At 46.9% G+C, this 102,484-nt stretch overlaps 4 protein-coding genes, 1 non-coding gene and 2 pseudogenes across 9 annotated transcripts; 4 read left to right on the top strand and 3 right to left on the bottom strand.

Annotated features, from left to right (window-relative positions):
• The first annotated feature begins 9,249 nt into the window (after nucleotides 1-9,249).
• On the top strand, nucleotides 9,250-23,197 carry EXTL1 (exostosin like glycosyltransferase 1). 3 transcript variants are annotated; one of them, XM_006196801.4, is made up of 11 exons: nucleotides 9,250-10,878; nucleotides 16,028-16,118; nucleotides 16,428-16,535; nucleotides 17,329-17,448; nucleotides 17,978-18,110; nucleotides 18,316-18,422; nucleotides 19,018-19,107; nucleotides 19,849-19,935; nucleotides 20,322-20,482; nucleotides 21,500-21,671; nucleotides 21,832-23,197. In XM_006196801.4, exons 1-11 carry the CDS (start codon nucleotides 10,094-10,096, stop codon nucleotides 22,012-22,014), a joined length of 2,037 nt encoding a protein of 678 aa, XP_006196863.3. In that variant the 5' UTR covers nucleotides 9,250-10,093; the 3' UTR covers nucleotides 22,015-23,197. The 3 variants fall into 3 exon arrangements, with proteins under 3 accessions (XP_006196863.3, XP_072831170.1, XP_015095490.2); XM_072975069.1 differs by lacking the exon at nucleotides 16,428-16,535; XM_015240004.3 differs by lacking the exon at nucleotides 19,849-19,935.
• Nucleotides 23,198-25,333: 2,136 nt separating this feature from the next.
• SLC30A2 (solute carrier family 30 member 2) lies at nucleotides 25,334-31,100 on the bottom strand. Its single transcript, XM_006196802.4, has 7 exons — nucleotides 30,760-31,100; nucleotides 30,022-30,168; nucleotides 29,176-29,329; nucleotides 28,240-28,432; nucleotides 27,388-27,493; nucleotides 26,148-26,282; nucleotides 25,334-25,682 (listed from the first exon to the last, which is right to left on the bottom strand). Exons 1-7 carry the CDS (start codon nucleotides 30,932-30,934, stop codon nucleotides 25,537-25,539), a joined length of 1,056 nt encoding a protein of 351 aa, XP_006196864.2. The 5' UTR covers nucleotides 30,935-31,100; the 3' UTR covers nucleotides 25,334-25,536.
• Nucleotides 31,101-37,254: 6,154 nt separating this feature from the next.
• TRIM63 (tripartite motif containing 63) lies at nucleotides 37,255-49,124 on the bottom strand. 2 transcript variants are annotated; one of them, XM_006196804.3, is made up of 9 exons: nucleotides 48,491-49,124; nucleotides 47,125-47,297; nucleotides 44,297-44,465; nucleotides 43,410-43,505; nucleotides 42,415-42,648; nucleotides 41,636-41,658; nucleotides 41,174-41,298; nucleotides 38,849-38,920; nucleotides 37,255-37,835 (listed from the first exon to the last, which is right to left on the bottom strand). In XM_006196804.3, exons 1-9 carry the CDS (start codon nucleotides 48,647-48,649, stop codon nucleotides 37,825-37,827), a joined length of 1,062 nt encoding a protein of 353 aa, XP_006196866.1. In that variant the 5' UTR covers nucleotides 48,650-49,124; the 3' UTR covers nucleotides 37,255-37,824. The 2 variants fall into 2 exon arrangements, with proteins under 2 accessions (XP_006196866.1, XP_072831928.1); XM_072975827.1 differs by lacking the exon at nucleotides 37,255-37,835 and having other exon boundaries at nucleotides 38,763-38,920.
• An 8,696-nt stretch (nucleotides 49,125-57,820) lies between these two features.
• On the top strand, nucleotides 57,821-58,825 carry LOC102528294 (mitochondrial import receptor subunit TOM40 homolog pseudogene; annotated as a pseudogene).
• A 19,138-nt stretch (nucleotides 58,826-77,963) lies between these two features.
• PDIK1L (PDLIM1 interacting kinase 1 like) lies at nucleotides 77,964-86,031 on the top strand. Of its 2 annotated transcripts, none has more exons than XM_006196806.4 (3): nucleotides 77,964-78,430; nucleotides 80,903-81,204; nucleotides 85,175-86,031. In XM_006196806.4, exons 2-3 carry the CDS (start codon nucleotides 80,920-80,922, stop codon nucleotides 85,913-85,915), a joined length of 1,026 nt encoding a protein of 341 aa, XP_006196868.1. In that variant the 5' UTR covers nucleotides 77,964-78,430; nucleotides 80,903-80,919; the 3' UTR covers nucleotides 85,916-86,031. The 2 variants fall into 2 exon arrangements, with proteins under 2 accessions (XP_006196868.1, XP_006196869.1); XM_006196807.4 differs by lacking the exon at nucleotides 77,964-78,430 and adding an exon at nucleotides 78,791-78,929.
• A 7,270-nt stretch (nucleotides 86,032-93,301) lies between these two features.
• On the top strand, nucleotides 93,302-93,862 carry LOC140700951 (transcription initiation factor TFIID subunit 12 pseudogene; annotated as a pseudogene).
• A 7,870-nt stretch (nucleotides 93,863-101,732) lies between these two features.
• On the bottom strand, nucleotides 101,733-101,810 carry TRNAA-UGC (transfer RNA alanine (anticodon UGC)). The gene has a single exon. It is a non-coding gene; the product is annotated as a tRNA-Ala (tRNA).
• Nucleotides 101,811-102,484: the final 674 nt, after the last annotated feature.

Genomic DNA, 102,484 nt, shown 5'->3' with positions numbered 1-102,484 from the left:
AATCATTCAACCCCCAGAGGGAAACACTATTTTTCTATCATCTCATTGGAACCCAGTTGGAGTCCAGATGAATTGTCTTTTAACATCCTGTTAACAGGTAGAGTACATGCTTAACAAAGATCAAGAAGAGTAACTGTCCTTCTCTATTATTAAACTATAGTAACAATAATAAGTGCTGGAAATCAAGCAGTGAATAGAGGGATTAATTCCCTACACACGTGGTGCTTTCATTCTGTTGAGGAGAGACAGATAATAAACAGATACATAACCAAGATAATTGCATACTGTTAAATGCTCTAAAGGAAATACGATGCTTCGATGGAGAATAAAAGAAGTGAGCGGCTCTCAATAGGATGGTCAGGGAAGGAGTTCCTGAGGAGCTGGCATCTGAGCTGAGCCCAACCGTACCAACCATTTCTTGATTACCTACTATGTGTCAGACATGTCATTGGGAACTTTCAAATACTTTACCTCATTTAATCCTCCTGGGAGGCGTGTCATATTCTTTCTGTTTTTCAGACAAGAAAACAGAGGCTCAAAGAGGTAAGAGCTGACAGTGTTGATACCTGCCTCATATCACCTCATCCCTGCTCTGAGCCCCCCTGCCCGTGTGGTAGTTTCCAGCAGGTGTGAGCCCCTCCACTCAGAGTCCTGCTTCTCTCTGCTTCCTTGCCCCAGGGTTTTCTCAGGCGTCTATGAACCAGGAAGGGAGAGGAATGTGCTACCCCACCCCCGAGGGTGACCTTCAGTCTTCAAGGAAGTTGACGACTCCCCATCCTCAGATAGGGGGATTCCAAGGTGCATTTCACACTGTCTCTTAGACAGTTTCCAGGGGAACCGAACCCAGTTGTTAATGGCAGCAAGCTGCACATTAATGAGCCCTGTCTTATTTTCTCCCCTCCCCGTTTCACTCTCCATGCCCTCACTTCTGCTTCTTGAAATCATCTCTCAAATAGGTTGTGACCACCCAAGTCTTAGGATCTGCTTTTGGGAGAACTCCAGCCACCCCATGCTTCAAGCACAGTGAAGTGCTTGAGGACATAACATTCTCCCACCTTGCCATGCCTTGTCACCCTCTATGCCTTTGCAAGTGCTGTCTCCTCTGCCAAAACATGTGTTGAATCCACTGTGCTCCATCCAATGTCCACTTCATTCCATCCCAACACCCTCCACCTGATGAACTCCAGCCACCAGTGTCCAGCACTGATAAGAATCATGTTTGTGTCAAGTGCTTGGCAAGTGCTATCTTGTTCAGTTGGCACAAAGATTCTGAGACATCAGTGGTACCATTCTTAGTTTGTGGGTCAGGACACAGAGAGTCACAGAGGCCAGGGGACTTATCCGAATTTTATAAATTATAACTGGCAAAGCCAGGACCAAAATGCAGATCTACCTACTCTGCTGCCATACCTTGACTCTGGGCTGGAGGGAAAGGATGGGAATTGGGGTCTTTAAAGGTGTTCCAACATTTCCCCTCTCAGAGAGGAGCCTAACTGTACAGCTCAGAGATGTCCCCCAAGGCCATCGCCAGAGCCCCAGCTGGGAGGAGCAGGGACTACAGAGCCCAGAGGAGGGAGGCCAGGTTGAGGGGGCTTCCTGCAAATGAAGAGGCTGGGCATCCTGCCCACCCCGACTTGGGAAGGGAAAACTGGTGAAGGCACTACTTTCTACTTTCCGGCTCCTTCCATGGTTTTGGGAGTTTGCTTGGCCTTAGCAATGGCCTGCTTCCCAGAATCTCTCATCAAAAATGATTCTTGGAGGCTAGGCCAGTTCAGGGATGTCCAGAGGCCAAGGGAGGCCTGAATTCCCACTCTTAATCTTTTCTTCCTGGCCCCTAGTCTTGTCATCACCAAGCCCATCAAATGCCTGATAAAGGCTCACCAGCCTGCAGAACCTGAGCTGGGGACAAAGTTCTCAAGGCAGGTTGGGAAAAGTGGGGGTGGGTGAGGGGTGGAACCCTTACCAACAACGCTTCAAATCCCTGCATTGGTCCCTGCTTAAAATCCTCCTAGGCTGCTTTCAGACTCCACAACAAAAAGCTGCAGTCCTTCCAGAAGCCTGGAAGCCCTTCAAGATCAGATTCACTCCTCCTTCTCATCCAAAGTGACAAGCTGGTCCTTAGACATACGTGCACTCGCCACCTCCATATGTTTGCTTGTGCTCCCTCCACTTGCTTGGGCTGCATCTTTCCCATCTGCTTCCTGTCCAATCTTTCAAACCCAGCAGAGATGTCACTTTCTCTGGGAAATCCTCCCTGGCTGAATCCCCCTGTGCCGTTCGGTGCTTCCCTAACACCCGTTGACATCCTGTTGACAGTGCACATAACAATGCAGTGAAGTGACCTGTGTGCAGGTCTCTGAACACAGCCACTGGCATGGATGCTCTCTTATTCGTCCCTGTGGGCCTAGCACAGCCCGTGGCACAGTGTGTTGGTTAAAAGAGTGAGTGAATGAGTAAGAGGCACCCAGAGCAGAGGCTGCAAATGTGAATGCCTTTAGGGTCCAAGCAAGTTGGGTAAATTGGTGTAAGATAGTGGGGAACAGGAAGGACTGGGGCAAACTGGACAGTCAGTGGCCCGCCTAAAGGAATCCAAACTCAGTTAAAGAGTGTGGGTGGGTGAAATTCAGCCTCCGTTAAAACAACAACAGTAATAATAATAGTTATTGTAAACTGACTCTGCACCAGGAGATAAGGTTCAGGTTCAGAATGTAGGCTCTGGAAATGGGCTGCTGAGTTTGAATCCCAGCTCTTCTACCTGTTAGCTGTGAGACATTGGTCATGTCACTTAACCTCTCTGAGTCTCAGTTTCCTCATTTGCTAAAATGGAAATAATATACCTACCTTATAGGGTTGTTGTAAGGATTCGAAGAGTGAATACATGGAAAGGACATAAAATGGTGCCTGGCACATGGACACATGCGAGTAGTGCCAGCTATTATTACCCCCTGATGGTGAGTGCTCAGAGGCCTCTCTGAGAAGGTGACATGAGCCCTGCATGTTGGTAAGAAGCCACCCATGCTGAGCTCCTGGAGAAGGTTCCAGACAGAGGGAACAGCCAGGAGGAAGGTCTTAAGGTGGAAATGGCTTTGCTGGGTCTAGAGCACGGTGGCCTGGGAAGGGGGCAGGAGACAAAGTCTAGAGGGCAGGCAGGGGCCAGATCATGGAGAGCTTTCTAGTCTTTGAAAGAAGCCTGAATTTTATTCTGTGTAATGGAAGCCACTGGGGGAGTTTGTTTTAAATACAGATTTTATTCTTATTTAGGTATGGTGAGGCCAACAGACGAGGAGATGACTGCCACTGAAAAGAACAATTAGTTATACTCACAGATCCTGAGAGCAGGGGGCACACCATGCCAAGGGGGTGGGGCCATGTGGGGAAACACTAGGGTCAGTCGGAGGCAGAGGGAGGGGAAAACACAGGTAGGGGCCTTTACTGTGGTTTCCATGGGAGGAATGGGTGAGGCAGCAAGCAGGCTTAGAATTGGCTGGCGTTGATAATTTCAATGGGCTCTGAGGCATTGGAGCTATCCCTGTCTCTTACCTGAGCCTGGGGGACGCAGGGCAGGGGAATAGTGGCCCTGAGGGCGAAAGCCCAATAGAGGAGGTAACAGCATATGGGCTCTGAATTGGTTGGTTTGCATTTGGAAAGCAAGCTCAAGGTTGAGTTGTTTCCTGTCTGGATAACCCGGGGAGGGGCAGCCTCTCAAGGGTCCCCAGACCCCAGTGCGAAATCAAAACACAGAAACTAAGATGATATGGTTAATACAGAGTTACAGCCAAGGAGGGATGGGGTTTATCTACATTTTAACAAATCCTCTGGCTGCTGTGAGGAGACCATATTTTTGTGAGACAAGAAGAAATGAGAGACCAGAGGCCAGTGCAATGATCCAGATGTGAAATGATGGTGGCCTGGACTATTGAGGAGCAGGGGAGGTGGGAGCCCAGCTACCGCCAGGGTCTGCATGGAGGTGGAGCCACAGGACCTGATGGACATCCAATGAGGAAGCCTTTGGATTACAAGAGGCAACTTGAGGTCCATCCTGTTCTTATTTCTGAGGTTCACACTTGTGTTTCCTTCCCCAGTTATGAACTGTACTATCTCACTCTTTTGATGCTAATAGCATGGTAAAGAGATTCTAGGAAATACTTCTGGATTAGAGATTGAAATAAAGTGTCCAACACAGTGCCTGGCACATAGTAGGTGCCCAACAAATTGATAGCTTCTTCTTCCGTGAGGGAATTTAGAAAGCCCGTGGATCTGATGTCAAGCAGACTGAGGTTTGGTCCCAGTTCTACCACCCACCAGCTGACCGTAGACAAGTGATTTCCCCTCTACATCTCCCTTTCCTAATTTGGAGCAGAGGTAAGAACACGTCGCCCTTCTGGTGCTTGTGAGAATTAAATGAGACGATGTATGTAAAGGGTCTCAACAATTATAGCAACAATTATCATGTTTTAAGGAATGTCCATCTAGGCCAGGCTCCCAAGATGGGGCCCAAACTCCAGAAAAATGGCATTGAGCACCTTTCGTCTCCTCCTCAGAGCCTACCTCTGGGCTTGATCCCTGCCCCCAGCTCCTACCCCTCTTCTGGGCATTTCCTCAAAGAGCCAGCTGAAAGCTGTGTTTACTCTGCCAAGCAGCATCCCTGGGGAGGGAGGAGAGGTGAAATAAATCTTCCTGCCTTGGCTTTGGAAAGCAGGCTGTTAATTACTTGGAGTTCCTAGCAGCCTGCCTGCTAGGTAAACATTTGCCAAGCTGCCCTCAGTGATTAACCCCTTGGCACCCAGGGCTGAGGTGGAAGCATCTGGATGTGGGCTGCTCTGGGAGACTCCAGGAACTAGGGGAGGCTGGGCATGGCTCCTGGAGTTTTCAGAGAGGGTCTAATTCAGGTGAAATATTCAAGAGGATGGCATAGAATGACTTCAGAATCAGGGTTTGAAATTTACTTCACTTGGCCTGTCCAGCTCTGCTGTTTCCCAGCTTCCACCCCAGACCTCTGCCCCAGGAATGGGCCCCAAAGGAGCAGTCAGGGCTGAAAACTCAGCCTCAGCCTGTACGTTCTGGCAGGGATGGTGTCCTGTTTGTAAGGGGTTGGACAAGCGATGCCTGCTCACCTCAATCTCTTCTGGCTTTCTCTGGATAACAGAAACCTACCCTGCAGGAAGCAGAGGCCCACCTCCCAGGGGAGGGGAGCCCAGACCCTGAACTGCATGTGGTGTGGCTGGTTAGAAGGCAGCCTCAGGCTGACTGAAATTATTCACATGTGTGCATACGTGTAGAGTTTACCAATCACTTTCCCACATGTTATCTCATTCAAGGAGCCCCACAGTTCAAATCCAGGCTCTGTTATTCACTGGCTGTGAAGCTTTGGAGCAATTGCTTCACCTCTCTGAACCTCATTAACCTCACCTGTAACATGGGGCGAATAGCCGCCCTGGCATTTTTGCTGCAAGGCTTAAATGAAATCACAGATCTAAAGAGCTCAACAGTGTCTGGCACATGGTCAGCAAATCTGTAAGCCCCTCCCGAGAATTCCTCATTTTAGAAGAAACGAGGCTCAGTGACTCACAGTCTTCTAAGTGTTAAAAAAAAAAAAAGCATACAAATACATAGTGACCACCTGTTAAAGTTGCATTTCACTCACTCATATGAGAAATCTCTCCGGATGACAAAGGAGGACAAAGAGGACTTGTTGGTAATAGTCAACAAAGCACAGAGAAGGCTGAAATAAGATTGCTAGTCAGATTCCCAACTGGCAAATGCTCTCCAGTGCATGACTATAATCCTTGGGGTGATCTCTACTGGTCAGAAATCATTTGTGTCACTATTGGACAAAAATATTTGTATATGTTATCTGTTTTCTATGAGTTATCATCTTTGCACTTAGGCTTATAAAATGTCTGGATCCTAATACATAGGGAGTCACATGACCCTCGGGGCTTGTTAGATGATGCTCCAGTGGATGGATGAAGGTCACAGTCTTCCCATTGCCTCACTTCCAAGTTTTGTATACTTTTCCCTAACAAAGTCAAGTGTTGACAGGATGGGAGAGGGAAAGTTCAACCTGCAACCTGGATGTGGATTACTTCTGAGTAAGAATTCCCAATCTTTTTGTTCTGAAAAGCCTAGCCCTGTTACCGTGTTAGACTGATGGAGAGAAATTGACGGCCCAGAGAAAAGGATCTGACTTGGCTGAGGTCACTAGCCAGACCTGCTTTCCCCAACTCCCCTCTCTGGGTCCCCTGGGCTGCTCCCTTGGCCCTCTCACAGGTGGGATCCAGGTGTGAGTTACCCGCTGTGGATACTGCCATGCATCCTTGGGGGGCCTAGAGGGGTAGACTCACTTTAGCAGGAGCTGGATTGATATCACAGGGCCCTGTGGGGATTCACCATAGTTTGGGGTTATCTGTGCTCCAGCAAGTGAGAGCTGAGACCCCAGAGCCCCCCGCAATCTCCAACCCCCGCACTTGTCAATTCTGCAGTGAGACACTAGACAGCTCAGAGCTGGAGGAACAAACAGAAGCAGCAGATGGGTTTCCACGGTGATTGCCTCCTGCAGCTCCAAGTGTCTTCTTTCTTCCGGAACAGAGATGGGAATGCAGCAGGAAGAACACAGGCCCAGGAAGGAAAACCCAAGTCCTGGTCCTCATCTACCCAGGTAGACAGCTCAGTGTCCCTTGTGCAAGTCAGCTCACTGCCCCAGGATCTGAGATGGAGCAGAGGATGTCATTTTGTCAGGTGCCTGAAGTTCAGGCATGGTGTTCTAACTGCCATACATTCATGAGCTCATCTAATCATCTTCCCAGCAAGTCTTTGAGGAAGGAGCTATTACTAGCATGTTACAGATGAAGAAGCAGAAGCACAGAGAGGTGAGGTTGCTTGTACAGGAACGCAAGCTTGTTAAATGCCCTATGTAGTGCTCCAGGCCCCCTCCTCCTGGGAGACTAGCTACAGTCCTTCTGGAGATTTCAGGCCCAACCCAGAGAGGGAAGGCTGGGAGGGAGGCAGAGTCAGCGTGCAAAGAGGGAACACTTCAGGTCAAACACAGTGATGTCAGCTCCTACCTGGGCACCTTGGCCTCTATGACACTTGGCACCTCAGACAGGAAGCAACCCCATGCTCAGGTAGCCCCCAGGCAGCCCCCAGGCAGCATGATGCCACCATGGCAATGAAACAAACACTGCAGCACTCAAGCTCCCGGATGCCATCCAGAGCACCTCCTTGTCCCTACATCCACAGAAAGGCCTGCTTCAACCCTGCCCTGCAGGAAACAAGACTTCTGCCTCCTCCCAGAAGCCTCCCAGAAACCAGACCCCAGGCCCTCTCTTTCTCCTCCTCTCCTTCCTCCTCCTGTTCACTGCCACCTTGCCTTCCTGCCCTGTCCTGCTTCCTCTCTGCAAAGTGTTGGCTTCTGTCCCATTGATCAGAGCCCAGGTATGAGATGGAACTCCTGGAGGCGTTGATGAGCCCTGAAGAACCTGATGGAGGCCCCGGAGGCCTTGGCAGAGACCAGAGATGTATTTTTAGGATGAGCCCAGTACAGTCCTGCCTGCCAGGATGCCATGCCTTCTCTTCCTCCATCTGAGCCCCAGGGCAACTGTGTTACTCACTCAGACAAGCCCAGGCCCCAGCTGGCCTGAGAGCTCCCCCTGCAGGGATGAAAGGAGGGAGAGGGCCAGTATGGGCGTGGGCACCAGCCAGCCTGGGGGCCCAGGGCTGGGGGTGGGGAGGCTGGAACAGGATTAGTGTCCCCCCACAAGCCCCTCATCAGCTGGCCTTGGCCACCTAGCCCTCTCAACTTTGTCCATATCCATTCATTCACTCATTCAACAAGCATCTATTGGACATTTATTATGCTGGAGATGAGAAGGGTGAGTGGGACACAACTCCTAGTCTCAGAACCAAAGTCCTGACCTTCTTACCCAAATCAGCTCCCCTCTCAGTTCATCTCAGTTGATGGCAGCTCCCTCCTGCTTGTGACTCAGGCCAAACCTCACATCCAATCCATCAGCAAATCTGTCGTTTTGCCCCGGCTCCAAATAGATTCAGAATCCAACTACTTCTCACCTCTCTTGCCCCTGCCATCCTGGTCCAAACCACCATTGCGGCTCCCCTGCGTGACTCACCTGGCCCAACAAGGCTCCCTGTTTCCATCTCTGCCGCTATGTCAGCCTCTGGCCTGGAGTCTGAGTGGTGCTATGAAAACAAGGTCCACCAGGCCTGGCACATGGCAGGCACTCTCCTCACCCACAATCTGTGCCCTGGCTGCTCCCCCGCCTCCAGTGACTGCACCCTAGAAACACCCTCCGCTCACTCTCTCACCTCAAATGTCAGCTTTTCAGGGAGGCCTGCCTTTAACATTTAACATTGTAGACCCTCCCCTTCCCCGGAGCATTATTGCCAAATGTCACATGAGATATTTTACTTATCTGTTTTGTTAATGGCTGATTTTCCCTCACATTCCTGACTCCCCTAAGAGAGCACAGCCCTGAGAACTAATCGAGAACTGATCGGGGGAACCCTCAGTGGGGTGTGGACTTATGGAGGGTCAGTTCACCCTCAGGAAGAACCTCCTATATGGACTGTAGTAAGGACCCAGCCCTGCAGACCCTTCCTACTGAGCTCCAGGAAAGGGCAGAGCAGTGCCCCTGAGTGTAAAGTGCCAGGAATGGGCCTGGAAAAGCTGGAGCTGGATGAGATTGGCGGGGGGTGGGGGGTTAGGGAAGAGGGACCAATCCTGGGAACAGCTGGGGCACCTTACCCAATACCCTCCACTCTCAACCACATGCCACCTGACTTATCTCATCTGTGGATGGAAGGGGTTAAGAGGAGACCCTGCCTCCCAGCCAGGAGCAAATCCCCTGCCCTGGGCTGACCAGTGGAAAGTTCTAAGCATTAGGGTCAGGAGCTCAGGGTTCAAATCCCCACCCTGCCATTCCTTAGCTGGGTCACCTTAGAAAGATACCATCCTCTCTCTAAGCTTCACTTTTCTTATCTCTAGGAAACAGCAGTGATAAACCTTGACCTGGAAGGTCGCTGTGAGAATTCAGAGGCAGAGGTTGTGACAGCTCGAGGCCAACTGTGAGGTGTGGGCCCTGCTGGTTATTACTATTAGCAATCCAGAAAACTGGTTTGGAAGGGGTTAAGTGGAGACCCTGCCTCCCAGCCAGGAGCGAATCAGGGCTGGCAGGGGAGGAGCCAGGCTGCCGCTAGGAAAGAGATCTAGTCTGGCCAGATGCTGCCCTGAGAGGGGACAGAAGACACCGGCAGGGCTTGGGGGCCATGGGGCAGGGGTTTGGCACGGGGTCCCTGGCCTCTGCACCCTGATAGCTCCAAGCCAGAGGGTGCAGGACCAGCTCCTAGGGGTTGGGGGAGGAGAGGCTGAGCTGCCCAAGCTGGAGACAGCGTGGGAGAGGACCAGGACCCAGAGCCCTCCCAGCCCCCCAGGCAGGGGCCACCGGCTGCACTCAAGCCTTGACCTCAGCTGACCCTGGGAGCCCACATGGGGTATAGGGTCTAATTTTAGCTCCAGCCAGAAGATCCACAGCCCAGGAGTGCCTGCCAGTGGGCACAGGGTGGCCAAGGCTGCTCAGGGGCTGCTCAGGCAGGGGGAGAACTGGGGAGACCAGCCCTGCTTCCATACAGCCCTGCACCCTGGCCAAGTTGCCTCCTATGGGAGCCCTGACGGGTCCCCCATGGCCTGGCAGACGGCCCTCCTCTCTGTTGAGGCCAAGGTCAGGGGACGTAGCCAGGAGGCCAGAAGGACACTGCTTTGCAGTCTGGACAGGGGTTGCATCAGCCTGAGCAGTGCCCAGGGGCAGGGGACCCCGCTGGGAGGGCAAAGGCTGGCTTGGTTGTCCAAAAGCCAAGGAAGCAGAGTCCTGACCACAGGAAGGCAGGGCCACAGAGCTGGGACCTACGTGGCCTCCCGATGCCTGGCCTGTGACTTGCTATTTCATCTTACACAGGCAGCCTGCCTTTGATGGGCCTCAGTCTTCCTATCTATACAATGAAGGCACTGACCTAGAAGGTGGATCCCAGCCCCAGAGGCCCACCCTCACGCCCCTGCTCCTCCTGCTTCGTGGCCCTGGCTATGGGTGGCCACATGCAGTCATGGAGAAGAAAGTCCCTCTGGCTGGCACTGTCGGCCTCCTGGCTCCTCATCCTGCTGGGAGTCTTTCCCCTTCTCCGCCTGGCAGTGCCTGCCAGACCCCGGGCAAGGGCTCCCCAAGGCTGGCCCCGCTGGCTGGACGCAGAGCTCCTGCAGAGTTTCTCCCAGCCTGGGGAGCTCCTGGAAGATGGCCCTCAACCTCCTCAAGCACCCCGTGGTGACAGCTGCAACTGGGGAGCTTGCTTTGATGCCTCGAAGTGCAGAGATGGCGGCCTCAAGGTATTTGTGTACCCGGCAGCTGGACCCATCTCTGAGACTCGCCGCAGGATCCTGGCTTCCATTGAAGGCTCCCACTACCACACGGTCAGCCCTGCCGAGGCCTGCCTCCTCCTCCTCCTCAGCTCGGACACCCCGGCTGGACAGTGCGAGCCAGTGCCCGCACAATGGGATGGGGGCAGGAACCATCTGGTCCTCAATCTCCACCCAGCCCCTTGCCCCCAGACTGTCCAGCTGGGGCAGGCAATGGTGGCCAAGGCCAGCCCAACAGTGGACACCTTCCGGGCCGGCTTTGACGTGGCCCTCCCGCTTCTCCCTGAAGCCCACCCATTGCGAGGTGGGGCACCTGGCCAGCTGCAGCAGCACAGCCCCCGCCCCGGGGTGGCTCTGCTAGCCCTGGCAGGGGAGAGGGGCCGGTGGTACACAGCAGGCACCAACTCCTCTGCCTGCCCCTGGGATGGGCACTGTGAGCAGGACCATGGACCCAAGCAGTAAGTGGACCTTCCCCCTTGGGGGCTGGATGGGAAGGGTATGAGATGGGAGGAAGCCCAGAGCCCAGGGTAGAGGGCAGGACTGAGGTGGGCAAACCAGCTAGTCCTGGAAAACTGAGGCCTCAGCTGCAGCAGGAGGGAATCAGATTAGACAGCAGAGAACACTGCCACCAAGATGGTGATTTGCTTTAAGGGCTGTCCAAGGCAGGTTTTGGAATTCTTCCTTGGGGATCTGTAAAAACATAAAACATGACTCACTCCTACTTAGTCTTCTTCTTATATTACAATCCCTCCTTCCCTAATATTTTATTTAACATACAATTCTATAGTGCTTACTATTTGCTAAGTGCTTTTATAAATGATTGTAATAAAATAACACTAATTACTATCTTTTAAGAGTTTGTGTACCAGACACTAAAGCCTGAGGCCACCCAGCCAGAAAAAGCACCGCCAGTATTTTAATCCAGAATTGCCTGTCTCCAAAGCCTTCAGCATTAGAATTCTGGGCATTAGGCAAGAGATTCTAATCAACCCTGTCAAATGCCTCAGAGCCATGGTCACACACAGAAGCTGCTCCTATGTCTAATTTGGGGGATTAACAGCCTTGGGTTATATAGCAAATATGAATTAAGTCAGACCTACAGAAGAACTTCCCACCAGTGAGAGTGGCTGAATACACATAATTGTCCCCTATGGGGACATGCACAGCTCATTCAGGAACTTTTCTCTACCTAGGCTAGTTGGGGTGACACACCTCAAGTGGTAAAGCAGTTAACCCCTAAGCACCCTAACCCCTCTGCACCCCCAGGAGGCCAGAAGTATCCAAAGGCTGGTTGGACAGACAAGAATGAAAGTCCTTTTGAGGTTACTCAGGGTCCCTGTGGCAGAGGGTTCCCCCTCCATCTCCTGGATGGGGTTGGAACTTATTGCTCTAGAATCCGTCCCTTGTCCCCTGTCTCAGGTATCTCCCTGTTCTTTGCTAGAACAACAGGGCTTATTCTGAGCTCCACTTCCCTCCCAGGAATTCTCCATGGGGCCAAGTTCCATTTTTGCCTCTGCTTGGGGCTCCTGGGACTTCTCTCAGCCACAGTGCTCTCGAGGGAATGGAATCCCTCTACCTCCAGAAGGCATATGGCCTCCAGGGAGTCCCACAGCCAGGGGTAAGAGCAGAATTGCCCCTTCAGTCCCCGTGGCCCTTCTGTGGGGACCCATCCCTAGCAGGCAGTCTTAGCAGTCACCTGAAAATCCAGGGATCCCCCAGGCACCTCAGTATCAGAACTTGGACATAGCCCACCTTTGGTGACAAGGTTCTCTGTTCACCTTGCCCGGCCTCACTTCTGATTAGGCACCTAGCCCCCCATTCTTGGTTAGAGGAAGTTCTTCTTTTGGCTGACTTTAGTTACTGCCAAATGCAGTCAGTTGTTGGTGAATCTGGAAGCTATTTCAGCCTGAACTTCTTTGAGAAACTGAAACTTATGGGGTGCACACAGTCAGTAGGCACTCACTAAATGTTGACTGATTGATCTCAAATTGGCCAGAAGTGGTCAAGGTCTTCTTTCTTTCTTTCTTTCTTTCTTCCTTCCTTCCTTCCTTCCTTCCTTCCTTCCTTCCTTCCTTCCTTCCTTCCTTTTTTTCTTCCTTCCTTCCTTCCTTCCTTCCTTCCTTCCTTCCTTCCTTCCTTCCTTCCTTTCTTTCTTCCTTTCTTTTTAGTTTTTTTGGAGGGCAGGGGTTGGGGAGAGATTATTAGGTCTATTTATTTAATTATTTTTTTAAATAGAAGTACTGGGGATTGAACCTAGGACCTCATGCATGCTGAGCATGTGCTCTACCACTGAGCTACACCCTCCCCTAAAAGGCTTTCTAACAAGCATGGGCCACCCTCTGAGTGGCATTTTGATAAGTTTATTTCCAAGATGTGATATCTGGCAGCCTCTATCCTCCAAGCTTCAAGAAGTTCTGTCTTTGGCCTCAGCGCACCTGCAGGTGACAGGACTTGTAATTGCTGGAGTAGCTGGAGCCTCAGTTTCCCTAAGGCGCCAGGCAGCTGCTGAGCCAGCCAGTCAAGAATAGGGACAGAGAGGGAGGCCCACAGCCACAGGCCAGCCCCCGGAAAGTGGCCTGAATAAACAAGTGCCGGCCAGAGAAAGAGGCGATTCACAGTCCCAGCCACTGTCCCACATTCACTCCGTGAGGGGGAGGGGAGAAAGTGAGCAACTGGGGAGATCTGGGCCAAGTGCTGTGCCCACTGCTTTATAGAAGTCACAGCTAATCCTCTCAAGCAGCCTTCAAGGGAGGTGTTATTATCCCCATTTCAGAGAACAAGAAACTGAGGCTCTGAGAGGTAGGAGGGGCCAGCCAAGGGCCTTTGGTGACAAGCTGCTTGATTCACCACAGCCTCCCTCACTGTTCTGATCAGGCGCTTGGAAACAGCAGAGCTAGGATTAAACCCCACAATTCTGGCTCCAAAGCCCATATTTTTCCACCTTCGTTGAACAGCCTCCTGTTGCTTTGGAATAAGCCTCCACCCATTTAAACTTTATTTATTTATTTTTTATGAATAGGGAATTCATTCACATGGTACAAAATTCCAAAGGCACAAAAGGGTATACAGTAAAACCTCCCTCCCACCCCGTCTCTGGCCACCCAGTTTTCCTTCCTGGAGCCACAAACTGTTTCTAGTTTCTCTTGTGTCTTTTCTGAGGTACTCTGTGTGTATATAAACATGTGTATATGCTCTCCCCCATTTTTTGGTCTTTTTACGTAAATTCAGTGCATGCTTTAAGGTCCCCTGGCCTGACTCCACTGGACACAGGAGGCCTAGTGCCTAAAGCCCTTGAGACTTTAGGGACCCATAAAAACGTTTTCATTTCTTGAAAATCAGAAGAAGAAAAATGAACTTTTCAGCAGAAAAAAATGCTTTAATATATACTATTAGTATGTTCATTTTTATACCAATCCAGTTATCAAATGTAATTTTTATAGTACTTTCATGGCAGAGAGGCCACAAAGGCCAAAGTGCCTGGAGCACATGGAAGTCATAATGTGACCCTACCTTGGGCCATGGGTGGAGTCACACTGACAACAGCCTTGGGCTTTGAGGCACCAAGTTTGCAGCAAGCACTTTATAGGGTCACAGATCATTGGCAGTTACCACAACATCCCCTTGCAACACACATAAGGACACACAGGTGCTCATCCAGCATCTGATGTGGAGCTCACCACCCCCCAAGGCCACCCACTGGCTATTAGAATTTATGCTGAAACTGACATAACCAAATGACTTCAGACATTTGGTCCATCGATCCCAGGTCTCTCCTCTGTTGCACACTAGCCACTGATTGATTTAGCACCCACTGAGTGCCCATCCTCTGCCAGGCACTCTGCCAGGCCCCTGGGATACTGAGATGAAGGAGGCACGGCCCCAGCCCTCAACGATTTCGTTCTTGTAGGAGAGACAGACAAGTCACTGGTTATGACACACACTGTTTAGCAGGGAATCTGGGCAAGCTGCCTGCCTGGCTCCTGTACTTTAGAGCTGTGTGACCATCTATAAAATGGGATACTAACAGCACACACCTCCCATCTCATAGGGTTGCTGTGAGAATGAAGTGAGTCAATGCATGTAAAGCACTTAGAACTGTGCCTGGAACAAAGTATGTGCTCAGTGAGGGTTAGCTTAGTTCATTATGACTACAGCGTACATAGGGGCTGTGGAAGCAGAGAGGAAGGAGCCATCTCTGGAGAGCCCAAGGAGGGCTTCCCCGAGAAGATGATGTTTGAGCTTTAGCTGTTAAGACAGAGTAGGAGGAGGAATTTCTTGGGCTGCAAGGCAGGGTGGGGTGCTCCAGGCTGAGGGAGCAAGAGGTGCAAAGACAGAAGGAACAATGGAGGTTAATGAGGAATGACGTGTACAGTTTGTTCAGCAGGCTCTCTGCCTCTAGGTTCTCTGAAGCCTTCAACTTGGAAGTTTTCAGTCCCTTAGGACTTTATCGGGGGAGAGCTGTAGTTGGCTGGTGCTGTATCTTTTAATGAGGTAGAGGGTATCCTGCTTAACTTGTGGCTTCTTCCAGGGGAAGTTTGGTGGACACCTGAGCATCAGACAAAGAAGACAGGGTCCACTGGGAGACCCCTGGGCAGCAGCTCTGGGGTGGTTCAAATAAGCCCGGTGGTTCAAGTGTCAGGAGTTAACACAATGGTTCCAGTTCCAGCACTGCCCAGCCCTTTCTGAGACCCTGAGCTGGGCTCTGAGACTCAGTCTCCCCATCTGGTCAATGAGGGTTGGCCCAGAGGTTGACTGAGTACCCCTAGGGCTGCTTCTTAAAGGTTCAGACTCAGGAGAAGATGGGCTCTAGCCGAGGAGGGTCCTGGGACCCTCTAGGCCCTATTCATCAGTCCCACTGAGAGCAGGCTTATGAGCCTGGAGTCATGGACACACACACACACACACACACCATAGCTAGATCGTGGGCACTGCTTCCCTGGCCGGGCAGTCCCACGGAGGTGGCTCTGAGGAGACTGTGACTCCTGCTCCTCCCCCACAGGCACACGCAGCCTGAGTGTGGCCCTGGGGTTGGTGGGGGTTGGGGGGAGGTGGGCAGAACAGAGGACGCCTGTCCTCTGGGCGAGGGGGCCTCTGGAGAGCAGTTTCCTGTGTGGTTCCAGGCTGGGGGCCCAGCCCACCTCCTGACAGGGGAGGCTTTCACAGGCCTGGGCTCTCAGGATGGGGGAGGGCAAGGCATGGAGGCCACTCAGGTGAGGGCTGCCCCGAGTCCGTGTGTGGCAGAGCGGTGGGGGGGCAAATGCAGGCTTGCCCAAGTCAGACCAGCCTTGGAAACATCAGTTCCCGCCACCTCCCATTTTGCAAATGAGAGAACCAAGGTCCAGAGATGAGAAGGGAGGTGTCTGAGACCACCAAGGGCAGTGGCAGAGCTAGAACTCAGGGCTCCTGCCTGCCACCCCAACCATGGGCGAGGGGCAGGTGTTTGTGTGAGTGTCAGTGTGTGTGCGTGTGTGCATGAGTGTTAACATGAGAACATGACAGTGGGCTTGCACATTGTGAATTTGGGAGTGCTGGTGTAGGGGGCCAGGGGTCATCAAGGCAGCTGTCTCTGGCCTTGTATTTGTGGGACCCTCTCGTGTGTCTCCTTAGGACCCCCCCTGGGGCATTACTACCCAATGCCACCTTCTGCCTCATCCCTGGCCGCAGTCCTGATGCCTGGCACTTCCTCCAAGCCCTACAGGTACCATCCCAACTTGGGCGTCCGCCATCCCTGTCCTGCCACACTCCTGAGTTGGCAGAGTAGTCTGGGCCCAGGCCAATGAGAAGGAGTGGTAACTCCTTTGCTTTGGGACTCAGGTGTGCCTACAGCCATATTCACTGCACCCTCTGCAGAACAACCCACTCCCAGCGAGCCCCCGCCAAAAATATCAACCACTTTTCTCTCCTCTTTACCCCTTGCCCCCAGTACAGTAGTTGCTGACTTGGAACAGGGAGGAGGGGGTGAGTGTGCAGCGGGACTGGGCTCCCCAGTGACCCCTCTACTCCCCAGGCTGGCTGCATCCCTGTGCTTCTCAGCCCTCACTGGGAGCTGCCCTTCTCCGAGGTCATCGATTGGACCAAGGCAGCCATTGTAGCTGACGAGAGGCTCCCACTTCAGGTAGCTCAGGGCCCGGCCCACGGGGTGGGGACTGAACTCAGGACATGGGAGGACCCTGGGATCCTGGCCCCCACGCTGGTGTCGGTCCTCATTCTTATCCCCCATTGATGTATATTGATGATTTTGTCCCCAGCCCCAAGCCTCTTGGGTTCTGAGAGCAAGTCCTGAGTCTTTCTTCAGCCTCAGTTTCCCCATCTGTGCAAAGGAGTAAATTAGACCAGATGATCTCCATGGGCCCAGCCCCAACTTGTCCAGTTTAAGGGAAGGCCACAAAAAGTCCAAAATCTGAGTACCTCCATGGGGTGGGAAAGCAAAATGCACAGTGACTTATCCACCTGATGAAGCTAATTTTGCCCAGCTCTGAAAAACATATGTGTGAGCTGTGAATCCCCGAGAAGTGAGAATGGTGTAGGGAGTTAATAGCAATAGCTTCACTGAGCCTTTACATGCTAAGCACTGAATATGTATCATCTACTTTAATCCTCACAACCACCCTAGGAGGGGAGTACTATTATTGTCTCCACCTTACTGATGACGAAACAGACTCAGAGAGGTTAAGTAGCTTGTCCTCAGTCACACAGTAACTAAGTGGCATTTTAACCCAGCTCTCTGTGACCCTTAAACTCTTGATTGCTAAGTTACCTGGGACTTGGTCAAGGATGGCACTGCCAACCCACCTGGAGAATCGTGGGCAAGGAGTTTCTGGTTCCTAAGCTAGACTGTCCCCAACCCAGGGTGAGTCAGGACCTGACAGGGCCCTTGTGCCTTCTCCTTTTCTCCCTCTGTGCCCCAGGTCCTGACTGCCCTCCAGGAGATGCCCCTCACACGGGTCCTTGCCCTGCGTCAGCAGACCCAGTTTCTATGGGATGCCTACTTCTCCTCAGTGGAGAAGGTCATCCACACCACTCTGGAGGTGAGGGGTGACGGGGACTCACCTGATGGGGGCTCTGATGCTTGGCTCTGCCTCATCCCTGTCCCCTTTCCACGCCCCTCTCTCTGGACACCTCTGCCCTGGGATTTGGGCTTCCTCCTTGAAGATGCTTCTGGGATGAATATGAGACTTGGCCTGGAGCGCTTAGATGAGTTCCTTCTCCAGTCTTGGTGTCAGTTTCCCCATCGGTAGAGGGATATCTGTAGCAAATAGATTTCAAAGCATGTGCCAGCTGTAGTTGATGGGTCCTGGTTGCCTGGGGGAGTGTTGGGAGGGATTCTGGGTCAAGAGGAAATGTCAGGACCTGTTAGTGATGTCTGCCATGAGTGACAACACCATTACTGAGGGACCTCTACTCTGGACTCCCTGCACCTGAACCCTTCTGTCCCCAGCAATCTGGTGCTGCAGTTGCTGCCCCGGCCCAGACTTCTGAAGTGGGAGGTGTGTGGCTCCGACCCCGCCCATGGCCACACTGGCCACTCCTTCTGCACAGCTGTCTCTCATTTCACAGATAATTCAGGACCGGATCTTTGGAGCATCTGCTCGCCCCTCACTACTGTGGAACAGCCCTCCAGGGGCACTCCTGGCCCTGCCCACTTTTTCCACAAGCCCCGTGGACTTCCCCTTCTATCACCTGCAACAGGGTATGCCCTAGGGATGGGGGGATGGGACAGCTGGAAGTCCCCTCATCAACTCTCTCCACATCTGCCCCAGCCTCAACCATAGAGCCTCGCCAAGCCCCTCCTCAAATACCCAACATCTCTCCTGGGTCCCCAAGTCCCCAACTCAGGTCACTCTCCAGAGGATTCTGTCCCCTCCCACTCTAATAGCCTGTGTCTTATTTCCCAGGCTCCCGCCCTGTGGGCAGGTTCAGTGCTCTGATTTGGGTGGAGGCTCCAGGCCAGCTCCCTCTGAAGCTCATCCAGGTGGTGGCAGGCTCCCAGCACTGTGCCCAGGTCTGCCCCCTTGCCAGCTGAGGTGCGGGAATCCAGGGTGGGGGCAAGGGACAGGGCAGAGCCCTTGAAGACATCTAGATGCCAAGGATAACTACACATTTTGGGGGGAGGCATGGGAAGGATTTTCAAGTACCATTGCTGTCTTTTTCTTTAAATTCCAAGTTCCTTGTCCCATCCCCATTCCCTGTCCCTCATGGAAACTGATGAAACCACCCCCAAAACAGGTGCCTCTTGGGGAGGTTGAAGTAAACATACATGTGTTCATTTATTTATTCACCCAGCATCTGCTGAGCCCCCTGGGCTCAATGCTGAGGATGCAGAGAAAAAGTAGGAAAGGATTCTGCCCCAGATTCAGATTCAGTTAGCACTTCCTGGCACACACACTGTCAACTGTCACTTCCAGAGAAGCCAGACAGACTCCTGAGAGTACTTGCAAAGGAGGCAAGCAGTTAGCTCAGCCAGAGCGCAGATGGAGCAACTTCCAAGCTCACATATACAGATGCCCTACCAAACTTCTTCCACCCTGAGAAAGATTACTCCTGGGACCCCTTGCCTTCCTGCCCCAGTCTTCAGAAACACCTCTCTTTCCTTCTAGATCTTGGTTCTCTGGAGCTGTGAGAAGCCACCCCCACCCAGGTGGCCTGAGACAGCCGTGCCCCTGACAGTCATTGGTGGGCATAGGAAGGTGAGGGATGGGGAGGTGCATGGAAGGGTGGGCTCAGACCCAGAATGCTGGGATCTGGGGAAAAGGGCACACACGGATGTGTGATTAACTTGGACCTGAGCCAAAACTGGACTTCAAGTTGGGCCTGTGGATTTCAGCTGCAGGCCTAATAGAAATGATTCTCTTCCATCCCTGGTCCTTGCGAATTGTGCTTCCAGGGAACTGGGGTTTTATGTCATGAGGGAAGGCAAAGGGAGCACATTGCTGTCTCAGGTAAGGGATGGAAGAGAAACCTGAGATCTTGAGGAAATGCAGACAGGTGGTAGCACATCAGCCGGGGGAGGGGGGAGGTGAGGGAGTGCCTTCCGAGAACCTGGGTTGGTGCAACACACCTGCTTGCTGTGTAGTTCTGGGAAAAGACCCTTCATCTCTCTGGATCTGTTTCTTTTGAACAAAGGATGTCTGACAACCCTTTCCAAGGTTGAAGTGAGCATTAAATGTGACAATAGTGGAATCCTGAAATGTCAAAACTGAAAGGGCCCTAGACTCCAGTGGCCTCATTTGACCAAAGGTGGAAACTGAAGTCCAGCGAGATAAAATGAGTTCCTCAAGTTCGAGTTCCAGGCAGACTTGCTGTTTTCTCTGTTCTTCCTTTTACACTATGCCTGCAGGGGCTCCTGCTTAGCAGATACTCAGATATCACCGTGGGAGCCCGGGGAGGGTTCCCACGGTTGAGTTGCCCTCCCCTCCCTCCCGCTGCAGGCCAGTGACCGCTTCTTCCCGTACAGTGCCGTCAGCACCGATGCCATCCTCAGCCTAGATGCCCACAGCAGTCTTTCCACAAGTGAGGTGAGGGCTCCCAAGAGGAGCCCCATGGGGGTGGGGACAGAGCCAGAGGGCCCTGGCAGCCCCTCAGATTCCGGGAGCTGGGATGACCCAAGGTCAAGAGGTCTAGCCTCCTGCTTTTGAAATCATGCCCAGTGAGCCAATCAGCCTCCTCCTTAGAAATCTAATAGAAATTTCCACAGACTCTTTGGAAACCATTGGTTTCAGCTCCCAGCTGAAAACACATAGTTTCTATCTCCCAGCTGGGAAAGTTCCTCAGGAAACTTTCATGTTCCCATACCCTCTGTCCTGAGCCCCCCTCAGCCAGGCTGGCCTTGCCTCCCTGTCTCTGGATGATCCTGGCTGGTCAGGAAGTCCTTCCTCATAACCTCACTCAAATATCTCCCCAGGTGGACTTCGCTTTTGTGGTGTGGCAGAGCTTCCCGGAGCGGATGGTCGGCTTTCTGACGTGGAGCCACTTCTGGGATGAGACCCGGGGTGGCTGGGGCTACACTGCAGAGAAGGCCAATGAATTCTCCATGGTTCTCACCTCAGCTGTCTTCTACCATAGGTACAGATGGTAGCCCCAGCACTGGGCTCTAAGGGCCAGAGACTCCCTCTTTAAACAAGGAGCAGGGTGGCGTAGGAGTGAACACAGTAGTCAGCCTAGAGCCCAGAGATCCAGGTCAAAGCCACTTCCCAGCACTGTGATGGGCAAGCCTCCTCACCTCTCTTGAGTTTCAGTTTCCTCATCTGTAAAGTGTATTCATCTCACAGGGCTGTTGTGATCATCAAATAAGAAAAGTATATGAAGTCCTTGGCATACAGATAGTCAACAAACGGTAGCTAGTGTTGTTTTCAGTAGAGCCATGCTGAGGATATGGGTTTGGGGGGTGGGGGGGACCATATCCAGAGAATGGTCTTGACACTTTATAAATGTGTGTGATGGGCTAGGGCTTGCTCCAGGCCTTCCAGAAGCTGCCTGCAATGCCCCAGGAGCTGAATTCTGAAGGGCCTTCTTGAGAGGGGTTCCTTAAATGAGTTTAAATCAAATTTGTATAACCTGGAACCTCTTGTGGACTCACCCAGGAACTCTGCAGGAACTCTTGGTAGAGTGAAGAATACCCCTCGGGTCTGTAGGGTGGGCACTGGCTGCTCTGTAGGAGGACCTGCGTGATTCAAGGCTCACTTGCCAGAGCATCAGTCTGGTTAATCCACAGCTTTCCTGAAGCTGGTCTTTGGGCTGCCATGTTGGATGGCCTTGGAACCAGATGACCCTCTCCTCATTCTCTGTTTGAGTTCAGACCTCAGAGCTGAGAGGAGGGGGCCCCAGGGAGCCATGAGACAGGGGCAGGGAGTTCACCATTGGCTGCAGACAAGCCAAAGAACACAGAATAGTGGAGAGCAGTGCCTACTTGGGGTGGGAGCTCTCTGAGGCAGCCAGGGCTCAGCAAAGGAGCAGGGCTTTCACAAGAGGCTTAGGGATTGGGGTCCAAAGGAGAATGACGTCAGGAGGGAGAAAAATGAGGCCTGGGGCAGGGGTGGTGAACTCTGCTACAGCCTCTCCCTCTCCTCTCTCCTAACCCAGGTATTACCACACCCTCTTCACCCACTCCCTGCCCAGGGCTCTGAGGAGCCTGGCAGATGAGACACCCACCTGTGCGGATGTCCTGATGAACTTCCTAGTAGCAGCAGTCACCAAGGTGCCCCCTATCAAGGTGCCCTACGGGTCGCGGCATCAGGAGGCCAGACCTCCACTGGTGAGGACCTAGGGGGACTGGTCGGTACTGGGACAGCCCTGGTTGGGGAAAAGATTCCGTCACTGTCTAAGCCAAATCCTTTTTGCTGCATAGGGCGGGGGTGCGGTGGCGTTCTGAAGGACAGAGAAGCCCTTCAGCGCATTTCTCCTCCCATTCTTAGGCACCTGGGAGTCCGGGGCTCAGGCAGGAGCCGCAGCCGGCAGCCCAGGATTGCATCAACCAGATGGCGGCAGCGTTCGGCCACATGCCTCTGGTATCCTCTCACCTCCGTCTGGACCCAGTGCTCTACAAGGACCCGGTGTCCGTGCTGCGTAAGAAGTATCGCAGCCTGGAGAAGCCCTAGGAAGGACCAGCTGAGACCCAACTTGGCTCCCCGGGGGGGCTGCACTGCCTAGAGGGGAGGGGAGGCTCAGCCCCGTAACTTGGATATCTGGAGACCCAGTCGAGGCTGCCAGTCAGCCAGCACGGCAGATCCCGATTGGCCAACCATAGCTCTAGCGCCCCTAGGGCCGAGGACTTGCCCCACCCTCCAGTCCAGCAGCAGGTCCCAGGTGAGCGTCCCCGGCTCTGCGGCTCTGCCTCTGCCTTCGCAGACCCCTTGCCTGGAATGCCTTTCTCGGCTTCTCTGCCGAGCTGACCTCTACTTGTCTTTCAGATCCCCGCCTTCTCCACGAACTTGCCTGGCCCCCACCCCCGCCCCAGATGCTCTAAGCCTTTCACAGCCGGGTATGTCCCGCAATCCCGACGCTATTCGTGCTGCTTTGCAAGGTACACACGCCATCAGGCCCCAAGACTGGCCGGAAGGTCGGGGCCGCGTCCTCTTCTCTCTAGCCTAGCAGGTGCGCCACAAATACTTGACGAACAGATAGATGGAAGAGACACCGACTACGTGCCGGGCTCTGTGCCGACAGGGGGCGAGGGCGTGAACAAGGTGTTCCGAGTGAGACAAAACTCCCCGAAGGCAGCTTCCTGCAGACACCTGGATTGCCAGGCGCAATCCTCGCGCCCCAGCAATGGAACAAAGAAGTGCCGGGGAGCCAGTTTCGGGGCTTCCCCTTTCGGACCGGGCGGAACAGAGTTGGGAGGCGAGAAGGCGGGATGGGAACGCTGGTGGCCCTGCCTAGCCCGGGACCCTCGATTGAGGCACTGCCGTCGTCCTGCATTACCAGCCTGGGGCACTAGAGGCCAGCACCGCGCTGCGCTTTCTCCGGTCGAATAGGGAATGGAGTTTTGAACGCCCATCGGGTCGGAGAGCAGACCAGGTGAGGGACCTGGAAGTTGGCGTGCAGCCCGAAGCCTGAAAACTTGGGCGTGAAGAGAAAGGAATCAGAAAATGACTTCACCCCTTCGGCCCCCAAACTTAGGACTATAGAGACATTTCTAGGTGGGCTAGGTGGGAGCAGGGGCGGTCCGAGCTCCCTGGTGGTGAGAGTGAGTGGGGGAAGGGATGCTAGGTTCTCCTGGGTTCATCCACCTGGAACTGGAATTATCACTTCCGAAATAAAGCTTGTGTCCTTGCCCTCTCACGCTCAGGCTATAAATACCTCTACAGCAGCTGCACGGGGGAGGGGGACTCAGGTCTCGCCTGGGAGCTGCGACGACTCGAGGGATAGGGATGGTGGGTCCAACCCAGGTCCAGGGCATCGGGTGTTTTTGTGCTTTGATGGTCTTGCAGCTTTGGAAATTCCCGTGACTACTGACTAGCTTGCTGGCCAGAACATGCTGCCCCCAAGGCCTCCTACCTCCATCCTCCAGCTTGACCTCTGGCCCCTGAGACTCAGGTCATCCCTGGAGCCAGTCACAGCTGAGGGTACAGAGAAGGCTCCCTTTTGGTAGCCCACCAGATTCTTGAGGTGGAGGGGGGTACTGGGAGTTAAAAGGGAGGGGAGACAGTCTGGCGCTGAGTCAAGGATAGTGGTGAGGAAGCACGCAGCTGCAGCCCAGGCAGCCTTCCCAGGGTGGGGAGGACTCCAAGTGCTAGGCCCAGCCAGGGGAAAGAGGCACCTTTCCCCTCCCCGCTCACAGCTGCAGCACCCAGAACACTGAACTGCCTTGGCATGGCCTTGCCTGTGGGCTGCCAGGCCCAAGGGCTCATACTGTACCAACACGCAGGCCAGAGCAGGTCCCCAGTCCCTGCTGTGGGGGAGACCTAGGGGAATGAGGCAGAAATCCCAGAGCTGCCTCTTACTGGCTATGTGACTGTGGGTAAGTGACTCAATCTCTCTGAGCCTCAGTTTTCTCATCTGTAAAAATGGAGGACAGCAATGACTGTCTCTTGAGAGGGCTGTAAGCCCTTGGCATACAGCAAAGCCCAGAATCCAGGCTCCGAGGGGCTGCCATGGCTTGATGGAGAGAAAAATTTGATTTGAGATAGGGGTGGAGTGGAGATCAGCCATCAGCAGTTTCCCACACACACTTCCAAGCCAACACAAACAACTTCCCACAGATTTCAAGGGGCTGAAGAACCCACAGACCTCAATTACAGACAACCCTAAATGACAGTGCTGGAGAGGCACAAAGAGGTCATTCATAGATGGGAAGAGAGGCTCAGAAGGGAAGGTGAGTGACAAAGCCCTCCTCCTCCACCTATGAGTCAGAACAGGGTCAAGACAAACCCAATGCTGCCCCTGGGGAGGCTAGGAAGCCCACCTGGCTCCTCAGCAAAGCAGCCTCAGACCATCTTTCCAGAATGATGATAAAAGTAACCAGTCTTCCAAGACCATCAGGTGCTCAGCGGACTTTGGCTTTGGTCCTCACAACAACCCTGTGAGGTAGGTGTCAACATTCTCATTCCGTAGACGCAAGAGGCTCTGACCTCCCTGAGGGCAGAGACAGACCACTTCATTAGGGCCACCTGATGACTGGGCATTGCTGCCTCCTCTGTGAGACTGGGGACAGGCCCCCCCCCCTTCATCTTGTAAACACCAGCCACCCCCTAATTCAGGAATCTTCACACACACCCCAGGAAGCTGGGGTCTCTGGTTCAGGTTGTACCCTCTGTGTTCTCTACCCCCAAGTTCTGAGCAGGCCAGGCTGTACCAGCAACAGAGTGTCCTCGACCCCTCAGACACTATCAGGGCAAGAGAGGTGGCCAGGGCTGTGGGGCTGTTAGGGCAGGACCCAAGCTGAAACCTCTCCACCTCCAGCCCTCCCACTGGGGCACCTTTGTGTTAGCTCAGCTCCCTGGGCTGGAGGAATAAGGAAAGAGGAAACCAGCCAAGTTCTGACCTAGTCAGAAGCCCCCTCCCTCCAGGAAAAGGAAACATTTGGCACACAGCTGAAGTGACTAAGGCACAGGCCAGCCCAGGCAGACCCACATGAGTGTGCAGGGTCCTCACAACTCCTCGACACCTAAGGCCTCCTAAAACCATATTGTTAGAGGCAGAGGGAGGGGGCTCTGTTCCAAAACTTCTTTACAGATTCAAAAGGCAAAGGCCAGACAGACTGAAAATGAGAAATGAGGCAAGTAGGTGAGGAGACATTGAAGTCAGTATCCCGTCTGTCACCCCTCACTACGCCTCATTGCCTTTCCAGAGGCTGGTGGTAGGACAGCATTAATTGAGGATTAGGCCCAAACCCAGGCCTGCCAGGAGCCGACCTGTTTGCTGGAAGAGCAGGATGATGCTAGCTTTACACCTGCGGAGTTCCCATCCTGGGGCTGCTGTAGTCAGGTGGCAGAGGCAGGGAAACCGTCCAGTCCTGGAGTGGGACAAGGCTTCTCCACACTGAACATGGAGCAGCCATCAGGAGAGGCACCTGGTTTATAACACAGCGGTGGGAGGCAGAGTCCTGGCTGGGTCCGGAGAACACTCAGTCCAGCCATCTGCAGGCCTGTCCATGCCCCAGTTGGTGCGTGGCCAGGCCATCAGCCCGAGGGGCCCTGGCATGACTGGCAGTCCTTCATGTCCTCAGAGTAGTCCTCGATCTGGATGGTCATAGTGTGGAAGTGGAACTTCCCCTGCAGGAGGGCACTGGCTGCCTTCAGCACAGCCTGGGAGTCTGTGTTCTGAGCTGGAGGCCAAGAGCACCAGAGAACCGATTACTCACTCTTGGGCCCTTATGAATGATTAGGAGCCCAAGTCTCATATCCTGCCCCTGGCAGAACAAGATAGGGGACTCTGAACATCAAGAAACCCCCCAAGAGGGGGATACCAGGCAACTCTCTGATTCCCATACCTGGCATGATCCCAAAATAACAGGAAAAGCACTGGCTTAAGGCTAGGAATCTTTCTTCTGCCACTTATTAGCTGTAAAAGCCTGGGCAAATGACTTTACCATCCCCCCAACCTCAGTTTCTTCATCTATTAATGGGATTATGATGATCAAATGAAATAATGTATGGCAAGTACTCAGCAGGGCGTCAGGTCTAACACATGGGCGCTGCAAGCGTCTGAGGTCATCTGGACCCCTCTGGGATGGCCCCAGGCCTCTGGCTGCCTCTCTCTCTTATCCACCCTGAGTGTCCCCACCACTCACCGATGGCGATGTGGACAGACAGGACAGGCTGGGCCACGGTCAGCGCCCAGATATGCAGGCTGTGCAAACCTTCCACCCCATCCACCGACAGCAGCAGATCCCGCACAGCAATGAAGTCCATGCCCTTGGGGGTCCCTGAGGACAGCAGGGATGAGGGCTGAAGGAAACCACACCCTCCCATCCACGCTGGTGCCTACTCCTCAAATGTCTTCTCCTCACTAGGACTCCTTGGCCAGCAGATAGGATGTTGTCCCCACCTCCCGAATGATCTCCATCATATCACCCTGTTGATTTTCCTCTTCACAGTTAACACCGTCTGAAATGATCTTATTTGTTAGTTTCTTGCTGTCTCTCCCTCTAAAATGGAAACTCTGTGAGAGCAGGACAGTTGTTTAGTTTACCACCCTATCTCAGTGCCTAGAACAGTGCCTGGCCCATAGCAGATGCTCGATTAAATTTTTTTGATTGTAAAGAAGGGAACCTGGGGATCCCTGCACCCATGTAGGACATCACTATCTCACTTTTACTTGTGTCAGTCAGATTCTTGGAGAAACAGTTCTGACCTATAGCCAAATACTCCTCCTGACCCTAAACCAGGAACCAAACTGACCCTAACCAAATAGAGGCCTATGACCCAAGACCCTAGAGCACAAGAAAGCCTGATGAATAAGTGTGGTAACTCAGGGCAGGCCACTCGCCACCACTGAGCACCCCTCAAAGCCCAGGTATGTCCTCTGAGGCGGAAGCCTCAGAAAGGAAGAACATGGAGTGAATTCAGTAGTCTTGGCCCAACACCCACTATCTTTTTCTGACCCTCAGTCTCCCTCCTCACCCCTGCCCACTGGGCAATAAGAAGCATAGTCCTTACCTGCCCCAAGGGACAGCAAATGGAGACTAAGGAAACATGAAGAAGGGCCGGAGTGCCAGTTGCTGCAGACACCACCCAGAAGCCCCCTGAGTAGGTAGAGAGGACACATCCCAGCAGGGAGGGGCACCCTTGGGTTTAGGGTGAAGGAAAGGATGATCCAGAGGACATTTCCAGAAACAACCACACCTGAGGGCCCAGCTCAATGCCCGGATCAGCCCAGGGTCCCAGAAGATTCTGCAGCCTATGCCAGGCCCCAGACCATGGCCCCCCACCAATGTACTGGGACGCCCTTCCCCAACACACACACACACACAGACCTGAACTTAGAGCTAGACAGCCAAGAGCAAAATGGGAACCCCAAGCCCAGGTTACCTTCCATCAGCACCAGGATCACATCTCTCAGGATGGTTACGGTTGTTCCCAGGACGAGGATGGAGAAGAGGAAGGTGCAGATGGGGTCTATATACTTGTACTCTGGCTACAGGAAAATGGGAAGGCAGAGCTGGGGCTCACCACCCAACACCTCCACCTCTTTTCTCCCCTCCCACCCAGTATCAGTTGGGGAGAGGTGCTCTCTCGACAGGGTGGGCATGAGCCTCACCCTGGCCTTGCCTCCTAGTTCCCTACCTTTTATTCTGTGTCCAGAAGGACAGGCAGGACAGACCATAGTTCAGGACAAGGCACAATACCTTCCCACCCATCCTGGCCCAAGGGGCTGAGACATGGACAGAGCTAAATGGAATCTTAGATTCCATCTGGTCCAACATGCCCATTTTATAGATGACGAAAACAGAGATTCAGTTAGAGGAAGGGACTCACTCTACAACACGCAGCTAGCAAGGGGTGGACCAGGCTTCATACCCAACACCTGGCTCTTTCTACTACACCACACTGCCTCTATGTGATGGGCAATGCACAGGCTTCGGCAGCATAGCCCTGGGTTTGAATCTGGCTCCACAATTTACTGGCTGTGTGACACTGTGCAAGTCACTGAGCCTTTCTGAGCTATAGAAAACACTACCACTTCCCATTCAGGGCTGTTGTCAAGATAAGAAGTACTGACACTTGGTGGGTATGAATAAATGTTCCTTCCCTCTCCCCACCCTTGTGCCCACAGTTGGGAGGAAGCTAGAATCTGGAAAGGGTCCAGTGCAGAGAGGAGCCCTCACAAGATCTACACTTCCTTCTCCACCCAGCCCACCTCCCTCTGTCTCCAGCTCTGACCTTGAAGTATAAAATATAGGCTGCCACCAGAACACCCAAGCTCTGCAGAAAGTCTCCAATCACGTGGATAAAGGCAGCTCGGACACTGGGGTTCTCCTGCTGCTGGCTGCTGTCGTGGCTGTGCCCATGGCCATGACTGTGCCCATGGCCATGACTGTGTCCATGGCCGGATTGGTGAAGAATCAACCCCATTCTACGGAAGTGGAGACAAGGCCATGGAGCTCATCGAGGTAGCAAGTAGAAGCCACCCATTAGGACAGGCCTCCCTGTGGGGTAAAAATTCCCCCCCCCCACCCCCAGACTGCATGATCCCTTTGGCCATGTGAGGAGCCCGACCCATATGGCCTCGGCCCAGAGCGCCACAGGAGAAAGGGCTCAGCTCCAGCCAATGCCAGGCTGACTCTGGGCACAAAGATGCCCCAGTGCCAAATCTTAGAGCAGGAGGGCACCATGGAGATCACCTACCCACTATGTCACAGACGGTGAAGCTGAGGCCTAGAGAGGGAAGTGGCTTGTCCAAGGCCACTGAGCAAGGGAGAGAGAATCCAAAGGAGACACACCCTGCCTCTCTCTGAGACCAATTTCAGGCACATCACCTTGAAAAAGGACTTGGCTTCTGCCCCTAGGGAACCTGCTCCTGCAAGAACTAGACTCAGCCCTCCCACTTCAGGTATGAAGCCTCTTTGGTTATTCACCGACATGCATGGGGTGGGGAGTTAATGCTGCCCCAGATTTACAGCCCCCGTTGGCCTTGCCCTAGGCCTAAGGCAGGATCCAGGTGTTCCAGGTGCCAGAGCTCAGACCACTAGGGAAGTTCTGTTCCTGCATCCTGTACTGGACTGCAGCTCAGCCTCCTTCTACGAAGAGCAGGCAGGTAGGTATGTGTATGAGAGGTGGGAGGAGGGAGGATCCACAGAGAACCAAGGTTACACTCACATGATGTTTACAACCACAGCACAGCCCGATGTGATCAGCATGGTTCCCTCCTCGATCTCATAGTCCCCAGAGATAAGCCGTTCCACCGCCAGGTACACCAATACCCCAGTCACAACCCAGATGGACAGCACAGAGACCAGGGCGCCCAGGATTTCTGAGGAAGAACCCGACCCCCAATACCAATCTTAGCAGGGGGCCCTAAGGCTGAGGAGCCCTCCCCCTCCACACAAAGTCCAGGCCTGGGTCGGACTGGGCTCTGCTGGAGGTATGGCTGGTGTGATTGCACTGGGCCCCACCACTCATACATCTCATACATCTGAGAATGTCTAAGCTAGAAGAAACTCAAGAAATCATCTGGGTCAACCCTTTTATGTTGAAACTGACTCACTAAAAAATATGTATCTACTGCTCAGCTGGCAAACTGAGGAACAGAGGCTGGGCCATCTCCCGCCAAGCACAAAATGACAATGCAGCCTAGAGATGAACTTCTGTATCTTTCAGAAGGCTCTCTGACCTTTCCTGCCCATTCCCTCCCCTCCAGAGCTGATGCATGCAGTTACAAGCAGAGTTAATGCAACAGTCATTTATTCTTGAAGTCTAGCCATTTCTTAGGAAGGTTGACTCTCCTTCTCTGCAAGGTGGGAATTCCCAGAGGACAGGGGACCAGGGCTCTCCCATCAGACTGGGAGCTCCCAAAGAACAGAAGCCAAAGTTGACATCCTCTTTCCCCACCCAAGGCACCCTCCTGGCCTTACTCAGGGATCCACCCATTGCACCCACTTAAAAACCTATGTCTTGATCCACCCCCTCTCCCTACTCCATCTTCATCCCAATCAGGGCCCTCACCAGCTCGCTGCCAGCCGAAGTTCATGGTCTTGGTGGCTGGCCGGGAGGACATCCATAGAGAGAAGAGGCTGATGAGCATGCTGGCCAAGTCAGTGAGCAGGTGGGCTGCATCTGTCATGATTGCCAAGCTGTGTGCTAGGTAACCACCTGCAGAGGCAGGGCCAGGAGAATGGAAGGTTCTTATGAGCCCCCCAAGAAGCCAACTTCCCAGAGTGTTTGTGCAGCAGGGAAACCATGAGCTCTGGAGAAAGACAATGGACTCCAGAACTCTCCACCACTAGCTGTGTAACTACTGGCAAACGACTTACTTTCTCTGAGCCTCAACTTCTCCTATCTGTGAAACGGGATTAGCAAAATCTACTTAGAAGGTGAATGTGAAAATCAAGTTCAGATTGGGTCTGGAAAGCATAGTAGGTACTCAGGAAATGCTCTTTCCTTCTAGGCATTCAGGTCTTCCCTGACCTACTAGTTGTGTGTGATCTGGGGCAAGTTACTTCGCCTTACGGTGCCTCAGTTTCAACATCTGTAAAATAAGGAGAATAACAGCACCCATATTACAGCACAGGTTGTTGTGAGGATTGTGTGAGACAGTGTGCATAGAAAGGGTTTAGCATGGTGAGAGTTCAATAAATGGAGCTATTAGTATTAATACTCCTGTGAACATCCAGGAGAAAAGCCTTTTGGATCATCCACACTATCCATATGCCAATTTCATTGAATTAGCACAAAAGTCCTTACCAATTACTTCCCCAATCATGAACAGTAGGCAGAAGGCAGAGGCCACACAGAGCTGGCGCCAGGCTTGCTTCTTCTTGGGGTCACAATGACTGCTAGGACCCTTCTGGGCATGACAGTAATGGATGCTCTTGGTAGCCAGCTCAATGGGCTGCAAATCCATGCCAGGTGAGGACATAGGGACCCAGCCAGGCCCATCCTGCCACAGAGATCTGTAAGACCTGTCCAGAGAGGAAAGGTGATGGGAGATTCAGCTCTGAGATGGGAGCAAGGAGGGCTAAGTGCAGCCCTACCTCTCTGTGTGTCCTTGGGGTTCCCATGTGCCCATTTGGAAGAAGAGCTAAGGACACTTCAAGCCCAAAAGAGCCTGAGGAGTGACCAGAAGCCCCAGTCTGCAGGGGGTGCTGGGAATGACCAGTTCAGGAGTCTTGGCCCTGTGTTCTCCCTCCTCCCCGATCCCTCCCAGGGCCTTGAGAAGGCAAAGACCTTGGGAACTGGCCAAGAGGCGGGCCGGTCCAGCCGAGCGCGGAGAAGGAACAGAGCTTAGGCTCAGGAAGAAGAGCAGATTCCCGTTCTCAAGCACTTGGGGACACAGGGCCTCCCAGAGTAGGGTTGCTCAGGGGCAAAGTGCTGGCCCGGGGGCGGGGCTCCACTCCCCACTAACCAGTAAGGGTCAGAATCTGTGCTCAGACGCGAGGGACAGATGATCCCCCTACTCAAGCTCGGCTTCCCCTCTTCTTCACCTCACCCACCCCTCCTATGTGGTCCCAGTTCAAGCCACCGCCAAAACCACCCATTGCCAAAAAAGCAAACGGGGAGGTGCGTCTGATGCCACTCAAATTCCTGACCCTCCCCAAGCTCTCGCCTTACCGGGCTCCAGGCCTGGAGTCCAATAGATGCTGCTTCTCCATGGCCTCCATGCGGCCCTGCGCGCCTCGCCGCGTGCACCCTGGAAGTTGCGCGCCGGACGCTACGCAGCACGCACTCACCTGCCGAGAGGGCCCTGCGCGCCACGCCCGCCGCCCCGCCGCGTGCGCCCCTCGCCTGCGGGCTTTACAGCTAATCCGCAGCCTGGGCCTTGCCGGGGCCGCCAAGGGGTTGTTCCAGTGCCGCTGCCGCTGCCGTCCCCACTACTCCCGCCGCTACGCCCCGCGCCGGTCGGCTTTATCCAGTCGCCGCTACCCCGTGTGAAGCGGCGCGTCGTGTGCAAAAGCCCGCAAGGTAGGGGGAGGGCGTAGCTGGCTGCAAAGGGCCCCGGCGCTGCCCGCCAGCACCCCGTCCCCTGCGCCCCTGGGGAGCCCACCTGGCCTGCAACGGAAAACCTAACCGCCTCTGCCCAGCGCTGCTGCTCCGTGTTTCTGAGTTAGGTCTGGGCTGCGCCCACCTTCCCCCGCGCGGGGCTGGCGGCATCCCACAGAGTTCTTAGACCTTGATTTGTAGAAATCTACTTTGGGTCCCCTGAGAGCAGGAATGTGGTTCCTAGATTCTGAATGAGGGCTCCTGCGGCTGGGGTTGTGTGTTCCCCTCAGGAAACCCCTGGTCTATTTCCAGTCTTAGGGTGCAGAGGTCCCCTGTGTTCTTCTGCTCAGGCTGGAAGGCTCCTGAGGGGCGGGGTATGCCTGCCCTCAAGCTGGGGCAGTCGCCTTCCTTAGGGCTGTTTGGGACTGACTGACCCATTCTCGCCACTGAAGCAGCGCCAGTTCCTCCCCTCTTGTGCTTTCTGATTAGAATTTGGGGTGGCCGGTTTTATCTCCAGCCCTACGTAAAGCAGTGGCCCGCTTCAGCTACAGTCGCCATCTGGGCAGAGCTGACACCATCTCCCCCTCGACCTCCTTTGTCCGCTGCCCGCAGCAGTTCACAAGAACCCCAATAAGGTGCCGTGAATGGTGTTCCGCTGGGAGAAGCCGGCAAGTCCTTGCTGGCTTGGTGCAGCACCCACTTGAAGCTTAATCCGCCCTCGTCGGTTGGGGGCCGGTGGGCAGGGGCCTGTGGCCCCAATACTAGCCTCTGATAGGTCCCCTCTATATAGAAAAAACTTTGGACTGGGGACCTCCCTGGTCAGTCATTCTGTCAGCAAGGGAGCTGGGGACCGTGGCATGGGTATGGCCCTTCACAGAGACAAGAGCCTAGGGTGCAAGTCTCTTGCCCACACAAGGAGGGGCTCCTTCAATCTCTTTCTGGTAGGAATCTTCTTGTTAGGAGACAAAGTGTAGCAAGTGAGGGTGGCAGCAGCATTCCTGCCTAGATGGGGTCCCCACTGAGTGCCTTTCCACCTTCTCTGGACTCTGAGCGTGGACAAGCTTTACTGCAGGCTTCCTGGCTTTCCTGTAGGCTTCCTGGCTTTCCTGTATAGTCTAAGAACCAACAGGCTCAGCATTACCTGGAAAGGGTGTTAAAATGCTGGTTCCAAGTTCCTGGATCAGACCAACTAAATCAGAATCTCTGTGTATAAAGCCTGGGAATCTGCATATTTATAAATTCCTAGGGGATTTTCTGCTCAGTAAGGTTTGAGGACCTGTGCATAAGCTCTTGAGATGTGTCTTCCCCACTAGACAATAAGCTTTTTGAGAGCTGGGATGTATTTTGTACTACTATATTGTAGTTTAACTCTGAGCACCTACTGGGCACTTAGTTAAATACCTGTGAATTGTATTGAAATAAAGAAGTAAGGGGGCAGAGAGTGGGAAGGGATAGACTAGGATTTCAAAATGGTAGAATAGATAAACAAGATTATACTATATGGCACAGGGAAATATATACAAGATCTTATGGTAGCTCACAGAGAAAAAAATGTGACAATGAATATATATATGTTCATGTATAACTGAAAAATTGTGCTCTACACTGGAATTTGACACAACATTGTAAAATGATTATAAATCAATTTTAAAAAGGTTAAAAAAAGAAATAAAGAAGTAGACAAATATAGGACTGATCACTTAATCAGATGAGAGTGAGATAGGTACAGTTTACAAGTTTCTTGCTGGGCTGTCTCATTTGGGTTGTAGTTTCAAACTGCTCTATACTCAGATAACTTATTTGAGGGCAAAATGTTTATGCTTTTAAGAAGTGTGTTTTTTATGCCCCTCTTGTTCGTTTTAATGCAAAGCACATTGCAGATTCTCAATATATGCAGATTTACAAATTGGATCCAGATACATATGTTCATTTTATTGAACAATTTTATACCAGATTTCCTTTAAACTAATACTTTCCCAGGTTGCATTTTAATTAATTTAAAAGAGTTTGACTTAGTCAAGTTAGTCAAGACTTCCATATACCGAAAAACTGGCAGCTACACTTGTATTCTCTACCTGGCTCCTTCAGTGATCGTCAGGAGGTCCTATGCGAATGACCTAGCAATTCTTGGACCTTAACATCACCTGAGGAATTTTATTCTAAAAATGTAGACTTCCCTATAAAGAAAAAAATGTTACCTACTATTCCAGTTCTACAAGGATCAAGCCTTTAGCTATTGCGGTCGCCCACCGACAGTGTACCCTGAGGGGAATTCAGGGTGGAGAAAAACGGGAAGTATTCTGTTCTTTGGCCCTTAATATACTGTGTATACTGACCCCTAGGTAGTTAGGATACACGTGTAATGCAATTTTTCAGTGATCCCAGATTCTTGCATCTTCCCATGCATAGAAAAGCACTCAAATCATTAACTCGAGATGTTTGTTCTTTGGGATTAGCAGACTACATGTTTTTCCCAGCAAAAAAAGTTTATATATATCCTGGATCCTCCCTCACCTCTTTGGAGCAGTTTCTCAGAGCCATCTAAGAGGCTGTCTTCCCAGCTATAGCCTTCAGTAAGGCTATAGTCCCTGAATAAAATTTAACTCACAACTTTCACGTTGTGCGTTTTATTTCTGTCAACACCTACGTTCCACAATAAAGTCTGATTCTGTAGGTCTGGGGAGGGGGTCTAGGAATCCATGCTTTTTAAACTTCTGTGTTTAATGGTATTATGAAATTTTTGTTCATTTTTTATGGTATGATGGTTATGATTTTGAAAAGAACCACCATCTAAAGTATGGAAGGATAAAAGGACATGCTATCTGAGATTTGCTTTAAAATAATCCCAGCGGGAGGGAAGGGGTAATGATAGAGAAGAAACAAGTGTGTCAGTGACTGTTGAAACTGAGTGATGAGTCTGCAGGGTATGTTATACTATTCCCTCTACTTTTACATATGTTTAAAATTTTCCAGAATTGAAGGTTTGAGGAAAAATAAACCTCTGGTGATTCTAATGCAGCAGCCTATAGGACTATACTTAAGATTCATGGAATAATTCCTTTGAAGCTGGTTTCCTTACAGCACGATCTTAAAGGAAACTTGTTGATCAAGAACCCTTCATACCACCCTTAAGTGTTTTGTCCTCAAATTCCTTCAGTCTTCTATAGGAGGATACTTTAGAACTATAAAGGAAAAAACGAATGTGCGATCATCAAAAAAGGCAGGATAGTGACCACGTCCAAGCAGAAGAGGGGCATGCAAAGGACTTCTAGGGGCTGATAATGTTCTTTTTCTTGACATGCTCAGTAGCAACACAGGATTCACTATACATTTATTAAACTCTACAACTAGTTTTGTACACTTGTGTGTTTGTAATATGTTACACAATTTTTAAATTTTTTGATGCTTCAAAACTTATGAAAGGACTAGAAATGAAAGCAAAATCACATTCCCTGAAATTCAAAGTTAAATACTGAGTTAGCCATGGAAAAACTCCCAGAAGTGAAAATGGGCAGAGGTGTTAGGATTTAAGGCACTTTCGTAAAGTGAGTTCCACACAACTCTAATCCTGGAGGGTGTCACATGAATGAGTAAGCTGGGAAATGCTAAATTAAATATTCAGTCCACCCCCAAAATATTAAGAACCTTAAAAATCAGGCAGTACTCCAAACACCATGAACTTGGTGGAACGGTGATCTGTCTAAAGTTAAAACAGTTTCCTTTATGGCAGGACTGCTCAGAGCTCTTGAGTTGCTGCTGTGTTCTGAATGTCGAAAAGGTGGGACAGACTCTGCACTGTTCCTCAAATCTGAGGGGTCTCAGACCCAATTACCACGCTGCCCCAATGCGCTCAGCTGCACCTCTCTCCCAGCCCCTTGGCCCTTTGTTCTTGGAGAGACTGGATGCTACTCCAGCCGTGGTCATCACCTCTTCTCCTGGCACTGGGTGGCTGTCTGGCCTTCCCTGGAGTAAATCTGGGCTCCAATAGAGCCCCCATTGTGACCACTGCAGCAGCTCCAGCACCCCTGCCATGGTGTAAGCCCTGATAGGTTTTTTTTTTTCCCCTCTTTTGTAATATAAGTGCCAGACTTAAGCTTTGATTATCATCCATTTCAAAAGAGGCACCCACTTCAAGAAGGCCACCTCTAATAAACACCTTGCCAGCCACACTGCTAGATGAAGAGCCAGGCCGCCTCCGCTGCAGCTCCTTTGTTTTAGAGATGTCAGTTGATTTTACTAACTGATCATTTGAGCCGCCTGCTTTTTTTCTCTTTCAAACTTTAAATTCCCGCTCTAATGTTTTAAATTCACCAATAAAGAGTGAGCTTTCCAAACTCCAGGTCCCTACCCTTCACCATAATAAAAGCAGAAACTCAGACCTTTGCTCTCTCTCCCTCCCTACCTGCGACCTCACTGCATGGCCCTGGAGATGCCGTGTAATTTCCAGAGCTTGTAAGTAATTAACCTTTTTTTTTTTTCAAAGTTTCCTGATGGTTATTGCCGAAGGATGTCTGGAAATCATAATAAGAACGACAAGGGCTGGTCTAATCATACCATTGGTTATTGATAAGCTGAGGCCAGCACAAAACACCCAACCCCACTGGACCGCAGAGGCTCAGCTCCTCCCACAACCTGCAGAGTCACTGACAGGTGCCTTCTTGCCTCCCCCGCAGCTGCCCAAGGGCTAAGAGATACAACCTGGAAGAGTGAGGGCCTTGATGCCCCCGGAGGCAAACTCTAATCCTGAGAGACAGGAGGTGAAAGGAACTAGCAGACAAGTCTCTCCCTTCCTCCCTCTGATGAATGGCTTGAGACTGGCTTATTCTTTGTGACCTGCTCGAAGCATCTCACAAGGCTCATCAAGCAGCTGGGTCTCTTGGTGAAGCTGTGGCCAGCTTGCTAGTTCGATATTTTATATTTGCTTCCCTCCTTTGCTGCCTTGCTTCCACTTCCCTTCACACTGGCTGCCCTGAGAATGTACCTGAACTAAAGCATTTACCCTTTGTCTCAGGCTCTCTTTTCTAAAGAACCAGAGACCAAGGCATTAAACCTGTTTCTGCAGGGTCCTCTCAGGGCCAGTTTTCCTTGGAGCTCTCATTGGGAAATGCCGGCTTAAAGGACAACTTCTTTGGTGGAATAGAAACCTAGTCTTGCCATCACTGTCAGCTTCCTGCCACACACTTCCTAACAGGCCTTCTGTCGGTCCACCCTGAACTCTCTGGGAAAAAAAGGTTGAATTGAAACCCCAGCCTGTTTGGTAATAACTGGAAGAAAGCGCTGTGCATTTATTAAAACAACATATAACACAAACTTGGTTACCATCCCTTATGTCAGAGAAAGGCATTGAATACAGTACATTATCCCTTCCTAGGCCTGTGAGTGCTACCCAGCCCTCCCACCCAGGAAAGGAAGTGGGCAGCTGTATCAACCTGGCTTCCTTCCCTTCTTTATAACAATCGCCAGTCACACAATGACCAGGCGTTATCATACAAAAGTTCCTTTACAAAAAGCACCAAATTGGCATACATATACAAGTATATACAAAAATCACATTTAAAAAACGTACAAAATATTCCATTTTGCACCAACGTAGAAAAGTATCCAGTGTGGTTGTTTCAAGCATGTTTCCAATTCTGGTTCACAACGCTGGACACAGCGGTGGGGTCCTACTCCTAGTTCCTGCTCTCTGAGCAGAGAAGACACACTTCCCCAAAGCCCCTCCAGGGGCCCCGATCCCTCCCACCCTGGGCCTGTCCCCAAGGCAGTTGAGCCCATCCCCCCCCTCCCCAGTCTCTCTGCAACTGGAGGGTCTCTCCTTCATCCAGCTCCTTATTGGTGCCCTGAAAGAAGACAAAGAAACCCCAGGTGAGACAGGGACTCAGGGTGATCCAGGGCTTACCAAGCTGCAGTGACAAAATTATCAAACTCCATTTCCTGCCTGGTCTCTTCCTTTTAAAATCAAAATCAAATAGAATTTAGCAGCCTAAACGCTATGGATTGCACATCCAATACAAAAATTTTCAGAAGGCTATTTTATATTTTTTTAGCTGGATTGAAATTTAGTTCCAACAGTAACTCGGCTTGAAAATAATAATATTAGCGAATACACTAATTAGCAATGATTATCTAATTTACTCTCCATCTAATCCATTGAGGCTAGTACTATTATGCCCCCTGAGCACAGATGAGTAGCTCCAGACTCAGAGAAGTTGTGAACTGCCCAAGATCACACCGCTAGTCCATGGGAAAACTGCAACTCAGAACCCAGGCCCTTAACTATATTCTGCCACTTTGGCAAACTCAGATGCCTACAGAGTCCTGCAGATGACATGAATGGGTCCATCAGGCAGGCAGCTAGTGGGGCTGGGCAAACTGGGAAGTGCATGTCCCATCCAAAGCAGGCAGCGCCAGCTCTCTGGGACTAGGGAGAAGTGCAAGTCCAGCATCATTAGCTCTTTCCCAAATTTTCACAAGGTGAAAATCCAGATTCTTAGCTGAAATCTTTAAAAACAAAAACAAAACCTCCTTTAAAACAATCTTCTAATTTAAAAATTTTCAAAACTTGGGCCAAGCCTGCCTCTTGGGCCCTCTTTTACCTGTTATGCTGTATCACTTTCTGTTTAGGAAGGTCATTTAGATGTAAAATGGGAGCTTTTTATTATGAATAGTTGGGGGGAGGGGTTCTCTTCTTTAAGAGCAAAAGGAACAGGACTTTATCCTTAATAGGTTTAAAACCCCTTCTGGGAACAGGAACCGTCACCCCAGTGTCAAGCACAGCCCTCTGCATTCAGTAGGAATCTCACATTATCACTGAGTGAATGAATGAATGAAAGGAAGTAGACAGATTTCTTACCTTCTTCCTTCCCCTCTGTGGACTCCTCCTCTTCCTGATCTTCTTCTTCAAAGAACTCTTCCTCTTCCTCATCTATGTGTGACAAAGCACTGGGTTAGGTTGGGGCTGGAGTCTCAGAGGAGCTGCTCAGAGGGGATCCAGGCTGGAGACAGCACACATCCCATGCCCAGTCGGGGTCAAATGGCCCAGGAGGTGATGGGCTTGCCAAACCCAAGCTGCGCAGAGGCCAACTTCCTCCTTCCCCTGCCCTCCTCCTTCCTTCCCACACCCCTCCAAGGGAGAGAGGCTCAAGACCTCCTTTGTTCCCGTAGCTGCAGCAGCAGCAGCACTTGATGTGCCTGTGACCAGGGGGAACTTTGGGAAATCAGGCTTTGTACCTTTGCACATTTCTCAGTTAGGTCAGCATCACCTGGGGGAAATGGGACAAAAACACCTGGATTCTCAGGAATCAGAGTCCTTATCCTGAAGGAATCTGCTCAGCCTTTGAAATCTGCCTGTCTAGCACTCCCTGTCCAGTTTCCTCATTCCTTAGCCTACAAAGACATGGATATGGAGTGGGGAGCACTCCTGGGGCCATCGGCTCCTTAGTTGTCTGAAGCTGAGCCCCAGACAGTGACTGTGCCACAACCTGTGTCCCCGCTGTCCCATCCCGGGATATCACCTTCAAGCTCTGCTAAAAGGGAACACGCCCCCCACCAAGCCACTTCCTTAATCCTTTGGGGGCCCTGAAGGGGTGACCACAGAGTCAGAGCACTTGTCAGGAGGATCTAGGGAGAAGCTTGAAAGAATTAATGCCTCCAAACTGACAGCCAAAATTCCGGCCCTGTACCTGGATCTGGGCATAACCCAGGGAATTTTCCTATTGGGGTTTAATCATTATCACAAGTAACTACTCAAAGCAGTATTTGCTGAGGACTTACTATGTGCCACATGCTTACTTGTGCTAAGTGCCTTACACACATTGCCTCATATAATCCCCACAAGGGCCTTGTGAGCCAGATGGCCCTTGGTGGAATCCGCATGGGTTATTTACTGCCTGTGTGGCCTCTGGCAAGTCACTCACCCTCCCTTGGCTTTATTGCCTCAACAACAAAATGGAGATGACAACAGAAACTACCTCTTAAAGTTGTATTAAACAACAGAACTTATGTCAAGAGCTCAGTGCCCAGGACATAGAAAGTACTCAATAAACGGTAGCTGTGGGTACTCTCCCCATTTACCTATGAGGACACTGACACTCAGGGAGAAAATTGAAGGTACTGCTGATATCACAGTGTCAGACTGTTCACACAGTATTATTCACTCTTGAATGTCTTAACTTAGGGAGGGCGACAGGGGAGCAGACGACCTACAGAAATGGACATACCCAAGTCCATAGGTATCCCAGCTTTGGGATGCATTTTGTCCTTACCCAACAAAGTGGTATATTTGAGCTTCTGAGAATAGATTTAACACCCCAAAGTCTGAGAGCTTGTAGGAGAGCCAACACAAGAGGTGCCAAGAAGCTTTTCTCTTTCTCACTCCAGCCCATTCACAGCTCTTCCCTGTTCCTGCACAACCCCCACCCCTCTTTCTCTCAGCGCATCACTGGAGCATCACCTCTCAGACAATGCGACATTCAGCAGAACTGGATCCACCCTCTCTTTGTTGTTAACTAGCTACCTTTCAACTGTGTAACTTTGAGCAAACTATCAACATCTTTGTTCTCCATCTGGTTTCCTCATTTTCCCTCATTATTTTTCCTTTATTATTGTTATTTTATGTGGTTACAATTGTTATAGGCACTCTATGGAAGAGTAATCATAAACAGAAACGAGGATAGAATACAAATGAAGGTACCTGCATATCTGTGAGGTCAGCAGTTAAGAAACTGAAGCTAAGACTAGCTTTAGGCAATAACTAGTATATGTCTAGCACCTTACAACCACCTCTGTATCAATAGCTCATCATTCGGTGGTCTTTATCAGTAGACCCGTTTTTAATTTAGTTTTAAATTTAGAAAATGAAGCTCAGGAAGCTGGAGGGGCCGCCAAAGTTCACATAGTTAAGAAGTGGTAGAACCCGGTTTGAACTGAGGTCTGCCTGACTCCAGTGTCTCTGTCTACTGCCCTGCGTTTCTTCCTGTAGTGGATCCATTCCTAATTTATTGAGTAACAATCACGTACAAGGCACTGTGCTGGGCTCTGGGCTCATCCAGAAGTTGGCTCTATGAGTTTGATTGATATCTGGGTGTCTTTGCTAGTGCATCTGCCTCCACGCGGGGCCCAGCGGGAGGAAAGTTGATTTCCAGGGGGGAATAGACAAGCGGCACCGCCCCCTCCTTACCTGTCCCAAAGTCAATGGCCCTCAGGGTATCTGCTATGTGCTCTAAGTCCAAAGTAAAGTAGTCCATGTTTTCAAAGCCCTGCTCTATCTTCCCCAGCTGGCAACCCTTGGAAGCTTCCACAATGCTGTGGTGGAGACAGAAAAACGGAGAGGGGAGAGCACAGTGAGATCTCCGGCCTCAGAGAGGGAAGCGGATGTTTTAGCTCCAACTTACACCAGAGCACATGCTTGTGCCCACACCCAGGACTTGCATCCAGAGGCTCCCCCCAGAGGGTAGGGTATTTCTAGTCACAAGCACAATGGATGGTCTAAGAAAGCAGGGATGCAGATGCCAGGAAAGCTAGCCTGGGGTGAGATTGTCCCAGCAAAGCTAATGCAAAGAAGGAAGCCCTCCAGACAGAAATTAAAGAGGGACCTGGGGGTAGTTAGGGCCTTGGATCCTAGCGCTGGAGAGACACTGACCTTCTGATGAGTTGCTTGGCACTCTGTAGGAGGAAAGAAAGAGCAAAGGGTTAGGATTGCATAAGGGCTAGCCCCAGGAAATCAGCAAAACCAGTGACTGGGCACTGCAGATGGGCACTTGGTGCCACTCCCTAGCCCAGTTGTGACCTGCTCCCCAGCTTGAGCTGAACGGAACTTGGATGTTCTTCCTTTGTCCATGTTCTGCACAGGTCTTGGTCATCATTCTAGGACCCTCCCGTTGTCCTGGCAGGAAGCTGGGATTCTTGGCAGTCTAAACACTTTTAAACCCTGAGATCTCCAAGATGAGAATCATATTCTTATCATCTTTTTATACCCAATGTATAGCACAAATTCTGGCCCACAGTACACGCTTAGGAAATTTTTATTGAACTGAACTCCTCCTTCACAAAACCTTATAGCGGATCCTTTTCTGTTTCTCCCACGCAGCTCTTCTAGGGCAGAGCTGTGTCTCCTTCATCTGTGTTTCCACCTCAGTGGCTGGCCTACAATAGGTGCTCAATTAATAGTCTCTACATGGACACTGTAATTTGCAGCTTGCAAAGTCATCTCACACCCTTATTTGATCCTCATGAAATCAGCTAAGAGAAAAGAAGGTAGGAACTATTTCATGCTCGTTGTACAGATGTGGAAGCGGGGCTCAGAAAGAGCTTTAAATGACTTGCCCAAGGGCACAGTCATTGGCGATCAGTGGTGGAGCATGACTCGAACCTTAGAGAGCTATAAAGTTGAAGTGCCCACACCCTCCCAGTCCTGCTCACCAAGAGGAAGATGGCCCCCCCAGGCTCGTCCAGGGACTGGATGGCTGTTTCCACCAGCTTGGTGGACTTGTCCAGTTGCTCCCGGTACTGCTGGATGAGTGCCTCGATGAAGCTGAGCTTCTCCTCCTGCTCCCGCGTGATCCGCTGCAGCAGCTCACTCTTCTTCTCATCCAGGATGGCGTACAGCACATCAAACTTCTGGCTCAGCTCTTCCTTCACCTGGTGACTGTTCTCCTGGGGGCAGAAATCTCAGAGTCACATCCTGCGGGTATGCCTTCCTATCCCCAATACTTCCTTCCTGGGATGGGTGTGCTAGGAATAAAGAGTCTAAGCCTGGAAGAGATCTTACTACACCCCCACTTTACAGAACACGAAATAAAAGACTTGGCAAGAAGAAAGCATTTGCTTTAGTCTCCTAGCCACTGAGTGCACCAGTAACGTTTGGGGGCTGGTGTCATGGAGAAAGCTACCGCCTTCCTCAAAAGTAGAGACTTGAGGGTCAGATGGGATGATGTATCTGGGCCTCCTGTGGGCCCCCAAGTTACACTCTTCACTCCATTTTAGGACCAAGACTGGATTTAGGAAGCTCTGCATGATTTGGTCATCACAGAGGTGGAGAAATAGCTCTTCCCCTAGTGGCCTCCTCATTGAAGTTCTCTTCTCTCCAACACTGATGTTACATCTTAGTTTCCTTAACTGTAAAATGGGTATAATAACAGCATCTCATCCTGCTTGAGGCTCTAGTATCCTCTGTCAGACTGGGAGCCCCTCATGGGTAATAACAATACCCTCCTCCTTCCTTTGAGTTTATCCTTCACACGTCTCTTTGTTCACCAGAAATACGGTGATCTCCTTCCCCCATCTCATCTCCAGGCCCCCATCCCAAGGGGAGATGGGAATATCATGGATGCTTCTGCAGGGATAGTAAGTAAAGTTGCCTCCCCAGGCAGCAAAGGGAGGCCTTGGACCCCCAAGCAGAGCTATTCTTCCCTCACCTTGGTCATCCGACAGGAGTCCTCCAGCTGAGTGATGATGGTCTGCACACGGTCATTCCCCGCCACCAGCATGGAGATACAGTTACTCAGCTCAGTCTAGATGGGAGGAAAGGGTGGGGATCACGAGAGGAGAGACAAAAGTAGTCTCAGGGCCTGCCCTTGCGGGAGTGGCAGCAAAATGGCCCTCTCACTCCCCTCTCGGCTACAAAGAACCTCCTTCTGGGGGGCAGCTCAGCTCCAGAGCAGAGAATGTCAGAGAGATACTGTATCATTATTTTACAAAGGAGGCCCAGAGGGGAAATTAGCTGCACAAGGTACACAGTCATGTGCTGGCAGAGGAGAGGCCTGTTTCTAGGAATGAAGGGATCCAGAAAAGAAACAGATTGGAGAATTCTAGAAGAGAGAGATCAAGAGAAGAGTGGGCGGTGGGGAGGAAAGAGTACAGAAAGGGGGCCCACAACTTACTGCATGTACAAGATGGTGGGGGTTCCCACAGGCCCAGAGGCCCCAGGAAAGGGCTCTCAGCTACCTCCTGCTGCAGGAGGATTTGGAGAGATGTGACCAGCACAGGAAGAGGTGTCTGGGGCCTAGAGCACACTGGGTTGTGGAAGGCATGGCCTGAGAGGGCCCTGGTGGCCTGGCCCTGGGATCTGGTCTCTCCCTTGTGGCCACACCCAGGTGCTCTCAAGTAGCTCTAAGTATAACCCATGAGCTCAGCCACCTCCCCCAGGAAGGCAAGGGTTGCTGTCTCTGTGGCCTGGGAAGTCCCTCCAGGGGGACTATTCCTAAAAGGTCGGCTCAGCAGATCTACAGGGATCAAATCCACATCCTGAATCATCTGTGCCCAGCAGATTCAGGTTAGGGGTGGAAGTGGCTCAGGCCAGTACCTTTTGACCCTGGAAGACACTCTGCAGTGGGGCTACCTCGCAGGCCTTGTGGGCCCCAAACACCTTGCACATGGAACACGTGGGCATTTCACATGTGAGGCAGTAGATGTTGATTTTCTCATCTTCGTGCTCCTTGCACATGGGGTGGCTGCCCTTCTGCAGGGGCCGACTGAAGTGGAGAAAAGTCACAAGTCACTGGGTTGTGGTCTCTAGTCTCTACCTCCTCCCTCAGCCCCAGAGCTATGACCTGAGCTCTCAGTGGTTGGCTGTTCCCAATCCTTTCATTCTCTGGGGACCCAGGACCAAGGACGCTAATGACACCTAGGCTAGGACTCCAAGTCCAGGATGGATCCCAATGCAGACAGGGGAAGGGTTGTAGAATCACAGAGTCACTTTGAGACATTTTTGAGAAGAGGAAACTGGGTCCCAGAAAGGTGAATTGACTCACCCAAGGTCGCCCAGCAAGTCAGAGCACGGGAGGCTAGAGTTTATTTGCTCTAATTATAGTCCCCATAGCTCTTGGTTACAGCAAGCTGGGCTCTGAGCAAAGCAATTTTTACTCATGGCCTCATCGATTTCTATATTTAATCCACCAGACTGTAATCTCCATCAAAGCAGGGAAACTTGCCTATTCTCTTCACTCTTGAATCTGCAGTGTACAGTGTCTGGCATGGAGGAGGTGGTAATTAAATACAGGTAGAAAGAATAAATCAGTAAGCATGCCATGAGGGTGCCCTGAGGCTCTGGGAAGGCGGCAGTATGTGTGCCCCAAGTCACACAACTAGAACTCGGGCAGCCCAGGACTGTCCAACAGCTCAGCTTGACCAGAAGCTCTTTCCAGGGTCCAGAATCCCTTCTTTCTCTTTCTTCCCAAACACACACTCTTTGGCTTTCTCCCTTTGTCCCTCTCTGGGGCCTCACCTGAGCTTCTCTCAGGCCATCAGTCACTTCCTACCTGAGATTCAACCAACAGCATCTCTACACCACATCTGATTTCCCAGCTCCTAACACAGCAGACATCTCATAAATGATGACTGTTCCCTATCAGTGTCAGTGTCTCAGCCTTGCATGACTGGTCACACCCTGGGCATTATTGTCCCCTCAACATCTTCAATAAGCCCCTTTCCAGACTTCTGTTTTTGTATCTTTTAACCCAGCCCCCACCCCTATGCTGGCAGGGCTTCCTTTGCCCCTGTCTCTATCCCCTGGGAAGGGAGCTCTGGGATGGCAGTAGGTGCAGAGGTGAGATCCTGAGGGTCTGGTGCCTGTGTCCTCTGCCATCCTAGATGCCCATCCTACCAATCCCGAGCATCAGCATCTGGTTCAAATCCAGATTGTTCTGCCCTTGTGACCTTGGACAAGTGACTTCATCTCTCTGGGCCTTGGTTTCTTCCCAGGGATCATGGTAGGAGTTGTCTGTGATGAATGTGTAGTGCCTGGCACAGAGCAGACTCTCAGTAGCTATCACTGTCATTCAACTATGGAGAAAGTCTTGAAGGGTTCAAACACAGCGTGCTCTTCCTAGGTCAACACTGGGTGGGCTAACATTTTGATGCAATATTGATTTTATTATTATTATCTCGATCAACAATTATATTTGCATTTTTGTTGCATTGAACTCTAGCAACATGAGAGGTAGTAGCAGTTAAGAATGTTCACCGTGGAGTAAGTCAGACAGGCTCCCTCTCAGCTTCACCACTGCCAGCTGAGTGGCCTCGGACAAACCTCTGATCCTCTCTGAGCCTCCATTTCCTCACCAGAAAGTGAGGGTAAGAATGCCTCACAGGATTATTGTGAGAATTAATCAGGATAATGCATGGACAATATTTGTGCAGTGCTTGAACACAGTAGGTGCTCAATAAATATTTGATATTTTTAACATTTCTGATCAAAATCCTATTTGATAGTCACAATAAGAAATCTCACTGTCCCTTTCTGCAGACGGGGAAATGGAGGCCCAAAGACTTACCCAAGATCCTAAAATGCACTAGTAACAGAGTCTGAGTAAAGCTTTCTCAAACTACGACTGTTCTGTCACCTTTTGGGTAACACCTACTGCCTGTAGGCAGGCACTTGGTGATGGTTTAGAAGCCTAAGGGCTGTGAGATCAGCAGCCTGGAAGTCTTGTCAGGGTGTCCTAATTTGTAAAGGTCTCCCTGGAAGCTGTGTCTCTCCCCAGTTTGAGGCCCGATGCTGCGCGACCTCCACCACTCACAAATTCTGCCTGAGCATGAGTTGCTGTCCCACAAACAGGCAGACTTGGAGCTGGAGGGACTACGTCAAGTCCCAGCAATTCTGCTTCTCATCTGGGAAACGTTAGGTAATTGACTTCGCCTCTTTGAGCCTCAGCTTCCTGGTCCGTGAAATAGGGATACTGAGAGATATGCTCATCCATAGGATTGTTGTGAAACAGCAGCAGGAAGCGTTCCTAGTGCCTGTGCTGTTGTTGTTGCTGTAGAGAAACTGGCTATGTTCTCACTGAGCACTCTCTCTGCCTATCAGGGCCACCTAGCTGGACCCAGTGCCTTTCCCTCCCTCTCACATCTCATCTTTCCCCTGGTTCTGTCTCAGTATCTCCCAGGAGGGCAGCCTAATGTCTCAATCCCCTTCCACGCACTGTGTGACACCGAGAGCCAGGGTTAGGGGATAAGGATGAGCCTCTCTTCCTGCCTGAGGAAGAGGGAGACGGTTCCTGGACTGACGAGTGTAGTTCTTCCAGCTGGGGGACTGGATCCCCAGCACATGAAGGAGGACAGAACACTGGAGAGCTGGGCTCAAAGGATGAGCTGGGGAGAGAGGATGGGCTCCTGGCCTCTGGGCAAACTGACCTGGAGCACTCCTGCTTGTAGATGTCAATAATGTTCTCCACCAGCAGATTCCTCTGCAGGCCATAGACTCCGTGACGGTCCATGATCACTTCATGGCGGCAAGAGGGGCAACGGAAACGGCCTCCGGACATGGACACTGAGCCAACTCGGTTGGTCCAGTAAGGATTGGCAGCCTGCGGGTGGCAAAGGCAGAGGTGAGGCCTGGGCTCCCTCCTCAGCCCTTCCTTTTTTGATTTCTGATTATCCTTCCCCCTGCTCACTCCAAGCATTCCCATCAAACCCTGGGACCTGAAGCTCCCCAACTTGAGATGAGAGCCAGCCCACTCACATAGGGAGCACCTGAGAAGCAACTAAGCAATCAACATGTTTTGGGGGGTAGGATATAGCTCAATGGTAGAGTACTTGCTTAGCATGCACAAGGTCCTGGGTTCAATCCCCAGTACCTCCTCTAAAAATAAATAAATAGTAGTAACTTATGGTTAAAAAGAATATGAAAACAAATATACATATGTTCCTATATGACTGAAGTATTGAGCTGTACACCAGAAATTGACACATTATAAACTGATTATACTTCAATAAAAATATTTTAATAAATAATAAACAAATAAATAACCTAATTCCCTCCACCAAAGAACAAAACCAAAAAACCAAAGCAATCAATAGGTTTGGGTGTCAGCAGACCTAGGTTCAAGTCACAGTAACTCTGTGGGTGACCAACCTTCTCTCTCCAAGCCTCCATTTGCCCATTCACGATATGGGTATATAATTAGAGCCAGCTCCTAGGGCTGCTACTTTAAAGATAAAATAGTGAGAGAACATTTTGTAAAGCGCTTCTGGGGAACTTTGAGGACTGCTTCCCAGCCAGGATGACACCCACTCCCATGCTTTTCTTCAGGAGATGGAGCCCTCCTGCCCCATATTATAGGGAACAGCTTCAAAAGGGAAGGTGCCTCTACTTCCCGGTGCCTCTCGGCCACCCTCCTCCTAAATCTCTGGGCCCTCTGCCACCTTGGAGCTGGCTCCAGGCCCCTGGGGTCTGGTTTCTCTCTCCTCTCCACTTATCGCTTGAGGCATTTGACTCCTGATTGGAGAGTCAACTTCAGTGCTCAGGGCAGGGGTGGGAGAGCTACAGGCAGGGTGGGGAGGGGACATGTGCGTCATGGAGAAGGAATGGGGCAGCTAGAGTGGCCTCCCCAGCCCCCTCAGCCCCTTCCAGAGGCCTCTGCACAGGTTCACCTCAGAGGGAAAAAAAACAGCCCCAGTTTAGAAAGGGTCCCAGGCTGAGAGTTTTCTTTTAGTTTTCATCAGAGGAAAACTGAGTAGCCGCCTGGGGCCCCAGGACTAGGCCATGCCCAGCACTGACCTGGAAGATGTCATTGGCACACTTCCGGCAGAGGTTGTGCTGACACGGCAAGATGACCACCGGCTTGGTAAACATCTCCAGGCAGATGGGGCAGATCAGCTGCTTCTCCAGGTTCTCCATGGGGTTCCCATCCTGGATCAGGTTTGACTTATAATCCATATTGTTGGGAGGTGTGTGGACCCACCTGGTTGCCTCCGTCACTCGCCTCACACTAAGCAGAACAAGGTCTTGCTTTTGTCACAAAATATCCTCCGGGAGCCTCTTACTGCCTTCTTCTGGTGCCGGAAATCTGTTCTTGTTCTGAGGCCCCTCTGATATTTATAGCTGGGCCACAGTCACATGAGCACGGTCACAGGAGGGGACCAGCTGAGCATTCCGGTGCCAAGCGGCTGGCGGGGCTTGAGTTTCCTCCAGGCCTGAAAGACCTCTCAAATCACATGTAGGGATGAGCAATCACTGTTCCCTTGGGACGGTGGTCGTAAACAAGAACAGCCTGTTCGTGGGCAGGCTTGGGGCAGGACTGGGTACCCAGAGTTTCCTTTAGAAATTAGTCTCCTCCCACAGCAGATTGGTAAGGAGAGAGAAGGCCACTGGGATTTGTGGGGTTAATAGCCAGTGCCCCCTCACTGACCTAAATCAGGCCCATCCCCTCCTCTGAGGCAGCTCCTGGGATGAGGCCCATCCCTGAGCACAGCATGTTGCTGGAGGCCTTGACCCCCACCCTAGGTAGCTCATCCCTCCATCCTTTGGCCACAAGTTCCATGTTAATGCTGAAAGGGCTTCCTTGGGACAGAGTCTGGTTCCCTTGTTTTATAGATTTTGACACTGAGGTCTAAGAAGGAAAGGACCTTATTTAAAGTTGTTTAGAAAGGAAGTGGGGGAGGAGGGTGTATCTCAGTGGCAGAGTGAGTGCTTAGCATGCACGAGGTCTTCAGTTCGATCCCCACTACCTCTGTTAAAATAAACAAATAAAATAAGCCTGATTATCCTCCCTCAAAAAAATTTTTTTTTAAAAAAAGTAAGTGGCAAAGCCAGGAATCTTATTCATTCATCACATTTTTCTGAGTACTAATATACATCAAGCACCAAGGTGACAGATAAATGAGTAATCCTTTTCCTTGCCTGGAGATAGTCACAGCCTAGGGAGGGAGACAGACAGAAATAACTATTATGTAGTGCCATGAAACCCTACCTAGCCACCTAAAAGTTATCCAGATGTTCCCCTCTGCTGTCTATACAAATCTAAATTTTTCACCATGTCTTTCTGGACCATCTTCCATGTTGGCAGGTAGAAGCCATTAGAGCAGCTCCAATGGCTGTCTTTAATGTAGAATGTCATGCAAAGGGACACTGGTATAAGGTGCTGGGGTGAGAGTAGAAGCAGTGACATCAGGCTTCAGAATGAGCCTCAGAGCCTGTAGAACCTATGGGAGGAATGTCTAGGATCTCACGAAACAGGGATGGCAGGAGAGTAGGTTTGATCACCTCAGCCTGGAGAGGAGTGAGTGATTGGACAAGACCTAGAGACCTAAGACAAGACCTAGTGAGTAGTGAGGACAGATGAGCCAACCTTGGGAAGGGGAAGGAATGGGAGGGAAAAGAAGAGGGGGAGCCAGTCACAGAAAGGGGAAGACGCTTAGAGGACAAAGGGTGGGTAAATTCAAAGAGACAGTGGTCCCCCTAAAATGTCAATATGCTAGTTTTTGCTGAGCACTTACTATGTGCTGGGAACTCTGCTAAATACTTCATATGCATTAGTTCATTTCATCACCTCAACAGCCAACAACATAAGAACTATTGTATCCCCATTCCACAGATGAGGAAACTCAGGCTCAGAGAGGTAAAATAACTTTTATGAAGTCACACAGCTTACAAGAAGTAGACCTAGGACAAAACCCAGATATGTTTGACTCAGAAGCCCATGCTCTTCACTTCTGTGCTGAACTATAAGTCAACACTGCCAGGCCATCCAGGGGCTGGAGGAGGGTAAGGGTTGAAAGGAAACCATTCCTTCTTCCTTGCTCAGTTTTGTTCAGGCCTCAGGCAGCACTGTTCTCCAGGAAAGAGGTCCTCTCCACTACCACAGGAGACAAAGGCTTCAGCCTAACATGGAATTTCATTCTCCTTTGCCTAAGTGACATAGTTATGGCCAGGGAGACCTAAGGGCTGGTGGGCATGGGCTAAAGATAAAGGATTTCCTCCCTGCTAAAAAGTAAAGTGCAAAGCTTCATTTTTGCCTTTGAATGAGGTTGTGAGAGGATGAGGCTCTCTTACAACCAAGAAGGGACAAGTCTGAGGAAGAAATCAACTCCCTGAGAATGGCAAAGAGGAACTATAGAAAGCACTGAGGGCACTGATCCCACCACTGCCAGTTTACCCACCCCTGGAACTGCCCGCCTCTTGACTATCCAAGATGTGAGATAACAGATGTGATGACAGTGTAATTATTCTGTTACTTGCAGCAGAGAGCACTCTATATCCCTTCATGATTCTCAAATCTCTAATTCTAGTTCAGACCTCTTGCTCCCCTAAGCTGATGATTTGCTGGGATCTCTACTGGGATGTTCCAATAGCACCTCAAACTCATCATATCCCAAGCAAAATACACCATCTTCCCCACCCCAAGCTCCTCCTTCTGTTTTTCTTGTCTCCATGTCTTAGTGAACAGCACTCCCATCCAGCCATTTGCATAGACCATGGCTCCTCCTTCCTCCCATTGCCCTTCCAGTCAATCTCTGCATCAAGCATGTATTCGTCTTTACATCTCCCTTGTCATCTTACCATCTGTGAGCCTGACTCTCCCTCTGAACTTGAAGACTTTGAGGGCAGAAATTGTCTCTACTCATTTCCATACCTCTAGTGCCTGGCTCACAGTAGGCACAAAAGCAAATGTTTTTAAATAAGTGGACAAATGATTGAGTGAATTAAACATAGAAGCAGCAGGGTTACTGTCAGACTTGGGGGAGACTGAGGTACTTGAGCAAGTTTTGTTTTTTTGTTTTTTTTGGCTGAGATGATGCAGCCAGTGGAGATAGGGGATTGGGGTTGATGGAGTAACTTCTAAAGCCTTGGGGGTGGGGGTATAGCTCAGTGACAAAATGTGTGTTTAGCACATGCAAGGTCCTGGGTTCAATCTCCAGTACCTCCACTAAAAAATAAGTTAAATAAAGCCTTGGGAAGGAGAAGGACACTCCAATCTTTAAGTTGGTTGGATAGGAGAGGGGAAAGGATGGAGATGAGTGAGAATCAGAGGTGTTAGTAGATGGAGAGAAAGGTGCTTATATTGATGACCTCAGTCAGTCCAGAGAAAGTTGATGTCACTTTCTGATGCTGAGGCAGGGAAAAGGGTAGCAGAGCAGGTGGTAGAAGAAGTTTGGACTAGCCAGTGTGAAACACAGGAGGAAGTGCCCTGGAGAAGGGTGGAAGGACTGTCTGGGAGCAGAAGAGACTCCCTGATGTTTCCCAGCACAGATTTGCCATTTGCAAGGAGCCACTCACATGGCTCTGCTGACTTTCTCCGGCCACACTTGGCAGTCCAGGTGCAAAAGCCAAGCAAATGGACAGTGGGATTGACTCCAGCCTGGGAGTTGGCAAGGCCAGCCCTGCTGAAAGGCAGGGGGTGAGAAAGGGAAATTCCCTCATGGGCCATGCTGGGCACCAAAACATTTCTTGTCATTTAATCCTCACAACAGCCCTGCAAGGAAGCCATTATGATCTTTGTTTTTCCCAGGAGGAAATGAGATTCAGAGAGTTGATTGGCTTGGCCAAAGACACACAGCCCAAAGTGGCAGAGCCGAGCTGGGGTTCACATCCAAGGTAGCCTGACTCCTAAACTTGTGCTCCTCACACTGAAGCATCTACTGAGTGCTTATTGCATGTCAGGCATTGTGCTAAGCCCCTTCCATCTGTCCCTCTGGTTCAGTCTTCAAAATAACTCAGTGAGGCAGGGATCGTGATTTTCCCTGTTTTGTAGCTGAGCTATAAAGGCTCAGGGAGGTTAAGAAACTTGGCCAAAGTCCCCAAACAGTGAGTGGCAAAACCAGCACCAGGAGCAGGAAGTTATAAACCAGTATCATTACCAGCTATTAGAACATACTACGAAGCTATGGACTGGCAAGAGGAAGACAAACATGGACTATGAGACTGAGCCTGAGCCCAGAGCTCATAACTACTACATATTACTGCTTCTGTCTCTGCAAGTCTTCATTTTACTGTTTATTAATGAAAATTCCAAACATATAGAAGTAGAACAGTATAGTGAATTCATGTGATCAAACCCAGATTCAATTGTTATCTACATGTTTCCAGTCTAATTTCATTTATACTCGCCAAAAAGCTTATTTTTTCTGGAATATTTTAAAGCCAATTTTAGTCATCAAGTCATTTCACCCATAAATACTTCAGTAAGCATTTCTAGCTGATAAGGATTTTTTTTACATAATTTCCATGCCATTATCACAGCAAAACTAACAAAAAAGTCTTAATGTTATCTAAATCCCAGACAGTTTTAAGAGGCTGCTGATTGTCACAAATGTCTTTCTAGTTAGCTTATCCAAATTAGATCTAAATACAGTCCTATACAGAGCATTTTGTTGTTTTTGTCTCATTAATCTCTTTTAATTTATAACAATTGCCATCCCTACTATTCTTTGTGCCACTCATTTGTCTGAGAATGATTCTGGGTATTATGATTCTCATTTTGACATATGGGGAACTGAAGTTCAGAGAGGTTAACTGACTTGTGGACTGTCACCCAGCTAAGAGACAGACTTCTCATTTGGGAGTGCCCCCAAAGTTTGTGTTACTAGTAGGAGGAGCTTTAATGCCAGAGGCGGGGGAGGGTCCCAGCTGGGTAGGGGTCAGGCAAAGCAATAGGGAGAATGGTCTGGGCCTGAAAAGAAAAGGTATAGATGGAAGGTGATAGCAACAATAATACTCTTTTTGACTAATTTAGTGCTTACAAGGAGCTGGGCATCTACTAAGAGCTCCGTGGCACTATTTCATCCAGTCTTCACCACAATTATGAGGTCATACTTACCCCCATTTTACAGATAAAAAAACTGAGGCCTAGCTTGGTATATGGAATTGCCTCAAGTCCCACAGCTAGTTTAGGTGGAGCTGGAATAGGCCAGTTTAACCCCAAAGTCTGTGCTCTTTCTGATTGTCACTAGAAGTGGTGGGGCAGAGGTACTTTCCAGAAACCTGAGATTTTGAGGCCACTTGGTTGGGGGAGAAAACCCTGGCCTGGGGCCCAGATACCTGGACTCCATTTTCCGCTCTGCCAGAGACAAGCAATATGATGCCCAGGAAGCCACACCCACCTTCAGTATCTTCTTCTGCCAAATAGAGCAACCATAAGAGATGATCCCCGAAGGTCCTTGCCCCTCCCCAGTGGCAGGTTTCTTGAAGAAACTGCTCCCAGGAGGGATGACGCAGGCCTGAGGGTAGTGATGCTGGAGAGGAAACCACCCTCCATCTCCCCTTTCATTTTCGCATAGTTTGGGCTTGCTTAGATGTTTTCTTGGTGCATCACAGAACAAATCCTTTCCACGTGCGTGTTGTTCTCCGCAGCCCCCATGACCTTCCCTGGAGGGCGGGGTCTGCCCTGCCCCTTCCTCTTGATTTTCCCCTTGAGCCTCTGTGGTGCCTGGGGGTACCCTCAGAAAGGGGGATGGGGTGGGGACTGTTTTTCTTATGGTTTGAGATCCCTGTCACATGCTTCGATGTCACCCTCATCGAAGAATCATCCCAAATCACAGGATCAAACCAATAGGTCATCTGACCTAGAGGCTAAAGCCAGAGCAGTTGCCAGAGGCAGGTCCACAGGGTCTAGGGCATGATTCAGTGCCCCAGGTGCCAGGGCAAAGCCTACTGGGCCTGCCCACGTGCCATGGAAGGGGCGCAGAGCATCCCGGGATCTCACTATTCTGGGCTGGAAGCCCTATAGGCCTCTTCCCTCTGTCCCCAGATCCAGATGACCAATGTGGGCAGCTACAAGGGCTCTGGGTAGTGGGTGGCATTTAGAGAAAGGGACTGCCCCGGGGGACATAAGGTGCCAACAAGGTCTGGAAGGGGCGCTACATAGATGACCCTGAACTAAAGTATCAAAAGTGCTTTGTAAACAGTGAGATGCAATAAACCCTTACTAGAAGGCCCTGAGAGAGTAGAGCAACAAGGAAGAGGCTGCCAGGCACTAATGAGTAGACTGCCCTAGGAGAACATGGCTAAGATTGATATCAGATGTTTTGCCTATGTTTTCTCCTAGGAGGTTTATAGTGTCTTGTCTTATATTTAAGTCTTCAAGCGATTTTGAGTTTATTTTTGTGCATGGTGTGAGGAAGTGTTCTAACATCACTGATTTGCATGACACTGTCCAGTTTTCTCAACACCATTTGCTGAAGAGACTGTCTTTTCTCCATTGTATATTCTTGCCTTCTTTGTTGAAGTTAATTGACCATAGGTCTGTGGGTTTATTTCTGGGCTCTCTATTCTGTTCCATTGATCCATATGTCTGTTTTTGTGCCAATACCACACTGTTTTGATTACTATATCTCTGTAGTATTATCTGAAGTCTGGGAGGGTTATTCCTACAGCTTTGTTCTTTTTCTTCAGTACTGCTTTGGCAGTTCTGGGTCTGCCAGGCACTAATGGATCTGAGTTCAAGTTTAGGCTCCTCTACATATTAGTTTTGTTACCTTGAGCACATTACTTAACCTCTGTATCTGAATTTTCTCATCTCTAAAATGAGAGTTAGGTAGACAAATTATATCTCTTGGTCTTTTCAGCCTGGAAAGTCTAGGGTTCTGGATGACGGTCTGCTAACGGGCCCTGGAGCATGATTGTATAGAAACGATAGACACAATCTAGTCCAGTCACCCTGACCTAGGAAGTGAGCTGAAAAGGATATGGTTCACAGACAGGAGCAGTTTTATGAGAGAGGGGGAAAAGCTGATGGGATACACAGTAACCTCCCAGACCCAAGTCACAGAGGCACAGAGCCAACCCTCAAGCACTTGCCCAAAAGGCCAAGCTGATAGCCCTCACCTGAGCCTTAGAGCTTGGCACAGGGAAGATCTTACATGTTAACACAGATTCCCAGCGTGTGTATACCATCCTACATAGACATGCACGGGACTGTTTGGAAGAAAAGAGGTAAGTTTACTGCAGAGGATAAACAGGTGAAACATACTGAAGCTCTTAGAAGCAGAAGATCTTCCCAAAAAGGTGGCAGTGATTCATTGTAGGGGTCACCAAAGAAGGATGCAGAGATAATAAAGGGAAACAACAAGGCAAATGCAATTGCCCAAAGGGCAGCCCTAGAACCAGTAACTTGGCAACTACCTCTCATAGCTTCAGATCCATCCAATTATTCCCCAGTCTACACAAAGGAAGAATTAGACAAAGCCCAGGGCTTTCAACAGAGATCTAGGAGGCCATGGGTGGCTAGTTAACAAACATGGGCAATGCTTCTTTCCCCAAATTGCAGCTTGTTAAGCTATCAGGGAGGCTCATCAAGGAACTCACTAGAGGTGGGAAGTCCTTTATAAATGGCTGGTTGAAGTCATGGTAATTTCTAGCATGGAAAGTATAATCAGTCAGACAGTTGAGACATGACCCATTTGTACAATAAATAACCCCAACACCAGACCCCCCAGAAGTCCCTAGATAAGACCCACTCAGACTAGAGGGACATATCCTGGGGGAGACTGGCAGATTGATTTCACTGTCAGGAGGAGTGTACTGGGCAATTTCATCCATCTCTTGATGCTATTAGACACATTTTTGGGGTGGACAGAAGAGTTCCTGCTAGAACTGAAATGGTAGCTGAAGTGGCTAAGGCATTACTAAAAAATAATCCCCAGGCTTGGGCTCCCAGGATCCCTTCAAAGTGATAATGGTTCTGCATTTGTGTCTCAAGTGATGAAGGGGATAACAAGTGCCCTGGGAATAAAAGGGACCTTGCACTCAGCCTGGAGACCCAATCGTCACGGAAAGTAGAGAGAACTAATCAAAACTTGAAACTGGCCTTAGCCAAGCTATGTCAGGAAACTCAAGAAAACTGGATTAAGTTGCTTCTGATTGCCCTGCTCCAAATGTGGTTAGCCGCAATGGATAAAGTTAAGGTGCATTGAACTTATGTATGGTAGATCCATTGCCCAAGCCTTAAGCCCCTTGAAATGAAACAACTCAGGTGTGCCCTCCAGGTGGGAGAAACCATGAAAGCTCTCATGGAATATGGTAACCAGGTGCTGCCAGCTCCCACTGACCTGGCCCTACATCCCTTCCAGCCAGGAGACTGGGTATATCTAAAAACCTGGAAAACCGGCAGCCTGCAGGATACCCTGGTAACTGCTGTCATTGTTCTGAGTCTTCTTTGTGCCCCTTCCCCCCAACCCTGGACACCTTCACCCCTATGCTTGCAAAATGAGGGCTCTATACTTCCAATTTATACTGCCTATCTTGGGAATTGAAACATTCCTCCCCACTGTCAAACAAATTTCTTTTATAATGTGACCAGAGATATTCAGGAAGGATGGAACTTCACTGATTGTTGGATCTGTTATGCCCAACCTGAAACATGAAAAGACCATCAGACATATTTAAGAGGAAATCCAATAACCAAGAAGGAAGCACTAAATACCACCCTCTTCCCAGAAGATGATAAACCGTAAACAAGTTGAAGTCACAGCTAGTCCTAGTTGTGACACATATGGACCAACAGCACCAACAATATGTGACTCAGGCAGCCCAACGAGGGAAAACACAGTTGAGTTTGGTATCTGGGTGCCCCAATAGGAGCCTAGATATACTTACATGGATGGGAAACCAGAGCATCGACCCTTCCAGGTCTCAAGCCAATAGGACAGGGTTGGCGTGCTTACAAAGAGGAAACATGTTCTTGGATGAGCCCCAAACTCAGAGAGGGACAGGGCATCCAATGCTTAGACAGGGCCTAGGTGAGGGGATATGTCACTTTAAGAACTGTGGGACCAGATTCAAACTTAATTAGGGTTTACGATTGGTCCATGACCCCTAGGAAGAAGCCACAATGCTCCAAAAGAGCCGCCAAGACAATAATCGCAGGAGTCATTGCACTCATAGGGCACTAAGGACCCTGGCCGGGGGAACCATATATAAACTGTCACCATAAAAAACATAACAGCCACAGTGGAGACAGTGGCCAGTGAGACTGGCCTCGACTTCAAACTATGAGAACAAATTTGACATGTGGGCGACGGTGGCGGCAGCGGCAGCAGCGGGTTTGGTTGTGCGTGGCACACAGGGTGGGAGCGAAGCCCAGACCTGAAGGAGGTGCTGCCGCAGGAAACCATGGGGAACGTGTTGGGTGCTAACTTGCTGCCCGCAGGGCCGCCGCCTCCGCAGCCTGTGCCTCCCCCCGTGGGAATGCCACCGCCTCCGCCCTCTCCTCCGGGCTTCATGCTGCCGCCGCCTGGGGGACGGCCTGGGCGCTGGGGCTGGCACAAGTCGAGGCTCCGAACAGACCCCCAGGACTGAGGCTGCCAGCTCTGGAGGGACCACAGATGATGGGGCCTGCAGCTGCCTGCTCAATCTGGGCACGTTTGAGGATGCCACCGGAAGTGCAAGGAGCTGTTTCCTATTCAGATGGAAGGTGTCAAGCTCACAATCAACAAAGGGTTGAGTAATCATTTCCAGGTGAACCACACAGTAGCCCTCAGCACAATCGGGTAGTCCAACTACCACTTCGGGGTCACGTATGTGGGGACAAAGCAGCTGAGTCTCACAGAGGCATTCCCCGTTCTGGTGGGTGACATGGATAATAGTGGCAGCCTCAACACTCAGGTCATTCACCAGCTGGGCCCAGGCCTCAGATCAAAGATGGCCATCCAGACGAAGCAGTTGAAGTCTGTGAACTGGCAGGTAGACAGGGAATACCAGGGTTCTGACTTCATGGCAGCTGCCACCTTGGGGAACCCAGACATCCCGGTGGGTTCAGGAATCCTTGTGGCCCACTACCTCCAGAGCATCACACCGTGTCTGGCCCTGGGCGGAGAGCTGGTCTACCACCGGCGGCCTGGGGAGGAGAGCACTGTTATGTCACTAGCTGGGAAATATACATTGAACAACTGGGTGGCAACAGTAACGTTGGGTCAGGTGGGCATGCACGCCACGTACTACCACAAAGCCAGCGACCAGCTGCAGGTGGGTGTGAAGTTCGAGGCCAGCACAAGGATGCAGGACACAAGTGTCTCCTTTGGGTACCATTTGGACCTGCCCAAGGTTAACCTCCTCTTCAAAGGCTCCGTGGACAGCAACTGGATCATGGGTGACATGTGGAACAGGCTAAACTTTTAAATCCCATACAAAAATCTGTTGGCACACTGGCCAGTACAGTCCTAGATAACTGAATTGCCCAAGATTATCTGTTAGTCGACCAGAGAGGGGTCTGTGCACGTGACAATGCGTCATGTTGCTTTCACGTCAGTGCAAGTGGCCTGACTGAAGAAAGTGCAGACAGCTTACTGAAAAAAAGCAACTTAACAGAAGGCAGCCAGACTGATCTGGCCAAACAAATGAGGAGTAGGGTGAAACAGACTCTCCCTGCGTCACTTGGTTTCTACTTTTCCTGGGCCCCTCAATAACCATTGTCCTCTTGCTGATATTTGGGCCATGTATCTTAAATTGTCTGATGTCCTTTGTCTCCAAAAAGTTAGAATCTATAAAACTTCAAATGGTGGTCACTCAGGGATGCGAACAGTGGGCTAAGGCCTGGTGACAATCAAACATCTAAATGCAGCTGGGGAGAAGTTCTGCTCTTCTCCCCGGGTCATGACAAGGGCTAAACTCAGCAGGAAGAAGATGGACTTCTTTATTCCTCAGCGCCCCTCAAGAATGAGGAGCAGGACAAAAGACAGAGGAGGGTATGTCACCACCAAAGCCCATGAATAATTTCCGGGGAATAAAAATAGAATCTGGGTAATAAAGTCTAAATTTTTTTTTCCCTTTCTGCTTAGTGTAGCATCACATGCTCATAGTGCACCGCATGCAGAGGCCTTGCATCCGGCACTCCAAACCTGCGTTCCTAGTGCAAAATGGCTGCACTCAACACTAGAGCTTGGTGGGCCATGTGCAGAAGTGCTGTGCCCAACACCGCAACTCAAGATGGCAGCAGCGGGCCGCGGGCAGAGACGCCGCACCCAGTAGGGCATCTGGAGCGTTAGCAGCTCAGGCCCTGTGAGAACTCCACTGGCAGAACACTGAAGCAGCCTGTCCAGAGAAAGCATGTCTAGAGCACACGCTTGCACCCCTCTGTTCTTCGATCAAAGAATAAAACTTTCCTTTGCTTCTGAACCAAACTCATTCTCATTCTATCAGCTCCAATGACACTGGGCAGGAGGATCAGTAACAGAGTGGCACTGTGTTTTATGACCTAGCCTCAGACATCTCACAGTAACATTTCCACTGTATTCTATTGGTCACACAGATCAACCCAGTTACAGTGTTGAGGGGAGCAGCGTGGGGGATGGTGGGAAGAGCAGGGAACCACACAAGGGCGTGAGTACCAGGAGGCAAGAATTATCCAGGATCATCTTGGAGGTTAGCTATCAGTCTTTTCTAAGTGTTTTATAGCTATTAATTAATCTATTAATTCATGAGGTCAATGCTGTTATCATCATTTTACAGATAAAAAAATTGAGTCAGAGAGATTAGGTAATTTGCCTAAGGTTTGACTTCCAGGAAACGGTCTTGGGGCAACTATTATGAACTTAATGTTTGTTAAATTCCTTAAATGTTTGTTAAACTCCTTAAAATTCATATGTTGAAAGGCTAACCCCCAGTGTGATGGCATTTGGAGATGGGGCCTTTGGAATGTAATTAGGGTTACATAAGGTCATGAGTTGGGGCCCTAGTCTGATGAAACCAGCACCCTTAGAGACCAGAGAGTCTGCTCGCTCTCTCTTTTCATGCACGCACACTGAGGAAAGGCCACATGAGCACACAGCAAGGGGGCAGCCACCTACAAGCCAAAAGAAGAGTCCTCCTAGGGAGACGCACCTTGCCAGCACCTTGATCTTGGATATTCCAGCCTCCAGAACTGTGAGAAAAAATTTCTGTTGTTTAAGCCACCCAGTCTGTGATATTTTGTTCTGGCATCCTGAGCAGACTAAGATGGCTACTGAACTTGTAATGCTCAGCATTTGAATGTGGATGGTTGGGCTGCTTAGTCCTTGCTCTTAAACTTTCCTTTCCTCTACTGCCCCATCAACACTGGCCCCGACTCGCCCTGACCCCTACCTGGCCCCGGGGCTGTGTGGAAAGACTCTCCTCACTGACAGGGGGGCCCTGGCGGCACCGGGAAGACCTGGAAAGGGAGCTGGAGGCAGCCATGTGGAAAACTCAAGGCCCAGGGCCCAGTGCTGACCCGATGTTCTGGTGCTTTTACCCCAGAGAGAGTCTAGGGGGCCAGCCACCCACCCCACCTGGCCTGCTGCTCCCCACTCCAACCAGTTTGAACCTGGGATTTGCCACACACACCCTCAGGATGATCCAGATCATAAACAGTAAGCAGGTGGAAAACAAACTATATTTAAACCTGCAGTTGCTCCATAAACAAAGCTAAGAAACAAGTGACCGTTGGGAGAAAACAGGAGAAACACACATAAAGACAAAGCACCAATATCCACAATGTATTAAAGTTCTAAAAACAAGCAAACGATACAAAGAGGCAATTTACGAAAGAATAAATACCAATGCCCCCTCACCAAAACCAAGAACAAACAAAACAAGGCAGTGGTTCTCACTAATTTAAAAAATCTCATTAAAACCGCAATAAAATCTGGTTTTTCTGCTATCAGATAGACAAAAATATTAAAGATTAATAGTATCCAAGGTAGGTGAAGGTGTAGGGCAATGAACACTGCCACTACTCTCGACCTTGGTGGAGGAAGTGCGATTTGACAAAATTAAAATGTAAAATATTTATATGTGTGACTCAGCAGTTGTATTCTCAGGAATCTATCTTATCAAAAAACCTAGAAAGATAGTGGCAAAAAGACATACATAGCTAGACAGGTATAGGTGGATATTCAGATCTAGAGATCTATTTACATACAAGGATTTTTTTTGCAATATTGTTTGTAGTAGCAAAACCTTGGAAACAACCCCAATGTCCATCAATGGAACAAATAAATATATTGTTGTGTGGGCGCGTAGTGACTAGTATATAGCAATGAGAATGAACAAATATTGCCACATGCAACAGCGTAGATGAATCATATAAAGAATGGTGGAGAAAGAACTACCTACTGTATGATTCTATCTTTACAAAGTTCAGAAAATCCCAAACTGATCTAAGCTGTTAGAAGTCAGGATAGCGTTAGCCTTTGTTAGGGGTGGGGTGGGGGCTAGAAGAGGGCACAAGCCAGGCTCCAGGAATGCTAGTCCTGATCTGGTCCCTGACCTGTGTCTGGGTTACACAGGCATATGCATTTTGTGAAACTGCCTTGAACTGTATGCTTACAGACTGTGCCCTTTTTCTGAATGTCTATTATACTTAAAGAAAAAGCTTACTAAAAAATAAAACAGAAGCCCACCCCAATAATCACTCCAATTGTCTGTGCCTAAAAAATATATATATACATAAATATTCCTCCCATTTAAAAAACGACATTGAGCTTTCTATGTGGAATGCCAATGTGAAAAAATGTCAACAATATACTGTTAGGCATAAACAGAAAAATACATGACACATACATGTCATCTGATTCTTTTCTATTGAAAAAATAATATACGTGTGTGTATAAATAAACTTATATATCAAAAATATTGTACAGGTATGGAAAATGGCTGGACAGAAATCCCCACTGTTAAAAAGTCACTGTTCTTATGGATTAGAACCCAAGGAGCTCCTTCCTGAGGCCCTCTAACAGGGTCCAGCAGGAAATCTGAGCTACAGCTGAGTGAACTGGGCTCTCCCCTTGGTCAGAGCTGGGTCCTGGCCAGGAGGCCAGAGGGGACTTAGGAGCAGAGTTTCTGGAAGCATGGTGAGAACCCAAAGAGTCAGGTCAAGGCCTGGACAAGTGCATTTAAAGGCCCCTCTGGGCAAAGGGAGGACGGAAGAACTAGCCCTGTCCTCAAGGGCCCCAGTGGTGTTGGGAGAGTGGGGGAAAGCAGGGAGGCACAGCCCTACCCACAGACAGCCCTTAATCAACACAGCCCTGTGAGGCAGGGCTGTCTTCATTTCCAGATCAAGGTTAAGTGCCTTGCCCAAGGTCACAAAGGTAGTAAATGCAGCAGTTGGGCCTTGAACCCAAATCTGTCTGAACCTCAAGTAAGGGGCTCTGCACTGAGCTGGAGAGGTGGGGGGAGAAAACAGCCGAGAGGTGCAGGCTGCCCCTGGAAAAGACTCAGAAACCCAGGCTGCAGGTCTTCGCTGGGCTCAGAGCCCTGGGAGCCCCCAGCCTACAGGGAATCACAAAAGCAGGTTCTGCCCAGGGTCTGCAGCCACACCATTCAGCTGGAGTCAGGGCTCAACCACTAAATCTGGCCAAGGGGCCCCTGTGTTAACTCAGCACTAACACCTCTGCCATTAGCTTGGAGGCTGGCATCATCCAAAATAGATCCCAGGAGCAAGAGCCCAGTCAGTCTGCTGCATCTCTGCACACAGCCACCCCCTAACCCCCAACTCCCTGTCTACCCCCTCACTTCCCCTTCCCCAACCCCAACTCCAGCCCCTGGGTTCTGAGTCACTCAGACTATTGGATATTGGGAAGAAACAAAGGATGGGGCCATGGAGCTATGGAAGCTAGAACAGCCTGGATCCTGGGTTCAAGTCCCTGAAGGTTGAGCCAGATGTGACTTGGCTAATTGTCCAAAGCAGCATAAGACAAGCTGATTTACTCATTGCTGGGTGCAGGGTGGGAGCAGTAGTTAGTGGCTGGGAGCCTACTCTGTACCAGTTTTATTCAGTCCTTACAACCGTGAGAATTAGATATTAGTGACTCCATTTTACAGATAAAGAAACTGAGGCTCAGAAGGGGAGTAACTTGCCCAGGGTCACCCACAGCTTAGACTCTGGAACCAAGGAAGACTTAGATTTTGAGCCTGGTCCTGTTACTGGCTGTGTGGTCTTGGGCAAGTTACTTTACTTCTCTAAGCCTCAGTTTCCTCATCTATAAAGATAATTTTAAATTAATATCCATCATAAAATTGTTGTGAGGATTAAAAAGATAATGTTAAAACTCTTAGCATGATATCTGGTACAGAGACGGTTTTCAGTCCATGTTATTATGATTGATTCAATTATCTGACCAATGAGAGGGTCCACTCCCTAGGAGAGTGGGGCTAGGGAAAGTTTTTAACCTTCCCAGATCAACGCAAGAGGTCTTCCTGAGAGAAGCAGCATTTCTGTCCCATTTTAACTCAAGACCTTGAGTTCACTGGGTGTGTATGGAGGAGGGGGTGTGGTACGGAGGGTATTTGGGAGAAGGTGGCATAGCTTGGGTAGGGAGAGTTGCCTCAGTCTGCTGTCAGGAGGTCAGGTCAGGTCTAAACACGGGCAAACCTCCAGACCTCCCTCTCGGATGACGTCCTAACAGCCTGCTTGGGCACCTTGGATGATAAACAGGTTGTCACCCTCCGAGCCCCAAGTGAACTTGATAAATCCTGGCAAAGCCGAGGAGAAGAGGCCCATCTATAAATACCCTGTGACTCAGGCTCACTGTTCTGTTGAAAGAACCGGTTGTGTTTATGGCTCTGTTGCTCTGGGGAGGCATTCCAGCTCGGGGAGGAAGGTCTGGGCCACCCTGAGGTCTCAGTTTGTTCTGTGGGGACCCGTTTGGGGTCTGGGGCCAGGCCCACCACAACCTGGCCTACTGTCCAGTTCATTATGAGACTCTAAGGAGATCTCTCGTCTCCCTGGGTCTCCTGTCATTCAGGAAATGAAACATGTTGGCTCCCCTGTTTTTACAGATGGGCTATGAGGCAGGATGGCCTGGTGACTGGACACACAGGTTTGTTTCTTTTGTTTCCTGTTTTTTTTGTTTTTGTTTTTGTTTTTTGGTGCTGGGAAACCATGGGCTCAAGTTCCAATTTCACACCTTAACTAGCTATGTGACCTCAAACCAGTCACTTCTCTTTTCTGAATCTTGGTTTCCTGAACTACAAAGTGGGGATAATAGTGGAAATTCCTTCGCAGGACTGTATGAGGATGAGAAGAGAGTACATAAGGCATTCAGCTCTCAGTAACCAGCATATAGTAAACTTTCATCTAATGATAGGTATTAAGATTTTTAAATATTTTGAAAAAGGAGTACTTCAGGGTTTGGTTCCTCCAGAGAGATATTTAGGGAGTTGATGGCTACCCCAGACCTTTACCATCTCTTATCTCTATGTTTCAAAATTATGAAGAGCCAAGGTATGAAGAAAACAAGACAGTTCCCAAGACTGGTAGGGAAAGGGCAAGTTACTATCATTCATCAAATACCTACTGTGTGCCAGTTGCTGTCACTAACATCATCTCATCTGACTCCTCAGACACCAGCAAGGTATAACTCCCAGAAAACCAAGGCCCAGTGAAGCTAACTAGATGGCAGAGATAGGGTTTGAACCCAGGACCTGGGTGCAGCTAAAGCACTTGTTGTGTGTGGCCCACTGCACCACGGTACCTGGCTACCTCCCTGGATGAGAAGGTGTCCAAGAAGGGATACAAGTGAGAGAATGAGGAAGGGAGAATCGGGAGCTTGGTAACAGTCTAGGAGAGGACAGAGAACTGGAAGGACATTGGGAGCCAGTTGGGGAAGACACATTTGAGGTGGCTGCTCTGAGGGGTCAGCCAGTGGTCAGATGGACAGATGGAAAAGTACAGCTGAATTTAGAAGAAAAATCATTCTGGGATGGAGGGAAGGGCCCTTTGCTCAAGACTGTCTGAAATGATTTCTGAACTTAAAACCACCACAAGACCCTCTTCTACCTGACTTTGAATGCCCTCTCTGAAGCACTCACCTCTGGGCCTTTGCACATGCTGTGTGCTCTGCCTAAAATATTCTCTTTCTCTTCCCAACTGAGATGTTACCTCTCCAAAGAGGACTTCCTTAACCACTCTATTTAAATTGGTTCCTATCCCATTACTCCTAGACCCAGCACCTGTTCTTTCCTAAGATTTATCACAATCTATAATTGTTTTACTCAACTTCCTTGTCAATTTATGTACCCAGCCCTACTCAATAAAGTATCTGTTCCATAAGTACAGGGATTGTATGGGCTTGTTCACTGATGTGTCCATAACTTCTGACATACAGTAAGAGCCTAGGAAATACTTGTGGAATGAATGAAAGGTCCAGCCCTGCTTAATCCCCCTGTTTCTGATTCTCTGCTTTTTTGAGACTGGTTTCTCACTATTTCCCCATCACACCCTCCTCATTCTCTCCTCCTAGGTGCCTTTACTTGGAGTGTCCTCTCTCCTCTGCCCATTGAGATCCTGCCGAAACCTTAGTTCCTACTGCACCTCCTCTGGGAAGTCCAACCACACCTGGATTCAGGGCCCTTGTGAAGTGAACAACTTGCACACCTGTGCATGAAAGCCCTACTCGAAGCACCATCACTTGTATGTGACCTTGGGCAAATCACTTCAGGGTGACTTTGGGCCCCATTTTTCCCCAGTTAATTTAATCCTTCGGATTGGATTATTTCTAAGTGAAATAATTCAAATGTAGAAAAAAGACATAAATGTCGCAAGGTATACTTTGAACTGTTCTTTAAAAGAGAAGAAAAATCTAACAATAATAATATTAAATGTTATAATAATGAAAGCTACTGTTTAATGAGTGAACAGATCAAGCAGTGAGCAAGGCATTAAGAGCTGTGGTTAAGAGCACATGTTTCAGAGCCTGAGCCTTACCACTTACTCTCTGTGATCTTGAACCAGTGACTTAACCTCTTTGAGCCTCAGTTTCCTCATCTGTAAAATGGAGATGATAAAGATTCCTACTTCATAGGGCTTTTGTTGTTTGTTGTTGTTAAGCAAACTTTTTATTGACTATAATCCAAACACAGAAAAGTATACTGAAAAATGGTGCAGCTCAATGAATTTTCACAAAATAAGCATGGTTGTGTGACCAGCAAGTAGGGCAGTTTTGAGGATTACATGAGCCAACACCTGGACAGTACTTGGAACACTGGTAACAGATGGCTAATGTTACTTGCTCTGTATTTCATGGACATTGTGATAAGCATTTTATGTACATTATTTTTATTCAATCCTCACAGTAACTCTGTGAAGTAGGCACTAATATTACCCTCATTTCAAATAAGGAAACCTAGATTCAGAGAAGTTAAATATACTGGCCAATGTCACAATTAGTAAATGACAGAGGTAAGAGAAGAACCCAAGTCTTTTACCAAAGTTTTCCTCCCAAACCCCTTGATACACTGATTCTCTAAGACGTCTACGGCAGCATCAACCAATAAGTTAAAAAAAAATGGTACCTCAATGACCAACTTGGAAAATTCTGGTCTTCTGAATTCTTTTTCTAAAATAATTTCTTTTTTTTTTAAAGCCAGCATTTTCTTTTCGTTGGTTTTTTATTTGTTTGTTTGAATTTGATGGGGGGGAGGTAATTAGGCTTATTTATTTTGAGAAGGTACTGGAGGTTGAATCCAGGACCTTGTGCATGTTAAGCATGCGCTCTACCACTTGAGCTATACCCTCCCCCCCAGAATTCTTTATTCAGTTAGATAAATATTTATTGAATACCTACTATGTGCCTGACACTGTTGTAGGTATTGGAGGTACAGAGCAAGCAAGATAGAAAAGTTTCCTGTTCTCACGGAGTTTATATTCTTGTAGGAGAAGACAGACACAAATAAATAAAGCTAATTTCTGATAGTAATAAATGCTATCAAGTAAATATAACAGGATAATGGGATGGAGAGAGACTTGCCATCAGGGAGACCGCTTTGAGGAAGCAGCAGGTCAAGTAAGGCCCAGAGAAGATGACCTGGACAGTGTGGAAGAGCAGTTGTGGAGCATCCTAGGGGAAGCCCATTCCAGAGCAGCCATGTTGGAATGTTTGAGGAAGAGATAGAATATGATGCAACTATTCTAAATATTGCTTTGAAGACTAAAACCTGGAAAAAAGTAAAATAAAAAAAGTACAACATACAGTAAGATGATATCTTGTCCCAACCTTTGCTAGCTAGACAAGATTCTGAGAAAAGTGAAATGGTTGATTTATTGAGGTGTGATTGGGATGGTTTTTAAATTTTTTCCTTTTTGGAAAATATCTGCTGTTGTCATATTATGGTTTCTGCAATTTTTTTAAAGTCAAAAAGAAGCATTCCAGAAATCTCATACAGACCAAATAAGACAGTTCTCTGGTTACTGTGAAGGTTGTGCACGTGAGATGGATGTATCATCTTGGTGAATATGCTGTGCAATCTCCAGCAAGTCACACTCCCTCTCTGGGCCACAAAATAGAACACGCAGGATGCTACATTCCCTGGTACACCTACCAAAAGTGGGCATTGGCAAAGCAAAGCCTTTCTGCCATTCCTGTGACACATAAATACACGATTACTTTTTTCTAATAATAGGAGAAAACATTGAATCATTAATAAAAAATCAGTCAAAAGAATGAGATGAGAAGTCATAGACTAAGAGAAAATATTTGCAAAAGCGTTTGGTAAAGAACTGTTATCTAACAAAGACAAATAACTCTTAAAAACTCAACAGTAAGAAAATTAACAACCCGATTAAAACGTGGGCAAAAGATCTGAACAGCTCACCAGAGAACATATACAAATGGAAAATAAGCATATGAAAAGACATTGAACATAATATAGCATCAGGGAATTGCCATTTAAAAAAACAGTATGATTCCACTACACCCCCATTAGAATGACCAAATCATTCATTGCCAGGGGTTTGGGGAAAGGAAGTGATTAATGGGTGAAGCACAGGGAATTTTTAAGGCAGTGAAATTATTCGGTATGGTACCATAATGGTAGATACATGTCATTATACATTTGTCAAAACTTATACACACAAAGAATGATGTAATTTATCAACTTTGAGTGATAATGATGTGTCAATGCCGATTCATTGATTGTGACAAATGTACCACTGTACTGCACAATGTTGATTGTGGGGGAGGGTGGGGGGCTGGGGAGGACGGGGTGGGGGCTATATGCAGACTGTACATTCTGCTCACTTTTACTGTGAACCTAAAAATGCTCTAAAAATTTAAGCTTTTTCTTTTTTTAAAGTCATATAAGAAAACAAAGGAGCACTGTCTGGTAAAATTATTAGCTCAGGTCAGGGAACAGGAATTTCTTGGAAGATCTTTGTTCCCTGAAGTCTGCCACTCACAGGGGAAGGAGCAAGAAGGAAGTCACATGTGAAGGAAGAGGTTAAGCTACCAACACCTACTTTCTATAGGAAGCAGTATACACTAAGTTCTGTGCTTATATGAATTATTTCATTTGTTCTTTCAATAGCCAAATGGAAATGTTCATATTATACAAAAGAGTTGAAAATGATTATTATTCCCAGATACAGGTTTTCCTAGACACCCTGTCTGTCTGAGCTCAGAGGTTGAGCTCTAAGCCACTAGTGTGGGTTGGAGGCTCTCTCAGCCCCCTTCCGCCTTCGACATTTCATGATTCCATAAGTTACTTTGTCTCTTCTGGGGGCCCAATTGGGGTGCCTGTTAACTTGGGCACTGGATCCTCTGGAAAGACAGTGCTGTGTCCTTAGGGGACTGAGAATTTAATTGCCTGGAGCTTGACTTCATGCAGGAATTTCGCACCTTCCCAGACCCTAGACTGCAGGTGGATGATGTCTAGCTGGAGAAGGGGCCAAGTCTTGCCTGGAAAGGCTATGCCCACAGAGAGAGTGGGATCCTTCTCCTGCCCTCAGCCACCTGTTCCTGGCCACACTCTCCCACCCCTCCACCTTGTCTTTGGAATACTAAATCTAAGAACTGGTGGGGCCAGTTGGGTATTAATATCTGGACCCTGACGTTGGTGCTGATTAGAAGGGCATTCCCTCCTGGCAGCCAAGACATCTGAATGCCTTTTCAGCTCATCTCTCCAAGTCATCCGTGGCCCTGAAGAAGATGGATAATCATTATAACCACAGCGACCCCATTTTGAGTGCTGTAGAGTGCCAGACTGTGGTGCTGAACGCGTCACCCACCTGGCTGCATTCAATCCCTTCAGGTGCTTTTAGTGTCTCCGTTATGTATGAGGGGAAACTGAGGCTCGTGAGAGCTCAAGTAGCATGACGCAGGCCACACAGCAGGTGAGCGGCTGGGCAGGAACTCAAATCCCATCTGCCAGCAGCACTGAGCCCTCTGTAGACGGTGAGAGCCAAAGACAGGCGTCCTGCTCAGGATACATAAACACGGCGGCCCAGTTCCTTTAACTTCCAGGAACAGAGTGACTGGGAGGGTGTGGGGTTGGGAGGAGGGTGAGCTTCCAGGAAGTGGATGGCAGGACCAGACCAATTGACCTGGGCCTTATGACAGCACAGCCCAACCTGGGAGAGGGGCCCTCCCCAGGCTTCCGGGTGGGGAATCAGGTGACAGAAACCTCTGTTCCTGTCCAGGGAAAACACGGCTCTGCTTGGGACAGGCCTGGACCCACCTGCTGACCTGTTCTCTTCTGGTGCTGGTTCTCCACCCCTCCTTCCCCTCTTTACTCCTTTTCAGTGCTTGATATTTGGGGCCTCCCAGGACACAGGGTCAATCCTGGGGAGAGGAGAGCAAAGGAGCCCATTGTCCCCGGGCTCACAGTCACAAAGGCCTCAGATTTAGGGTTTGACATTTGCTTTTGAGGGACAGCACAGTGTAGTGCTCCCCTTCAGCTCAGTGGACTCCCTCAGCTCCGAGTCCTTAAGGAAAACTGAGTTCAGTCCAGCATTCTTTGACAGTTTGTCCTTCCCACTCCAAACTTAAAAAGCCCAGATCCTGTGCACTCTCCCGCCTACCCTTCAATCTACTTCTCATTTCCCTGATCACAGCCTAGCCTACACCACCATCATCTCTTGACTAGACCCATGCAACTGACCTCCTCACATCTCTCTGGCTCACCCTTGATCCAATCTCCACCTAGTCTTTTAAACTAGAAATCTGATCATGTTTCAAATCTCAACTTAAAACCCTTTGGTGATGGAAGGATAAACAAGAATCAATGGGTGAAAGGATAAACAAAATGTAATATGTACATACAATGGAAGATTAATCAGCTTTAAAAATGAAGAAATTCTGACATGCTACATGAGTGGAACACATTTCGCTAAATGAAAGAAGCTAGACACAAAAGGATAAATACTGTTATATATGCTAGCATGCTTATATGAGTTACCCAGAGTCATCAAATTCATAGGGACAAAAAGAATAGCCCTTGCCAGGGGGCTGGTGAGGGAGGAAATGGAAAGTTATTGTTTAATGGGTACAGAGTTTCAGTTTGGAAAAATGAAAAAGTTCTGGAGATGGATGGGGTTGATGGTTGCACAACAATGTGAATGTACTTAATGCCACTGAATTGTACCCTTAAAAATGATTGATTTTATGTTTTGCATATTTTACCATGATTTAAAAAAAAATCAAAGTCACTTTTTATCTCAAAATCCATGACATAGTCTACAAGACTCTGCAGGATTTGGCCTGCTTTGTGTGGGTGTTTTTAGGCTGATCATCATACCTCTTTTCCCCTTCAGTTGGGATCTGGACCTGTCAGGAAATAGGAAAGGAAATCAAACAGACGGAGAAAGAAAAATGGAGACTTTGCTACTGATTAAAGTTGGGCTGGGGACAATGCTTGTAACTATAGCCGCAAGGGAGCTTCCTGATACCTTCCTCCCTCCATTGTTTCCCCCAGCTCCTGATTTGAACTTCCACCTTGGTCCTCTGTAGAGCCATCAGGCTCATATATTCCCTCTTCTCAGGGGGTCTTCCCTCCACTGCTCACTTCGCCAGTTGCTACTTACCGGTCATTTCTTAGCATGATGACCCATCCTACCTCCACTCCCTGCCTCTAACACATCTCCTCGTGGCCTTTAGGGTTTCTCCTTCACAGCACTTTTCACAGCTGTGTTTATGTGTCTCTTTCCACGGTCTCCTATGGACGTAAATAAGAAAGTGAGCTCTGGAAGAGAAGGCCCTGTGTACGATTTGTTCCTGGCCATGTGCCTGGTGCCTGGCACAGCGCCTGCTCTTAGGCTCCACACATGCTGGAGAACTTTATTAGCACCTGTCTCAGGAGAGCTCTGTATACTGTTGGAAGGAGGATCCAGGTAAGACTTTGGGGTTGGGAGGTCAGGGGCAAGCCTAAACATCATTCAGTGCTACGCTGAGCAGCAGGCCTTTTTTGTTTTGCTCTGTGGGGCCTATAGGTCTGTCTAGGGCCCAGTGGCTCAAGACCAGGAGAAGATGGAGAAGCTAAATGCAGTTACCTGGGGCCTCCTTCTCTGCCCTTTCCCGGAACAGTGCTCAGCCCCTGCTCTAAGTAACTGTTGACCAAATATTCAAAGAATATCAGTTTGAAGGAGTGCCCAAGTGTATCATTTGGATCCTTAAGTGTCAATTTCAATGCTACCTCCTGTCAAAAGCTTTCCCTGAAACCCCTAGGCCCCTTCACATAAGAACAGCTGAGGGTTCCCTCCTCTGGGTTCATGCAACCTCCTTCTGACACTAATCTCATTGTACTGTCTCTGCCCATATAGGTGTTTCTGTCTCCCCTACTAGACTTTGAGGGCCACAAAGGTAGGAGCCTTGTCTTCTTCACTGCTTTTTCACCAGCATCTGGCATAATTTCTGGCACATAGTAGGTACTCACTAAATAGCTATTGACTTAGTGAATAAAGCACCCATCATGTGCCAGGCACTAGCTGACTCCTCAAGAGGAATACGTGTGGTGACACCTGCTAGCTGTCCCCCAGCCTCTGGATTTAAGCCGGTGAGTAAGCCCCATCCTCCAGGACAGGGAGTTTGGTCAAGGACAGGCCCACGACCCTAGGTGAGCCAATCAGGTCCATTCCAAGGGCAGGGCATGTGGAGTTTGGTCTTAACTACCAGAAGCTCCAGATGTTCTCAGTCCTTACTGAGGAGATAACTAGGACCCATCTAAAGACAAAACAGCTAAAGTTGTACCTGGCACATGATCTTCCTGGGCTCCTAAATCTCTTGTCTGGGGGCTGGATCAAAAATGAACACTTTTAGCCTTCTTGGTATAAGCATAGTGGAGGTAAAGGACTAAAGAATCACAGAGCCAGAACTGGAAGAATCCTTAGACATGAGCTGGTCAGACTCTTCATTTTGCAGATGGGGAAATTGAGGCCCAGCGCAGGGAGGAGACTTGCTCAAGGTCACACAGCATATTAGTCCCAGAGCTGGCATTCTCCTTAAAGGAGTTTCTCAAGCAGCCTCCCCCTGCAGAGATGGAGCTGGGGCTCCCCCAGCTGGGGAAGGAGAGAAGAAGGAATACTGATAGGGATTCTCTCTGCTATAATCAGAAAAGAATCACTGGTGGGCCTGGTTATTCATCTTGAAATCTGGTAGCATTTTGATGATGCCTTTTGGTTGGCCTCAGATGAGATGACTTCAGAAGGTACTAAGTCTTTGACAAAGCATCAATGATGCCTCCAGAATTTCTGCAGGGGAGGATATAGGGCCAGCAATCTGATGGGAAAGGGGACCAAGAGATTTGTCTTGAAGTAATATTTGCATAGCAAGCCTACTGTTGTTTCTTAGACCAGGCCTTCTCAGTTTCCACACTATTGACATTTTGAGCAGCATAAATCTTTGTTGTGGAGGACTGTCCTGTGCATTGTAGCATGTTTAGCAGCATCTTTGGTCTCTACCTACTGGATGCCTGTAGCACCTACCCTCCCAGCTGTGATGAACAAAAATATCGCCAGACATTGACTAATGTCCTCTGAAAGGCAAATCGCCCCATTCAAGAAGCTCTGACATAACTGTATGTCTAAGTGACTGAGAGGGCATGATGGAGATCATTCTAAAAGAAGAGAGGAGATAAAACTATAAGGAGCCACCTCTTTGTACAAGAAAAAAAAGTCATCAGAAGGATGGTCAACTCTAGGCAGAACTGTGAATTTTGACCTTACATGCTCACCTTTCCTTTCTTGACTATTTTCTTCTCTTTCTTGGCTCCCATTCCTACTCAGAAAAAAATTGAAACTATCCAGGAAAAAAAATTAATATTTGCATTCATGCTCAGTGAGACAAGCAGTATACAATAGTCACTAGAGCTTAAAAACACAAACAGTATACACTTAAGATGTGAACATTTCACTGTATATAAATTATATCTCAAAAGAAAAAAAAACTAAAACACATAGGAATTGTAGTCAGACTAGAGTTCAAGTTCCAATTCAGACATTTTCTAGCTGTGTGACTTTGGACAAGTCCTGTCACCTCAGTTGTAAAAGGGAGCAGTAATAGTATATCTCACAGGATAGCTGCAGAGAGTAAATGAGATGATGTATAAACAGCACCTTGCACAACGCCTGGCACAGAAGGTACTATGAATATTATCTATTATGTATTTATGTTTATATTACCTATTTACATTTATCTGTAGCTTATAGGTGAAATTGCTCCCTGATGATCTGCTTCCTGTGGCCCTGTTCTAATCAGGGGCATCTCCACTTGCCTCTTCCCATGTGAACCCTTTGTTAAGATAGGAAAAATAAGGTCTGGAAACACAGCAATTTACTGGGCTTCACTCCCTGAGTCTTGGCTCCATTAGTGACTTTTTAGTCCCTCTGAGTCTCAGTTTATTCAGTTGTGAAATAGTACACTAATACTATCCATTTCGTAGGGCTCTTAAGAGATTTATAAACGACATGACTCTAGGCAGGTCTGGGAATTCAGACCTGCCCTAAGGCTGGGGCAGCAGCTGCACCAACAGAACCTGCCACCAGGGGGCAGAATCGCTACATCCACGTTCCCACTTACCGAAGACATTTCATTTTTGAGAGTGGTTGTCTAACTTTTATTATGGAAAAATTCGAACATACACAAAAAAGTAGAATAGCGTAATGAACCTCATGCACCCAGCGCCAGATTTCAACACTTACCAATATTCTGCCAGCCTTCCTCCCTCTTTTTTGTTTGCTATGCTGCTTGTGGAGTATTTTAAAACATACCCCAAACATCATTTCATTTTATCCAGAATACATCAGTGTGCAGTTCTAACTGAAAAAGGCTTTTATTACCACAGGTACTATGTCATCATCACACCTAACAAAAAAAAAAAACAATTTAATCTATCAGTTCATATTCAAATTTCCCTGATTGTACCAAAGATGTCTTTTGACAGTTAACTCACTTGAATGAAGATCCACATAAGGTTTTTGCATTTGGTAAGTGTCTTGAGTTTTATGCTTTAACATTCTACCATCCTTTTTTATTTCCATGCCATGAATGTTGCAGAAATGAGGTCACTTATCCTGTAGAATGTCCCACATTTTGAGTTTGGCAGATGGTAGTATTTGTCTATGCCCCATATTTCTGGTAAACTGGTAATTAGACCTTGGTTAGATTAGGCTTAGATCCTTTTTTTTCTTTTTTTCCAAGGCAAGACTATTTCATGGAGCGCACTGTTTTCCCCTCTTAGTGATTTTAAGATAGGTCAATGGGTTCAAGTGCTGTCAGCCTAAGGTCTCCTTTACAAAGTTTCCCAACAACTTAAACTCCAGTTGTTTCAGGATCATTTCACAATTATTGCCTACACTCCTTGTTTCATTAGGTTTTGTAAAACCATGCTTTTCTAATCCTATCATTCCTTCTGCATTTATTAATTGGAATTCCTCTATAAAAATTTATTTTCTTATCTACTCTTTGGTTACCTGCAATATAACTCATCCAGGACAGATCTGAAAAAAATTAATTTTCCTCTATGGCTGTTCAGAGTAAATCAGTTGATTCTCTATAAAGCTCTACTGGTAACAAATGTGTTGTTTTAAGTATCATTAATTAATGGATTTTTACGTATTTATTTGTTGCAATCTATTAAAGTCATTATTTTTCTTTAAATGCTAAAATTGTTCCATCTTTGGTCAGTGGAGCCCCTTTGTATTGGTTCTTCAGTCATTTTCACATGAGTCCTAGAGCCTTTGAAAGCTTCCTTGCTTCCAGGCACAAGATGATCCAACCTCATCTTTCCTGCTCCAGGTTTGAAACTAGTCATTTATCAGAGCCTTGACTTTCTCTGCTTTTTTTTTTTTTTAACTGGAAAATGGTATTTAGAGGCCAAATCTGTGCACTAGGGGTGTTCATTACTACTAGGGTTGGTCCCTGTGTCAAGGCCTTTTCAGCAGACAGAGCTTGAAAATATGTTTTTTAAGAGAAAAAAATATATATTTTATTCATTCTGCTATCTGTCTCAGATCTAAAATCATACTAGGCTTTAACACTTGTAACTCTTTTTTTCATACCTTGAGAATCTTGATTCCCAGTGTCATTAACATAACTACTTTATTTGCTTTATTCTAAAATATACCAATGATAGCTTCAAAATAACAACATTAGTATTTGTTACTAACAATATGACTAATGAATGCAATTTAATATTTCTTTGCAGTTCTAGTTTGTCCTTAGATTATATGCCATCAGGGAGGTATAGTCAAAATACAGCCACTTGAAATTATTTCCTCTGTGTAGTTATGCCACTTTATTTGTTTCTATTTGTTTTTAATCTTTATGGAGTATTTTACTCTTTTTATTGAATTTTGTTTTATAAACATGCAACATTTACAACGTTCCAAAATAGTAACTATAATCAGGTACATTCATGCAAGTCTCATTTCCATCCCTACCCACTTCATCCCACATAGGAAACAATTTTTAGATTGAGTTTATTCTTCCATTGTTTAACTTTAAATATAAGCAATTAATGTATATTTATATCTCCCATTACTTACAGAGAAGATAGTATACTATAAACACCATTATGCAACTTGTTTATTCCCCTTAACAACATAATGGACATCACTACATACTAGTTTCTGTTTATCAGTATATATAAGAACTCTTCCACATATCTATTTACAGCTGCATAGCACTCCATTTTGTTTATGTACTATAATTTATTCAGCCAGTTCTTCATTGACACAAAAGCAGTTTCCAATATTTTGCTATAAAAATGCCATGATGAATAGCCTTGTGCATACAGTTTTTTGTATTTTAACAATGTATCACTAGGATAGACTCCTAGAAGTTTAGCCATGACCTAGGATTACTGGGTGAAAGAGTAAATACATATGTAATCTAGCTATAGATTGCCAAATTTCCTTAATTAGAGTTACATCATTTTGCCTTCCCACCAGCAATGTATGACAGTGCTATCCTCAGGTATACTTTGGTACCATATCAGATAGAGGAGGATGAATCACAGACAAGTTTCCTATCTGGGGGAACTCTCAGTCTAACAGAAGGCCTATGGGCAAACATAATAATATAACGCAATCTTCAGGGCAGATTTATTCTGAGGCTTCAGCTTCAGAGTCCCTCACTTACAGTGATCCTTTCCAAGGCCCCAGCAATGTGTTCACAGGTCCATTTTGTAGTCTTTTTCCTAAAGAGGACATCCCTAATTATTTAAACATCTACCTCACAGATGTTAGAGTCAGTTTCATAACTTTGGGTCTGCAATAGGCTCTAGAGGAGGGGCTCCTGTATTTAACGGCTGAGACAGACAAAAGGAAAAGGCTCCTCATGACCAAACGAGATACACTTTCCCCTGATTCTGATCAGTTACCCACATACGCAGCTACCTGTCTACACAAAGCCTCTGTATTTCCCTCTACTTTCAAGGGCAGCAACCAAGCCATGGAACATATCAGTAATCCCAGCAGACAGCTCAAGACTGGTACACGACACTCAGGGCAAAAGTCAAAACAGATTACAGAGTAGTGTTGCGGGCTCGAAGGGTAGGAGGAGTGGTTACGCCAGGAGAGTGGGTATTCAAGGCAGGTGACCCCCTACCAAAGACACCTTTCGGTCAAATAAGGCAGAGGTCTACTTCCTCACCTGTAAAAAACAGGGCTAGTAATAAAGCCAGACCTTGTGGGATTTTGTAAGGATTAGGAGACACCATTTAAAGATTTAACCCAGTCCCCGATTCTCAGGACAAGGTCCAAAAATGGAGAAGAGAAAATAAAATGGGTAATTGGTTGATCCTTGAGAGTAGTAACAGGGATTCTTTGCACATCATGCTTTAATACAGCACTGGGAGGAGGACCAACCACTTTATTGACAAACAGCAGGTGCTGAATAAATCGTGAAGGAAAGGACATCTGGCGGATGCATACTGATCTATGTAACTAACTGAATGACCGATTGGTCCGGGTCTCTGAGCAACTGACAGTCCTGGGCTGGCTGTCAAGCGAACGCGTCTTTGGATCCGCTGACGGCTGTTGGGTGCCTCTATGACTCAGACTGACCGTCGGGCCCTGAGAACGGCTGTCCTCCCTGTCAATCCCGGCCCCAGCCGTCTCAAACCTCCGCCTCTCGCCACGTGCCGAGGGCATCCCGACTCTCCCCGAGGAGCCTGAGAGTGCAGAGGCACCTTCCTCCCCCTGCCGGGCAGGGCACCCATACTCCCGGCGGCTGGGCCCCTGAACAATGAGGCGCCGGCTTCTTTAAGGGAGATACCACCGCGCTGGCCGGGCAGGGGACGGCGTCTTCCCAGATGATCGCACCCAGCCCCGCGCCGCCGCCGCCGCGGCAACTGCACCGCCAGCAAACATGGCTCAGTGACTCTGACAAAAGGTGCAGCCTCCCTCCCGGAGGGCTGACGCCAGGCCTCCCATCTCTGGCCGTGCCTCTCCGCGGGCCTGCGGTAGAGGCCCGCATCCCGCGAGCATCCCAGGCCTGCGCCGAGGAAGATGCACCAGGCGTTCCACCCCAGCGACCCCGCACACCTGCCCGCAGCTCGGTAGGTCGAGAATGGGGGCGGGGCAGGGGCGGAAGGCCGCGCCGGACGCGCGCACCCCCAGGCCCCGACCTGCTGAAGGGGACTACGCCGGGGCCGCCGGCCTCGCGCGCCCGCTGCATTTGCAGGGCGACCGAGCCCCAGGCGTGGAGTGGCCTCCGGCCGCCCGAGCCTGGCCACCCCTACGGGGAGGGACACGAGTGGTGCGTTCCAGAGCGCGCACCCCTTCCGCGACTCCCGGCTCCTGAAAGCCATAGGAGCCGGGATAAGGCCAGCGGAGCGCGGGGCGCGCGCCCAATAGGACTGGCGCTTGGCATCCCGACTCGCACTACGGAAAGCCGGAGGGGGGCGGGGCCGCGCGGCGTAAGGGGGTGTGTCCGCGCGCACCACGGGGGCGCGCGTCGGCCTCTGACTGGAGGCCGCCGCGGCGGAGGCGCGAGCTGCCCGATAATGGCGGCCTGCAGAGCCCGTGAGAGGGAGAAGCGGCGGCGGCTACCCTGAGGTAAATCTGGCTCCTCGGCCTGGCAGAGAGGCCTAGCTGCAGAGCTGAAGGCTCTGCATGTGCCTCCCGCGCCAGGGGGCCTGTCAGAGAGCTGTCAGCGGAGTCATCCTGAGGAAGGCCCCCTGCGCCTCAGGCCACCGGCCGCAGCTGCGGCCTCCTTTTCTGCCTGTGGCCTCCTCCCCAGGTCCCGGGCGTCAGCCGCCGGCCCCCGAGGAGTCGGGGCAGTTGCAGGACTGGCTCCTCGGGGTGAAGGGCCTCGGGAGGATCCCCTCCGGGTTTCATCTGGAAGTAGCCGAGGAGGGGGAGGGCCTGATAATTGTCCAATGAGCGGGGCCCTGAGTCGCCGCGTCCGGCAACACCTCTGTCCAGGACTGGCCCTTCCCTGGCGCCAGCAGGTGTACGGCCTGGCGGGCCCACGTCCGAGCGCTGGGTTCGCCTGACAGGCACGAGGGCCCGGGGGATGCAAGTCGTTAAGTCACCCAGGTTCGCACGGGATGCATCACCGTGCAGTGTTTTCGTTCAATATCTTATGGATTTCATAAACACCTCTCCTCCCCTTTATTCAGGTGTTCTTTGTAGGGCGATATGGGACATTTTCAAAGACACGAGCCACTTTAAGATGGGTAGTAATTGGCGATCCACGGAGAACAGGAAAGAATGCCTACTTGCATATTTGGGGCAGAGGATTCTGTGACAGGAAATCAGACGCTAGGAAATACAGTAGGAATTCGAAGAGTGGGTGTCCAGTTAGAGAAAGTGGGACTAAGCAGCCTCAGAAGCTTTCGTTTTCTTTATTAAATCTATCCTGCGGACTTAAAGTAGCTGGTCCCAATTTCTCAGGCTCTGGTGTCGGTACCTTTTTATTCTCCTAACTGTACAATATTAAAAATTGTACAATTTAAGGTTACTTTTCTTGCCCATAGTGGCAATCTACAGATGAGAATTTTTTCCTAAAGCTCATTAGAATTTTGACATTCTTCGTAAAGGGAAGAGGCACACTTGAGACTTTCTTGATTCAATACGTGAGCATTTCTATGTAGGGCCTTTGCCCCTGTCTTTAAATGATTCATCGAGTTGAATTCCAAAGAACTTAATATGAACTCCAGAGAGCCTCTTAATATGTAGGACAGTTTTTGTTGGCAAAAAATGACCTAAATCTAAATAGCTATTGTCGAAACAACAACAGAAAGATAACCATATTCTAGGTAACTTACTTTATCTTTAAAGGAATTCCATAAACTTCATTTATTTTGCGAGAAATAAAGAAATAACATAAGAAAAATTAAAATAAGAACATATACAGTTTGACTGTTTTAAATAATAAAAACTACACATTTTCACTTCTATATGTGATCTGGTTCACTTTTAGTCCCTAAACATAAGCCAGGTGTTTGTACTTCTAACTGTGTGAGTTTGTTTTTTGTTTTGCCATGTTTATGACCTTTTATGTGTGTGTCAGCTTTCAGGAGAAGCTGGAGTTTTGTTTGTTTTTTCATGATCAGTAAATAAGAGTACTGAATTTTTTTGGTTTTAGCAGTGATATTTTGAAGCAGTTCATGTAAGAGGCAGTATAGTGTAGTGGTTAAAATTAAGGATGTCAGAGCTAGATGGCCTGGTTTCAAATCCCAGGTCCACTAGTTACTAGCTGTTTGACCTTGGCCATATTGCTTAAACTCCCTGTGCTTTGGTTTCCTCAACTATAAAATGACCATAATAGTATCTACCTCATCATATTGTTAGGATTAAATGAACTTAATATTATAAAGTGCTTGGAACAGTTCATGATACATGGTAAGTACTACATGTTAGCTGCTTTACTATTATTATTAAAATATTTAGATTTGCCCAAGGCATAGCAAATATTGTTCAAGCACTGCAAACAGTGAGACAGTTGGTAACTAAATTGTATATAAGAAGGAATACAAGCCAGTAGGTATATTAATTTCATCAGAGTACTTTGTTGATTTTTCCAGAAACCTTGACCTTGAAGATGGTGAGTAGCCAGCCAAAGTACGATCTAATACGGGAGGTAGGCCGAGGTAGTTACGGTGTTGTGTATGAAGCAGTCATCAGAAAGACCTCTGCACGGGTGGCAGTGAAGAAGATTCGATGCCATGCACCTGAAAATGTTGAACTAGCCCTGCGTGAGTTCTGGGCACTAAGCAGTATCAAGAGCCAACATCCAAATGTGATTCACTTGGAGGAATGCATCCTGCAAAAAGATGGAATGGTGCAAAAGATGTCCCATGGCTCTAATTCTTCCCTTTATTTGCAGGTATGTATGGCTGAATGGGAAATAGTAATAATTTGACCATAGCATTGGTCAGCAGTAAGAGAAATGAGTCAGACGAACTTTACTTTTAAACGCAGGTGTTTATACAGTTAGGAGTGGATGGGGTATGCCAAGAATTGAGTAGATGTTTGCTTTAAAGCAAGGTTTTATTTAAACCTGTGATGCAAATACCTAAAAATAACAAAGCCACCTGTTATGCCATGATACTTGCCAATCTGCATAGGAATGGGGCAACACAGGAGCTAGAGAAGAGATTGAGACTAGAATCTAATTAGTTCACTTATTTGAAATCAGTTTTTTTGGAACTGAAGGCAGAAGAAAGGGAAAAACTCCACAACCAATAGCAGCACCCATAGGTAATTGAACATTTCTTTATGTATCACTGGCTTGAACATAAGCCTCTGCTGTTTTAGGGGGTTATTTTATTTCTTAACTATGCAGTTCCATTTAATTTTCATGGAGTATGTGGCTTAGCACCTGAATGTTACTAACAGTGCTAATAGCTTACTATTTGGGTTCCTACTCGTTCTATGCTCTGGGCTAAGTGCTTTAAAGGCAGTTGCTCAGAACAATCTTATGAGAAAAATACTATTATTATCATCATTACAAATGAAACTGAGGTTTAGAATCGATAATGAATCTATCCAGAATCATATAGCTAGCAAGTGGCAGAATTGGGAGCTAAACATCTGACAGCTAAAACTTTTGCTTTCTTAACCTCTAAATTGTTCACTTGCCTCCAAATTACTCTTCTGTAGACCTGGAGAAGGCATTAACATAAGAAAACAGAAAAGCTTTTTTTTTTCAGATTGGCTTCTGCCATAGATCAAAATCTCTAGTAGCTCCATACTTAATAAAGAGAAAAGATACTTAAGACATAGCTAGCTAAAGGCCAGAGCATAATTTCTTAAGTCCAGTCATTCTTGGAACAGGAAACAACTTTCCATGAGTGTGTCTAAATTCAGAATTCACTATCAGGGTACAAAAGTCTGTTTTAAAACAACAAATGCTTTTGGACTAGAAACAACAAAGAAAACAAACACATTAATCTGTGTAAGTAGAAACTTGAAAGTTTCATTGGTGAACAAATACCAGTCTTGAGAACCTAGTTTATACTGCAAGTTTAGCATGCTATAACCTGAAGTCTTAAGACAGGGACTATAAGACACAACCATTTAGCCTCTATTTATTGTTTATTTTTCTACAAGTGCTTATTATGTAACTTGCAATGATAGAAAATATCAGAAACATTCTTACTATACTCCCTCCTAAAAAGGGATAGACCGTTGCTGGACTTTGCATTGAATTTTAGATACTAAAATGTGTAATCTCTTTCAGATTACACATGCAAGTACATAAACATATGACTTAGTGTTGATGGTATTCTTGAGTCCACATCAAGCAACCATTATGGTAACTAGGCATTAGTTAGCTAATCTTTCAAGACTTTAAGATTTCAAGTACTTCCAGACTTGATTCAGTGATTTTTTGTTTTAATCGACATCCCCTTTTTGTTTAGTAATCTCTTTCATCTTTTTAAAGCCCAATAGACTTGTGTTTGACCTGTGGTTCTTTTTGCTGGCTGTATGACCTTGGATAAATAACCCAACTTTTCTCAGCACCTGTATCTTCATATGTAAGGAATGATAATTTCTACCTTCCATGGGAGTTGTCTAAATTAGAAGTGATGCAGATACAATAATTGGCACATAGGAAATATTCAGTAATAGGTAGCTCTATTAAAAGTTATCTTTTGTATGGTTTTATTTAGTTAACCAGACATTCATCAACACATTAACAAGTGCCTTCTCTAAATTTACACTAGTAAAGGCAACCAATATTTACATCTAGTAAAGACAAATCTGTAGTGTGACCACACAGCCCCTACACATGGTCTTCTCCATTCTTTTACACAAATTTTTTTTTCTCCATGTTTTTCTGGATATCTTCCTTGTTCTCAGTTGGAATTATTCAGTTAGTTCCTCATAGCTAAAAACCTCATCTAGAAGAATTGTAAAGCAAAAATTAAAAGAGGACATATCTTATGCATAGGAACTTAGTGGCCAGTCTGTGTACTTGTAATAACTTGTCAAGAATGAAAAGTACAGAATGGTATAGGTGCATATAGTAGGGAACCTGTCATAATCCCTAGGTTCAGGAATTATGAACTGTTTCAGCTGAAACTTGTGGGGTGAACTGGAGTTAGCCAGGTGAGTCAGTGAGAAAGCTTTTCAGGCAGAAAGAACTGTACATACAAATGTCTAGAAGTAAAAAGCATGAAGCATTCTAAGAATTGAAAGAAGATAGTAAGACTGCAGTGTACAAGGAGAGTTGTTTTAGATGAGCATAGAAAGAAGCAGGGGTCAGAGCACACAGGGTCCCACAGCCCATGTTAAAGAGCTTAGACTATATCCTAAGAGAACAGGGAAGCTATTAAAGGATTTTAGACAAGAGAACCAATGGCTAACATTCTCTACACATGAAAATAAGCAGATCGGGCTGTGTTTCTGTAGCTCTCAACCAGGGGTCCTCAAACTATAGCCCTCAGCCTGTTTTTGTATAGCCTGGATGCTAAAAATAGTTTTTACATTTTTTAAGAGAAGAAGAAAAAGAAGAAGAATATGGAAGAGACCTTATGTGACTTGTCAAGCCTAAAATATATACCGTCTGACTTTATTCTAAATCATTATTTGAATGATGAGACTCTGCATTGCTCAAAATTATTTAGGAAGTTTGCTTTTGAGAATGAAGACAGAAGAAGAGAAGAAATGAAGAAAGAGTGATGGTGCTAGTCTTTAATCTCATCATATTAGTAACAGTGCATCTGGTAAAATAATTGTGTGATCCGGACCTTTCTGTTCTTTCTTTTGGTGTCTCAATGGCAAACAGGCAACAAGGAAAATGCACGCAAAAAAGACATCTGCAAACCATTGCAGTTATGGCTGTTTGCTGTAGGGGGAAGGTGGCATGGAGAGGTGTTCCTTGCCCCTGCCCACCAAAATGACAAAAGGGAATACTAGTAGATATACACTTAAAATTAGCAGTTCACTCCCTCTTCAATAACTCTTCACCTTCCCTACTGAGTTTCTGTTCAACTCTTGAGTCTGAAAAGAACACCATAGGGCAAATGCTTTCAAAACACTGTATGCCTGTATTTTAGAATGGTAGTTCATGTTCAGTGAGGTAAGGTTAATATTCTTGAACTTCACATAGTAGGAGAGTTATAATTAGATAATGATACAAATAAAACAGTAGTTTATTCTAGATTTGCAGCTTGTATCAAAGAAATACTTGTATTCAAATTCAGATTTGAATTTGTATATCAAAATGCATATATGATTTTTATAAATTGGTTCTTAGAAGCCTTCTAGTGATGGAGATAACCAACATATTTGTATTTTGCTTGTAGAAGTTTATGAAGTAATGATATCAGTCTTTATTTTTTATCAGTGACTACAGGAGCACTTTATTTCTGTAACAACTAGTTGCTCCTTGATCATTTTTCCAGATTATGTTGGTAGCATATGTGCAATGGGCAAGGAGTAGATTTCAGGCAGTTTCATGGAATAGAATTTCCTAATTGATGTTTATACCCCAGCTGGCAGTCTCCCAGGTCTAGCTGCTGAAACTTTGATCTTTTCAGGAAGCTATTAGCTAGATCGTTAGAGTTCAGCTCCATTGACACATGCATGTATAGCCAGTTGGACACTTTTCAAAATAAAGCTATTTTGAAATAAGTTTTTACCTGTCGACTTGGAGATTTGGTGTATTTGTTAGGGGCAGATTGACAGTTTGAAGCACTGAAGTTTAAAATAAAATGCACTGACTGAATAAATATTCATGAAATTTCCATTTAAAATTAGAGACTAATTTAACCAGTAACTCTTTCTCTATAGCTGAACTGTATAAACTGAGCAGATTACTATAATTTGGTTTTTCTTCCTTCTTATAGCTTGTAGAGACTTCATTAAAAGGAGAAATTGCCTTTGATCCCAGAAGCGCCTATTACTTGTGGTTTGTGATGGATTTTTGTGACGGAGGAGATATGAATGAGTATCTGTTGTCCAGGAAACCCAATCGTAAAACTAACACCAGCTTCATGCTTCAGCTGAGCAGTGCCCTGGCTTTCTTACATAAAAACCAGATAATCCATCGAGATCTAAAGCCTGATAACATCCTGATTTCTCAAAGCAGGTTGGATACCAGTGACTTGGAACCCACACTAAAAGTGGCTGATTTTGGCCTAAGTAAAGTTTGTTCAGCATCTGGGCAGAACCCAGAAGAACCTGTCAGTGTAAACAAGTGTTTCCTTTCTACAGCATGTGGAACAGATTTCTACATGGCCCCTGAAGTGTGGGAGGGACATTATACAGCAAAAGCTGACATCTTTGCTCTGGGGATTATCATCTGGGCAATGCTGGAAAGGATCACATTCATAGACACAGAGACAAAGAAGGAACTCTTGGGGAGTTATGTAAAACAAGGAACTGAGATTGTGCCTGTTGGGGAGGCGCTTCTGGAAAATCCCAAAATGGAACTTCTCATTCCTGTGAAGAAAAAAACTATGAATGGGCGAATGAAACAACTGATTAAGGAAATGCTGGCTGCAAACCCTCAGGATCGTCCAGATGCTTTTGAACTAGAACTCAGATTAGTACAAATTGCATTTAAAGATAGCAGCTGGGAAACGTGACACATATATTATTTGCAAATATCTTGGATGATATGCTGCTTCTGTTTTAACACTGATGCAACATAATGTGGCTGAAAAAGAATATAAAAAGCTAAACTCCACCGTCTAAGGGTTAAGATTTTATTGTGGGATTTTTTTTTTTCTCTCATTTTTCTTAAGTCCAAGCTGGCCATTTTGTTAATACGTTTTAAATGTGTATTACCAATGTGGGTGTAAATTTTTTTAAATGGTCATTGGTAGAAGTTTGGTAGGAAAATTCTCTAAGAGCCAAGAAAAGAAGAGAGTCCAGTTTTCTGGAAATATGTCTCTAAGTATTTTAGACATTCCTTGTCAGTATTAGGAATTTCCATGGAAAAAGAGGTTTGCATGCTGGTAATGCAACCTTTGAAGCTTTGTAAAGGAAACATATATGTATATATTTATGTATATGTAAGTATGTGAATGTGTGCATTTTGCATTCCATATGAAAAAAATGCCACTTCTGTTTAAATTATTTGATGTAGGTTTGGGTTTTCGAGATTTGCTGGTGAAATCAGTGATGAAAAATAAAAGAACCTTCCCTCATCTTCCTACCCTGCCCCTCCCTCTAATGAAATCATACTAATTTTTTTATTTTTGTAATATTATACAGCTTTTTTTTAAGGCATCATTTTGGAGAGTCTAAAATTATCTGATTAAACATAAGTAAAATTAAGTGATCCAAAGCTGCTGAAGTATGTTTGAGCTCTCCAGTGCCCTATAACTGCAGGAGTTGAATTAGCCATGCAGTCATGTACTGGCAGGTTGGCAAGGACATCCATGGTTCAGTCATACCTTGTTTAGGTAACCAAGCATGCAATTAACCAATTAAGCCACTGAGCTGGGACATTTCTGCACTTGAGCATCTGCAATCTCAATCTGTTATAAATCTGGACGCAGGAGTCTTCTGTTTCTGAAAACTTTGCTATATATAACTCTAGTACTTGATACATTAATTTTTTATTTCAAGGCTTTGTCTAGGCCTCAGCATAAAGTTGAAGAAACCAAATGAGCTCTACCCTCACATTGCCTGCCTGAATGGTCTTTTGTTTAGTCACTGGAATTCCTTTCTTTTTGGCACTAATGCTGTTTTCTCTTGTCTAATTTGACAGAGTAATGGTAGTGATATAGTTGTATTCAATGTTGATCACCTTTTTCTAAACTGGGAGATGATATCTATACAGTTTGGCAAATGGGTAAAATATTGTGGCGTTAGTTATATCTTTCAAATAGAAAAGTTATCAATCGTATACAATCACTTGGTATGGTCTTTGTCAAGAACCAATAGACCATTATTCTTCTTGAAGTCACTTTAATTTTAAACCTATATATAGGTTGTCTACAATTTGTTTTCCTGTAAATGCAGATAGTTCAAATCTAAAAGAAGAAAGTTTTCCTAAAACAGAACATTAACCTTTATGGTTGTTAATAGTTTGAGACCATTGTGTATAGATTAATCTTTATAAAGCACTAGAATCTTTGGTCAAAAGTAAAAAAACAAAAAAAAAAGAATATTGAAATCATTGATAGTCTCCATAGTCTCCTGAGCTTTTTGGAACTTCCACAACTTTTGGAATATTGCTATCATAATTTTTTCCTTATTTAAAATGTGTTAAGGGGACTATAGAAGGTAAAAAAGCACACAAAAAAATTGCAGTACATAAAATTTCTGAACTATGCATTACTTGGTTTGGAAGTTTAAAATTCGGACTGAAAGATTTTATTGAAAATCTTTTGAAATTTGAAAATCTTTATTGAAAATAAAATCTTTTAAATAAAAAAATACGCTTTTTAACATCACTTTCAAGCTAATAAATGTAAGAATTCTTTTGGAAATTAGAGGTGGAAATACACTGAAATTTCATGATAATTGACCCTGTAGATCAAATTATTATAACATAGATCTGGCCAAGGAGATTGAGTTATTGGAAATAAAAAGTGTCATTATAATGTCTCTTCAATAACAGCACTTCAGCAGAGGTTCATGATGATTTAGGTGACGGTATGCCAATGCTTCATTTGCTCTTTAAATATCTACATGTCATGGTTTCTGAAGTACATAGTTTTTGGTCCAGCTTCATTTAAAATAGTTAATGATTATAATTTATTTTGAAAGTTTACCTGTGAAGTAGAATTCTTTCTTTCATTGGCAGTAAGACTGTGAGGTGATCAGGAAGTTTTTTCTGAAATTTTCTTCCCTGGTGTTCTAAAATAACCTATGATACCAAGCAAAATGATAGTTAAATTCTTTGTCTTTCTTTGTTTTTTCAGTTAGGAGGTATTTATTAAGTACCTACTGTGTGCTCAGCACTAAAGGTCAGTTGATAAAATGACAATTTAAAATGATGTATAGCCACAGGTCTTTTCCAACCAGGAGTAAGAAATAAAAGATGATTAGTGATATTTGGAAATTCCTGGATATTTGCTAGAGGAAAAATTAAAGCAAGAATTTGTGCACAGTGCCTTGCCCATAATAGGTACTCAATAATTAGTCCTTATAGAGCCTCTTGCCATGGTTTGTAGCATTTTTATGAAATTTGTCTTAATTGAAAAAAGACCAAATATTTCAAATAAGCTTATAGGCAGCTGTGGCCAGTTAAAATAATGGGGTTGTACAGTTAGTTCCTAGAATGTTATTTTGCACTAGTTGTCACTTAGAAAGATGGGGTTCTTTGTAGATTTTTGGTGCTAAGGGATACTTTGTCATTATGATAAAGTAAGTGTTAAGTGTCAGATAAATAGCACACTGAATAGTTCTTTCTGCTGGTCTGTTTCTTCCTCTTTGTTGTTGTTGTTTTTAACTGTAAAATGTTTATCAATCAAACTATTGTAGCAGCTACAAATAATTCACCAGCATGACAAAATGGTCAAAAAATAAGTCATCAGCACTTCAAAAATGAAAGCAACTTTTGAAATTTTCTTTTAAAATTGTCAAATATATTTTATGAAGAATTTATAAAAGGGGGAAATGATTGTAATTTATTGTTCATGACTTTTTTTTTAAATAAAGTGAGTTTCAACAAAAACGCTGAAAATTCTACATTGCTGCTTTGGTGGCTCTCTGAGAAGTTCTGTAGTGCTTTACTTCATGAATATAAAATAGAGCGTATAAAATGTGAAACTGTCATTTTCAGCCTTATGTATTAAGTGAAACCTATATATAATACAAGCTGTTGCTGAGGAAAAGATTGAATTACAGGTGTTTCAGAATTTCAAGTTCTCTAAATTTTCATGCTTACAATCTTGCTGTATTAGAAGAACTTGTAGTGCCTGAAATAAATGATTTTTTTTTCCATTTTTCCTTCTATCTCATTAAGCTCAGAATGCATCCCAGACTCAGAATGAAGTATAGTAAATGTACTAAGGATGCAATTTTTCAATATATAACTTGAGACCGTGGTTTCTTTTCTATAAAAAAGTCATCTGAGCCACTTTTTTGTTTTCTTTTATAGGTTTTGTTATGTATGCCTTCTCCAGAATAAAGTACTGTGCTTAGTAGTACAGTGAAACAGCAGAGGGAAAATGGAAGATACAAAACATTAACCCTACATGTGATCTAGTGATGAGTAGGAAAGTAGGCATCAGGAATTGCAGCTGCTTCTGACTCTGCCACCTCCTGTATAGCCTTTGCAGACAGGTAAATTTTGACGTGTATTTAGAGATTACTTTTTAAATTTTAATCTTAAAACTATAAATACTTGTATTTACTAGCCTTTTTGTAATCCTTTGCAGTTTACAAAGCACTTTCACATGGTTTTTACATATCTTTTCAATGAGTTTTACTTAAAATAGGGGCTGACTTCTTGATGAAATTAACAGTAATTTAATTCCAGTTAGTAAGGTAAAGGTTTTACCTTAACACGGGATTTTAGTGCCTAATCTCTGTCTCCAGTCTGAGTTTTCTCTAACAAATCTTTACCTTTCTCACTGAAGTAATGACCTTGGTTGTTTTGGTCTTTTCTTTAAATTCAAATGTTGCTTAGTCGACCAATCATAGATGTCCTCTAAAGTGCAGTGTAATGATAGACAGTTGGTTTGTGGTTAGATAATAACTCCCACTAGAGAAAACCTCCCAGCCACACCTCTCAGAGCCACACCTCTTGAGGGCAAAGTGCATCTTTTAAAGGCAGTACTTTCCCTTTTGCAATTGTCATTGGTTCTAAGGGAATGTTTAAAAAAAAAAAAAGACGCCTAGGCTTTTGACTTCACTCTTTCATTTCCTGTTCAGCCCTGGTATTTCAAGCTTAGCTTGTTCTGAGCAGAGGTTAGGCAACTTAGTATTACCAAAGGCACTGTGGTCTTTCAGCAGAAGCACAGGTTTTGGTGTAACAGGTCTTATATTGAATGCTAGCATTCACCAACTAGCTTTCACCAACACCTACATAATTAATGTGTGGAGTTGGGCAAATCACTTCATCCTGAGCCTCAGTTTACATGTCTATAAAATAGAGGTTATATTTACATTTCAGGGGTTTTGTAAGGGTCAGCTATAACACACATAAAGTGTCTTGCATATTAAGTTCTCAGTTGGTTACTGTCTCATTGCTGTTACTGTGTTCTGATTTTGATGTTATGTTGAATGAAAAAATGGATTCCCCAGGAGTCAGTGTTCAGTTGTAACTCTGATCCTTCTCCCCTCTGGGAGAATCTGATGAAGGCACTACATCCTCTCCTCAGGAAAATGTTTGCCTGTAATTTTAGGGGATTTATCGACCCTCACATGGACCCCGTGTTAAGGGACCCTGAGCTATAGTCTCCCACTGAGTACCTCTGTGCTAAAGCTCTTGAGTCATACGTGAGAAAATGGGCCGTATGTGAGGAGACTTGTAGGGTACTTGCACTGTTTTGTTTCTTAACCTGGTGCTGGTTAGATGAGTATGATTACATTGTGAAAATTCATCAAGCTGGATTCACAATTCTTACACTGTTCTCTAGTTATCTATACTTCAGTAAAACTATAATTTAAACAAATATGCATTGAGGCTGGAGACTACGGTGACAACTATTGTCAGAGGCAGAAAGGGAAAGGAGACAGGCTTTGAAATCAGACACTACCTTTCTATTACTAGCTATGTGACTTTCATGAGTTCCCTAACCTCTCAAATCCATAGCTTCCCACATGTATAAAACAGAGATGATACCAGTGCACTGTGACAATGAAATGAGATGCATGTAGAAATGCACGGCACACTCAACAAATCATTGCTTCTGATTCTCTTTGGAGGACTCAGAGATTGACTCTGAGCCACCTCTACTGCTAATTTACACCCCTGATAGAGAGCAAGTTTGTTTGTTTGTTATTTAATTTAGATTATATTTTTCCACAATATTTGAAAAATATCTTACATTCCAACACTATAGTGTCCTGCCTGGTTCTTTGCCTTGTACCCTCCACAGGTATAGTTCTTAATTAATAATCTCCTTAGCCCAATTTTCTTTCCTCTTTCTGTTTGCTGATAACATGATCGATAGCAATTCACGATGTGTGCTGTCTCTCTGACATAGATTACCAAGCCTGGAAACTTGGAGAGTACTCATAAGTACTAAATACTAGAATGTCATGCCATTTCTCCTAGCTTTGGGTATAAAGCGGGGAGAGTGTGATTTAACCAGTATGATTTGAGAGGTGACAGCAGAAGCACAGCTGCAAGAGGGCGAGAGAAAAGCATGTCAATACTGACTAAAACTCCAATAACAAGAATAGAGTGAAACTATAGTGGTTTTCAACTCCAACCCACGTTAGAATTTTAACTTAGGAAGGTTAAAAAAACACAAAATGAAAACTTCTGCTTCTGCTTCTGACCATTAGAGAGTGGCAGGGCCTAGATTTGTCTTCCTGCCTTAAATGACTTAAATGCCAGACACTGGACAACTAGCAGTGCAGGACAGTGACCCCTGGGAGAAGGAAATCAAATGAAGTAAGTCTTGTGATTGTCCCAGCCTACTTCCTGGAGAGAATCTTCAGGCTGCAATCTCCCTGAGTTGAGGATACAGCATTCAGAGTCCAGGAAGGTCAGGCCAACTAGAATTCATTGGGGAGAGGGAGCCGAACAGAGAAAGAACCCCAGGCATTTGCAGAAAGTTTTTTTTAAGACACTGGCTGAGCACTGATCAGTACATGCTTGTGAGGAAACTGCCTGAGAGGAGGAGAAACCATCTGAAAGGATCAGGTGGAACAACTCTCTGAGCTCACACAGGGCCGAGGATCATTGCTGTTCCCACTAGCCAGAATGGAAAGACCTAATACATCATGGAAGTACATACATCAAGAGTGAGGCCAAATTAGTCCTAGGCTAGCAAAGCTTAAAAGTAAGTCTTGAAAGGATAATTTTTTCCCCCTAAGAAACTTAATGTGCTAGGAGAAAGCTCAAAATTACCTAAAGGAGTACAAAAAATTTCAGTCCTCAGTAACGTAAACTTCACAATGTCTACCATCTAATTAAAAAGTATTAGGTATGCGAAGAAAGCAGGAAAATACAACCCACAATGAACAGAAAAACCAATGGAAACAGACCTCAGAAATAACAGATAATAGAATAGTATACACAGATGTTAAATATACTTCATATGTATATTTAAAGGCAGAGGAAAGCATGAGCATGGTAAGGAGAGAAGGTATGGAATATATGCATTCCAAAATGAACCTTGAGAGATAAAAATGTAATTACTGAGATGAAAAATACACAGAAATTTTATATTATAGAAGAAAAGATTAGGGACCTTGAAGACATATCAATCTAAGCTATACAAAATAAAACAGAGAATGGGGAAGGTTTAGCTCAGCGGTAGAGAACATCCTTAGCATGCACAAGGTCCTGGGTTCAATCCCCAGTATCTCCTCTAAAAATGAATAAATAAATAAACCTAATTACCTCCATCCCAAAACAAAATAAAACAGAAAAGAGAAAAGACTGGGGGAAAAAAAAGAACCCAGCATTAGTGAGCTGTGAGACATCAAGCAGCCCATGTACCACTGTGGTCCCAGAAAGAGAGGTGAGAGTTGGAGACAGAGAAAATATCTGAAGTAATAATGGTTAAAATTTTTCCTAAATTTGATGACAGTTATAAACTCAGAGATCCAAGAAGCTCAGCAAGCCCAAGAACAAGAAGACTACACCAGGGTGTATCAGTTACTTAAAATCAATGATAAAATCTTAAATGGAGCCAGAGGAAAAAGTTGCCTTGCATACAAAGGGGAAAATTTAATGACAGATTTGTTGGAAATAATGCAGGCCAAAAGACAGTGGGACAACATCTTTTAAATACTTAAAGAAAACAAATAGTCAGGACCGGCTGCTGAGACTAATGATTCACTGTGGCAGTCTCTGCACATCATGAGGAGACAGACGCTGCTGCCTTTGATTGGCCTTGGTCCTCATAGCTCCAAAAAGAAACAGGATCTCGATAAGCTCTATGAGCTGAAGTCCGAAGCGCAACAGATTATGAACCAGTTTGGCCCCTCAGCCCTAATCAACCTCTCCAATTTGTCATTGATAAAACCGGAACCAGCTAACACCCCTCCACAAGGCTCCATGGCCAATAGCACTACAGTGGTAAAGATCCCAGGCACTCCTGGGACAGGAGGGCGTCTCAGCCCTGAAAACAATGAGGTATTGACCAAGAAGAAATTACAAGACTTAGTAAGAGAAGTGGATCCTAATGAGCAATTAATTGGATGAAGATGTAGAGGAGATGCTGCTGCAGATTGCTGATGTTTTTATCAAGAGTGTGGTGACAGCAGCCTGCCAGCTTGCCCGGCATTGCAAGTCCAGCATCCTGGAGGTAAAGGATGTCCAGCTGCATTTAGAGCACCAGTGGAACATGTGGATCCCGGGATCTGGCTCTGAAGAAATCCGACCCTACAAAAAAAGCTTGCACCACAGAAGCTCACACAGAATGGCACTGATCCAGAAAACATCCAAGAAGTAACATGTAGAAAGGTCAGGGAATGGACAACAATGTATTTGGAGATACTTGAGCTGAGACCTCAGCTACCTCATCCTTGGATTTTTTTTTTAATGCTTTACAGAGAAGCATCTATTTTTTGTTAACAGAAATGCAATATCTATAATGACTGAGAAGATCTGCCAAAAGAATAAAGCCTCCTACCCTAACTTCTGGTCCCTTTTCCCTGCTGTCTCAAAGAGGAGCCATGTATCTTTCAGAGAAGATTTTATTTGTGGCTTACTATATAAGTGATTGAATAGGGGACAAAGGATTATGGCCTTGTTTGGTCAGACAATATTAGCAGGATTTGTAGAGATTTTTGTTTCCTTCTCCTTTCCCCCTTTCCTTGTACTTTGTAATGTCAGTATTTATATGAGTACAACTTTCATTTGCTTTTCCAGGATAAAGAAGTTATCAATCAAAAAAATTGTCAATCTAGAATTTTACACCCAGATTAAAAAAAAATCTTTCAAAAATGAAGATAAAATACTTTTTTCAGAAGTCCAAAAGCTTCAAGAAGACATCACCAGTAGACCAACACTACAAGAAATATTAAAAGAAGGCTTTCAGGGAGAAGGAAAATGACAGCAAATGGATCTGGGGCTAGACAAAGCAATGAAGAGCAACAGAAATGGTAAACGTGTCAAAATACAAAATACTTTTCTTACTTTAAAATCTCATTAAAAGAGGAAAAATAATAAGAATGAATTGTGGGGCTTATGATATATGTAGAATTAAATATAGGACAATAATAACACAAAGGCCAGAAGAGGGGTAAAGGAAGTTCGCCATCATTATGTTCTTAAACTATGTGAAGTTATATGAAATTTGAAATAAACTATAATAAGTTAAAGGTACATGCTTTAAACCTTAAAGCAACTACCAAAAAACAAAACAAAACACCAAAGTGATACAGCTAGTAAGCCAATAAAGGAGATAAAATGGACTCATCCAAACTACTCAGTCCAAAAGAAGGCAGAAAAGGAGGTAAAGGGAACAAAAGAACAGATTTGACAAGGAACAGCGTGGCAGATTTAACAATGTGATTTACTGGGCAAAGAGGATAGGTATAGCTCAGTGATAGAGCATGTGCTTAGCATGCAGGAGGTCCTGGATTCAATCCCCAGCGCCTCCATTAAAAATAAATACATACATACACACACACACACACACACACACAAACCTAATCCTTCCTCAAAAAATGTGATTTACAATGAAGGCTTTGGAACACACCACATCAGTTCTAACCTTCGAAGGGACTGGAGACTGACAGTATTGACCTGAACCTCTAGGAGGGGCTGGACTGAAGGTCAGCCATTCAGACAGTATGTGACCAAGCCTTCATTGAAACTCTGGGCCCCAAAGGCTCAGGTGAGCGCTCCTGGTTGTCATTACTCTGAGTATTATCACATTTCAACACCAGGAGAGTAATGTGTCTTTGAGGATAACAGAAACTTCACTTTTGGAACTCTCCCAAATCATACCCTTGTGTGTCTCTGCTTTTGCTTTCAATTCTAGTGGGTCTGGTTTTAATGTGTATCCTTTTGCTACACTAAAACTGCAATCATCAGTATAGCACTTTCCTGGATGTCTCCTTCCAGCAAATTATTGAAACCGGAGGTGGCCCTGGGAACTCCTGAATTTGTAGCTAGCTCCTCTGAAGTGAGGGTGGCCCTGGGAATTCCTTAAGTTGCTGTTGGTGTCTGCAGTGAGGGCAGTCTTATGGGGAGTATGCCCTTAATAGGAGACCGCAAAGGATTATAACTACAATGCAAGAGTTGATGTGAAATAAACCCTGACACTCAGAAAGGAGGGAATATGAAAGTTTCCTATATCAACTGTGGCCTAGAAAAGAAGGGAAAATAAAATTCTCCTCTAAGAATTCATAACTTACAAGCCAGTTCTCTCATAAAATCTGAAGTCAAATCACATTACTTATGTAATGCTAAAATCCTCAAGCAGAGAATTTAAAGTGGTGTAGGCTGGTGGTACCAACACATTATTGATAGAAGTACGTGCACATTGTCTCTGAAGGAACTCAAGACCAGCACAGGCCTCAATTCCCACAAATTCATAGGTAATACGAGCAGCTCATGATTAAAAAAAAAAAATCACCAAACACATAAGGTAACAAGGCACCATGAGGGAGAATAAGTAGAACTGAGAGATGGCAGAAACAGACCTTCAAAGATACTGGAATTATAAGACACACAACATAAAATAAGTCTGTTTGCTATTTTAAGGAAACAAAAGAGAAACTTGATACTCTGTGAGTACTAGTACATTTGAAAAAAGAACCAAACACAATTTTGAAAATTCAAAAATAAGTTAATTGAAATAGAAAACTCTGTAGACATTAGGTTAGAATTGCTGAGGTAACCATTAAAAGACAGAGCCTATAATTTCTAAGCAAGCAGAAGCGAAGGGTAGGGAAATCAATCTACAAAAAAAGGGAATTTTTTTTTAAAAAGAGAAGGGATTGCAGTAGTGAAGTTTTAAAGAAAAGTGACCTGCAAGCTCAGGTTAACCCCAAAAGATCTGACCTTGGAAACAAAATTAGGATGCTAGATCTCTCTTTCAATAAGATCTCACTAGAGCCCTTGAAAAATAAAAAAGATAGGATTTTCCTTTTGACTTTATTTAATAAAAGTATTATTTATTCTTTGCTTGCTTTTTAGCTAATGTTATTCACAAATGGAGGAACCCCTGTTAAATCTTGGAAAATGATGAGTGTACTTTGAGTTTGATTTTGTTATGTTTAAGAAGTTTACAGTATGAAATTAAGAGAGCTGTAGAACACAAAATACAGAGTAATAAAGTTGGATGAGTTTTCTGAAAATTAAAAGGGGAAAAGTATAACACATATAATTCACATTATAAGAGGAGAAAAAATAAATAAAAATATATTAATCTCAGTGAATGAGCTAAATTCTCCAGTTCAAAGATAATAGGTGTCAGCCCAAGTAAAAGAACAAATCCAGCAATGTTCTGTTTACAAAAGCCAGATCTAAAACATAAGAATACAGATTGACAAAGTTTGGAAAAAGAAATATTAGGCAAAAAATAAACAAAAATAAAGAGAACAAAATAAGTGTAGTAAGACAAAAAAAAATATCTAGAGATAAAGAGGGTCACTACATAATAAAGTTCAATTCACCACAGAGAGAAAGCACATTTCTGAGTTGGTATACACTAATAACAGCCTCAAAATACAACAGGACAAAATGGACAAATCCACCATTTCACAGTGGAACATTTTAACATAAATTGTTAAAATTTGTAACAGTAATTGATAGATCAAGTAAACAAATATTCAGTAAGGACATGTGAGATTTGGACCATACAATTAACAGGCTCTATATGTTCTGGTCGTCTGTTGTCTGTCCTCACTGTCAACTCCTACTTCATTGTCTTGATTACTAAATCAACCCTTAACATCACTCATGTCACACAGCAAGGCCTCAATAGATGTTAGTGATCACAGCAGCAGCAGTAACTTACTATGTGATTTTGGTCGAGCCACTTAACCTATGAGCCAGGTTACCTCTTCTAAAAGTGGTCATAAAAAGAAATTATTTTTCTAAGTTGCTTTGCAAACCAAATGAAAATGTTTGTGAAGATATTTCAAAACTACAAAGATATAAATGAATTATTGCTCTTAACTGGTATTACAAAGCACCAAGTGACGAGGTAAATAACCATCGGAGTGGTCACCAGGTAGAACAGCAGCACTAAGGAAGCCCTCGGAGTGCTCGGTGTGCCAGTGGTGTGGACCCTTGGGCTGTTGGTGCTGGGAAGAGAGGCGGCCAGTGAAGGCAGATCAGGAAGGCTTCTAGAAGGGTGAAACCTGCCCTCTGGTGGATGAGCCTGGGATACCTTGCTCAAATGCAGAAGAGCTTTCTGGGTGGCTTTGGGTAAACTACTCCCTAGTCAGAACTTCTACATCCTCTCAATTCCAGGGACTTGATTCCTATATACATTGTAGGGTAGGGTGGGAGAATTTGGAAACAAAATTCTCATTGTGGCCTGTGCCTCAGTGCCAAGCTCACCTCATCTCAGATTCTTGTTAGGGGCAGTCTCTAAAGGGTGATTGACCATAGCTTACACAGTACCTCAGTAAACAAAACGGCCTGGGCTCCCATCTCCTGATGACCAATCTCTTTTAGGTCAGGAGATGGCAAGGGCGGCCTCCCTGATTATGGATGGAACCTCAGGAAGCCAAAGGGGAGCAGATGACTGAGGATCTAGCACTTTTCCGGCCCAAAGATTTATCCTCAATTCTCTTCTAAAGGCACTGAAACATTATTGATGCTCTGGAACTAGAGGGTGCTTAATATTTGTTTATAGAATAAATGTTGAAGGGAGGAGGTAGGAAAGGGAGTCTAAATTTCAGGTAGAGTAGAAAGAGATGTTTTGGAGGAGATGCTCAGAAGCCCCCTTCAGATGGCCTTGGGGTCTCTGAAGGGAAGCCGGAGAGAGGCTGAATTGTTCCTGGGGGCTGGGTATGTCCCCAGGGTAATACACTGCTGGTGTCATGGCTGGGTTCTCTGAAAACAGACACTGAGACAGAGTTTGAGGTGCAAGGTGTTTATTGGGGAACAACACCTATGATGAAAAGGGGGGAGGAACAAGGCTTAGGCAGAGGAAGAAGTTAAACTATGATACAAGCCTGGCAAAACCTCGCCCCACCAATCTGGTGTGGAGCCTCTGAATTAGGCTGGAAGGGCTAGACCTTTAATACCCCACCTCCTCCCATCACCAGATATACAGGCTACCCTGGGAAGGGTGTGACCTTGGGTGAGGGGGCTCCTCTGCAGGTTGTGGGCTGCAGGAGATGGGCAGCAAGCCCTTCCTTGAAAGCTGGAGTCACCACAAACCACCTGGAGCACTCAAATCCACTTCCCCGTACACAGTCAAGGAGCATCTCCTTCAGGAGTCCACTGAGGGAACTTGGGAACTACAGTCCCCACCACTGCAGCTGGTCTTGGGGCTGCAGTTAAAACTCATCTCCCTCCTCCTCTACCCATCCCAGGCTCCCCTCACCCTCAGCTACTTACTACTCAGTGACTCACATGGTGCTTTTATCCAGACCCTCATCCTCAGGGAGCCTGAGCCCCTGGTCACCATGCCCTTCTCAAGCCAGGGTTACCTTACCTGGCCACTTACAGTTACAACTGGGCTAGGGAACACGAAGAAGCACCCAAGTGGATCACCTGAGATCGACACTTACTCCTCTGTGTCCCCGTGGTGTAACAGCAGCCTATTTATAATCAGGTTAAACACTCCCACCGCAACAGTGACCCCAGTTGCTGACTACTGATCCCAGGACTCAAGAACTCAAAGCACCCAGGAGGCAGACATAGCTTATAATTCAATGCAATTTTTTTTGGCAGAAGCGTCCTCCCCCTTTGATGACCAGGGCCCTTAACCCTGCAGAGTGGCTGGGCTGGGAAATACAAGGTCTCCAGGGGGTTATTAAAATAAGAGCAAGTGAGGTCACTCCTGCTTCACCCCCTGGTTCCTATACTTCTACATTCTTCCTAATGGGGACATAGTACCATCAAGATCTTTGATTCAATCAATGCGTTGGAGCAAGTATTGCCCATCAGTGTCCTATTTTGGCCAGAGCTTTACACCCTCATCTCCTTCAATTGCCAGATATGGGCCACCCTGAGGAGGACATGACTTTGGGGAAGGGGACTCTCAGCAGCTGAGGCAGACCCTAAGGAGGTGACAGCCATAGGCAGTCAGCTAACTGCACTGCCTACAGATGGGAGCTGTGAGCCCTTCCCTGAGGGGACATGATGAGTTAGGGACCCAGATTATCCACATATGGCTTCTCTTGCCCCCACCGCGCACACACACATTTTTCCTTAAACTTGCTCTCCTCATGGTCTCAAGATGATAGAGTAGTTCTAAGAATCACATCTAGAGGAGGAAAGGGGCCATTTCCTCCAGTGTCTCCTTGAGAGCAAGGAACCCTTTCCTAGGACCCTGCAGCAGACTTCCCCTCATGTTTCACTGGCCAGAAAGGGAAACTGCATAGTTCTGGAAAGCCTTCTGGGGCCCAAAGGTTATAACACCCTGGTGCCAAGACCTACCTTCTCAAGAGGCTCCCTCTGGCCCACTCCACAGTCCTTCCAGATCCTCTTCAAAATTCATTCATGGAACAAATGTATTGAGAACCCACTAAGCACCAAGTACTGTTCCAGGCACTTGGGATATATCAGTGAACCAAACAGAGATCCTTGCCTTCGCTGAACTTACAGTCTAGTGGTCTAGTTGGGGGTAGGGGGGCATTTGTGAGCACAAATAAGCAAATTGTTCAGTATGTTAGAATGTGATAAGTTAAAAAAAATCAAGAAGAAGCAAAGAAAAAGTAGAGCAGAGTAAAAAAAAGATTGGGAGTGCTGCAGAAAGATGCTGGCTGACTAAGGTCAGGGTAGGTCTCACTGGGTAGGATTTTAATAAAGTCCTGAAGTAGATGAAGGAGGTATCAAGCACAGAACTAGAGGAAGGGCATTCCAGGCAGAGGGTCAAAGGCCCTAACATGGACCTAGTTGGCATGCTCAAGGAACAGGCCAGGAGACCAAATTACCTGGGGCAAAGTGGGTGAGAGCGAGGTTAGTAGGAGATCAGGTCAGAGATTGAAAAGGGCCAGGTCATGTAGAGCCTTGCAAAAGCAGTGAGGGCTGACTTTACTGCGAGTGAAACTTTTTCCAGGAGTTGAGCAGAGAAGTGACATGATTGACGTATATCTTTAAAAGGACTGATCAAGCTGTTATGTTGAGAGTAGACTATTGGGGATGAAGTTAGTTGAAGGGAAACTTAGAAACTATTGCAATAATCCAAGAAAGAGATAGTGATAGTTTGGACCAGGATGGAGTAGGACAGAAGTGATACAAATCTGGATGTCTTCTGAAGATGGAGCCAACAGATGCTGCTGATGGATGAGAGGTGGAAAGTAAGAGAAAGAGTTGTGTCCAAGATTACGCCAAGGTTTTGGCCTCAGCAATTGGAAGATTGCACTGAGATGGAGAGGAATCAACTGAGATGAGGAAGGCAATAGTGGGAGAGATTTAGGGAAATAGGAGATAGATTAGTAGTTAGTTTCGGACATGTGGATTCTTGGCTTCCCAGAATTAACGTCAATTCAAAGCTAACGTCTAGTAATTAGTAAAAGGCCTGGATTTCCTTCCCTTTCCTCCTTGCCTGGAGGAAGATTTACAGTCTATGCTTATGGCAGCGCTACAAGGTCCTCCCCTGGGACCTGGCCTCCTATTCAATCAGGACTTCAGGTCTGTGAGTTGGCTTAGCTATGAAAATTAGCTAAAAGGTTGAGATGCTCCATTGGGACAACAATTTAAGTTAGGCTTTTGGCCATCAGATATGAAGGGTTTTCTGTTATATAACTCAATATTTAATAAGTTGTTCATCTGTTTCATTCCTAGGGGCACTGATCAAAGATCCCTGTAAGCCAAAACATTCTGATTATCACTTCATCCTGCTGCACATTACAGTGAAGGCCCCTGCCTTGCCTCTGGCAGTTCAGCCACTTGGCCTCTGCTCCTCTAGGACCCCATCCTCCCCAGTGAAATCAGGGAGCCCATCTCAGTGGCGCCTCTTTCAATCAAACTGCAGAGGACATCCACCGTACAATTTTTCAAGGATACGGATGCTGCTCTCACTAATGCTTATCTCAACATCTAGGTTCTTCTGCACCCTCTTGAAGAATGTATTTGGTGGGAATAGGGAGTATAAGCAATTTCATGTAATAAATCTTCTCCAATTTTCCTATTTTTTTCTTGTTTGTTTTGTTTTTGCATGGGAAATGATTAGGTTTATTTTTTAATGGAGGTACTGGGGATTGAACCCAGGACCTCATGCATGCAAAGCAAGCACTCTACCAATTGAGCTATATCCTGCCCCCCTATCTTTTTAGACGTCAGACACATTCACCAGGAGAATGCTGGCATCTCAACCTCACTGAATACAGGTCATGTTGAGTACTAGGTTCAATTAACTGAACAAGCCAACGCCAAGAGCTACTTTCAGCTGCAAGAGATAACACATTAAATCTAGAATCTCTAGTAAGGGCGCCCATAGCAATAAAATCAGTCTGATCTAGTGTTTTATTCTTTCCTTGACCCCACCTCAGTTCTATTCAACCAAGTTCTCCAAGGGTGGAGTCCTGACATCTGTCTTGTTAACAAGCACCCTAGTAAATTATATATAGCCAGCTGGAATGCACCCAACGAATACCTTTGGGGAACTACTGTCTAATCCACTTCCCTTCTTTTAACAGATCGGTATCTGAAGCTGGAGAGAGAAAGTGACTTGCTCCAGACCAAAAGTGAGTTCATGTCAAAGTCAAGACCATAACTTTGGTCTCCTGACTCCTTGCCAGAAGTCCTGCTGCTCCTCCAGGCCAGTTTTACCACAAATGTGGAGGTATGTGATCAGCACACCTGAGAAATTAGTATGGAGATGGGTCAAAATGATAGGCAAACCAAGGCTGCACATGTTCAAGCTATGGGCACTGTGATAAAGGTGACCTGGTTTGGGAGAGAATGATGTGTTTCCTTCTGGTTGATTTGTTTTCTA

This window comes from Vicugna pacos, chromosome 13, assembly GCF_048564905.1.
Source record: "Vicugna pacos chromosome 13, VicPac4, whole genome shotgun sequence".
NCBI classification, from domain to species: domain Eukaryota; kingdom Metazoa; phylum Chordata; class Mammalia; order Artiodactyla; family Camelidae; genus Vicugna; species Vicugna pacos.
The sequence above is the reverse complement of the archived record's forward strand: the minus strand, read 5'-3'. Positions and strand labels throughout refer to the sequence as shown.

Excerpts from the sequence above, each read along its gene's own strand:
- SLC30A2 (XM_006196802.4), bottom strand. The coding sequence starts at position 30,934 with ATGTCCTCACCTGGCATGGATTTGCAGCCCATTGAGCTGGCTACCAAG. Across the intron at positions 26,283-27,387 it reads GATCCTGGTGCTGATGGAAG|GGACCCCCAAGGGCATGGAC; the intron begins GTAACCTGGGCT and ends TGCTGTCCTCAG. Across the intron at positions 25,683-26,147 it reads GTCTGTCCACATCGCCATCG|CTCAGAACACAGACTCCCAG; the intron begins GTGAGTGGTGGG and ends CTTGGCCTCCAG.
- TRIM63 (XM_072975827.1), bottom strand. The coding sequence starts at position 48,649 with ATGGATTATAAGTCAAACCTGATCCAGGATGGGAACCCCATGGAGAAC. Across the intron at positions 44,466-47,124 it reads TACAAGCAGGAGTGCTCCAG|TCGGCCCCTGCAGAAGGGCA; the intron begins GTCAGTTTGCCC and ends TCTCCACTTCAG. Across the intron at positions 43,506-44,296 it reads GTGTCTTCCAGGGTCAAAAG|ACTGAGCTGAGTAACTGTAT; the intron begins GTACTGGCCTGA and ends CCTCCCATCTAG.
- PDIK1L (XM_006196806.4), top strand. The coding sequence starts at position 80,920 with ATGGTGAGTAGCCAGCCAAAGTACGATCTAATACGGGAGGTAGGCCGA. Across the intron at positions 81,205-85,174 it reads ATTCTTCCCTTTATTTGCAG|CTTGTAGAGACTTCATTAAA; the intron begins GTATGTATGGCT and ends TCCTTCTTATAG.
- EXTL1 (XM_006196801.4), top strand. The coding sequence starts at position 10,094 with ATGGGTGGCCACATGCAGTCATGGAGAAGAAAGTCCCTCTGGCTGGCA. Across the intron at positions 19,936-20,321 it reads GCAGTCTTTCCACAAGTGAG|GTGGACTTCGCTTTTGTGGT; the intron begins GTGAGGGCTCCC and ends ATATCTCCCCAG. Across the intron at positions 20,483-21,499 it reads TCAGCTGTCTTCTACCATAG|GTATTACCACACCCTCTTCA; the intron begins GTACAGATGGTA and ends CTCCTAACCCAG.